Source organism: Trachurus japonicus, chromosome 12, assembly GCF_045865225.1.
Source record: "Trachurus japonicus isolate A0001 chromosome 12, Traja_1.0".
NCBI classification, from domain to species: domain Eukaryota; kingdom Metazoa; phylum Chordata; class Actinopteri; order Carangiformes; family Carangidae; genus Trachurus; species Trachurus japonicus.
In genome coordinates this window covers 8,822,589-8,962,682 of record NC_140918.1, presented here as the reverse complement: position 1 = coordinate 8,962,682, position 140,094 = coordinate 8,822,589, and the positions used below count along the sequence as shown (strand labels likewise).

Below are 140,094 nucleotides of genomic sequence, written 5' to 3'. Positions count from 1 at the left end.
GTTCAATGCTCCTTGAGTTCAGAAGTTTTAAAGAGTGTGTTTGTTTGGTTTATTGTAACGTCAGTAGCCCATCACATTTTTCAGATATTATTAAGAATATGCACTGTTAGCTTAGCATTAGTCCTTAGCTGGGTCCGTTACTTTTTAGTGTTGCTGGAAAATATCATAGCCTACCTTAAATTTGATAAGAAGACATTTTAACAAATGTACACGTCGTGGACCATAGGAGGTCTGCAGTAGACTTGTAGTTCTTGAGACCGGTCTTGGTCTCAAGACCACTTTTTTGTAGTCTTGGTCTTGTCTCGGCCTCGGGTCTCTCGGTCTTGCAATGTCTCAGACTAGCAGAACGGTCTTGAAGGGATTTGTAGCTTACGATATCCAGGCAGGCATGCTTTTTTTTTTTTGATTTCATTATTTATACGATCCCTTCAAGTGGTACCAAAAATGCATTTTGTGACACAGACGCGTTGGCACTTGTCCTCTCGCGTTCTACAACTCATGCGGAATAGCAAAATATGCTGTAACTAGTTGGGGTTTTTTTGGTCTTGTTCTCGGTCTCGGTCTTGAGCTCAACTGGTCTTAGTCTTGACTTGGTCTTGGTCTTGATACTCTCTGGTCTTGGTAGTGTCTTGGTCTCGGTTCAGGCAGTCTTGACTACAAGTCTAGTCTGCAGACGACACTTTGAAAAAGTCTGCGGTAGAGACCAATCACATGAGGACGGAAACGTTCCATACAGAAATTAAATCACTTGAACCTTTAATTGGTCTGTTGGGAGGTCAGGTCACTATATTTGTATGTCATAGACCATGACAGGAAGCTCTATGACCTCTAACCTTAACCCATCTATCGTCATCTCAAGCAATCTGCTCTTTTGTTATTCACAAACCAAACCCAGTGAATATATTGTTTACTTGTGCAGCCGTCACTTGATATATCTGGTTTCTCTGAGCCATAGAGCGCCAGTCAGTGTTTTCCCAAACAATCAGAAATGCACCAACGAGCCGCACCGCTGCACCATACAGTAGCTGACACGGTGCTTCACTGCATCGCATGTATCTATCCGCAGCTGAAAATAGCCCTGAGTGAATGCACTGTTTCCTGCTACTTGATTAACTTTGGCTAAAAACTAAAGTTTCCCCATCTGTTTCAGGAAATGACTGCACCCTTTTTTTTTTTTTTGAAAAATGAAAATGTGTTTTTAAATATTTATGACTTCAACTGGAACAATGGGCCAGAGCCAGATACAGGACGTGGGAAGTCAGAAAGTGCTGAGACACATACAAAGACTACTACTCAGACTTTTTGGGGTTTGACGTTTCTTGCCAGTTCGAAAAATCTGAAATAACATCAGCCTATCCTATATTTTTCACACTGCATTTTTCATTTCAGATGAATTGCTTTTCACCTAATGATGCTCAGTTTAATTTGTTCCCCGTGGAGCAAATTAAATCGCTAATCAAACAGCAGCCGCCCCCCAAGTTTAACAAGCTGCTATCTAACTTCAGCTTCTCCACTCTGGACTTGTTTATCTGCAGCCTGTGAACCATGTTAATCACTCAGCAGCTGGCTCAGATAAACAGTATGTACTTATAAATGAAAGGTCAGTTCTCAGGTAAGTTAAGTTTGCTTTAAATTTAAGATGTGACCATTACAAAATAATTCAGTCTTACAAAAACTATGTGTTTTTTGTGCATTAACAGTGCAGAGATGGTGACAAGTGACATTATGTAATATACTATACTGTCTGAACATAATTGAAAAGGGCTGAATCAAAGTGGTTGAACTGGGACTTTGGATGAAAATTATACATATCAAGGAAAAGATCCTGACACGGTTTACTCAGTGAAGTAAACAACTTGTTATTTGTATTTGTGGAGTCTCCTGGTTTTTGGATCAGCTGTGCTTTATAAAGCTCGGCCAAGTCCTTTCGAAATGCATTTCTGAAGACAACTAGGCTACCTCAACATTTATTACAACAAGCACCAAAGTTGTCTCTCTCTAATTTAGCATTTCTGTCAGATTTTAACAGACAGGCAAGTCGAATTTTCTGCCAGCAGACATTGGCAGGAATATCAGAGTGTAATCTCGCAGGACGTCGGCGGCGGCTTCGGCAGCAGCAGCTTTGAGTGTGTTCAGTCTTGGAAAGGGAAGCTGTTCAATGCTCTCTCTGCTCAAGTGCAGTTATATGGCGTCGGTGCAGAATGCAAATACCATAAGCATTTGCCAGAGGTATATGAATTATATGAAATTTCTGAGAAATGAGGCTGACTAATGAGGGAATTTATGTGTTTTTCCACAGTAAAGTTGTTAGTATCTCCCTTTTTCCAGACTTTACTTTTTCCAGTATCGATGAAATAATACGCACCAGACAACTCATCGTTCTGGGGTAAATCCTACTCTTGGGAAGGATAACAGACATGAAGGTCAGTGGGTTTTCTCAAATCCAGTCCAAGTCAGAAAATACAAACCAATAGGCCCACAGCAACACACATCACAGCCTCAGTCTGAAGCAGCACCACTAGATGGCGTCCTGCTTACATGCGCAGGACGGACTGTAACAAGATTAGCACAGATCTGTTCAGGACCTCTTACACGTTAATACAGCTCCGGCCGACTGTAACTCATACCACCGACCAAAACATAAGCACACCACCCACATGCATATGAGAGTCTGCGAGCTTCATCAAAATGCTTTTAGGCCTTTAATGGGCTTCTCTGCTGTTACTGTCTGCTGGTGGAGCACATCTGTGTGAGTGATATACACATTATATACTAGATTAGTAGTACAGAGAAATCACTCTCAGCATTTTTATAATCAAGTTTTAGGTGATTATAGGCTACATATATTTTTAATTTTTGTTGCATTTTAGAGACTGATGTAAATAAATGCTCCACAATATTAGCCTATTATTTAACATTAACATTCAATAAAAAAGTCCATTAAAGTCAATGTGATATTGCAATAACAACTTTTTACCCTGAATTTAATATACACAGTTTTCTGATTATAAATTGCTGTTACTATAATAAAACTAGTGTTGGTGTTGTTCATGAAAGTTTACCCAAAAATATCTTTAAATTTACATTTATCTCTGTTACATTTACTGTAAATAAACATCTTAACTTGTTTAATATGTAGTCGTTTTAACATTATTTGATTATTTGAGATCACTGTGGATATACTGTAGTGGTTATTGAAAATGTTGTTAATGTATTTGAACAAAAAACACTGACAACTATTCATGGATACAACTCGACAACACTTCCTTCTTCCTTTAACCTTCCTGCCCTTAATGCACCTGAAGACATTTTCTTCAAAGAAGCATATCAAACTAATTTAGTTTAGTTACTTTTATTGTCTCCCTTGTGAGAAATTTGTGTTGGACACAAGAGAAGAAAATGTCTGTTCACACATAACACACATAGCACAGAACACAGAAGACATAATATCAACATTAAAACATAAAAGTTACATAGCACCAGATATCCACAATCATTTCATCTCACAAAAAATATACATTTAATGTGAATACTGGGCCATATAGGGCATTTCTTTTACAGGATCTTAGGTCATTCATTCTTCCAAAGGGAACTGAATCAACTCCAGTAAACAGCTCTACACATGCAGTGATAAACATTAGACTACATCCCTCTCAGACTAGCTGGCAAGTTGACGAGTCCGCTGCTGACTCTAACCCTGGGGAGCAGTCGATAAATAAACAGGAGACCCCCCTCAGACAGTGTTTGTGCCTGGAGGATTCAGGTTTTCACAGCATATACTGTAGCTACTTATGTAGATATGTAGTGCAGATTGGACCGTGATTGACTTTCATATTTACTGACACAAAATCATTCGCATACGTTGAACATGTCTTTGATTTAAGGTGAGCACAGAGAAACCTTCCCCTGTCAGAAAGTGAACGCATGCAGCCTCGTCAAACCTCATATATTCTTTAAAGCAACATAAATAGATGCACCAGTGGGAGAAAGTATGACACGAAGAAAGGGTTTAAAAAGTTAAATGATGAAAGTTAATGAAAGGATTTATATTTATGCTGCTGACTTATCTTCAACTGAAGTTGAAACATGTAAACAGAGTGTTTGTACTTGTAACATTTATTGTATTATCAAATGTATAACTAGTAGCATAAGGCATGTTCAAACTGCCTCCCACAGATTTTTCTGTTTTTGGCTTCTTGGACAAACAACCTGCCTAATTTTAAATTTAACCGCATCTACGTTTAACCAAACGGCAGCAGCTCACATTTTTAACAATATGGACACAGTTCACGAGCCAAACGATCGTCTTAATCTCATCCAAAAATCCTTCCCTAGCTCACTGAGCCTGTTGATTCACTGGCTCTCATGAGGAATTTATGAAACATGTGAAAATAAAGTTTCCTTTATTTTCAACTTTTCCTTACTTCACCCCTACATTGATCTTAAAGTGCATATCTGCAGGTACAAACAGTGAAGTCATCCTGGCAGGAGGCGTCTTTATTCTCAAGTCAGCGGACCCCTGCTTAGACGTCTTTATGTTGTTACTTTTGATGCGGAGCTTGTGCACATGCTGTACTCGACAGATTCAGAAACTGCAGGCAGTCAGCAACAACACTGTATCAGACTGACAGGAGCACTGAGAGCGGAAGAAAAACAAATCTACAAAATTACGTACAGGTAAAATATTTACAAGTGTGCTCACGGCATTAAAGTGCATGTGCTTGATTTCCCTCTCTAAATCTCACATATTATACAGTCAAACGAACACATTTGGTTGAATCCACCCTACAGGCCCTAGACAGGACCACCTCCAATTTTTCATTAGATCCTCAGCAACATGCACAGATTTAAGGTGTCAGGTGTAATTCTGTCCATTATCTGCACTCATGAGAAATGTCACAATCGATCTCTGTTCATTTCACCTGAGCAAACATGTCTGCTCAGCCCGGCTGCAGCCTGCCTTTCCTCTTTTTACATGGGACGAGAGACACTCCCTCTCCCAGTGAGCATCACTTTCAATAAGCATGAAAACAGTCGCTTCGCTTGCAAACGCTGTGAAAAGATATAGATTCCCCGTGCAACTGAGAACACATGCCATCCACGTTCAAGAGGAACCTGTAAATATTTACAGCACGTTTCATAAAAAAAAAAAAACGTCTGTGCTGAATACATACTGTATTTCTCACCTCTGCAACTTAAATAATTTCTAAAGCTATTAAGCTTTTATACGACATGTCAGAAGATTTCATATTTCTTTTAAAGAAAATCAAAGGAAATTCTGTCTCATTTTCCACATTATGCTGTGAGTTACTTCAAGTCCATTTTACCTGCACCTCAACAAAGTACCAGGCTGAATATTCACTTCTTCTGCTTCCCACAAAATACTGAGGTATGTGAAAAGGTTTTCACATTTTTTATCCATTCATCACATTGTATGGGTACTTTGAGAATTTGATATTATTGTAACACTGTGAATCAATGCGGCTGTTTCTATATTGAAAGTTATGAAAAACTATCTGAAAATACTTGATTTTTATTGACAAATGCACTAACAAACTCAGTTATAGACTAAATGAAATGATCCTAAGGCAATTTAAAAGAACCAAATACATTATATTTTGTATTTGTCTGTAATAAATAACAAGAAACTAAAGTTCTTAGATAATTATAGCAGGATTTAAAAAAGTACAATACACCCCAGTTCTACTTCCCCTCAAACACTGTGCAGTGGAAATAAAAATGAACACAAAATTAAGTTAAAGCACTATTTGAGTAAATGTACTTAGTTCCATTCCAACATTTTAAGTCACAAGTAAAACCTGACAAATCTGATCTGATACATCTATGAGTTGATGCCACAGGACTCCCCTCTTCTCTCTCTTTGTCATTACACAGTTTGTCCACTTGGGGGCAACACACACTGACCTGAGGTCTGTCACAGCAGGTAGAGGTTCCCTTGTAACATTGGACTGGTTCAAGGACAAAACTGCTGTTTGAAGGATAAAAAGTGTTGTCAGTCATGTCGTGCTCACATTTTAGTTTCTATGCATCTATTGTGTTGTCTAACATTAGCCTGTTAAACATTTTTCTAGTCTCTGTTTCTATTTCTCTGTTGTTGTTTTTTTGAGAGAGAGGTTTCTAATCCCAGAATTAAGTCCAGGCCTTTTGCTGGGAATATTTATCCATTGATACCTGCATTTACATGAGGCAAACTGCTGCACGACTAATATTGCAAGATGTTTTGAATTGAATGCTTTGATTCCTGTGATTTCTTTTAGTTGTGGCCTCTCACCTGCAGCAGCTTGAGTCTTTATTTAGACGCAGAGAGAACAATGAGGGGAACAGTAGAACGAGTCTCTCTGTCAGGTCCTGATCTTAGGCCACCTGGTGAACATGTGGTTCTATTTTTACACAGTATGGAGCTCATGTTGCACTAATTTTAATGTTGCAGAGGATGAAAACAAAAACACACACACACACACACAACAAAACCAAAACAGTTCTAAAGCTGCAGCCTGCCACTATTTATATCCAATATTGTACAACATCTGCCTCCGTACACCTGCTTCGGTGAAATCTCTGACTCACTGTCTCGTGCAGCTTCAAGGTGGATCTAATTGCCACAAGTTGCACTGTAATTTATGAGCAACTTTCAAATCTGAGAATGTCAGCGGAAAGAACCACCAGCTGGACTCTCAGGCTGCAGATTGGGGGGAAATCTGCACTGCAGTATGGCTGAAGCAGAAGCCGACACTACTTCTGTGCCATGCAGCCCTCTTCACCTCGGTCTAACAGTGAGTTTGGAGATGATCTGAATCTTATTGAAAAGAGGCTGCTTTGCACTGAGGGATTTTTTTTTGGCCACTTGGGGGCAGCGGAGAGAGATCGTGATCATGAAATTCACATTCTCATATACCTTTTAGAGTAACTGAAGCAAATTTTGTCGGCAATAGGTTATATATTAAAGGTCCAGTGTGTAAAATTGGGGGAAAACCGTGACATCTAGTGTTCAAATTCTAGATTGCAGCACTCACTCGCGGTCACCCCTCCCATCCCTCCCATCGGCAAAGTGAGTGGCCTCCGAGGACAAAAAACCTGTGCGTAAATGGCGTCTTCTAAGACTGGGACGACTGGGAGTATTTCAGGAGCATCGATGAGGTGAACATCTACACCATATTTCGATATAGGTTATCGCTCTAGGTTACTCCTGAACCGTACTTTCTGGCTGGCTGGATTTTCCGTACAAACGTGTTTGAATTTCCTTTGAAGTCATGAAATGGATGTAAATTCAATATTTACTCTCCCTTTAGTTGTGTTTTTTGGTCTCTACCAATTGACCCTTTGTCAAGTCCCGCCCCCCACGGTTATTGTTGCTAGGTTCGCCAAACAATGGTTACGAAAGGGTGGAGACAGGGAGGGGGACATGTGTAGCCGATGTCATATCTGGCCCTCTGCGTTGTGTTTCTCACGGCCTGCCCTAGGTGGGATTCGATCCCATAACCTCCCGCATCGGAGGCGACGATGCTAACCGCTTCGCCAAGAGGTTAACAACCACTTGGCAAGTTGGTTAGCACGTCCTTTATGGGTGGAGTGAGTGCACATCTGTTACACATGCAACAATGGGGCCGCCGGGTGGGTCGCTTCAGCGGGTGCGCTCTACCAAGTGAGATACGACGCTCGCGGCTCAGCGTATTTAATCTGAGATTTCATCAAGCCTTTCTGTGGAAAAACCCTGACCCAGGCCTATCCAAAATTGAAATCCAGTCCTGGGGAGGAACACGCTGAACCACTGGTCCGGCTGCATACCTGACACTGACACTGTGTGGCACATCTGACACTCTTTTTATAAAAAGTAGTTCCTGTTTACTGTTTGAAAAGTGCAAAAGTGCAAACTGTGAAAATTCCCTCCAGAAACCACTGATCCTGCTGCATACTTGGCTGTGTGGCACACCCGACGCTGAGCAGCTTACCTGAGGCTGTGCGGCACATCTGACACTCTCTTTTTTTAATCAGAATGGGCTTTATGCACAGCTCCACTACTTCCTGAAATAAACCAGCTCGTTTATTTCCTGTCTTACATTATTGGACCAACTGATTAATACAGGTGTGCCTGACCATTGTTGTGAGGTCAGACACACCTGGATTAATCAATTGGTCCAGTAATGTAAGACAGGAAATAAACGAGTTGGTTTATTTCAGGAAGTAGTGGAGCTGTGCATAAAGCCTATGCCAACATTCCGCACTCACAGTGTGGCTTTGTTGCTTTCTCTTTTGATAGACAGCTCCACTCTTCCTTGTTTGCATGACAGATAACTAGAGCATAATCGCAGCCCGTGTGTCACAAAATCACATTTGATCATAAAACACTGATTTAGATCTAAAATAATTGATTTTGATAATTACATGCTGATATCGGACATTGGTACAATGCCTAGAAGCCATCTTGAAAAATGGCTGCCATATTTAATTTTTTTTAGAGAGTATTTGTGCCAAATTTCATGCTTTGGAATAACCTTGATAATGAATTTAAAAAACTAGCTCAATCTACAAAGTTTAAAAACTGTATACATCCAACATAATTGACAAATATAGGGATTTATAAAACGGAAAGGTGAAATCCGGCGATCTGATTGGTTGTTAACCGTGGTATATTGAGCATATACCACGGCTACTATTCTAAAGCCTTATCACAGCGTAAGCTATCACTCCGCGTCAGGCACGTATGACTGGTATGAATGGAAGTTGTTGTCATGTATCCATGACAACGGACTGTTGCAGTCCGTAGCCCAAGACAGCTGATGTTTTTACGATGTTAAAAAACGGACTAAAGTAGTTGAATTCACATGTTTAAGGTGAACTTTCACCTCCGGGGAGGGTTAACAATGGTAGAGGGGACTGAGCAGTGACTTTCATCTGAAAAAAAGCGGAGGAAAAGACGAGATGCAGAGCTAACTAGGAGCTAACGTCTGGAGAGGTGGGACTATTTTTTTCACAGTGAGGCTATTTTATTGGATAATATGTATTTCTGGTTGAATAAAACTACATGAAATTGATTGCGTATCCCTCTTTCATATTGCCTTTATTGGTAACCGTTTTATAAAAGCAATATATCACTCCAGTCCGTGGTATATGCTCATTATACCACTCTAAGGGGGTTGTCGTCCCTCCGCTTCGCGTCGGGCCGAACAACGCCCCTTAGCCGTGGTATAATGAGCATATACCACGGCCTGTCGTGATATATTGCTTAAATATCATGACACATTAGAGAACTGGGCCTAGTCTATTGGAATCTAGAACCCACATGTATAGAACCAAAAACTGTTTGTTTGTATGTTTCATAGATTATGAGTTTCACGGTGGCCATCTTGAACACCACGGACCCTCAGCGTATTTAATCTGAGATTTCATCAAGCCTTTCAGTGACGGTGAACGGCTGCTGCAGGTATCACCACTACCGCATTTTAATCCAGGAAAAACCCTGACCCAGGCCTATCCAAAATTGAAATCCAGTCCTGGGGAGGACAAGCTGTACCACTGGTCCGGCTGCATACCTGACACTGACACTGCGTGGCACATCTGACACTCTTTTTAAAAAAAGTAGTTCCTGTTTACTGTTTGAAAAGTGCAAAAGTGCAAACTGTGAAAATTCCCTCCAGAAACCACTGATCCTGCTGCATACTTGGCTGTGTGGCACACCCGACGCTGCGCAGCTTACCTGAGGCTGTGCGGCACATCTGACACTCTCTTTTTTTAATCAGAATGGGCTTTATGCACAGCTCCACTACTTCCTGAAATAAACCAGCTCGTTTATTTCCTGTCTTACATTATTGGACCAACTGATTAATACAGGTGTGCCTGACCATTGTTGTGAGGTCAGACACACCTGGATTAATCAATTGGTCCAGTAATGTAAGACAGGAAATAAACGAGCTGGTTTATTTCAGGAAGTAGTGGAGCTGTGCATAAAGCCTATGCCAACATTCCGCACTCACAGTGTGGCTTTGTTGCTTTCTCTTTTGATAGACAGCTCCACTCTTCCTTGTTTGCATGACAGATAACTAGAGCATAATCGCAGCCCGTGTGTCACAAAATCACATTTGATCATAAAACACTGATTTAGATCTAAAATAATTGATTTTGATAATTACATGCTGATATCGGACATTGGTACAATGCCTAGAAGCCATCTTGAAAAATGGCTGCCATATTTAATTTTTTTTAGAGAGTATTTGTGCCAAATTTCATGCTTTGGAATAACCTTGATAATGAATTTAAAAAACTAGCTCAATCTACAAAGTTTAAAAACTGTATACATCCAACATAATTGACAAATATAGGGATATATCATGACACATTAGAGAACTGGGCCTAGTCTATTGGAATCTAGAACCCACATGTATAGAACCAAAAACTGTTTGTTTGTATGTTTCATAGATTATGAGTTTCACGGTGGCCATCTTGAACACCACGGACCCTCAGCGTATTTAATCTGAGATTTCATCAAGCCTTTCAGTGACGGTGAACGGCTGCTGCAGGTATCACCACTACCGCATTTTAATCCAGGAAAAACCCTGACCCAGGCCTATCCAAAATTGAAATCCAGTCCTGGGGAGGACAAGCTGTACCACTGGTCCGGCTGCATACCTGACACTGACACTGCGTGGCACATCTGACACTCTTTTTAAAAAAAGTAGTTCCTGTTTACTGTTTGAAAAGTGCAAAAGTGCAAACTGTGAAAATTCCCTCCAGAAACCACTGATCCTGCTGCATACTTGGCTGTGTGGCACACCCGACGCTGTGCAGCTTACCTGAGGCTGTGCGGCACATCTGACACTCTCTTTTTTTAATCAGAATGGGCTTTATGCACAGCTCCACTACTTCCTGAAATAAACCAGCTCGTTTATTTCCTGTCTTACATTATTGGACCAACTGATTAATACAGGTGTGCCTGACCATTGTTGTGAGGTCAGACACACCTGGATTAATCAATTGGTCCAGTAATGTAAGACAGGAAATAAACGAGCTGGTTTATTTCAGGAAGTAGTGGAGCTGTGCATAAAGCCTATGCCAACATTCCGCACTCACAGTGTGGCTTTGTTGCTTTCTCTTTTGATAGACAGCTCCACTCTTCCTTGTTTGCATGACAGATAACTAGAGCATAATCGCAGCCCGTGTGTCACAAAATCACATTTGATCATAAAACACTGATTTAGATCTAAAATAATTGATTTTGATAATTACATGCTGATATCGGACATTGGTACAATGCCTAGAAGCCATCTTGAAAAATGGCTGCCATATTTAATTTTTTTAGAGAGTATTTGTGCCAAATTTCATGCTTTGGAATAACCTTGATAATGAATTTAAAAAACTAGCTCAATCTACAAAGTTTAAAAACTGTATACATCCAACATAATTGACAAATATAGGGATATATCATGACACATTAGAGAACTGGGCCTAGTCTATTGGAATCTAGAACCCACATGTATAGAACCAAAAACTGTTTGTTTGTATGTTTCATAGATTATGAGTTTCACGGTGGCCATCTTGAACACCACGGACCCTCAGCGTATTTAATCTGAGATTTCATCAAGCCTTTCAGTGACGGTGAACGGCTGCTGCAGGTATCACCACTACCGCATTTTAATCCAGGAAAAACCCTGACCCAGGCCTATCCAAAATTGAAATCCAGTCCTGGGGAGGACAAGCTGTACCACTGGTCCGGCTGCATACCTGACACTGACACTGCGTGGCACATCTGACACTCTTTTTAAAAAAAGTAGTTCCTGTTTACTGTTTGAAAAGTGCAAAAGTGCAAACTGTGAAAATTCCCTCCAGAAACCACTGATCCTGCTGCATACTTGGCTGTGTGGCACACCCGACGCTGCGCAGCTTACCTGAGGCTGTGCGGCACATCTGACACTCTCTTTTTTTAATCAGAATGGGCTTTATGCACAGCTCCACTACTTCCTGAAATAAACCAGCTCGTTTATTTCCTGTCTTACATTATTGGACCAACTGATTAATACAGGTGTGCCTGACCATTGTTAGGTCAGACACACCTGGATTAATCAATTGTTCCAGTAATGTAAGACAGGAAATAAACGAGCTGGTTTATTTCAGGAAGTAGTGGAGCTGTGCATAAAGCCTATGCCAACATTCCGCACTCACAGTGTGGCTTTGTTGCTTTCTCTTTTGACAGACAGCTCCACTCTTCCTTGTTTGCATGACAGATAACTAGAGCATAATCGCAGCCAGTGTGTCACAAAATCACATGTGATCATAAAACACTGATTTAGATCTAAAAGAATTGATTTTGATAATTACATGCTGATATCGGACATATTGGTACAATGCCTGGAAGCCATCTTGAAAAATGGCTGTCATATTGAATTTTTGAGTATTTGTGCCAAATTTCATGCTTTGGAATACCCTTGATAATGAATTAAAAAACTAGCTCAATCTACAAAGTTTAAAAACTGTATACATCCAACATAATTGACAAATATAGGGATATATCATGATAGGATGATTAGAGAACTGGGAAGTCTAACTCATCGTATAACCATCGTGTTGAGGCACATGAAGGGTTGGAGGTGATAATAAGGCTTCATGTCTTTCTGACAAAGATACCATTTCTTCAATCAATTTGCCTCTTGGTCAACATTGTGTGGTAGGAAGCCCAGTCTCCTGGGTAAGAGTCATGCACGCTGACTATTCAACCAAATGGATATCCCTGTGGCCAAGTAGCCAGGGCACATGTTCAGTTGGAGGCATAGTGACAGGACCGTCAACTGTCACAATTGGATTTGAATTTGCCCATGTGATCTGGACACCTTCTGGGTAAGTATAGATGAATGAGTCATGTCTCACCCTGCCTTACCCGTGGCCTAGTCTATTGGAATCTAGAACCCACATGTATAGAACCAAAAACTGTGTGTTTGTATGTTTCATAGATCATGAGTTTCACGGTGGCCATCTTGCACACCATCTTCAATACAACATTTCACGTAGCTGTTATGACAAAAACAACACTTACAATGAAATGTGAGACCCAAAAAATACTTTAGACCATGGGTTTTCAAAGTGTGAAGAGTGATGGGTCCCGAAGCCATTCAATCAACCGATACATTTTCTATGAGAACCAGCAGCAACCAATCAGAGTATAGATGTCCTCCACTCTAAGAAGAATCACACAACTGGCGTTGACTACTTTGCCGCTCATGCAAAGCATCCATGAATTTCTGTACAGCATCAGGCAGCAAGAGCAAAATTAGACGCTCCCAACGGTTTCGGTGTGTACGTACCAATGGATAAAGGTTGTAGGATACAAGAACAGTTTTCTCCTCGGCTTACAGCAGAGCAGAGTGACTGACAGACCCGTGTTTCAGACCAAACACTCTATGTAAGTGATTGCCGTTGGAAGATATAACTATTTAAGACTTATATTAACGCAAACATTACGCTTACTGCTGCTTTAAAAGAATATTATTTTATTAATTCATTGATGCAGTCATTTACTTAATGGTCAGTAGGTTTTGATAAAAGTAAAAGAAACAATCTGCCTTGAGTCCATATTTATAGCATAATAGAGTATGTTTCTTCAGTGACTTGTAGTGTATATCAGACAACTGAACTGTCAAAATGTTTGGCTAATTTAAAAGTGGATAATGCAATGGATTGTGGGCTGTCATAGCCTATTGTAAATCAGTCATGTCTACCAGTAGTTTGATATAATTTAGCACTAAATATTTAATGTTTAAATTCGATTTCCAATTGTGTGGCCCTTATCGGAGTGAGTATGGCCCACTGGAAAAAAAATATTGCCCACCCCTGCCCTATGTGACAGTCTGCTGCAATGGAAGTACTCTGTACACCGGAGTAAACTCTTGAACTATGGACTTAATTTTTCTTCCTTCCACACCCACAACTCAAGTTTTTGTTTCAATCAATGTTTCATCAATGTTGTAATTCATAGCTTTGTGATATCTTTTGTGTCCTGTGCCAAGAGTGATGAACCTATAAATGCTGGGTGCTTGGTCACTTGCTTTTCACTTCCCCGTCAGCTGATATCCTATTCTCTCCAAGGTAAGTGCAGACAGACACTGGCACGGTAAGGAAGTTCCCGCTCATCCTTTGAAAATATGATTTTGTTTAAGACATTTACTTTGTGCTTTTCAGCTGGTTTGCGTCGTGGATGTCGTCCATAATGGGTGTGCCTAGGGGTTTGCTATTCCTCCTAATTTTGCAGATTTGGTCAAGAAACTCTTCAGGTAAGTTGTATGGCATTGTGCCATTCTGGTTTAGACATTATGGTACATATTTACTGTCCAAATGAAAAATTAAATGGTACTGTAAATTAATTTATACACACAAATCTTGCCACCTCTAAAATTCTAGTCATAGATTACACAAATTTCTGCCCTTAATATAGCCCACATGACATTTACTCTTTTATTCCATTAAAGTAGGCTAGCTTTAAAGTAAGAAAAATGTCTTTGACATATATTGTGACATATACATTTTTATTATGACTTTTTTTTCTCTCTTGTCTTTATCAAATTATACTGTATGTGAGAAATGTCAATTAATTTTAAAGTACGTTAAACTATCCTCTGCCTTTTCACAGGGACCCTTGTCTTCAGCTGTGACTCATGTAATGACCAGGCCGACTGCCTGGAGTCACAGGAAAGAGGGGAAACCCTTGCCAGCCAGGGCTTCACTTGTGTCTGTAAAGATGGCTTCGTAGGTGACGGTTTCACCTGCTACAACACAAAGCTCTGCAGTGACTCCTCTTGCTGTAGCCAAGGTTATGGCTGGTCACCAGAGAGGGGCTGTGTAGACATTGATGAGTGCTCCCTCCCAGACTCGCCCTGTGCACCAGCTCAGGTTTGTGAGAACATCCCAGGTTCCTTCACCTGCATAGAGCGTCCATCCAGCCCCAGATTTGTCCGATCTCCCTCGTCTGTCCAGTTCAGTTGTGGAAACACCCCTTGCCCTTCAGGCATGGACTGCATCGATGGGAACCGCTGTGCTGACCCCTGTGACCATTACACTGTACTGGCCGATGACTGGCGCTCAGTAAATAACACCCAGACTAACATATCCCACTGTGACCAGGATGTTAGCTGGCAAGGCTGGTATCGTCTGTTTCTGGGGCAAGAAAGTGCTCACATTCCAGAGAGCTGCGTGGAAATACAGAGGTGTGGAACCAGCGCTCCTCTGTGGATAACACAACCTCACCCCACACGGCCCCGTGAAATTGTACAACGCGCTGTGTGCGGTCACTGGAACAACGACTGTTGCCTTTTTTCATCACACAACATCCATGTCAAGCTGTGTTATGGAGGCTACTATGTCTACAAACTTGTGGCGCCATCTACGTGCTATCTTGCATATTGTGCAGGTATTGTTCCACGTGAAACCCCTTTTCACTGCGACAACAAATTAAATTATCTAATACACCTATTTTACTGTTTCAGACTAATTACAACATTATTATCATATTTTGTAGTAATTAATGTAAGTTCATGAACACTGGTTTGGCATCAGTACACTAATGTTTTTAATTGTAAACAGATGTGAACAGAACAGAAGCTGTACCAACCACACCTGATCCACCATCACCCACTTCTGCCAGTCCAGAGGTAAGCGTCACTGCTACGAATGAATGTACGTAAGTTGCTTTTCATGTTTTCAACTGTCTTGATATAACATAGCTCACTTGCCTCCACAGATTACTCATCTTGTTTGTGGCCGTGATGAAATCCAAGTGGGGCTGGATGTAGCTGCCATAGCATCCAGGGGTTTGAACCGATCGTCTGGACACCTGGCTGTCCTTAACTGCTCCTCATCCAGAGTGCGTGATGGCGTGGTTTGGTACCAAGTGCCGGCGGAGGGAGGTGCCTGTGGAAACATACTTACGGTAGACACTTACTAGCAATTTTTTTTTTGCAAAAGATGGACATACGGTAGTTAGAAATCCAGGTCTCCTTTATGCAGTATCCCACATCTTAACCTATGGATACCTTACATCTTCACCTACTCTGAGCCTTATTCATTTGCGTCCTAGCTTCGTTCAATGTCATGTGACATCAAAACATTTATTAATACTATTATAATGACTGGGTTATTAGTTCCCTAGTATAAAATCTCTATTCTCATACTCCTCTGCAGGTAGTACCTTAAAACTCAGAACCTCCTGAAAGTCCTCTCATCCTGGTGTAATCTTTCAACTGACGAATACTGTGACCATCCTCTGTCTTTCAGACCAACCACACACATGCCACCTACTTCAACAGGTTGTTTTTGTACCCAACAAACGACTCCTTCTCTCATCCCGTGAGCCTTCCTTTCTCCTGTGTCTATCCCCTGGACACAAACACTAGCCTGAATATGGCTCTCATACCAGTCCTTGAGTAAGTAGCTCACCTTTATGATTGATAATAATAAAATAAATAATGAAATGGTGATGTGTATATTTGTGATTATGCCATTCTGATCCCATCATATTACAAAAATTTTAATAAACAACCCTAATACCTATTACCCTAATATACTAACTACCCTAACCCTATAACCATAACTCATGTGTTAGAAAGGATCATGCAAGTACCAGCACTGTGGTGCACAAAATAGTGAAACTGTGCTGTTATTTAGGTAGTTAAGTGTTTATTTGAATCATAATAGAAGCCTGAGTGATTGACAGTAAGACAAAGAAAAAATGACAGGTGATCATTAAAAGTACTTTCTCTTTACAGGCCTAACCAAGATGGTATTTCAGGATCAGGTGCCAGAGCCAGAGCCTCCATGTCTTTGTTCCGCAACTCCAACTTCACTGAGGCTTACACAGGCAACCAGGTCCATCTTCCAGTCGGCTCTCCTCTGTATGTGGGTATCCAGGTGGACGAGAGAGATCCAAGCTTTGCAGCTGTTGTGGACGACTGCTATGTCACTCCCTCATCAAACCCTCAAGATTCCAGACGATACTTTCTCATCCAGAACAAGTTAGTGTCCGTCCTCATGGAAATGGCAAAAGGTTAAGTGTATTAGTGATGTGAAGTGGTCCTAATGACCTGTTGTGTTTTCTCTGTCAGGTGTCCCACTAACCGTCAACAAGTGTCAGTGGTTGAAAGCGGTTTATCCTCCCAGGCTCGTTTCTCTGCCCTGTTCTTCTCACCTCAGAGCGAATACCAAAGCATGTATCTTCACTGCGGCCTCAGCCTGTGTCAGAGGAGCGGGAACTGTGTCCCAGTAAGTCACATATTTCACTTTTATCAGTCAAATGATAATTGCTGCTGCTTTAACATTGGTTTTGATGTGTTTATTTCCCCCCATTTTTCCACTTTACAGGTTTGCAGAGGGAGGAGATATCGCTCTGTTTCCAACTCTACTCCTCTGCAGCCTGTCTCCATTGGACCAATCACATGTGAGTATAAAATACAATCTGTTCTCAGGATGGATGTCTCAACATACTGATCAATACAGAATATAATAATCATGTTTTTACTCTTTCTTCTTTATCTTCAGGGGACAAGTCTCTTGAGTGAGCTGTAACATCAGTAATGACACAAACACGGTCCATGATGTGATTGTGATTTTACGTGTTTTTTTTCTAACACTGTTGATTCATTATGATTAAATCTTACTATATATCATTTATTACACAGTTATATCACCTGTGTAAGGATTTTATTATGAAATCAAATGAAAAAAACCTATAATATCAATAACAATCAATAATAATGATTTCCTGTGTGTGATAACATGTTTTATTATTCTTTAGTGGGCAAATGTGGGTGAATGTTTTCAATGTATTTCTGTTATATGTGTGACTGTGAGAAAAAGAAATCGCTTTGGGACAATAAAGGCATCTATCTATCTGTCTAATATCTAATAAAAAATCAAGTTGGCAATACTTTTCCTCTGCTCTGTGGTTATTTAATGTAAAACAGCGCTTTTGTTTTGTACTGATTGTAGCACTGTCGTCCTACCACTGCCTACCAGTGAAAAGCTTATTAACATTTGATGTCTCCAAATGGAGACCTCCAAAATGACTCCAAACTTCCTCACAGTTGTACTAGAGTTCAGGGTGATGCCACCCACCCAAACTTTCAGAAGCAGGAAGTTAGAGCACATCCAGGATTTGATTTCTTCCAAGCAATCTTGCAGATTGATGAGGCGGCTTCTATCATCTGGCTCTGTCGATAAGTAGAGTATCGTCAGCGTAACAGAGAAACTTGCGGTACACCATACATAACTACTGTACTCTGAATGGTCATTGTTTAAATTAACAAATTGAAACCTGTCAGATAAGTAGGCCTACGACTTAATCAGTTTTAGGGCAGATACATTAATTCCAGTTTCATGGTCTAATGCAGTATCGCACGCAGCACTGAGATCCAGAAGTACAAATACAGAACGAATCGCCTTGTTGTTTACAACTATTTCCAGGTAGAAAACCAACACGTAATTTGAATGAGAACAATTAACGAACAGGAGTTTAATTGTATGTTTTTCACTATCACTGTTTAGACAAATCTGAAATGATTGAAGAAACATTACTTTGATCAGTGTAGAAGAAATACTCATGTCCAACAACAAACTTAATTTCTTTACTCAGCAAGGGCTAGTATTGGAAAGCTAACTCTTGTCTCTATCACGTCTTTCTTTTATTGAATTAGCATGCTAACCAGCTAGCTCCAGTCCGTCAGCCTCCAATAGGATGCTTTAATGTCCCTAATCAACTTGTAAAAACTCTCTAATTTAAAACTTATTTTACCAGATTTTTTGTGGTCTGAAAAACGTGAAGAAGATTTTAATTTTTAATTTAACCTTGTTAGTGGATGTTCAAGTCAGAATTCCTCATCTTTGATTTCAGTGTCTGGATTTCACCAATCGAATTTTACAAACCTGATTTGAATTTTTAGATTCCATCATGACTCTGAAAATTTCTTTTAAGCAACTTTTTGAACTTTTTTGGACACTTATAAAAATGTAAGAGACTATCAAATATTTACTAGTTGTGGATAGATTTCCTAAAGCTCTCATATATTTTTCGGATTTGTTCACAGCTACTTTTTCATAAAAAAGAGCAATGTTGTAGGCTATGTGTTGCAGTCAAACTGAATCATTTTAGTATACAGCAGGGGTTCTCAACTAGTCTCACTCTGGGACCCACATTTTCCCATGGTCATTAAGTCGCGACCCACTTTTATAGAATTCAAACCAAGATTTTTTTTTTTAAGCCTTTAAAAACTAATTTTGCTCTTTATTGAGCAAAGTGCATTTCAGAGCACATGAATGAAACTGAGGAGGACCATGACAACTGCATGTATGGAAGTGAATAAAAAAAATATCAAACTGTACAAAATGGAGACCAACAAAACAATATATTTGACCTCTGATGCATCTCTGCATTCAGAGCATGTTCACAAAAGTGAATAAATATCAAATTGCACAAAATAAAGACCCACAAAACAAAACAAGATTCACTGCATTCAGGCCACATTAATAAGAAACTGATATCTTTGCATTCAGAGCAAATGATAAGAAAGTGAGGAGGACAATTACAACTTCATGTGTTCACGTGACACACACGTGCCTTTCAATATAAGTTATTTTTCAAAATAAAAGACATGTCCAACATCAGATGTGCATTAATTATTTACTTTTTTGACCAGCTGTCCGCGACCCATCCAGAACGGGTCCCCGACCCACCAGTTGAGAACCACTGGTATACAGTATTACAAAAATCAATCAGTAATAAACACAACCTGATATAATGCTGTATGTAGCAAAGGTACAGGTTTGTAAAAAAAAAAAAAAAAAGTAGACCCCTCAACCAACAATGGAAACTTCCATTCATAACAGTGTCCACTGATCTATAACCACCCACTGAAATATAACCCTGTCCCTGACGATTGCACTAACTCTTCTGTAAACCCCTTTTTCTGAACTTTCTCAATCTCGTGCTCGTTTCCAGATTCGTCCCTCACTGTCCTCCATCTGTCCCCCCCTTTTCCAATTCTTTTCTGTGGTTCTACTACAACTACACACTTACCTTTTCCACAGACTTTCAGTATAGCCTGACACTTCCCTCCACCACATAACCATCTGTTCTTCCACCGTCTCTCTGCCTTCCCTCTTTCCCTCTATTTCCATCAACGCTTTTCCATTTCACAACCAGACCTTTTGTCTGACACATTGCTCTCTCCGCTGGTTACCACAGCAGCCAGGTTCAGGCGATGGTCATTTCGTGTAAAGAACCCCCCTCACTCGTCTGTCTACAGGACAGAAATAAGTCGTTAAAGAGGCCAAATGACAAAAATGTATTAATTAAGATACTACATCACATCATTTAAATGCAGGAGGACAGGACAGCAGAGTTTCAATCATAAAGAATAGTAAATACCACAAGGCCTATGAATTATTTAATACGTAAGAAGATTGAATTGAAATAAGTTGAGGTTTAGTATATGCTGTGAAGTGTGAAATGAAAGCTGGCCCATATTCATAAAAGTGTACCTGGTTTCTCTCTGTTTGTGTTTTGCCTCCTCTCATATTAACGCCCACCTCCCCATTTTCCTGCACAGATCCTTTGTCAGTTTTCTATCAGGTCGAGGATCACATTTTTTGAATTATTACATTCACGCCATAAAAGAATCTAAATCCCTCAATAAATATAAATACATAATTAATACCTTTTTGATGAACAAAGCTGCCTGAAAACTCCCACATACAAACACTTGCATCCATATTTCTTTCTCTCTTTTTTTTTAGGTAGGATGGTGTGTGGCTCTGTGCTTGGCAGCGTCTGTCAGTCGGCCAGTTGATCCACTTTGAGGCTGAAATATCTCAACAACTGTTGGATGGATTAATGAGCTGGAAGTTTACTTTCCCCCGAGGATGCTCCCACTGACCCTATAGTGATCCCTGACTTGTCTTCTAGTGCCACGGTGAGGCTGAAATGTGCAGTTTTGAATAAAAATCTCGTAACTATTTTTGAAAGGTTGCCATGAAATTTGGTACAGACATTTGTGTTCGCCTCAGGAGAGTTTATAATAACTTTGGTAACCATTTAAACCAGCAGGGATTCTTGAGCCAGCAGGAGATGAGGCTCAGGATTACAGCCAGGAGCTGCTGGAGTCCCTGGGCCTCCCTCATCTTCATAATCCTCACAGTCTGAACGGAGAGTTTGTGATCCTCCCATAATGTTCTTGTGTGTTGTCACCTGTTCATACTTCTGCTCTGCCATCGCTGTGATGTTGATGTTTCCCCACTTTAGCTTCTCATTATTGCACTTGTTCTGTCAGGTTCTGTTGATGCAAAAGCGATTACAATTTAAATTGGATTTGCCTGAAATAATACCGGTGGTTAAGACCGTTAAGACAGATTTCTGTTTGGTGGGATAAAAACATCGAACATCCAACGAGATCTGGAGCTTTTTATGCGCTCTAATGAGGTTAGATGAGAAATAACAATGGCTTCTGTGTGGATTGTGGGACATACTTTGCAATGAAGCGATCACAGGTGCACATCATCAGCGAACATGAGAAGTTAGTAATCAAATATGTTCATTTCTTTTGATTGGTAGTTATAAATAATGTGAGCAAAGTGTGTGTTGGATTTGGACGACAGAACTGCACGTGTGGTTCCCTGAGGAATCATACATGCAAACAGCTATGTAATATCTGCTTTAATTGGTGGTTCCCAACATCATTGCTAGTGAACCTGTCTCCCAGCGCTGAGCAGTAAAACTACTGATGCTGCCAAATGTAATGCTGCACTCGCACTAAAAATATCAGTTTGCATTATGGCTGAAGTCTCCCATGTTCATTTAATCAAACCACAGTCTTTTGCATCATGCACTTAGAAATCTTTCACTGCCTTTTTGTAAACTCCAAGCTGCTGTCTACTGCCATCTGGACACTCTCCCACACAGTCCAGATTTGTGAAGTGCAGCACTGACTGTTGTCTTTCCAGAGAGACCTCGTGTAGCAGCCAAGGAACGCTGTAGTTCAGTTGCACAGGTCCTTGGATGTTGGTCACCTCCTCCCTCGACCAGGATCCATTGATGCTTGTTGCTTGAGTTGTAGTTGGACGTCTGGCTCTGAGAAGGAACCTGAACTCATGGCTGCACTTCCAGATACTCTTATGTTCCCACAAAGCCCCAACACTTCTCCTGGAAGTAGCTGTTTGATTTAGTTTAAGGCACTACAGTAAATGTACAATACCAGAGGCTCAGTGTGTCTTGTGTAGTGTCTAAAGATGTTATGACTGCAGTGGGACAGATTTTCGTGATTCTTTTTTTTTTTTTTCTGAATACAGCACTGAGTTAAACAGTAAGTTATTCCTGAGGAGCTCCTTGTCATGCTTTGTATTTAACTGATGGAACGTGTCACCAAGTGTGCCGTGATGGACGGCAGTGATCCTTTTGAGAGCTGCAGGGAGCTTAGTCCACATGCTTTTCTGATTTCCTGAGCTTTCTGACAGCATCATGAATATTTGCCCATACTGACACCCTTCACTGCTGCAACATTTCCCCCTTTTTTGTTTCTTTCTCTCTTTTTCCCCCCCGAATGTTTCCTGGTTCTCATTAAATTCTGAAACCACAGAGGGTTTGTAGGTTTTTAAGCTTTAAGATATTTCACCAACGATAGACCACCAATCAATCATTTACATCACGGTAATTTTATCCTCATGATCCCATCTTTGTTCATCAAAGCATCTGCGAAATCAACGCTCATTTATTGAATCCCCTAGTTTGAGGTTGAATACGAGGATCAATGCGAGGCAGGTAGTGAAGCAGGACTTAACTGAAAATGATTTTCTCAAGCACCTGCAGAACACAAATCTAGTCTACTCAAAACCTTGTGGAAAACAAATCCTTCCTATCGCTAGAAAAAAAAAATCTTGGTAATAATAGGTGTTTCTCACAGAAGTAGAAAAAGAGCAGGTTTAATAATAGCATTAAAAACGGCTCTGTTCCATTTCAGTGTCAACAACCAGTAAGAACTGGCACAGATAAATGGAAGACACCCATGATAATTGGTTAAATCTGTGACTATGAGAAGATTTGCATTAAATTAAGAAGCTGAATTAATACACAACTGCACAAAGATGAACACAGAGTCAAACTCTGAGAAATACTGTATCAATCCCTCATACGATCAGGTGAGTGACAGCTGATTGTCCAGATGTTTGCTCTGAACTCCAACCAGTTTATGACTCGGATAATTTCAAATCCATTTTGGGTGGCAGCTGATATAGGAATGTAAGATGCATGTGTCTGTTTGAGTGGAAAGCAAAGCATTGACACAAAATACAAAACCAGATCAAACACGCTTTGGGAAGCACCTTTGAAACGAGGTTGCAGACTACAAAGTAGCATCGCTTGTCAATTATGTTGAAATGCTGGAAAGCAAGAAGTGTAATCACAACACTTGAGGGCAGAACGTCTTCCAGCGAGGAGTATACGGAGGCAGAAAGAAGTCACTGAAGAAAGTGTGAGTATCGCACATTAACACAGTCAACATTATCAGTACTTGATGTACAACATGTGGTGAAAGTCGTGTGTCTATGTCTCATTTTTTAATTTTTTTTTCTCAACGCTTTTAATATTTTTGATGTGTTCAGTAACTGAAATATGGAGTTGGATTTTCCTCTCTTCAGTGTTGTTAACATTAAGATGATGACATTATGATAACATTAATGATTATTCTGCTGCATTTAGTGAACATGTATACACCTGTCACTACATCTGACAAACACACACACACACACAGTCACAAGGTAATTATCTATCTCCTTTTTTCTTTTTTGATCTTCTAATGTATCTATCTAATCTCATCATTAGTAACTCAAATTACGACGGCTATAGTCATTTTAGTATTAATATATGTCTTGCATTATGTACACTGCATTGCAGATCTGATGGCATTTGGCACAGGCAGCTTTAGCTCCATGTCCTCTGGGAGCCTCCTGGCAGTGGCTCATCAATACCATGGCCTGGTGGCAGATTGGAAAAAAAACAAAAAAACAACTGAGTTATGTAGAGAGCATGGTAAACATCACTCAACGTTACACATTCACCCCACTGTTATATCTCTTAAAGCTGCCATTTGGTCAACAGTTGCAGTGATGTAGATAAGTCCATTTATTTATTTATATATGCTGCATGTGTTCCCGTGGCTGCCTTACTGAATTATTACTTGTTATGACACCTCTCTCAGATGGGGCATTAAGGATAAGATGAAAAGAACTTGGCAGAGGTCCTGCGATGCCTGCACATGCTGAACCTGTGAACGCGTTTCACTATGTCATGAGAAATTGATACAAGTTCATGTTATTTTAGATTAAAGAATCTGCCATAAATGGAATAGAAATCGGAGATTATCAGACAGTAAGATTAAAAGATAGTGGAGCATCACTTTAGATAATATTAGGAGGACTTTACTTTTATATTTGAGGGCTGGTTGTGTCTTAAAAAGAGTTACATGAGAAGATCAATAACAACAATTTGATTTCAGCATATCCAGGCGAGAGTGAGCGTTTTGTCTGGAGGCAGAGTCTGTCTCATTCCCTGTTATTATTTGTGTTGATATTAAAGAGCGCTGTGTCAACAGAGGAAAACAAATGACGTTGCTTCCTGTCGGCTCCTGTCTGGCAGCCAAAAAGCAGAAGTCATGTGCCCCAGCGCGTCCATCCTCATCATCAGTGGCGGAGGTGCAGGGTATGATAGCATGGCAGACCTGGTCACAGATGGTACACTTAGGCGCCCCAGAGGCTGCCTGCTGGCAGGACACACACGTTACACAAGAAACACTGTTATCCTCTGCTTCCGCTTCAGACACGCTGACCAATCACCTCCGTCAGGTCCTCCTCTGAACAAATACCACTGATGCACTCTTTGGGTATCTGGCACACTTCTCCATATACCTGCTTCTTTTTAAATTTTCTACTGAATAGACATAAGGAGACTTGCCGATCTTGTTTTTTTGGCAGAGGATGAGTGAAAACACTCACAGCATTTATCCTAAAAAGAGGTGGGGGGGAAATAAAAAATGAATGTATCAGTTTTTCTTCATACACTCTGACTAGTTTTTTTGATCTATGCTGATTTTCTACTGGAGTTAGAGCAGATAAAATATGGAGTATCCAGATTTGTGGGAAATGTAAAGATGCCTGTAACCTTTTGTGCAGCTGATAATTGCACTCTGTGGTGTTAGCCCAGAGTTTCTGTTGCTGGGTCTGCAGGGAGACTCTGAACAGACTCTCTTTCTTGCTCCGTCTAAATTGACCTTATTGACTCCATCACTATCTCTTTCTTGTGATGAAGTGCTTTTGGCAGATCTCATTAAAGCGAGACATTACATCTAAAAAGAGGCTTATAGCAGCTATCCCCACGGCCTTACATCCCTGTAGCAACATTGAAAAGTTCTTGAATCAATCAGATATTTGAAAACCCCTGCTGTTCCTTGTCCGGGCAGTCTTTAGACATCTTCACTCGGGGAGTATAATGATGACGTAATCTCCTAGAAACCAAATATATAACCGTCAATAAAAGTGAAGATTGGTAATGCTAATTTATGGGGGTCTCCTAAGCAAAGATTTGCACCCCCATTATTACCTCATACAGTAAACCAACCGATCATATCAATCTGCCCTGGGTTTTTGGGGTGTCATTTAGGTCATTAAGGTCTTTTAGATGGTTCTTCTACAAGACAAGAACTACGAGATTAGATCATAAAGGACCAGTCTTGGCCCATAATGGTACTTTTAGTGCAAATTCCTAAACAAATGTGCAGTTGATCAAATTCTGTACAACCAGCTGATACGCATTGAAACTGGGGCTTTGAAAGCTCTAAGGAATCTGATCTCCTCTCGCTGGCACTTGTCAATCACATATTCCCACTCTTTTTTAGGCTGCGTTAAGTTTTCATGTCAAATTTGAATGGCTGCTCACAGGTTTCATTACACACTGGTAAAGGTTTTAAAAAATGATACCTTTTGGGAAAAGTGTATAACCTACGACTATTGTTTCCTTAGCTCAGAAAAATCTTTTCCTTTTTTTCCATCAGTGTACAGTAAATACATCTCTGAAGCCTTCACTTGAACGTTGAGACGTGTGACAGTAGCTGACACAGTGCTCTGCCATCCATGAAGAAACTGCGGGAATGGGATGACTGTGAGAGGAGTGTTTGAGAGAGACATACGAGAGCAGAGACCGCAAAAGAGGTGGAAATATACAACAACAGAGCAACTTGGGGAGGCTTTTTGAAACCTGAAAAAAAAGCAAAATCCACTGACTTTGAAGGTATTATACATGAGGAACATTTTAATCTTTTTGTGGGAATTTGAGTGTGTCGGGTTGATAGATATTGTGGTTTATACCCAAATGAAAAGAAGAATTAGGGCAGCAACAAAACCAAAATCAAAATGACATTAGAACATGCATAATGCAATACTGTATTATACTGTGAATATGTGAACTACATGCTGGGACAGGCCTTGAAATGGGTCAATGGGTTGGTTACTGACTGACTGACTGACTGAGTCAACACCACTGACAGTGACTGAGTGATAAGGTTACACCATTGGTCAGCTGGTCAAGTGTTGGAGCTTTGTCGTTGGTTGTCGCTCTTTTGATATAGTGTGACCAGCAAATGTAGTGTCATCAAGTTAACCAGTTTTTTAGACACCACTATGACTATGTTTTGCAACAGATGTGGAGATTTTGGACAAACTTTGTTACTTTCTAATGGGGACAGTTGCTGACTTTTCCTTCTGCACATTTAAACTTCTCTATGCAATTGTGGATTTGCGGAGTGACTGTTTTACAAATGCATATAGCCTACAGTAGTTGAAATCATGGCACAATCACTATCTTTTACTTATTGTAGGGGTGGTTTTGTTCAGGAGGATGCATTTGGTTGGGGTCTGGTTGTGTTAAAATAAAGTATAAGTGAGAATAGAGAGTAGGAGAGGATCAAACGGATGAAGGGCAGAAAGAAACTGACTGACACCATGGTTGAATAAAAAACACTGCGCAGTCCGGTCATACGGTGCTAGATTTTTGCCTTTCCCCCCAAAAAAGAAGGTTGTTTCTCACTTTCTTTTGACAGTTTCTTTTGAAAGCGATGCTGAGACTGAGCTGTGCCGTCTTCTAAGCAAAACTCTCAGCGTTCAGGTGACTTAAACTACAGGTATGTCACTGCTGGAGATGATGTTTACTCTGCAGAGTTGTGCATTTCATAAATGTCAGAGCTTCTTTGTTGATGAACTCAGCTTCCTTCGCTTGTCTCACTTAGTTGCCAAGAGTTCTTTAGAGTCTCGTTTCTTTTTTTTTTCTTCTTTTTTTTTAAAGACTATTTCTTGCTCCAAATTGTCTTGACCTCCATATTGCTGAGCGGTGTTTTTCTCTCAGATCTAATTTTTAATCAGCACAGTTGGACATGCTGAAATCAGAGAAGTGGGTTTGTGAATTCCCTCCTGCTGCTTGAATTGAATAAATGTCAGTGTTTACCCGAAGTCCCTGTTTGTGTGCTCCAATGTATTTGGGCAAATTTCATATGAAGGACAGAGTATTTACTTCAAAGGTTTTCCCAAATCAAATCATAATCCTTTCCTTCAATAAAAGTGGTTTCCTTCAGTCTCTCCTTGTGACAGGTATTCATACTTTATGCCCAAATTTGTTTTTAGACAAAGCCATCTGGAGGTATGTGGACTCTGCTGTTTTGTGTGACTGTGAGGAATGACGGTCAGGTCCCTGGTGTCCTTAATGGCTAAAGTTTCTTCATGTGAATAAAAGTGTCCAACTTGCAGATGAATGCACCCTGCACCTGTGTCACCTGTGGGTTTGGCATATCATTGCCAAAACACAGACCAGATGTAGCAATGATGAGTATGCAAAAATATGCATGCATGCATGCCCAACTTTGCACAGAAAGACTGATACATGTAATATGGGGGATTTATCTTGTCAGCACATCCAAACAACATCACACACATTATTATATGATATCATAGTACAATCATTTAAATATACATATAGCCTAAAGGTGACTTACTCTGGAATGTGACAACTATGGCACAAAATAAAAAAATTGTCATCAGCAGTAGGTTATGTGTAGCTGGACCAGTACCAGAACCAGTATTAGTACCAGAACCAGTAGGCTACCAGTAACCAGTACCAGAACCAGTATCAGTAGCTACCAGAACCAGAACCAGAACCAGAACCAGAACCAGCTACCAGAACCAGTACCAGTACCAGTAGCCTACCCTACCAGTACCAGTACCTACCTTCATGTTTTTTTTTTTCTATGTCAGCATTTAGTATTTCAAATTGTGGGCCTTTTCACTTTCCCTGCCCCAAAATAATGAGTGGACACATGCTCTCCAAAATAAAATGTAGGCTAGAATGACATAAAAATACAAGCAAAGACGGTTTATAAACCGTCTTTGCTTGTATTTTTATGTCATTCTAGCCTACATTTATTGAATATCTTTGATACAAGGTCGAGCTTTAAAAAAAAAAAAAAAAAAAAAAAAAAAGCCTACATTTGTTTTGACTTCTTCTGTTGCGCCTGCAATTGTGTGTGTGTGTGTGTGTGTTTTTTTTAATCAGGGGAAACAGCGCCCCCTGGGTTGTAACGACAGTCAACGTTTTCAGCATGTGTGGTCAAAGATGGCGTTACACTCTGAAAGGCGAGCCCGGCCTGTGGATTGAACCAGACGCCAGGTGCTGTCTATCAACCTTTGATTAAACTCTTCCCCCGGACTTTGCTGATGTCCACGACGCTGTAGGTCCGGACCAGAGCGATAGATATAACAGAGTGGCGACACTCCCATAGGACTCCGTTGTAAAAAATGGTGGGCCGACTTCCGGGTTATGGAGCCCTCAATAGTTCCAAACATTCCTCCCGCGGCGCTGGACCACGTCTGTTTCTATGGCTGCACAGCAAGAAACTACTGAGCTACGTTGACGAAATACCGACCAATTTTAAGTTATAAAGTGGTAATAATCTTTCCCAAGTACAGTAACCATGTTGACTTAACAAAATAAAAATTATTAGACTGATCGGTTCATTGAAAAACATTTATTTATTTACGTAACTGTGGTGATTTCAGTCCGTAGCCCAGAAGCAGCCCTGCTCACTTTTCATTCAAACAAACTAATGCCACTGCCACAGTTGTTAAATTTCATCAATGAGACCAACATTAATCTCTTCAAAATAATTTAACAAGCCAGCGGTAAACCTCTAAAAGCATGCGGATACGTTACTTGGCTCGTTTCCTCCGACGGGAGGACGGACGGTCGGCCCCGGCAGATCAGCTCAGTAGAGCGGCTGCTGCTGCTGTGACAGCCGCTGCCCTGGTCCCCGGTCGGGGCTCACACAGACTCTGCACTTCTCCCAGAACAAACATCGGTGCAAGTTCCTAACAAACGTTATGAACTGACCACAGACTCCGGATTAAACGGTGACTTTCTTGCATGAACAAAATATTAAAACTGTGACGTGTTGACAGCGCTAAAGCCAGGTTTTGGCAGCTTTACTGCTGTGGCTCGGTTGCCGCAAAATGGCGATATCGATGCTAATTTCTGTTAGCCCGTCTATGAGGTTTTGCATTATACGTTAGCATTAAGCTAGCGGGCTTTATATTTAGTTGTGATACTGGCTGTGTGTGTTTTGAACGTTGTTTCAAACTGTGTGGGTTTCATTGAACATCTTTTATGCTTAAATATATATATTCCCGCTTAATATATTGCTTTACTCCTCTTCTTATGCCATTTTTACTGTAGGGCAGGCTAATCTTCACTTTAGAGTGACAAATAAAACCTTGAAGCAAGAAGATTTTGCCTTTTGTTTGAAAACTGACATTGATGTACATACAGTAATTCAGTAACAGTTGTAAATATACCTTTGTACGGTTTATTTTTTAATATTTACCGTCCAAAAGCAAGCTCAGTGCTGTCTGTCCCATAGCAGAACATGACAGCGGCAGCCTCGTTTGGAACTATTGGGAGCTACATGAACCACGTGACCGCGCTGGCGGCGACATCAAAGGCTGTCGCCACTCTGTTATATCTATCGCTCTGGTCCGGACCATCTAAAACAGGCGACATGTAGCTTTTTCCCTCACTGTTCCTGTCATGTGTCATGTTGGAGCACAGGATATATCAACACACCTGCATCAACAGAAAAGCAAAATGGCCACCACAGCAACAACCAAGACACTAAAATGTTATGGATATATGGACCAATATACAGTAGCTTCATGGAAGAAAGAAGAGCAGCTTCCTCATCTAAAAAGTAAGTCCAACATGGCATCTGTCTGACTTTGTGGCTGTTTCTCTACCGTCTTGTTCTCTATGTGTTAAATGTGTTAGCATGGCTGTGTGTAGGCCTATATGTGTGTGTTTTCCTTCCAGTACTAAAGCAAGTTGGGGCTTTGGAGGTCACATTGTGTGCTTCTGTGCCTTCATACTGTTGTTGTGTTATTGCTTATTTCTTGGAGTCTTGTGCGGCTTTGAATATTTTGAGTTTCTCTCTTCCTAATCATTCAGTGGTTTGTCGTCCACACTCACTTGTTGATTGTCTGTGAGAGTGACAGAGGTCTGTGCTGAGGCTATTCCAGTTGTTTGTGAGAATTTCCTGGGTTCATTTGCAGAAGCTATAGCCTACTGCTGCTGAAATGTTTTTGTCCTCTTATGTCCTCAAGTAGAAAACTTACAATAGGCCATGTTGTTGTTGATTTTCTGTCAAAATATAAACATGAACATGGCTGTGTTATAGGCCTATTTCATGAGAGTTTAAATGGGAAAAAAAGAAGCACAAATCTGTGTTTGCTCTTTGGACAAATAGGAAGATGACTGTTGTCATGGAAACTGTCTGTCAGCTTCAAATGACAGCTGGAGCATCAGTCTTGGGAAGAATTGCTCTTTGTCAGGCGATTGAATTGGATAGTGGTCATCATCAGTCTGAGAAACCTTGTAATTGGTTAAGAGAAATATTATCAAATAGCATTTAGCCTATACAATAACCCCTTTGCAGGCCATAATATGTATTCAAACGTATTTTTAATCTGTGCATCCATACGCTGGTTTTCAGTTTGAGTGTCCGCTAAAGATAGCAGAGATTATTCCAAAGCGGAAAACACCACGGGCCAAGGTCAAGTGGTTTGGCACCACACTCCCACACTTTTTATATGCAAAATAAGTGTTTTGCCAAAGGACGGACAGAGGTCCATAAATAACTGGATTGAGTTTTATCCTTGACACAGAGTCTTAATTATATGAGGCATGAGCTACACTAGTCATTTTAAATCTTGTATATATTTTAATGCGTCTCAAAAGGTCTGTCAGATTATTCATTTGAAAATCCTAATATGAAGTTGTTTATAAATGTCCATCTGCCAACATCTCAATTGCACTTTCTGCTCCCCAGAAATCATCGCTACAATTAATATGCATGCACATTTTGACGCTAATCTGCAGCTGTATTTAGTGTGCGTCTGAGACTCCCTTCTCATGATAAAAGTTTGATCGGGCCAGCCGTTCCATACTCTGTTTTGAGATCTGTGGAAGAAAGTGCTGTTTTGTTGGAGAATCCCCAAAAAAAGAATTAAATTGTGCATGCACTCAAGTGCTGCATTAAAATGCAAAAGCTCAATTTCTGATATGGGATATTGTGTTCTTATTATTCATATCTGTGGAGTCTACTGCTCCAAAACAAAGTTAATTTGCCGCCTGAAAGCACTGAGACATCCCTAAAAGCATCCCAAAATTCACCAAAACATCAAGTAAGAAGGAAAAAAACCTTCTTACGGCACATTCTCTGTGACAGTATAGTCTTTAAAAATGCAAAAGAAATTTCACTGAGACACAATCAAAGCGTATCACAGAAAATTCCATGAAAATCCTTGCAGATGCTTCGACTAACAAATGTTTTAACGTTCTTAGAAGTCACATTCATGAGCTGCAAGCCACAGGCATCCGCTCTCACATCTCCATGCAGCTGTAGATCGGCAGCAGCAGGAGAGAGGGCAGACATCCCAACCTTAAGTTTAACAACTGGCACTCGGAGCTCTGATGCCGGCCCCACTGGAGCACCCAGCCTGACAGCTTAGTTTGAATTGACAAAGATTTCATTTTCTAGGCCTGAAGCACATGCAGGCGTTTTGAGGGTTACATACTGCACAGTAGCAGCAGCCGTTTCTCAAACGTATGCCAACATGTTTGAAATATGGCACGCCGATATGTCACAACTATAGTGCATGTGGTGGTAAAGGACAGTGTGGGAAATGAAGCGAAGGAAATGGAAGACAGCTGAACTAAACCATTGTCAGTGATTCTCACTTGCTTATCTCGACAAACAAAACAAAACGAACAAACTTTGACTCCAATAGAATAGTGTAGAATAGATTATAATGTACAGAAAGGCATTTTAGTAGCCTTTTTAGAACCTGTCATCTATTGATATTTGACCAGATGATCTTCATGAACATTTACTTTAAGGGAATAATGAAGATGTATTTTCAATGTGTTGCTCTAGTAAATTGTTGTCAAGCACGGAGGGTGAAACATCTTGGCATATTGTTTTCAGGTTGTCCATCAATCTCTGTACTTACGGGCCATTCTCATAGACTTGATATATTGAGGGACATTGTACAAATGTCCACTGGATCTCATGAGTGAACTTAGATGATATTTTGTGAGGTGACACACTGAACCGCTGCATCTCTTTTCTCTCTGCAGTGGTGTTTAACACTGCCGTGTTTCTGTGACACTGACCCTGGTTTTATACTAAATGTATGTTGGCAGGTGCACTGCTGTCACACTCCTTTTTAGAGCAACATGCTGTTTTTATCTATTAAACTGTTTTTGTAGAATTGTTAAATCAATTTTATTTCCTTTCCTTACCTGAAAGCGATATTGGCATTCATGATGAAGAGTCTGTGTTATGGATTTCAACTTACTCTTTAGGGGAGCGTGTTTGTGCTGTGGGCTTGTGCCCAGCACTTCTTCTCTCTGGGTGTCTGTCTTTACAGATTTCTTTAGCTGAGCCTCGGGCTAAATGCCTCAGGTATATGTCACATCAAGATGAGTGAGGGGAGCTTGACCAGGGGAGGAGAGGGGACTACACTCTGCTGACTCAGAGTTACATAACCTACTGTATATTTAATCTAATCATATTATATGTCCGCTTTTCTTTTCTAATTATTGCTGGTGTATGACCTTGACATCAACACCTATTTCAGATTTGGTTTGTTTGTGTGTTCATGAGTGAGGAGCTGTGGTTTAAGGGAAGCAGTGTGTGTGTGCACCATGCACAAGTAGATGTCAAACCTTTAATGCCAGCCAGAGGCTGTTGCGTCCACATACTAGGTGGTGGCCTGGTGAGACATGAATTATTCATCATATTAATGCAGTTTTATTCAGTGATTTTCACAGGTTCAACCATGTGACTGCACTGCTTTGCTGGTAACAGGTGGAGGTTTAGAGGGTTTAGAGGGTATCATGTATGTTCCTCTCACTATAACTTCACTCTCTAACAGTGCAGCCAACCTGGAGATGTGTTTCATGGCTTTAATGTTGGCACTTCTTAATATTTTCTGTTTGGAAAAGGAAAAAGATCAAATAATTTACATCTAGGTTCTCACATATTTGCAGTTTCATAGGCACTAAACATTTCTTCCTTGTCATCACTATTGATTTGGATGATACAAGCTATTTATCAGAAGGATCAGTGTGACAGTACACCGATTATTAAATAAGTTTTGAAAACAAATTCAAATTTACACTTTGATATGGAAAAAATGGCAAAATGTGTGGTGATATGTCATACATGGCGACATATGTGTATGTAAATAACTTCAACAATACATATTATGAAGACAGACAGTGATGGGCTTTTTAATCTCTTTTTTTTTTAGTTTGTTATAGAAAATCTGTAAACAACACTGCTGTAAAAGATATCTTTGAAGAAATATACTGTGCCGCACTTTTATACTTGATCTTATAAAACTGTCAGTATCTTTTATTTAAATGTATTCAGTTATTTAATCAGGGTTTGACAGAGTATAATGCTCTTTACCCAGAAGAACAGAGTCTTTTGCTCCGTCTCTCTCTTTGTTTTGTTGTTTTCACTTTTATTTTTGAAGGGCACCGGAGTCAGATGTCGGTGGATCAGCTGCACAGGAGTGACATGCAGCCTTTTAAGAGCAGAGCAGTCGCAGCACTTTTGTGACTAAGCATTGTTGAGTGTTTTGAAAAGATCCTTGAGCCTCAGCCACAGGATGTTATCTTGACCTAGAACCACTGTATCCATTTACTGCATGCATTAATGAAATGGCAAAAGTTGCTTTAAAAACACTGCTAATCCGTTGGTTTGCTGTCAGTTGTGTTGACGACTCCAGGATGGAGGTGTGAACTGCGTGACGTCCAGGGCAGGAAGGATGCTGCCATTATGTCCTGTATCTGTGAGGAGTGGAAGGAGGGTGACGGAGACCAGCTGTTGACCAAAACCTATTTGAAGCTCTGATTTTAATTGGCTCGTGTAAGATATAATGCATTTTCCCTATGATTTTGGAGCAGGCTACAGTATAGTGGCTTGTTATCTCTATTAAATTAGACAAAAATTGATTTTATATCCATGGGTGTAAAGTCAAACGAGGTGCAGGATCGGGACGTGATGTTTTATCTTGGGATGCACTCATCCAATCTGTCAGATCTGTATGAAACTGACCTTATTAAGAGACTCTGCGGTGGCCAGATATCTAAAATATTCTCTGGTGCTCTGGGATCACTTTCTGCTAATTGCGATGCGTTAAACTGCTGCTGTGACTTTTCACTTCCTGTTTTTCCACCATAAAAGCGTCTTAATGTGAAGGCAGTAGTAGCTATTTAGTAAAATAATATTATATTATCACAAAGTGGAATTTAAGTCTAAAAGTATATTGTTGTAACTTTTTGTTTGAAAGTCGTTTTGAAATATTGCACAATATAATAATAATATTGCAGATTTTATTATGCTTGATAAAGGAGAGTAGCTCATAAAATGAGAACTGACCTTAAATCTTATTAAACAAAAACTTTTCAGCAGCAGAGGATGAAAAAAAAACAGAAAACAGGAGGGAGCAGCTTTGAAAAATGTTCTTTTGAGCCGGCAGGTTTTGGTTTATGAGGAGAAATATGGAGCCATGCACAGGTGGTTGTTTGGACAGTGCCACATATCTGTGGGTACACAGAGGCTTTGATCACCATTAGTCTGCTGTTAAACAGTTTACTCACTGCAGCTCAGCGGTGTTTGTGTCTGTTTACAGCACCAGTTTAATCCTGCAGCACAAAATCTGAATCTGAACGATGGTGTGTGAATGTTTCCACTGATAATTAGGAAGTTGGATTTTTTATAGTCTTTTCAGCCTCTTAGCTTTGCGTACTGCAACCATGACTCCCAGTAGGTTTCATACAGGTTTTAAATGCAGATAAAGCTCTGGTATCCGATTGGTATTCGGTGTCAGCAGATTTCCTGAGGAAAGGTTGGGACGGTGCATCCCTAATATTGTTTTTTTGAAATACTCACATCCTTGAAAGGGAAACTGATCTGAGTTCTGCAGGATGTAGTGATGGATGTGGACATGTCAGGAAATGTTACCTTTACAAAAAATAGAAATAAATAAAAGAAAAACCCACAAGGAGCTCAGTCAGGTCTTTTCCAGGGGGACGTCGTCTCGTCAAAGTTTTGCCGTAGCGCTAACTCTACACGGTTTTACGAAACATGATGAAACAAGAGATGAGTTCTGAGCACACACCATCACCATGAGTCACGACCCTGGAAGAAACCAGGTCGTGTACAGGAGAAAGTCATGCAGTCCTGCACAGAGTATGACTGGCAGACACCCATGGGCACACGACGTGGTGAAGGTATAACAGGTGTGTGTGTTTGTGTGTGTGTGTGTGTGTGTATCCCTCTTAGGGCAATCAGACGTGGAAACCGTGCACAGCTGAAAATAATCCAAACAGGAGGCTGTAGTGTCGTACAGCTGGGACAATAGTGCAGCGATGACGAGGACAAATAGAGACATTTTTCACCAAACTGTGAGTCACATCCTGGAGACCAAAGACAAACTTATTCAGCCGCTGTTCTTCTCCCACATCTCTGATCTCTTACAGCGTTGGCAGGTGCTATGGTCTACCTGTTTAAGATGAGATGATAAGTGTTATATCCTCCTCATGCTACAGTATGGCTGTGACAGTATGTACCTCTGAATCTGCAGTACTCAGTCCTCCTCTTCATCTCTCTTATTTTGATTTACACGTCGTCTGGGTCGTCTCGCAGTTATGTGCCTGACCAAATTTACTTGAGCGCCCACTCACTCTCTGTAAAGCGATAAAAAAAAGAGAAAAACAACCCAGAAATTTAAAGATTTAGAGCTTCTTTTTTACACTATTCAGCTGTTCAGAGGTAGGATCAAAAAGAGGAACTGTGTGCTGTTCAGAGAGTTTACTCTCATTCATTTTTCATGTATCTCAAAGCAGCAAAGCACAACGTTGCTCCATTTTTGATTTAATTAGGCAGGTTGATCTGAATATTCATTTATTACTGTAATAATTATTGACAGTTTTGTCTTCAATAGAGGCATCGTTTGGCAGTTCCAGTCCTATTTGTCCAATTTTAACTCGTGAAAAAATAAGCAGCATGATTTTATTTTGATTAACAACGTGTTACTGGAATATTTATAGTTTGTAAAATGTCAGCACAGATTCGTTTGAACCATAAAGCCACTTAGTAGGAAAAAAACCAGCAAAATATCCTGTTGTAGAAGTTCACAGTTTCTTAAATCCACTACACTATAGATATAGCATCCCTCTCTCCTGCAGCTGTAATGTTTCTTTTTTTTTTCATTGAATTTTAATCTGATTTTAATTTGTTCGGTGGCAGAGAGCTGGGTGCACTGCAGCTCAAGAAACGGATGCAAATAAACAAAACACAAGAAAGTGAAGAACATTTTCACCATTTTGACAACACATGCATCACATTAACGGGAAGGAAAAAAAAACCCTCGAATAAGTAGATCACAAGCAAATTACAAAACAAATCCACCAATTTAACTGAACATATGCAAATAACGAGTTCACGGATACGGAAAACAACACAGAAACTCTGCAAGTTGAAAACGACAACAAAAGACAACATGGTAGAAGTTTCCATGGGGCGTTACAAACTCAACACACTGGGAATTGGCTAATGATAGAGTTAGGGTTACATTAGTCCCTTACTGTATCAGAAATGATAAGTATTAAGAAAAAACGTAGTCAATTCTTTTTCAATCATCACTGATAGGTGGTTCATGTGTCCAGTGTTGAGTTTGTATTGTCCCTGGGAACACCTGTTGTGTTGTGTCATGTAAAACCTGCAGAAATTCTGTTTCTATTCTTTCTATTTATTTATGATAATATGTAGGGATGCACCGAAATGAAAATTCTTGGCCGAAACCGAAAACCAAAAATGAGGAAACCAAGGCCGAAAACCGAAAACCAAAACACTGAAAGAAATGATTATGTCAGTTATTAGAACCATAGTTCAATTAATCGCATATTTTTCTTTTTTGCTTGAAATAACAGCAATATGAATGGAAAGCATAAGAAACATCCAGATCTGGACGTTTCTTATGCTTTCCGAATTTTCGGTGCATCCCTAATAATATGTAATGTCAAACTGGTGAGTGTTTCTAATTTGCTCCTTTTATTGATTTTCTGTATGAGTATGTTCATTATTATTATTTCTCTTTATGAAAGGATTAGACAAACCAGCTACTTGGGAGCTCTATATTATGAACTGGTTTTCTGTTTCCCACTGCTTCCTTCCAGTAATACAAAGCCAGGCTAATTGTCTCCTGTGTGCAGCTCCATACAGTATATATGCACCGCGCGGGTATGAAAGTCGTGTCGATCTCCTCATCAAACTCTCAGCACGGAAGCGAAGCCGAATAATCATATTTCCCAAAATGTTACTCGGCTCCTTTTGAGTTTTTTTTTCGAGCGTTGAACTTCTGAACTTGTCATAAAGTCAAGAGAGTTTCTATTTTAGTTCAAGACACAATTAAGCCTGTTTCTTACAGCGGGTCTCGCATTCATCCAAACAGAGCTTGTTGTTCTCCTTTTTCTCACAGGTGGCAGTTTTTTGCACTGTGCGTAAACACGGTGTTACAGTCAATCATTAATGCATACAGTATCCTATCCTGCGTTACATTTCACGAGTGGAGCCATACCTGCTCTCTGATCCACCGCGAAACGTCTTCCTTTATATCATTTCTCAGCTCAGTGTTGTACATTGATAAACTATTCCCTCCCAAGTCTCCGTTCTTGACACCATTCAGGCTCAGAGGGGATGAACCCCTACACACAGAATAGCTAATACAGCTACCATCAGCTCAGAAACAGAAGAAAAAGAAGAGCGGCAATACCAGAATCCTTGTCTTGTCATTTCTCACAGGCTTAGTCTCGCTTTTATCTTTTGATGTACACTGTATCCTGCTGTAATGCCGCATTCATGTCTCTTTATCCACTGTGTACCTGGGCTGACTCAGCAATAGAACAATTCTCTGTGAAATCATGTTGTAGTTTCGCTAAAGGGGGCGAGGGCAGAAAAAAAGAGACTTGAAGGACATTTTTTTTTTTTTGCAATATGTCACTGGCACTGGCCTTGTTGCAAATATCAACGATCTGGAGGAGAGAAGGAAATTTGGCCTCAGGTTCAGTCGCTCCGTCTCCCACGACCGTTGAGAATCAGTGTTTGTATTATCGAAAATATATACTGTATATATTTAATAATTACTTGTTGTGGTGCATGGTGCATCTGCATCAAGTGACATTTTCCAGATATAAAAAGTTCTTTGCAACTTTTATCAGAGTAAAATAATTTATAATAATAATTCTCTGGACAGGAAAACAGTTCTTTTGTGATTGTCAGACAGGCCGCTGTATTTCAAATTGGAATAATCCATTCGTAATGATGAGCATTCAACACCATGTCCAAAGTGAATGAAATAGATCAAATGGATGATTGGGAGTGACGGCTCTTGTCTCAACTTGTTTGATTTTTTTTTTTTTTTTTTTTTTTTAAATCTTTTCTTTTTTCTTCTTCACCCCACTGGAAAAAAAGTAATGTTAACAGCATTTAATCATGGACACTTGATTTGAAATGAAAAAAAGTACAAGCAAGAAGGCAAATAACAGTCATATTTACTGCAAGGTTTACACTCGGTGTAATAAAATGCTCATTTGGAATAGTTGTAAATGTCTTTTTTTTTAATAATTTATTTGTAACTCCAAACAAAAATAATTTCTACAAAAAATAGTCAAATAATGTCATATAATATTGATACGTGGTTGATATCTTTTTCTCTCTCTTTTAGACTTCTGATAAGTTAAATTCTCTTAAATTCTGCTTCCTGAATACTTGTGTGAAGATTAAATCTCGCTAAGTGTGGCAACAATCACTCATTCCTATAACAACCATAATAGTGACTAAATTTTTATAATTCGTAACCCCCCCCTGGATATTATATAATATGTATAATCTCAGCGACTGTTAGTGGGCACATTAGATACAATGACTGAAGATATAATACTTTTTTTTTTTTTTGTTTAAAAAAAATGCAGCAGAAATAGAATAAATGTAAAATCAAGTCTCATCTTCTGAGAGGAAATGAAACCTGGTTAATATACTATGTTGTAGGCCTCAGCAGCAGGATCAAATGCACAGCTCGCCTCCCGACCCGTCCGTCCGTCGCTCGTCGTCCCTCCTCGTCGTGTCTACTACGCGTCTCTCTCGTCCTCTCACCGAGTCCGACCACACAACACACACACACACTGGCCGTCAGTCTACAGGAGGAGGTGAGATCCTCAAATCAACCAAAGAACAACGAAAAAACTAAAAAAAAAAAGGAACAAAAAGAAGAATAAAAAGGTCCTTGTGGTTACAACAGCCATTCCCTTTGAAGTGAAACAGTGGTGATTCTTATAAGTGTTTCGTTTATGCTTTTTGGTTTGATGCACATTGCTCCAGCTCAGAAATAAAGGGAACAGTGGTTGGTATGATTCTTTTTTTTTTTTCCCCCTTCGTCTGTCTGCTTCGTCTCTTTTCTGTGAGGTCGGTCCCTGTTTTTCTCTGTTTGTCCTTCTTCTTCTTCTCACACCTGAGCACACACTCGGTATCATAACCGTCCTGTGAGGTGTGTGTGTGTTTGTGTATGTGTCTGAAAGGTGACTGGAGATAGTACTTGTGTGTGTGTTTTCATATGTGTGTGTGTGTGTGTGTGTGCTCTTTTGCCAGTGCTGCGGTGTGTTTGTGTGTGTGTGTTCAACGGGTCCATGACTTGGGGCGGCCCTTTACCTACACACATATACATCCACTCCTTGGTCTGAGGGGTGGGGCGAGGGGGGTTTCGTGGCTCAGTGGGGGATTAATGTGGCCAGCAGGTGGGCTAGCAGAGTGCAGAGCAGCAGGGCGGCCGTGGAGAGGCGCGGCGAAGAGGCGGCGTTGCAGTCCTTGCCCGCCTCGCAGCGGGACTGTTGGCACAGAACCCCCTTAAACTCTGGAGGACACACGCACTTCTGGTTCTGGTAGCACGTTCCTCCGTTCTGGCACAGGAGCATCTCTTCGTCGCAAACGTTAGCTGAGATGAAAGCAGACGGAGAGAGAGAGAGAGAGAGATAGCGGTGGGAGAGAAAAAATCGATTCACATTAGTATCGCGATATGTTTTTTTGACGATTTTTAAAGTAACATTGCAGAGTTTTTCGGCCTTAAAATAATGTTTCCAGACTCACTGCAATGGTAGAAAAATGGTTAATAGGATGAAAAGAGTTCACTTTGGAGTATGTTAATTTATAGGCTCCTACCATAGACTGTAAAAAGAATGGACGTAGCGTCCGTGACGTCACCCATTGGTTTTGGGGAGTCGTTTTTGTGACTCAAATATGGCGGCCTGAACAGCGCCATGTTGGATTGGCCGGCCGAGAACCCGCCCACTGGCCTCGAAGCAGCTGTCCACGGAGCTGCTCGGACCTGTCACTCAACGTTTCCGCGCCCTAATTGGTCAGAGTTTTAACCTAATAACAGTAAAACGGTAGAGTTAAAAAAAAAATCACCCCCCTCAGAGTGTGTGCGGGGGTAGAAACTATCGATTGAGGCGAAAAAACGTTCTGACACCAGGCTTTTAACATGTTTACTGAGGATGTAAAGTCGGCGATTTTAACATGGGGGTCTATGGAGAATGCTCCCTTCTGACACCAGCCCCCAGAGGAAGCCGAGGGGATTGCAGTTTGTTGAACGCGGAAGTGAGCTTCACTTCTCAGACCCGCAACTGCCCCCTTGGCTCCTACAGTATTTGTGTGCAGATAAATGTTAAAATGTAGCAGTTTACCTCTATCTATCTCATTTTGTCAGAAAGGTCTCAGAAGCCTGTTTTTTCTATACTCTTTTATTTTTTGCCTCTTATGCAGTGCAGGCTTTTGAAAAGAGAGTAAACATACATATTGCTGCTGAATAAATCTTAAAAACTGACTTACAGTACATGAGATGTGTGTTTTTTGGGGAAATATGGTTCCTGGAATAGTCTGTAGACAATCATAATCATTCAACTGTTTCACTGGTGTTAAAATGCAGACTAAAAATCAAGAAAATCGGCAATATTGTAGAATCGCAATTTAAATCGAATCGGCATCCAAAAAATATAGAAGAATTGAATCGGGAGAAAAGCGTACTGTATCGTCCCAGCCCTAGAGAGAGAGCAGCAGAGGGTGAAGAAGTGGAAAAGAGGGAAGAGAGAGTGAAGAATTGCAGATGCGAGGGGAATGAGAGTTCGAGGAGTTGGGAATAAAGAGGATGCAGCAAAGTGACAGGTGGTAAAAGGATAGAGGGGGAGTAAAGAGCACAAAGAAAGACGTATGGCAAAGTGACAGACAGGTGGGTGAGGATGAGGAGGGGCAATGTTGGAAAATGCATGATTGGAAACAGCGATACAAGGGCAGGAGAAGAATTCAGGGCAGAGAGAACAAAGCAGAAAAGAAAGCAGGAGGAAGGAAAGAGGAAAGATAAATTCTCCATTCTTTGCCTCAGGGACGACAACAGGTAACACCTGCCTTTTTTTTTTTTTTTGCAGCTCTTTTCTCTGTTTTTCTCGAGCCTGCAATTTCTCAGGGTCAACTTAGAATCATTGTCTAAAAAAAAAAACCCAACAGAAAATAACCTGCACGTACAGTATGATGTGTTAAGTAATGATAGGAGGCGCAAATAGCATCATTAAAACGCTATAAAAGACATTAGACAAAGGTGCAGAGGTAGTTGCACTGCACAAGATACTTGACCTGGAAATATTCAGACGGAAAATCAGGCTTCCATGGCAAGAAATAATTACACTGGAGAACAGTGTTTTTTTTTTTTTTATTACACCAAGGGTAATTGGCTCTGTTGGGTTCAGAGTATTTGGAGTAAGATGTCAAACCTTAAAACACACTGTGCCCCATGTTGTAATAAATAAAGCTATAATGAAAGAACATGCATGCCAGTGGAGGTTTGAACGTGTGTGTTGGTGCTGGGGGCGGGTCTATTTGAGATGGAGGCCCCTGACTAGATGGTAGATGGTGGAGGAAGCCGATTCCCTGTAATGGGGTTAAGGTGTGACAGGGTCATCAATTAAAGGAGCCGCTGATGCTGCTAATGAGCTACATGATCTATTCCCCCGGGGGTAAAGAAAACATCGAGGAGATGCACTCGCGACGGGACCTGGGAGTAGGGATGTCACGATTATACATTTTCTTGGTACGATTATTGTCAGAGAAATAATCACGGCGTTGCGATTATCATGATTATTACGCACACTATGAATGTGTAAAATCAAATATAGTCAAAAAATAATTACATTACTAATTGTTAACACAAAATATTTCAAGTATCTATTGATATATGACTAATTATTAATCCCACAGGGGAAGTGTTTGAATATTCAGGTCATAAATTGTCATTACATATCGTTTTTTGTTTTGTTTAAAAAAAAAAAAGACATGACAAATGACATGCTAACATTTAAATTCCTACCAATTCAATGTTACATTAGTTAAATGGACCAGTATCTGAGCATTTACCTTAATTTTGGTGCACATCTGCCGATATGGTTCCGACATAATCTTTTTTGGGAAGTGACGGTATTTAGGAATCTTTACGATTAATTAATTGTGGCGTTTAATACCACGTGAAAACAAGTAATAATGACATCCCGTATACCTGGGAGGCTATACGAACATTTCTCCAACCGTGGACTTTAAAAAAAAAATTTTTTTTATTAAATATCCATACACTTACGGTAACAGCCTTGTTTCCAGTAGAAGCCTGGCTGACAGTCGTCGCACTTGGCCCCCGTGGCGCCGTCTTTACACTGGCAGAAGCCTGTGCCGTTACACCGGTCGTGAACAGAACCCATCTGGTTGCAGTTACACTCTGTAAAAGCGGCGGAGGAAGAAGAGAGAAGAGAGGAAAGAGAAGAGAAAAGCGTCAGAGTTGTTTAGAAATTCCTGCTTGTTGTAAATTTTTTTTTTGATCTACAGTTGAATTAAGTTGAGCCAAAAATTGTGTGATTTTGTCTTTGGTATTGAAGCTTTTGGTGGTGGAGCTTCTGCAGAGTACTGAGCCCAAGATGCTGCAGATTCAGACCCAAAATTAAGGCTCTTTTATTTCTCCAGTCTTTTGTGTCATTTTCAGTGAACTAAATATATCACACAGTTTGTGATACATGTTGCTGTCAGGACTAGAAACTACTGTGATTTTAAAAGACATTTCATATTACATGTTTTTAACTCCATTGGTGTGTGTGTGTGTGTGTCACTTGGTACGCCACCTCTTCACAAGCTGCTCCTAAGGTCTCAGAGAGGTGAACGTTTTATAACAAGTCTTTCAAACAAATTCACTGGCAGCCATCATCATACACCCCTAACACTGTGTAGAGACTACAGTGACTCATCCGAGCAGAGAAATGAAATGACAGATGTCCTATGTCAGAATGTACTAAGTATCTCAGATGTTGTTTGGGAAACTAATCCCGTTTAAATAGAACTGCGAGTTCTTTTGATGGTATGATATCTGCTTTCAAAGGCAGATAGAAAAGGTTTAGGGGGAAAAAAAATGGTATTTTGAACAGTTGTGAGTCTTTTTGTTGAAATAAAATCAAAACCTTCATGATTTAAATGGCCAATCAAACATTACAAATATAAAGTTAACCTCTGAAACGCCCCAAATTCTCCTTCTCACATCTACCTCGCTTGTGTTTGCTGTAGTGAAATGTGAACTTGTGTCACTTAAGTCTGACAAAGATTTACCACTCAAGCTATTTTTTTTTCTCTTTAACACAAGACGACATTGAATTTTCTCCGTTTCCCTCAGATGTCTGCACAATATTATCATTACAAATGCGTGTATTTTTAGACGCTGACTGATATCCACATCAGTGGAAGCTGGAAACCTGCAGATCTGCATATTTGCGCAGCATCTGTGACTTGATGTTGGCCGCTAGCTCAGTCTTTCACTTAAAAAAAAAAAACGGGATCAAATTAAGTTAATTTAATATAAGATTTATTATAAAATATTCATTAAGGAGAAATGGGCCAAGATGCCCAGATTACACAACCACAGCGAGGCGGTTGGGATCCATCCGCGTGTCTGTGGGTCGGTCGGTCGGTCGGCCGTGTGCATTAACACTGGGATTGTACTGTATGTGAGGCGCTGAGAAGGAATGTGTGTGGGTAAAAGTGTGTAGCTGTGTGTGCAAAATGCATTAGTGTTGGAGGGCGCATCGTTTCTTGCTCTAGAGACGCCGGTGTGAACTGATTTTTGTTGCCATGCTCCGTGTGCCAGTGTGCTGGCAGATGAGCTAATGGGGCCTTATTTGTGCTGACTCCAAGGCCTGGCCCTGTGTGCGCTCCCCAGCCATGGCGAGTTTACCCTCCAACCCCCTGCCGTCCACCTACAGATGGATCCAAATCAACACCAGATTTCTGCTCCACAGCAATGCAAACAAAGTGACCTCTTGCTAGGACGTGCCCTTAATACGGCCGGGTGCCGGAAAGAGTAAATACTGAGTGAATGCAAACAAACCGGTGCGTTCGTGCATAAGGAGGAGTATAATCAACAGTAGTCTGGAAGCACGTGAAGAGTTTTTTTTGTGTGTGTTTGTGTGTGTGTAATTTTTGGCTCTGTACTGCAGCAGATTGGATTTTGAATAGAGTTTACATGTTGACTTTGAGCTTTGAGGATGCTTCAGGGGGTTTGCATCAATATTAGGTTAACGGGGTTAACGCACAGTAGCAGACAAGGACAATATACTAGTAAACTCTGCTCTGACCATCAACACCATAACTTTGTATGAAAAATGTCCTTTATAATTTCAGCACATACTTTGTTAAAGACCAGACTGAGGGCAAAAAAAACCCTCAACATATCATCACCTATTCAAACATCCAGCAGACACGACTCGACGGCCAGAAAGCTGCTCACTGCCTCTGTCTGCTGCGTCGAGCTGAACAAACAATGTGCTGAAAGATGCTAAATGATCAGTAAAGCTGATGGGGACAGTGGAGTCGAGTGACCTCTCTCATATTACACTACAAATAGCCAATTCAGCTCGGCCTATTGTCTATATAAGAAAACAACACGTATGCTCACAGTAATTGTACTTTGTCATCAAGAATGCAAACAGAAATATGCACCAGATTTAGTCAGCATAAGGCTACATGTGGTCTGAAATATAAATTATTTTTTTGAGATATCATTTCCAAAGACACCAGCATGACATGATGGTGGTAAGAGTATTGATTAGTGCAGCTTTAAGTCCAGTTACTATTGTGTTCCTTATAGTCACAAATAGTATAATAATATAATGATATCTTAACAGTTCAACTGATCCAACAGTGCTTAAACAATGCTTAAATCTTAGGGATGCACGATAGCTATTGGTACAGATAATTATGGGCTCGATATTGGCTGATAATTATGGACCAAAATACACAGATAAGTCTGATAATAATGACATTTTTTTGCAGATTACTAGAGCCAATTACAGTACAGTTAGCCAAAATTGTCTTGAATTTTGCTAATTTTCAGTGCGTTTTCCCCTTGAGTTGATTTGAAACAATAATAAATGTTGATTTTTTGAAGAGTCGTGACTGTTCTTGTTTTTGTTGTGATTACAGTAGTGATGTTGTTTGTTCAGAAGCAGAGCTCTAATGTTAAATTCATCTTTACTCACTGCATCTTTGCCTCTCTTAACTTCGTAAACTATTAAAAATGTTATCGGTATCGGTTATTAGAGGCAGATAGCTATCGATTATCAGTATCGGTGGAAAAAAGAGTCATTGTGCATCTTTATAAAATATGTTTTCCAACAGTAAAGACATGTGTTCAGGTTTCAGCATTGTTGTGCTTGAACTTTAGAAGCAGAAACAGACTCATGTCTTCTTCAGCTTCCTCTGTCAATCACAACACACACTAACACAGACAAACACAGACACACACACTCTCTCTCGTCTCTGTCCCTAGTGTGTAGACTGACCGACGCAGACGCTCTCATCATCCAGTTCAGCAGAGGCGTTGCGGAAGTATCCCAGTCTGCAGTGTTGGCAGTTCTGGCCCCTGGTGTTGTGCTTGCAGCTGACGCATGTGATGATGTTCAGGTAGTCGATGTAGCTGCAGCGGTTGGAGTGGCCGTAGCACTCACAGTCTGGAATAAAAGAGACAGATTTAAAGTCATTTCTTAGGGGGGGAAGAGGATAGTTATACACTTTTTATGTGAAACTCTCATTTTAAATGTTGAAAAATTGGAGTAGGAGGACAGTTAGTATTTTTTTCCCCTTCCGAGCCGTTTGGTTCTCACAGGACTCCTCGACGACGACAGGAGGAAGTGATGAATGAGTTGCACTAACAGATGTCTGAAAGTTTTAGTTTTAGACGTCGGTGAAGAAATGAATGACTGTGTGTGTGTTTTATGACTCGCCTTTCTGACTCTATATTGGTTCAATAAAGACAGACCACTCCCTCTCCATTACTACACTCACAGGTTTGCTGAGTCTGCTTCACTGTGCTGCACTGATTACTGATGGGAATTCCACTATCCTGTGTGTGCTTATGTGTTGTGTGTGTGTGTGTGTGTGTGCATGCTTGTTTATGTATATGGGTGCAAAGCAGGCGCGTCGGTACAAGCATGTTAATTGTGTCTGGGAATTTAATTGCATTACAGCATGAGTAGATTATAAGCTACAGAATCGTAACCGAGGGAGTTTGAGGTGAGTGATACAGTAGAGTAAGAGTTTTCCGCCTGCACCTGGCGCTATGTAATCAGCCTGACCCTGATTAACCTCGGAGAAAACTCGTCTTTCTTTCCTCTCCGTTCACTGTTTGTTCTTCATCTCAGCAGACTTGAGTTCTCTTTCATAAAGCGCTGCACAATCAGAGCCCGTAATTAAATTTTCCCTTTGTAATTCATGAATTATCTGAGAGGATTTGAATGCAAGTTTTTTTTTTTTTACTCTACATGCTCGATAAATTAAGACTTCTTCCAAATTTCACACCCTTAAACCAAAGCTAAAAAAAAAATGCTGTGGAGAATGGTGTAATTTCTCCACAGAGGGAGAAATGAAAGCCCGGTATCATTTACCGTCGGATCTGCATTGTGCAGAGGGTTGCAGCGAGAGGTGGAGTTTTTTTTTTTTTTTTTTTTGCTCTACATTCTCGCTACGATTATCTTGGCTGAGGCTGCTACCTAATTAAGGTTTTATTAAGCTTTAGAAGTTGGCTGCAATAGTGTGCTGCAAGGCATCACTGTCCTCTAAAGAGGCGTTTACCAGGCATGTTTATGCAAATACACATTTAAATGCACATTAAAAAGTCGGAGTTTAGCTGTTTAATCAGCCGTCACATTATTATTTTATTATTGTTTGGTTGATGATGCCAGCTGAAATATTAATGAGCTGGTTTAAAGGAAGCCAGCGAGAGGAGCACCATAAAATGCCTCTCTCAGCACTGAGGGAACCATGCTAGCAGTGTGGGAAGAACTGCCTAATTAAATATAAATGGCCAATTACTCCACAGACTAGAGAGGCAATGGGACATTGTTCCACAAATTAATGTTACTAGTCAAGATGCTGCTTTATTGGTGTTTATCAGCCGTGGATTGTTAACGGTGAAAGACGGTAACAGAGAGACTATGAGAGACGGCTGTCTGCATCAAAGTGAGTGTGTGTGAGGTTGAAAGAACAATATAGTTCGCTAACAAGCGTTGTTTTTCTGAAATTCGGTCTACAGAAGTGTCAGCGTGGGCAGTTAAGGTAAATACTTACCTTGATCGTGATGAACATAGAACAAACACAACCACGAGGGAGTCACAGATGCACAGGGAAACAGCGAGAACAAAATGAGAAAGAAAGAAACTTAAAACATGCAATATGAAAGGAATTTTTCCACAGGTTTTTTTTATCCTGAGCATCAACACTTTCGTCAACTAACGGAAAACAGACTACAATCTACCCAAGCTCAAGTTTTTCCCGTCTGTATCCTCGGACCACGCACGTGCTGCTGCTCATGTTGGTCTCTTACCTTTGAAATCATCGTATATGATCCCAAACAACTGTCTGGCCTGGGGCTCTCCTGAGATCAAGAGTTTCAGAAGCCCTTGAGGGATGAAGGAATCTTTGTGTAAGAGGCGTCAGCTCATCATTCACCACCGTGCCACACTCGTCTATCTACAGCGCTATACCATCACACAGCTCTGTCTTATAGCTGAGCATTAGTACTACAGAGAGGTCGTATGGATTAGGTGGAGAGGGGGATTCCCACTAGATTCTACCTTTGCAAGAAAAAGGGGAGTTTCTTTGTACTATAAAGCTGATAAAATCCTCACTCAGTTATTGGAGTGAACCCAAAACTCAAGTTCAGGTTATATAATGAGTCTACATTCAAGGAACTACTGTAGGGATGCACTGGAGTAAAGGGTTTTCAAGATAGATTACATTCAACACTGCTTTTACTGTTTACAATCTGATGTTTTTGTGTTTTTTTAAACCTCCAGTAGGTTTTCTGGTGAAAATATGTAACACTTTTCAAAATATTGTGAAAAAACCACAATACAATTTGATCCTTGACTTTGCAAACAGCAGCATCTCAACAGAAATGATCATATGACACAGTTTTCTTTATGTGCTGGACAGCACAGTGGGCACCAGTCTCGTTATGCGACTGCGTTGTGTCAGACAGTGTTTCTATGAGGAAAAAGAAGAAAAAAAACCTCTTGGTGTCACTTTCTAAGTCACACTTGGATGAGAAGTCTGGAAAACGCTCAGTTAAATGGAAAATTTTGAACATTTTACAATGTCATGATAACTTCAACTTCTGAAGAAGATTTTGAGAAATGATTAATAGACCAAAGAAAGAATTTTAAAAACTGAAATCAAAACTTCCTCTGGGATGGTTTGTCAAATGGATTCAAACTTTAAATGTTTTTGTGTCAGGCCAACACTGCAAAAAAAAAGAAAAAAAAAGGCTTTACTTTATACCGGTGACAGACATGGAAGATTCAGCCAAGAGGAAGATGACTCAACTGAGGGATCAAATGATTCAAATCACCAGGTTTAATGGAGCTGGAACATATTAGATAAATGCAACACTGTGCCACCTATTAACCTCATCATGATAAGTTTGGCTCCCAGTGTGCAGCCAGTTATGATTCACTGTGCTGCTAATACCTCATGTCCAGACTCTACCTTTCCTTTTCTGCCCTTTTTCCTTCCTTCTCCTCTCTGTCTTCGTCTTTGTGTGTCTGTTTTGTGCTCTCATGACTCCCTCTTCCCCCCTCTAACACTACAAAGGAGCCAAAGCTTACAAATAAATCTATACTTATGACTATCTCAGGCGGTTTTACCAGATATTTATCATAGCCTTTCCTGTCCTCATAGTCTAATGTGTTGTGTGTGTGTGTGTGTGTGTTCACAAAGTAAAATATTCATTGTTGTTTCTTTTCCAAATGCAAAATTTTCATACTATTTATAAACAACAAGACATAAGACTTGATTAAAATTTAATAATGTTCCTTCTGTTCTGAACATGGAAGAGACATTGTGTTTATTTCAAGAGCATCTTCAATGTCAAATTCATCTTCCCCTTCCTCGTCTATGCATCAACCCCCCCGATCCCTCACTACCTCATCCTCCTGTCTGCTGTTTTATTTCTTGCCCTTCAGTGTCACTCATTGTCTCAGTTAAAAAATACGGTGCTGCTGCCGGTACCAAATTAATATTTAGCCTCATAGCTTATGTTGACTGACAGGTTATCATGCCATTGAAGAGAGGAAGTTAGAGACTTTTATTTCCAGTTCCCATTTCTCACTCCGAGGTGCCAAGTTTAACTCGCGGTGGGAGTTGAATCTGCATATTTACTGCGCTAAAAAAGCAATTTGCCACAAATATATTATTGCTACCACCACTACAAATGGAGGAGATACCTCTGCTGTGGCCTTTTCTTTCCGTGCGCTCGTCGTCGTCGTCCTTTCTCTGCCCGTGCCCGGATGAGGTTGTCGGTTTGTGGCCGTGACTTTCATGTTCGTGCGCCCCAAAATTGTGGGAGACTGAAACGCGGTGATATAATGAGCAAAAAGAAAAAAAAAACCAGACTCTAAACTACTGGTAAAGTGTTTGATTTGCTCTGTTTTCCTCTCCTTACCGTGCCCAGATGATGAGGTTGGTGCTCTGTGGCCGTGACTCTCATGCACGTGTCCCTCAGACTTGTGGGCTAACACACCATGCAGAACAACAACATGAGATTCTTTCTGCTCGGTCCTCTCGTCCTATATTTAGCATCTCAGATAAATAATGTGATGCTACTGTTGGTGCCAGCTTCAAATTTTAATGTATGGCCTAAGTTTACCCACTAAGCCGTTATATAGCCGAGCAGATGCAGATGGATGAATTCAGATACATTTCTTGCTGTTTATAGTGGCCCACTTTAACACTGGAGTTGCCAAGTGTAGCTTGTGGGGACGGTTTATCTACTGCATATTTAATGCAACACAGCTAAACTACAGTATCTAAATCTACACCACTACTTCCAATACAGATACCTTGTCTTTCATTATGGCTGTCTTCCCCGTGTGAGGATGAGGTTGCTGTTGTTTTGTGGCCGTGACTGTCATGTCCGTGTCCGTGAGACCCATGAGAGGCTGTAACGACCGTTGTCACCAACATGGAGTCAAAAATGTTAATGCATTTCTGCTGCATGAAATTTATAGCAGGGTATTTTTATGCTTAAAGTTTAAAGGGATAATTCAATATTTTGGCAAATTGGCCCATTGCCATAATCCCTATAGTGTTAGCAGTAGGTTTGTTACCTTTAATTGTCGGTGAAAGCTATTTTTAGAACGGCGGAGCAGAGCCGCGAGCTGCTCAGAGCTACGCTACGGAGGCTAATGGGATTTCTTGGTTTCCCTCATCAAACTCATCAAATACACAATCCAACTCCAAAACACTCTTGTGGACAAGTTGTGACCTGCACATTCACCACGCTATGAGATAATAACAGAGCGTTATGAGACAGAGTTGTTTTCGAGGTAAATTCATGCAAAACCGCTGATACACGTTCCCGTTGGGGCCAGTTTTTCAGCAAGCAGTCTCTGAATTTACCTCTAAAACAACTCCGTCTCATGACGTTCCGTTATTATCTCATAGCGTGGTGAATGTGCAGGTCACAACTTGTCCACCAGAGCGTTTTGGAGTTGTTGGATTGTGTATTTGATGAGTTTGATGAGGGAAACCAAGAAATCCCATTAGCCTCCGTAGCTCCGCTCTGCTCCGCCGTTCTAAAAACAGCTTACACCGACAATTAAAGGTAACGAACCTACTGCTATGACTGTAGGGATTATGGCAATGGGCCAATTTGCCAAAAATGTTGAAATTTTGCTGAAAATTTTTGTCACTACATTATGAAAAAGACAAGTACTAGAAAACTACAGCTGCTGCTTATACAAGAAAATGCCCTTTACCGGTGTGCCCCTCTTCTCCGTGTGCAGATGAAGCCGTTTTGTGGCCATGACTGTCATGTCCGTGTCCGTGAGACCCGTGAGAGACTGAAACAACCATCGTCATCAACGTAAGAATCCAATGAGACCATGAATTTCTGCTCCTTTATAGGAGGGTATTTTAACGCAGTGAGTTTCTGTCTCTACAGTATGTAAAAGCACTGGGACGCTACTGTTCACTGCTACAGATACCTTTTTCAGTTTGTTGTTGTTTGTTGTTGGTTGTGTGGTGGCCGTGACTCTCGTGGCCGTGACTCTCATGTCCGTGTCCGTGAGACCCGTGAGAGACTGAAACGACCATTGTGATCAACATAAGAATCCAAAGTTTTCATGCATTTCTGCTGCTTGCAATGCACTGTGTAGGAGGCGATCTATATTATTTATGCTTCAAATTTACATTTCTGTTTTTTTTCATTTTCTTTGACAGGTACTCGACAGTTCACAACTATCTAAGAGATACCCTTTCAGCTAAACTACAGTATCTAAATCTACATCTCTACTTCTAATACAGATACCTTTTCCTTCATTATGCCCGTCCTCCCCGTGTGCGGATGAGGTTGTAGTTTTGTGGCCGTGACTGTCGTGTCCGTGTGCATGAGACCCGTGAGAGACTGAAACGACCATCGTCATCAACATAAGAATGAAAGATGTATATGCATTTACATTTCTGCTGCTCACAACTTTCAGATGGGATTTTTTTTATTCTTAGAGCTGAGATCCTGCTGAAAGTTTCTGTCACTACAGGTGAACTACACTAAGTAAAAGCAGTAAAACACGTGAGTTTACCACTACATGCACAAGTGTTACCTTTTTCGGCCTGTTTATCTTCCCCGTGCAATGATGTGGTTGTTGTTTTGTGGCCATGACTGTCATGTCCGTGTCCGTGAGATCCGTGAGAGACTGAAACGACCATCGTCATCAACATAAGAATCTAAAACTTACTCTGCTGCTTGAAATTTTTCAGAATTGCACACTTTATGGCTCGCCATAAACTGCAGTATGTAAAAGCACTAGAGCTGTTCACTGCTACATTTACAAGAGATACCTTTTTCAGTATGTTTATCTTCCCCGTGCAATGATGTGGTCGTTGTTTTGTGGCCATGACTGTCATGTCCGTGTCCGTGAGATCCGTGAGAGACTGAAACAACCATCATCATCAACATACAAATCCATATTCTTCATGAATATGGTATGCTGCTACAAGTTTTGTCACTACAGGTGAACTACAGTTTGTAAAGGTACAAGAAAACTGCCACTGCTACATAAACAAGAGACAGTCTTACTCTCGGTGTGTCTCTCTTCTCCGTGTGAGGAAGAGGTGGTTGCTTTGTGGCCGTGACTCTCATGTCCGTGATCGTGAGACCCGTGAGAGACTGAAACGACCAGGATCATCAACATAAGAATCGCAGTTTATTGGAGGGTATTTTAAAGCTTCGATTTGGACTGTGCTGAAATTTTCTGTCACTACAGGTGAACTACCGTATGTAAAAAGCACTACAACACTGGAGTTTGCCACTACATGTACAAGAGATACCTTTTTCGGTATGTTTCTCTTCCCCGTGCGATGACGAACTCGTGGTTTTGTGGCCGTGACTCTCATGTCCGTGATCGTGAGACCCGTGCGAGACTAAAACAACCGATGTCATCAACATAAAAATCCAGATTATACATGCATTGTTGCTGTGTCTCATTTTTAGGAGGGTATTGTAAGGGGTTGAGGGTTTTATGTCACTACAGGTAAACTCCAGTATCTAAAAGCACTGGGATACTGCTGTTCACTGCTGTATCTATAAGCAATACCTTTTTCAGTTTGTTTCTCTTCTCCATGTGAGGATGCAGTTGTAGTTTTGTGGCCATGACTGTCATGTCCGTGATCGTGAGACCCGTGCGAGACTGAAACAACCATCGTCATCAACATGAGAATCCAACATTTACATGCATTTCAGATACTTTCAATTTTTATGCTTTGAAGTTGTGCTGCTGTATGTGTCCCTCAGGCCTGTGGCAGACTGACAGACCACAATTACTATGAACATAACGAGTAGAAACACCTCATGAGGTTTTCATGTTTCCCTAGCAACCTAAATTGTAATGCTACTATAATGAAGTAAGATTAAGCATGACTTGAAAGTCTGTTGTCAAATTTTTACAGCTTTGTGTGACTTCACACTGAACTACAATATTTATCTAGAAAGATACCTTTCTTTTCATTCTCCCCTCCGTGTTCAGATGAAGTTGTTTCATGACCGTGATGCGTCTCGTGTCCATGTTCGACAGGCTTGTGGGGGACTGACATGTCACATTTATGATTAAAAGTTACCAAGTTTAACTGGGATTTATCTGCTAATGCTACAGGGTCACTACATGAGAGATACCTTTCTTTTCAGTGTGGGCCTCCTCGTGCTTTCCATGTCCGTGCTCGGATGAGATTGTGGTTTTGTGGCCATGTTCATGTCCCTCAGAGCTGTGCGAGACTGAAACACCACAATTGTCATGAACATGACAGGGAAAATGTAAAGTGGTCTCTCACCTTAAATTATCTTTAAAGGGATTGTTCAATATTTTGGCAAATCCCCTATAGTTTTAGCAGTAGGTTCGTTACCTTTATTTGTTACCTTACTTTGCAAGCTATTTTTAGAACGGCGGAGCAGAGCCGTGAGCTGCTCAGAGCTACGCTACGGAGGCTAATGGGCTAATGTAGCTCTGAGCAGCTCGCGGCTCTGCTCCACCGCTTGCACCGACAATTAAAGGTAGCGAACCTACTGCTAAAACAGGGATCATGGCAATGGGCCAATTTGCCAACATGTTGAACTATCCCTTTAAATAAAGTATGACATGAGCTCTGTGTCCTAAACTGACTGACAGGCTGTCTTTATGCTAAAGAGAGACATCCAGGTAAATATCTGATGAGATGTAATTTGACAAATTTAACTGCAGGTGGAAGTTAGTCTCTAGGATCAACTTCAGTTCTGCTCTGTAGTCCAGGATCAGGTTATGTGGCTTGCATTTGAATTCATTTAAACATATCAAATGCACATTTTTAATTAATTCAAACCTGAATTTTTTAAAAGGTGACAACCCTGTAATAAATAATCTAAAGCGCTGTATTAAATCTACATTGAAATTGCCACCTCTACATGTAAAATAAAATCCCTCTACCTTCTTTATGCACCTCTTCATGCCCGTGCTCAGATGAGGTGGCGGTCTTGTGGCCGTGATGTGTCTCATGTACGTGCTCCGCAGGCTTGTGGGGGTCTAACATCACATTTGTGAATGAAAGTTGAAGGTTTAGCTTCAGTTCACCTGCTAACACTACACTACACACACTACACTGGTGCTAAATGAGACACCTTTCATTCAGCCTTACTTTCTACATGCGCCGCCTCATGTCCTTTGTGCCCGTGGTCAGATGAGGTTGTAAGTTTGTGTCCGTGAGACTCATGTCCGTGTCCATGTGAGACTTAACGCACGACGATCGCCATGAACACAGCAAGAAAGAACATCTTAATTGTGGCAGGTTTAAAGGGATATGCCAGCATTTTTTTTCGTGTCTTGCCTCACTCCTGAGTCCATGACAAGCAGATAGACACCATCCTTTCGACTGTGCGTGCAGTAACAAGGGAGAGCCTGTATCGCCTGTAATTAGCTTAGCTCAAACGCTGGAAGTGTATAGGTAGTGTTAGCCTGCCTCCACCTAAAGTCATCAGAGAAACTCTTCAGTAACTCTAAACAGACCGATCTTCGTCTCAGAGCTGACAAAACTCTCTGGTACGGCATCTTGAGCGGTCAAATGCCGGTAACGGGACGAGATCGGTCAAAATGGAGGGTTCAAGCAAAGACGGTTTAGGAGGCAGGCTAACACTACCTATGCACTTCCAGCGTTTGAGCTAAGCTAATTAGCGGTGCGCCAGCTCTGCCCGTATCTCCCTTGTTACTGCACGCACAGTTGAAAGGATGGTGTCTATCTGCTTGTCATGGACTCAGGAATGAGGCAAGACACAAAAAGAAAAAAAATGTTGGTGTATCCCTGTAAGATGCAACTTTGTCTTGAAGCAAAAGTTTATCAGCTGCATATTTGATGTGTTTAAAGACGATACCTGTCTTCTCATGCCCTTCCTCTCCATGCCCAGATGAGCTGCTTGGTTTGTGGCCGTGTCCCTCCACCGTGTGGTGAGCTGAAACACCAATATATTCACTTACATCTGCTGTTTTTCAGGGGCCTGTTAGTGTTTTCAGTGCTGTTTGCACTGTTATCTGGAGCATTGTCTCCACTACTTCTCACACTGATACCTGTCTGTTCAGGTTTTCTGTCTTTGGCCTCCTCGTGCCCAGATGAGCTAGTTGTTTTGTGGCCGTGAGTCTCATGTCCATGTCCCTCAGGCTGATGGACAACTGAAACACCACAATCTTGATTAAATAACCACAACCTAAAGTAAAGTTTAAATGCATTTCTACTGCAACCCAAGCTTCTCATTAGTGCAGGTTCCTGCCACTACACAGGAAGCTACAGTAGAAAAGAAAACAGCTACCTTTTCTCTCTTTGTGCTCGTCCTCCTCTCTTTTCTCTCCGTGATCAAATGAGATGTGGTGGCCGTGACTCTCATGCGCATGTGCCTCAGACTTGTGGTGGTCTGACACAGTGAAATCATTATTGAGATAACAATTAAAAACATCATTTTTGCCTTTTCTGTTTTAGCAACCAACAGTAAACAAGCAGCCATGACGGTGCATCTGCTTCGTCTGGAGACATCTACTACAGCAGGAACTACCTCGAAGGTGGTTTTGAATGTTTTGGCAGGTGGTTGTATTTTTCTCTGTCTGTGGATAGATATTCGCTGTGATAGCGTCTCAGCCAAGCAAGATACAGTCACAAAATGTTGCAGGGTGTCGCGGCAGGTGCGATCCCATCACTAGATACAGTAGTCGCTATGTTAAACTTGTTTCTCCTGTCTTTTCCTGTCCTCGCTCCTCCATTCATTCACTCACTATAATGAGACAAATTTTTGCTGTTCTTGGTTTCGAGTACTGAGGTAACTTACAGTTAAAGTTTAGCAACTGCACATGTACTGCATATAAAACTAGAGGAGCATTTCTACCTATGACATAAATCACAGGATACCTGTCTCCTCAGCTTTTCTCTGTGTGTGCCCTCTCTCCTCGTGCTCAGATGAGGTTGTGGTTTTGTGTCCATGAGCTTCGTGTCCGTGTCCCTCAGACTCGTGGATGACTGACATCATAATCATAATCATAATCATAATCATAATTTAGCATTACCATAACAAGCTGAGATCAAAATGTTTAAAGGGATAGTTCAACATTCTGGCAAATTGGCCCATTGCCATAATCCCTATAGTTTTAGGAGTAGGTTCGTTACCTTTATTTGTCGGTGCAAGCTACTTTTAGAACAGCGGAGCAGAGCCGCGAGCTGCTCAGAGCTACGCTACGGAGGCTCATGGGATTTCTTGGTTTCCCTCATCAAACTCATCAAATATTTAATCCAACTACTCCAAAATGCTCTGGTGGACAAGTTGTGACCTGCACATTCACCACGCTATGAGATAATAACAGAACGTTACGAGACAGAGTTGTTTTAGAGGTAAATACAGAGACTGCTTGCTGAAAAACTGTCCCTGACGGAAACGTTCATCAGTGGTTTTGCATGAATTTACCTCTAAAACAACTCCGTCTCGTAACGTTCTTTTATTATCTCATAGCATGGTGAATGTGCAGGTCACAACTTGTTGAGTTGTTGGATTGTGTATTTGATGAGTTTGATGAGGGAAACCAAAAAATCCCATTAGCCTCCGTAGAGTAGCTCTGAGCAGCTCGCGCCTCTGCTCCGCCCTTCTAAAAATAGCTTGCACCGACAAATAAAGGTAACGAACCTACTGCCAACTTGCCAAAATGTTGAACTATCCCTTTAACTCAGGCTAACTACATCCTCATACAGGACAGATAGACAGATACCTTTCCTCTCAGCTTGTCTCTCTGTCTGGTGCTCATCCTCCTCCTTCCGTCTCTCTCCGTGCTCAGATGAGGTTGTTTTGTGTCCGTGAGCCTCATGTGTGAGTTCCTCAACCACGTGGGGCACTGACACATCACAACCATTAACAACATCAACACAAACAGCTCTCTTCCTTTGTGTGTGCGAAGGCCAATTTACACAATGACTCGCCAAGTTGTGAGGAAAGTTTGTCTACTGCATGTTTACAGCTGAACTACAGTCTGTAAATCTAACAAGAAACTCTGCCTCTACATCTAGAAACATCTAGATACCTTTCATTTCAGCTTTTCCTTCTTTACTCTCCTCCCCGTGCCCAGACGACGTTGTTGTTGTTGTTGTTTTGTGTCCATGACTCTCATGTCCGTGCTCCACAGACTTGTGGGAGACTGAAACAATTACAATTTAAATAGAAAGTCAGTGGCTTTAGATGAATAGCTGCTGTTTCCAGTACGACGCTGTGAGTTGTCAAATGTAATTTTGGTTGACTGCCCATCTGCCCGACTACATCCACGTATATATAAATCTGTAGATTTATATATATACTCTCTGTTCTCTACCACACATTATAGAGATACCTGTCTCTTCGGGTTTTCTTTCTTTTTCCTCATCTGCCTCCTCCTTCTTCTCCTCGTGATGAAACGAGGCTTTACTTCTCTGGCCGTGAGCCTCGTGTACGACGTGTTCCTCCGCCTCGTGGAGGACTGACAGTCGACCAAAGAAGCACAAATGTAGATGTGTTTCTGCTGTTTAACTTGCTCTTAAAGTTTATCTCCAGCTTGTTTCTACAGTCGGCTACAAGCTCAACTACCGCACAATCCCAAAAGTGATACCTTTCTTCTCAGCATGGCTTTCTTTTCGCTCCTCCTCCTCCTCCTCCTCCTCTCTTTTCTCTCCATGAGGTGAGTGTGCAGGTTTGTGGCCGTGGGTCTCGTGGTGTACAGTGTGGGAGACTGTCACAACATAATCATCGTTGACACAACAAGCAAAGACAGGAGGTAAATCTGACAAGAGTGGCGCTGCTACATATAAATGAGGTACCTTTCCTCTCAGCGTCTCTCTCCTCCTCCTCCTCCTTCTTCCTCTCATGCTCAGTAGACGTGGTTGTTTTGTGAACATGTGTCTCATGTGCGTGTTCTCCATTGTTGTGGGAAACTGAAACACCACAATCATCATTGATGTAACGAGAAAAGGAAGAAAAAAAAAACATCTAGTGGGATATATTTAACTTCTCTAGTCTATTCTCTGCATCCTGAACAGTAAATAAAAAAAAAAACTAGTACATATTTTGCTCTTCAGCTTCAGTCCTCGTCTCGGGTAAGAATATGACACATGGTAACGTTATGATACAGCTCCAGTGCATTATTTGACTGACGGATTATTATGTCAGCGAGGAGATAAATTTAGATGCATCCCTGTTTTCAGTATTTAAGGTCTCAGTGTGAGCTGTCAGGTTTATCTACTGCACATTTACTGCATCATAACTTAACTAGAGTCGATAAATCTACAGGAATTGCCTCTCTACTGCCACACATGAAAAGAAATACCTGTCTTCTCAGTTATTGTCTCTTTCTCCTCTTTCTCCTCCTCCCTCCTTTTCTCTCCGTGCTCAGGTGAGGTTGTTTTGTGGCCGTGAGTCTCGTGCGCATGTTCTCCAGACTTGTGGGGGACTGACACACCACAGAAAAGACACACATCATGTGAGCTATATATATATATTTTTTTTTACATGGTCTTTTTCCTCAGCGACCTGAACAGTAGGAACTTTATAATTAGGCTGATACTGCAGTGCATGGGTAAAGATTACTGATATCGTCTGCCTTTCTTTCTCCTCCCGTCTTCCTCTGAGACCTTGTTTTCCTCCTCTCTTCTTTTCTCTCCCTGTCAGTTAGTGGATTGCCCCATCAGGGGTCTCAGCCCTGGGCTTGGGAAAAAGCTGTGAGAGTAAGAGAGGCTTGAGAAACTCCTTCATCACTGCACTTTCACTCTGGGTGTGAAAGAAATGACATGCTCTTCCTTTTATCTGAATGTCATGAAATCTTCTGACTGGTACTTTGCTGCAGCTTTGTTTCTTTTGTTTCCCTTTCGCACCGGGAAAAACAAGGTTGTGTCTCCTGCTCTTTTATATTTTGTTGTCGTATTTATTCACCCGCTTGAATATTCATGTTTTCAATAGATTGTCGTATATTACACCAACATCTCCTCATGGGTGTGCTTCCTTATGTTGAGAATTAATGTTCTCTCCGGTGCTACGCTGAAAACACAAAACATCTCGCGTCGGGATACTACCAGAGACAACTTTGCACACACATCCCACTTTCGCTGCATTTTTAATTGTCTCTTGCTCAAGTTTTCCCCCCCTTCCTTTTCCTTTTCCCTTTGTAAGTTCCACTTTCCCAGAGGGCTTTATGCCATTCCCAGGATCCTTTGCTTCAAGTTTTTTAGAGCTATAGTGAGCACAACTGAAAGAAGAACAAGAAGAGATGTGAAAGTAGTTCAGTTTACGGATGAAACCCTCCTCCTACTTTTCTACCTTTTCATTTCCTGCTACACAGGCACAATTCAATAAATCAAAAACACAGCCCGCCTCCACACGGCGATGATTAAGACTCAAAAACACGGATAACCAATCACACGTAGCGACCACACCATGCATGTCATTGAGGGACTAATGATCGCCAGACCGCTAGAGAATACAGCGCCGCACGCTTCCATCTGTGTTTCCCCCCTTGAGGTGTTTTTGCACGGGGCGCTGTGCATCTCCAGTTGTTCTTCTTCAGAGACGGGCATCCTGCAAGCATCCTGCTCCCCTGCGGAGCGTCCCGCCTTCAGGCTATCTCCCGCCCACTCGCTCCCCTCCCCTCCCCTTCATCCTCCCCTCCTCCTCCTCCCCCCTCCTCCTCCCTGGGGCTCCAGTGAGACAGGACGCCAGCAGCTGTTCTCACAGCACCCTGGACCATTTCACACAACTGGCATCATGCCATCATTACATCTCATCGGAAAAAGGTAACCCCTGCCTATACCTCCAGTCATGTCCGACTCTGGCCCCACTAGACCCGCTCTCTCTCTCTCACACACACATCTGTCACGGGGCTGCATGCATGCACACAAACAAACGAGCGTGCACACACATGAGGCGGAAAGGAAAAACTCTCTGGTGGGAAAGCAAGAATTCTTCTGAATCAACGCTCGTTTTCAAAGCCTGATGTAGCACAGCAGTGAACATAAATGCATTTAATCTCAGTAAACCATGCTGCCTTGGGGGGGTAGGAGGGACTGGTACCGTTCTTGGCATTAATCTCAATCAGCTCAGCCCAAAACCGTCGTCTGACATCAGACACTGGCAGCCGGAGCATTTCGGTGGTTCCCGACGCTCTGCGCTGACTGAGAGGATGGGATGCGTGCAAGAGTCTGTTGGGCTTCGCAAACCATGACAGTGATGGAGCTCTTCATCTGCTCCCTCATTGGCAGGTTGACTCCATGCCAGAAGTAGCAGAAAGTGACCTCAAACAACATGTGATCATTTTTATTTATATCCTGACACTTAACATATTAATGCAGCGCTCGAATATATAAAAAAAATAAAATAAATATTTGTTATGTGCTGCTGCAGTTGGTTGAGGTTACATTTTTTGGGGGAATTGATGTTTTGGGCTTAGTCCTGATTCTGTCTACTGCTGTTACCTCTTCATGTCTTTTCATGGCTCTGATCCTGCGTCTGCTACACAACTCTCTCATTGTCTCTGAATGATGCAAAGACGATGTCAACTGCACTCAGACTTTCACCAACCATCCGCTGCCAGTGCTCAGTGCTCACGCATCCTCCTGCTTCTTCTCTCTCCATCCAGCCTCGTACTGTCTGCCTCTCACTCAACCCACGTTAACTAGATTTCACTGTCGCTATATAAATTGAAAAAGCGTCTCCGACATGCAATATGATGCCGGGGCGACATAAAATGATTATAGCTTGTATATAAGAGCACGTTAGCGACTTAAGCCTCCTGAAAATTGCCCATTTCAGATGGGTTCCACACCATAAAAACCATCGCACTGGCTGGAAATGAAAATGATCTACTGATACTAAATTGGATTATTCTATTTTCTGGGAGCCTCTATATCTACTGTCATCTACAGCTATAATGGGTGTGTCTTACCTCCTTTCTCACTAAGCACCGGCTCTGAGTGTTTTTCCATAGTTTTGATCGGGCTCATGTGATGGTGATCGTGAGAGTGAGAACGGAGGATGAAGTCCTCTGTGACAGGATGATGAGGAAGACGATGATGATGATCAACAGCCGCGTGATGCGCCGCGGACTCCTTCGGGACCGGGTGAGACAGATGTGAGCGTTGGGGGATTGTTTCTGAAGGTGTGTGCTCCTCGGGTGTCAAGGAAACTTGGTGCACCTCTGATGGAGTGGATGCTGAAGGAGGGAGAAACCTCTGTTGTAACAGGAAGTGTGTCAGATTCTCCCAGGGGAAGAACCAGCAGTGAAGGCTCAGATAAAGGGGCTGGGTGGGTAACACGGTGTCTGTTAGTGGGGGCTGAGCTCTCTGTAACTCTGGTTTCTGCTGGTGGAGCTGGGGTTGTCTGTTGCATCAGTTACATGAGGACAGAGAATGTAAATGCAATGAGGAACGAGCAGGCTAAGAAATTAGCATAAGAGATGCTGCCTCAGATTGTTTATCCAAAGAAAGCCGAGCTTTCCCTTTTTCCCTTCAAATGTGCACTTATATACACACCCTTTTCCTTTCCCAGTATGCACATTCATACACACAGAAGTGAGAACACACAATGAAAGTGTGATTTCACACTGCTGAGATAGGCTAAACTCAAAAGCTGTTCCACAACCCTTTCGGTGCTGGAAAATCGTGGTGTTTTTTTTTTTTGCAAAACGCAGCGATTGTCAAAGGTGTGACTATTGTTAATATGGTTGTAGAAAAAAAAAGAGGAATCACACTGTGTTTGTCAGTGTATTACTGTTTTACACTTGCAATGTTGCGTACGGTCGTGTGCATATGTGTTTGCACACTGAATTTTGTCATGTTAGATCCGAGAGATGAAATGAACACAGACGAATAACGGAAACCTTCATTTTGCACCTTCACGACAGCAAATAATCAATTACTGATTCACATATTATCCAGCACTATACAGTGATACAATATAACTCAATAAACTAATTCCTCCGTGTTCAATTTTACTTGTATAGCCTCAAAATCATAATATTATCTCTAATGCTCTGGCTAATCACCACACTATTTCTAACTGATATGAGTCTATTAATGTTTGATGGCCACATATTCATTCAGCAGTTAATTAATGAGAAAATACTACGATCGTAACGCTGACATTCAGCCCTTTGCTGCACACCACAATGTTCTGCACTGTTAATACATGTATAATGGTGCAGATTATAGAATATAGGACTGATAACAATGACCACAGACTTCATGATTTCTTCTGCTCACTGATCCAAACTAGTCGCCTAAACCATGTTGTGTAAACAACACACCAAAAACACATCTGATGAAAACTGTCATCTTCAAACTCACTCCTCATCCTAACTACAGTGCAAAAAATTTAGCTCAAATAACTCTGTAGCCTAAAGGGACGGTGGGGGTTGCGTACTGTGGGTGAGGTGCAGATGTTTTGTTGAACTATACACAGTTGGGAAGCAGCGATGGAGAGGATGCACACGCAGGGAAGCGAGATCTAGAAGCTTTAACGTCTGGCCGTCTGGAGGTTTAGGGTGGTTGTTCTTGAAAGCTCTACAGGATCAATAAAAGCAGCATTTCACATCATTTCTAACTCTCACGGCTCTTTTCTAGTGCAGTCGCACACTACAACCACGTCTAAATTACATTACACACAGGAAATCTCGGCCTACCTTTACTTAGCTGAAAGTGGTGAGGGTTTAGTAAACCGAAACGTGAGTTTCTGACCCCGGACTCGGAGTCACTGAGGGCAACAGACTCTGTGTGTGAAGGGGGGAAAAACAAGGTCTTAGTGTCATTTTCAGCCATGCAACAGCGCCATCACACTCTCACGTAATGCATCAACGATCTAATCTCATTCATTACATAATCCTCCAACATGTGCCTGTCTGTCTTTACAGATGGACTCACTAACTGTCCCATGACACACTCTCTTGCACACACACACACACACACAGGCTGAAGCGAGTTCATGTGTGTGCTCGCTGCTCGGACACATATTAAAGTGTCTTCCACATAGATGCATTTGCATATAATGAGATAATTTGTCGCCTGTATTAATACAGCCTGAGAAATGATAACAATAATGTTTAATGCCACCTGTCAGTCTTAGCATCCTCATCATTTATTACCACAGTGCTGGACATTGATTTAGCAACCACACTAATGAAGCCATTGCCATTCGGGGACCGGGTTGCGTTGAGCCAGGACACCTAATGGCGGCGGGCTGAGTTGACAGCATGAATGTTATTAATATGTCACATGATTTTCCAGACATGATCCAATCTCTCTCTGCGTCTGAGGCCAAGTTCAACCTTTATCAAAATGCAAGGATTTCAACAGACGGGGGGGGGGAGAGTGAGTGAGATGATGGCGGCGGCACACAGATGGGATTGTCGTTGATCTGAGTGTAGTACATCACCAGAGCTTGTAAGTTTGTACACACATTTCCATCTGCATGTGTGCACGAGTCTGCTATAGTGCCGTCCTTCCCGCTCCTCCGCATTTGATTTTCAATGAAAAAGATGAAGTAGGGTCATGCGGGGTCACGACGGCGGCTTGATAGGTAGATGTATGACTGACTGGGTTTTAGGATTTGGTTTCCATGGCCTCCCCTCCCCCCGCTCCCGTCGTCAAACGCCCATCCATCCAGCTGACCAATGGGCTGCGGGCTCTGTGGATCAGACTCTGTTGCCAATAGATCGCTAATCCTCATCCGAGCATGCTCGCTGACTTAACTGGGGCAGGGACACATGACAAAAGGCTGCAACTACTATGACATGCTGTCCAACCTATAAGCACGCTGTAATGTTTATCGAGATGCAGCCGCCGCTTGGGTAACGGCGCCGACTCCAGACATGAAATCAATCACTGATCGTAAATGTGAAATCGCACAATACGAACCTTAAGCTTGGATTTGCATTTTCATATTCCTGGAAAAGGTTCAGAAAATATGATTTTATATAACCAACTTTGATGTGGATGAAAAACCGGAAAATAAAAAATCCCAGACTGCTTTGACGCTCTTCTACATGGTTCAAAGATTAAGTCAACTTTTTCAGCTTTTTCCTCTTTTGCTGCTTCTAATATTTCAAAATAACTTTACGAGCTTTTGAAAGCAGCTGAGAGTCAGAGAAGACGACTGAGGATGCGGGTTGTAGTATCCCAGATAACTGATATTATAATACGATCTAGTTCATCATGTCACAAGGCATTCAGTGTGTGTGTGTGTGTGTGTGTTTGTGTGTGTACGTATCAGTGTGTGCATGTACAAACAGTAGTGGCGGCCCCTCTGTGAGAGTGGAACCTAAGACCTCAGATCCCCGGGAGGAAAAGGAGGGGATGAAGATGATTTATGGGTTTCACTGAACTGCACCATATGCCTGCTATAAATCTACACATACACACGTGTACATGCACAAACACACACACACATACACAGATAACAAGGGTTTTCTCACATCAGGGTCAGGCTCAAGCCAAATACACTTCTCTAAACGTGAGATAAAAAAAGGCACGAATGCACCTTTACACGTCTAAAGTGTCGTCTGAACTGATTTTTTATATTAATCCAGCCATCAAGACACTGTACTGTTTTTTGCATATCTTTTCCCCCCCTTTTAACAAAGTTACTTCCATTATTGATTAAAAACAGACAAAAAAACATGCAAATATTCAATAGTTTTGCATAAGAAATATCAGAAGAGTTGCAAATGAATGTACTGTTGAGTGAGTATATTTCTCTAAAATGTCTGTACAGATGGATGTAAAGTAGAATTTAATTGTGGCATAACTGCAAACATAAACAGAAAGTCTTGATGTGATGTTGTGCGACGGGTTGGGTCTTTCACAGCGGGCTTTAAACAGCTTACAGAGGACTGTAAGTCTGTTTATACAACGTTACAGCTTCTGTCAGTCCCTCCCAAATCACAGCTAATCAGTGAATTCTTTGAGTCCCCAACTGATGTCAGCCAAACAACAAAAGTCAAAAGTGCTGCGCTGTTCAGCATATGCTCTTAATGGATTTCCTTCAGACAAAAAAAAACGAAAAAAAAACGACATCACTGCAGTACCGTAATCCTCCTACGTCCTAAGTGCTTTTCTGGTGGAACATGAGAGGTGCACTGCTATACCAAGATGGCAGGTTTAAATTTAGCATGAGGGCAAGCCGGAGTTTGAAGACCACTTTACTGTACATTCAAGCGGCTGACAGAATCCGTTCACATCCGTCCCCTGGCTGCTTTAAACCCAGTCAGTCAGAACAAATAAAGACTGAATGTCCATATAGTTTGATGCCTGCACTCTCAAGATGGGACAGCCCACATCGGACTCTAACGTCAGAGAGCTACACAGTTGGGGGGGAAGCAGCCGATGTACATCCTAAGACCTCCAGGAAGTCACGGGATGAATTATGTATGATGTGTATACAGATAAAACCGCGCTGCTCGTCAGCGTCCATAAACACATCCACTGCTGCCTCACACGTTTGATTTGTCACAGGTGAACCGTGAGTCTCTCCACTACAGGACAGTGTTGATGTGCAGCTGTAGACGGTGCTAGATGAATACAGATCCTAAAATCAGGTTAAAAACTCAAGTCTAAGTTCAAATCCTGTCTTCAAATGGAAAATACACTAAAGCATCATCAGCAAAATATACTACGTAGCCTACGGAAAGTTAAAGTATTCAGGTAGCTACCGCTAAAGGTGGGACAAATGTAACTACCGTAGATGACCAAATAATCGCCTGCGTGCAAATACGCGCCTGTGCTCTAATAGCCGCCGGGGTCCGACCGCATTTGGCAAAATAAACGCCGGTTCAATTAAACGCCCGGGCGATTAAGTGTTTACCATAGTCTTGCACAGAAAACAAAAGTTTTTTTTTAACAGCGTATCACCGGCTCTCACCTCTTCTGTCAGTCAGCCCCTCCTCTCGCTCTCTCTCTCGCATGCAGGCGGACACACACACACACACACACACACACACACGGACACACAAACACAGGCGCGCTAGAATGCGCTAATGTACAGTGTTGAAATTACCGCGATCGACCCCCCCTTCCGTTATCATTCATAACACTGCTCTGATCAGCTCCCTGTGTCGCGGTAACACAGACAAACTGTCTTTTTATTTATTGTCTGATGTCAATAAAGATGCGTAGGGGGAAAAGTAGTTTTGTTCCAGTGTTGCTATGGTGACCTCCTTGTTCTGTGCATGATGGTCTGGTGCTGCTCATTGCAAAAATAAATTGTAGCCTGTTGCAAATACGCGCCTGGTTCTTATAAACGCCTGGGGTCCAAGTCGGTTTAGCATATTAAACGCCCGGGCTACTAAATGGTCATCTACGGTACCTGATTATATTTGGGACTGTTTACAAAAAACAATAAATTCTTAAAGGTCCAGTGTGTAAAAAGCGGAGAAAACCGTGACATCTAACGTTCAGATTCTAGTTTGCAGCGCTCGCCTGCACCCACTCACCAAAGGCTGCCGTTCAAACATGGCGGCGCAAGATGACGACACTCTCTAAAGCACGACCCTTGCTATATATAAAAGAATAATTATACGGCTACGAAAAACAAACAAATTTTATTTTATAGCGATTATACACTTTTATACAAATATATTCATGAGTAATATATTCAGATTTTGCCAATAAACCTTGCCAATTATTACACACTGGACCTTTAATAGAGAACAATTGAGTCTAGTTAGAGTATTTCAGAATTTCTATTTTAATGAGCTCAAATTAAATGAATATATTCTGAAATATGCTCAGTCACTTCATTGTTCAGTACAAGGTTACACCCAGGGCTTGATTAGCCTAGCTTAGCATAGAGATGGCAAATTAGCCTGACTCCCTGTCCAATGGTAAGAGAACTGCTTATCGTAGCGCACTCAGTTTGTGCTAAGATAAGCTAAAAAAGAAACGGCTGCTGACTGCAGCTTTGTGTCTAATGGGCAAGAATAGAGAGTAGTATGTTGCCTCATCTACAGTAACTCCACCACCAGAAAACAAAACAGGCTTATTCTCCAAAATGTCAAATTATTCCTCAAAGGATTTATTTTTTATTTTTATAAATTTAGAAACTGCGAAAAAAGACAGGATAAGTAAAAAAACACCATTTATCTACAAAATCAGTGAAACCAGTGGACTTCAGTGGCAGATGTTTTCACTCTCAGCACTCGCTAATAGACGAAAATGACTGCAGTGTGTGCATAATGTGGAATTTAAATCTACAAAGTAACTAGTAACTACAGCTGTCAGATAGGGCTGGGCAACATGGAGGCTCGTTATTGAGCCCTGGCTGCTTGTGTGTGCAGTTTGGGACGGCAGACTCTGGCTCTCTGTGTCTGTTGGCTGGTAAAATGCTAACTTTTTTTTTTTTTTAAATGGTAGAAAAGGTTGTTTGTGTTTCCGCTGTTGCAAATAATGTGCGCCGAGATTGCACTGATGTTTTTCTTTTATGTCCACCTTCACAAATCCAAACCATTAACAAATCACTGATGTTCTGTGATCCGTCTTTGCTGTAGTTTCCTTATCTTGTGCACATGAGGTTTGAACTTTACCCATTATTACCAGTGTTGTTGTAGAGATCATTTCATCACCCAGCCCTACTGTGATGGGGTAAGTCCTAGCAGGAGTGATAAAGTATTGAGTAAATGTAGTTTCTCTACTCTACATCCAGCTAAAACTACTTTTCCGCACCTTCCTGACGGCCTCCGAAGGCCTCGTGGGCGTCAGCTGGGGACTGTTCATCTTGCGAGATACTCGCGGTGCTCTGTAGTTTGCTCTCGAGTCCGCCTTCGCCCTCATCTCCACCCTTTGTCTCATCTTCGGCTTCATCCTCTGTCTCATCTTCAGCTTCAGGAACAGTAAATGAGATTGCGGCCATTCAGCAACGCAGGTGGAAATCTTGATTAAATCACAGAGAGCTGAATCTGTGGGAACCCGAACCGCTGAACCTGAACCGCCAGACCCCCTAATCAGTTTCCAACAGCAAATCATATCTGTTAAATAACAGCACAGTTGTATCTAATTGTGAGAGGAGATCTTTTGTTTTAAAAAATGCAGACTTCTGCAGTGCAGTCCAATTGCTCAGTCTATCCATGCATCAGCCTTTTACTGTTGGGCCATGTGGAGAAAAGCCCAGTGCTGTCAGGGTTGATGTTGCCACTTTGCCGATCGTTTCTGTCTAACAGCTCTGAGGCTGAGAGCCTCTCCACAGAGAGAATCCCTAATCAAATTCCCTTTTATTCCTGCCTCCCCGAGCTCCTCACCCGGAATCACACTGCATTACAACACACTAACATATGCCCACATCCTTCTCTCCCATTTCTTTATCTTTCTGTGTCTTCCCCCCTTCTCTCTCTCTCTCAGCTGCCTTTGCTGCTGCATCCACTGCCCATTCTCACCCAGCTCTCTGTCATCCGCCCTCTCTTCAACGCGTCAACACCGCTGTCTTTTACGCTAAATAAGAAAGAGGCACAACTGTGGAAGAATTCCTCCTGTGCAGGTTAGTCTGATGTGCTGTGATGAAAGGACATGGCGACAGAGAGAGGCCTATTAATAATGAAGCACACAGGGCCCCAAACTGCAGCACTGAGAGGGAGAGATGCATGCAGGAAAAGAAAAATGACTGACTAGAGAGCCAGCTGAACATCACAGGACAGAGAGAGAGAGAGAGAGAGAGAGAGGAGTGGTGGTGGTTTAGGGGACGTACAGAGGGTGAAGTACGGGGTTAAAACTTAAATTTCCAAAACAATGAAAACATCAAAAGGGGAAGAGACGAGACAGGAAGAGAGAGATAGTGGAGAGCCACCTCTCCTGCTTTGCTTTGCATTATTACTTACTAGAACCGGAGGAGGACCCAGCAATTGTACCTGAAAGAGAATAAGAAAAAGGGAAGAGGAGATGAGACCTTGTTTATTTATGCATTCAATTTGCCTAAAGACTTGAGTCAACCTCATTCATCAGACTCAGGTGCCAGAGAGAGCCTAAGTGCTGTTCTGCAAAAATACGGTGGTTGTAGACAGACCGACTCTCCTCTCAGTGTCCTGGAGTAATTAGTGTGGCTGCACCCCCCTCCCTATTTAACCTGTTAATCCTTCCCACATTCACCATCATCCTCATCACATATGTATGTTTAGAGAGGGAGCGACCGCTTCACTAAGCTCCAGTCAAAAACCTCTTTTGCCCTTTTTGGCATATTTCCCCCTGATTGTATTTATAGTTAGCTTAGCTCGGCATGCATAATGCAATCTGTTAGAGACCAAACCGTTGTGTGAGCCGTGGCCATTTTTTTTTTTGTGTAGCATTTCAACCGAGGAAGTTGCAAACATTTTAATTTTTAAATCCCACTAATGGGATTTAGGAGTTTTAAAAGGGTGGCGATGGGCTCCGAAGGTGTGTGTCACTAAGTGGGTCGGAAACAACAAGAAAAGGCTGACAATAGAGTCGTTCTCTGCAGTGAGTGTGCAGGTACAGGTGTGTATGAGTGTGTCTCTCTGCCTGTGAGTGTGTCCATGATTGTTTGAAAGGAGAAAACTATATAGGGAGGGGCTGCCCTAGATTATTATTTTATCATAGCTAGCTACTGTAGCCGGCTACACTCTCCAAGAGGATTTCCCCCTCACCCCCGTCGTTACACCGCTCTGATCTGCTCCCTGCACCGAGGTGACGACAACCCAGAGACCTCAGCCTCTCCATCAACTTCCCTCAACTTCTCCTGTCAATTTCAACTATGTCCCTCATTTCCTGTTTTTCCGGACCCCAGAGTGATGAGAAAACCTATATACCTAAATATAATGTCATGATCCATCACCTCTGATTAAAAAATTAAATTATAACAGTATTGATTGCAAAGCAGTCTTGGATCTTTGCAGTGGCCCAAAAAAATAATGAAACTAGAATAAGAGAAGAGACGAAAACTGAGAATGAAGTAAAGAAATGACACTTATTGGCCATAGAGAGGAGCTAAATTAATGAGTTAAACCAGTGTTTTTCAACCTTGGGGTCGGGACCCCATGTGGGGTCGCCTGGGATTCAAATGGGGTCGCCTGAAATGTCCGGTAATTGATAAAAAAAAAGTTACTGATAAATATTTTTTAAAACTAATTATTATTCTTTTTAAAATATGATTAAAAACACCACAGACAATCCTAAACAACTGTATTCACTTTCTCAAATTTAAATTGAGTTCAAATAAAATGCAGCATATAAAAATAGTTGGCACATCTTGATTGACGGGGTCACCAGAAATTTGTGATATCAAAATTGGGTCACGAGCCAGAAAAGGTTGGGAACCACTGAGTTAAACCTTTCTTTCATTTCAAAACTGATCAGCTAACAGTATACCACTACCACTAGCATTAAAATTAGTGTGTCTGAACAACCAGCAATTAAAGCTAATAGGGCATTGAGCTAACATAAAATGAGTTGAGCTTAGAAAACAGATGAGAGGACAAGCAGTTAATGTGGCAACAGGCAAGCTTGTTAGACGAAATATCTTTCAGGCTTACGCTAATCAATATATTTTATATAAACAATTGATTAAGTAAGCGGCCGTAGTGGAGAATTATCATCAACTCTGCAGTTACCCTCAACCCTACAGAGTGTTTTAGTGTCTGCTGGCTCTTCATTTTGGGTTTTACAGCTCTCGGCTGCTTTGCCGTTTTGGTTTGCTCTGATTGCTGTCATCAGCACGGTTTTGATTTGTTTCAGTGAAAGAGAAAGCAGTAAAAAACCCTCTGTACACTACCTGCTTAGCATCAAACAGCAGGCAGGGAAATTTGGCAATTAGCTGGGGAACATAGTGGAGCATTTAGCAACTAAAGAGCCTGATATTTCCCTCAGGAGTTTGTCTGTTTGGAGACAAAATGAGAGGTAAAAGGAGAGCGAATATTGGACTTCATCAGGTGGCTAAAAACACAAACGCTGCTCCACATCTGCTGCATGTGCAAGTCTGGCAGTATTTGTCAGTGTCGTATTGACGGCTTGTTTGATAATTAGTTTTAAGGCCGAACGTTTTAAAGTAGGATTTCCTTTTAAAGATGATCCTCAGAAGTTTATAGGGATAGGCTGACCTTTGGGGAAATACACACATTTGCTTCTTTACAGAGGGTTAAATGAGAAGACTGATGCCACTCTTGTTTCTGTGGAGTCAAATATGAAGCTGCAGTCAGCTGTTGTTGAGTTTATCTCAGTACAGGGACTGGAGATCAGGGGGAGGGAGGTGGTGGTGGGTGGGGGGTTGTTTTTTTCCTGGCTCTGAACAACAAACAACAAAATCTAGCTACCTAGCTGTGCAGAAAAACTTAAGTGTAAGAACAGTTTGTTTTTTCCGTTTTACATGTTGTTGTGTGCTGGACCGGTTCTTGGCGCTAAGCTGTTGCCAGACAGACAGATTGCTGTGGAGATCTCAGGAAATAATGAGAGAAAATGTGTTAATTAGTGTGCATTAGAGGTGCCGGTGCATTAGAGGTGTTGGAAGGCAAACGGGTTGTATTTCAACAAAGACAGGGTAAGTGTGTCTCCCTGTTTTCCAGTCTTAAGTTCCTAAGACTAACCAGCTGCTTGCAAGGGTTTTTTCCCCTGTAACACGGACGGGGTAGCATGGTCTTAGTTAATGTGGAGACACTCATTGTTAGGGATGTCATCATTATAGACTTTCGTTAATAATCACAGTGTTACGACGGAATCAGACTAATTATATACACTATACACTATAATATTTTTTAGACGTATTTCCTCTTTTGTCTGCTACTTTTTTACAGCATATGTTACAGGTTGACGAGTCGTAGTCGCCTTAATACAGTACGATTGTTTTGATGGAATACGTTTTCCTCTGCAATTCGCATGTAAGTTACACAAGCGGTTGTTGTGTAACTTTGTCTTGTTCCATGCGAGTTGCACTGATCTGCCTTTATGGTTCTTGGATGATAATTTTTAGTAAGTGATGGTATTGAGAACTGTTTGATTTTGCCCAAAAAAAATCCCGATTTCCTTCTCTCAAAAACCGATTTCCGATTACAATTTCTTCGTGAAATGACAAACAATTTCATGTGTGTGCTGTTTGTGTCTTTTTAAATGGACCTGGAGTCTAATAATAAAGTCTGTCTGTCCAACTGTCTATCTATCTATCTATCTATCTATCTATCTATCTATCTATCTATCTATCTATCTATCTATCTATCTATCTATCTATCTATCTATCTGTCTGTCTGTCTGTCTGTCTGTCTGTCTGTCTGTCTGTCTGTGTCTGTCTGTCTGTCTGTCTGTCTGTCTGTCTGTCTATCTATCTATCTATCTATCTATCTATCTATCTATCTATCTATCTATCTATCTATCTATCTATCTATCTATCTATCTATCTATCTATCTATCTATCTATCTATCTATCTATCTATCTATCTATCTATCTATCTATCTATCTATCTATCTATCCATCCTAAAACAAGACGTCAACCGACTGCCTTCCACTGATTGGCCAGAGCGTTGTCACAGGAAGAGTCACAAGCGCGAGGTCTGACTCGAGAATCAAAACAGCGTATTTTAAAAACATTATTATAACACACATAATCACCCTATAGACCATGGATGTCAAACATACAGCCCACGGGCCAAAACTGGCCCACCAGAGGGTCTGATCCGGTCCACGGGATGAATTTGCTATAGTGTGAAAATCACAAGGAAGCCAAAAGAGGCATAACATTGTTGAAATTGTAGTATTTTTCTCAAGGAATTTCAGGTTCTCATAACATATTTTGTAAAAGTAGTAAAACAAAGGGAATATTTAGAGTTCTCCTCATTTATACTGTAGGTTATTATGCTATTATTTCACTTTGTCCAGCCCACTTGAGATCAAATTGCGCTCTATGTGGCCCCTGTCCTACACTCTTTCAGCACCATGGCTCTATTATGTAGATACTGTGATAGTTATGATACCAATTATAATAGCATTTATAATAGCATATCAACAGATATCCATAGTGAAGGTGTATGAAAGCAGTCGGCTGTGTTGTAGTGCATGTGCTCTGCGTATACGTACAGGTGTTGGGGTTTCCGTTGGGCGTGGGCAGGAAGGACCCGGCCTTCCAGGACTTGGCTTTGAAGCCTTTCTTGCAGCGCTGGCAGTCCTGGCCCGTCGTGTTGTGTTCACACTGGCACTGGAGGTTCCCATCCTGCATCAGGCACTGGGAGGCGTGGAGGTTACACTTGCACCTTTTTTTTACAAAAAAAGAAAAAACGAAAATAGACACTTAACACATGTGAGGTGAGATGTACGTGTTGAAGGGTATACAGTGTCTCTCCCGCATGAGGCAGCAAGTGAAAATTGTAATTACTCACTGGTTGTAAGAGCAGTGTTAAAAAGAAGTGGAAGCATTAACTATTGAAGGTCTGACGCAGAGCGAGAGAGAGAACAACTGGTGTACTGCATTATGATAATAGATGAAGAAGAACAACAACGAGCCTGCAGGCTTGATGTTACAACATGTGCATTTTGCATCATTTTGTTGTTTACCAAGCAAATATTGGAAAAAGTAAGAAAAAGTAAGAAAAGCTTAATATTCAGAGACTTTCTTTACACCTGAGTGGGTGCATGCGGGCCGTGTGTGGTGTTTTAGGTGTAGACAACTATGCATGCATCAGTAAAATGCAGATATGACAGTTCAAACGCCGTCTGAAACTTGACTTCAAGATTCATTTGCCAAAAACACACGCACATAAAGAAAATCATAGTTGAAACTGTTAAGTTTTCTGTTCTCAAATCCAGTTTTTCTCTCCGAAGTCACTGGCAAAGCTACAGTACAGCATCCATTTCTATTTTGATGTCTGCTTGTGCAGTTTGTACAATTGCCAGTTCATCTGATTCTGTGGCTTTTTTTTTTTTTTTTGATTTCACCAGGAGCTTCACTGAGGGGAAAATAACAGAAACTGCTTTTACAAAATGTGAAAGCTCTTCCAAAAGATAAAGGTCTGGTTCTCAAATGATGAATTAGTCGATTGAGAGAAAATGAATTAGCAAATCTTTCTGATAATCTATTCATTTCACTTATTTTCCCCAAGCTGATTTTTTAAATTTTAATTCAAGGACTTTCTTCTTCTTTTTATCCCATATGACAGAAAAGTCGACTGATTGAATAAAACAAAGAACTGCAAAAAAAAGAAAAAAAGAAAGTTAACCTTGTGCTCAAAGAGATTTTATTGGTAATTGTTCCACTATTAACCGACAATGTATGGGAGAAATTATTAATGGAGCAATTAAGAGAATAATCAAGATGAAACTAATGACTAGCTGCTGCCTTGACTGAATCAGATGTTCATGTGTGGCAAATATATAACAGTATATAATTTTAACACAAAAATGTCTTCTGATGAAACGAATAGACGAATAAAAGCTGAATCCAAAATAACTGTTGGTCCAAGATTATGCTAATGTGTTTACCCGCACTTCATCCAAGTCGACCATTTGGGAGCAAATGATTGTTTACAATTACTGGCGGAGAAATTCAAGTGTCTTGAGTGTGTCCTCTTTTGAGCTTGTTGCAAAAACCTTAAAGTGTGTGTGTGTGTGTGTGTGTTGGTGTTTGTGTGGACTAGACACACACTCCACCCTCAGCAGAGGGCAGGGCCCAGGTGGGCTGATCCTGAGGTTGAAGTTCTAGCCGGGAAGGAAATGAGCGTCTCAAGGACACTTCGGCAGCGACGACTTTAAATTACAGCCTTTTCCAGATGAGCGACTGGACTCCAATCCAGTTTGTTCCACTGGAGTGAACAGCTATCCGTCTGCATCAAATATTCAAAGAATGGCCCCTGTATTCTGGAGAGATGACTATTTCAATCTTCCTTCCCCGCACTAATCTGCGCTTTCTCATCATTTTTTCTTTCTTTCTTTTTTTTGGGGGGGGGGGTTTATGCTGTCAGCCCATCAACCTCAAGCCTAGTTTCACAACATTAGTTTACATTCAGAGTAACGACGAGCGAAACTCAGAAACACACACCGCAGTAATCTTCACAGTGCGGTTGATCACGGCGAGTCGTCGTGTCTGATACCACACTGTTGCTCTCAGTCCTATAAATTACCGGCGGTTTCTCTCTGATCACCTGGACGAGCTGACAGGACGCGCCGCGGAGAGAATCCATCCACCGACAAGGCCTTGTGTTTCCTGCACGCCTTCTGAAGGACACGAGCTGTCCACTTAGCAGGGAGGGAAATTGAACATCTCCTTTTCATGGAGAAAATAGTGCACGCGGTTGTGTGTGTGTGTGTGTGAAAGAAAGTGTGTGAAATGAGACAGGTGTGTGTGTGTGTGTGTGTGTGTGTGTGTGTGGTTCTGCTTGGTGTGATTGTGATGCATTTATCTGAGAGCGGCGATGACAGACAACAGATCAGAGAAGCAGAGGCACGGTGACTAATGCCCACGTTGAGTGAGTGACAGCGCTGAACGTATCACCGCGTCTGATCTCCTGCATCTTCACTGATAAATCTCATCTGTCTCATCTTCTTCGAATGTGGGAAGGAAGCGTCGCTGCTGCTGACTGACTGAGTGCATGCAGGAACCAGAAGTGGTATAGTTTAAAATCTACACACTCTAAAGAACAGAGTGATTTCCTGTAGGTGTACTGCTGTGTGTTTTGTGCCTAATGGCTGCAGCGTGGTGGAGGGAAACGGCTTGTCCTCCTCGTGTCAATTAGCAGAACGACTGACACATCCTGATGGTAGAGCAGAGCCCGCTTGAGAAGATGCATCTGGGTAAATGAGTTTACTTCAATGAAATATGACTGACTTCTTAATATTAACTAACTCTGCTACCAGGGTTGCAAAGGGGTGGAAACTTTCCAGAAACTTTCCATGTGAAGTTAAAGAGGAACTAAGCAGGATTTCTCCCGTGGCTATGCTACATTTTTGCCTTAATTAAAAAGCTCCTGAGTAATTGCGATTGTTAACTACATGACTTGTGACTTGTTATGAGTGAGAACGGAGGCTCTCTGTCTTCACCTGGCGTCTCACGGCTGAAAACCAACCTTGCAACATCAGTGTAAGTTACTCGGTCGCCGTCTCGGTGTCCCAGCTCTCTTCTCTGCACACCGCAACACAAACGCGCTCTGTAACCCGTAATCTTTTGTTTATGACGGTTAAGACTACACAAACACACGCGCCATAACATCGTTTATGTTATGTAACGTTTCAATCTATTGATTTTTCGCCGTCTTCGTTGTAAACAAATGCACATGGCAGCATAGCCAGAGAGCAGCGTAACCAGAACAGCGGAAAAGCGAGCGGACTTGCATAGTTCCCCTTTAATTCTTGTATGAACAATCAATTATTTTACTAAACAACAAAAACATAAATGCTGAGTAAAATATTACTCACATAGACACTTGTTTATCCTGTTACATGCAGCGTCTGTTGTTTCTCTGACGTCTGCCCGATTTCACGTGAATGCAACATCAAGAATACGTTCCGATATGCAACCGCACCGCTAGATAGGGGTAATTCCTACATATTATACCTTTAAATCTGGTTGTTTTAGCCAAGAATATGCTACAATATATTTACCCCAAAGTTCCCTGTTAAGGCCCAACCTTTAATTTTGTAAATTTCTGATTTATTCCCGTTTATTCCCATTCCAACTTTGAAAATTCCTGGAATTTTGCGACCCTATCTGCTACTAATTTGATGATTCATCTTGTGTTGCTCGGTCTCAAAGGAGGAAACTTTGCGGACACACTTCATCCCTGTGACCTGATTTTCTGACTCCTGCCACATAAAACGGCCCCGGGAGGAAGAAGAAGAAGACGACGACCAGGAGTTTCTTTCTTTAACGTTGCACTCCTTCCACATGAACGACGTGACACTTCGACTTTTTTCAAGCGCCGCCGTGTCTCTTTTGCTCCCTCTCTTTCAGTTGACAGCTTGCTGTGGGATTTCTCCCCCGATCCCCTCCTCTTCAGTCCCTCCACACACAAATAATACATGGGCACAATCATATGTTAATGTGCAAGATGTCTGCCTTCACTGCAAAGTCATCAAAGTGGGAGTACCAGCTCTGAGCTGAAGGAAGTTAAGACGGGACAGCTGGATCCATCACAGCCCCGTCTATTTACTTAGAGAGAGAGAGAGAGAGAGAGGGAGGCAGAGAGAGACAGAGAGATGAAATGAGAGAAGGTGAGTGGAGGAAAAGACAAAGAAGGGCAAGAGAAAGCAGGGCAGGAGAGAGAGAGAGTGTGTCTAGGCACAGGAGGAAATAAGGATGCAAATGCATTCCAGTCTACATTAGAAACCACACACACACAAGGTGGTGTTTTAATTAGCTGCTGTAATTATGGGTCAATACTTGTGTTTATCAGCCTGTTGGCCATGTTACCTGACCAGACGCTTTTCAGCACCATGGTTTTTCGTGTGTTGTCAGTGCGTGTTGTTGTGCACATGCATGAGGCTGCACGTGACACAAATTCCTCCTTAAATGATTCACGCTGTTCCCCCTGACTGACAGGTGGCGGCGCTGGGCCGAGATAGGCAGCCATGACGCAGCAGAGTGCGTGCGAATTCAAATGACTGTAGACAATGTGTGTTTTTTAAACTGAGAAAAATTTAAGAAAGGATAAAAATGTTTGCAAAAAAAGAAGTAAATGCATCCAGTTCATTTGTCAGACCTCAGGGAGGAACTCAAAACGCGTTGAATACAAACAACTCGTTTGTTTACAAGAAAACTCCACAGGACACCTTTAATGTTATAATCCCACCAGGGGCCAGAGTTCTGCTCAAAATGACACTGTATTTACAGCGTAGCCCAACAAAGCACAGGTTGAGAGGAATCATTGTTTTAATTAATGAGGCTGAAAAATAAAATGTGGGATGAGCAACATGTTTTTTTTCCTAAATTTGAGCTGCAAATGAAGATATTTACTTTTTTTTGTCATGAATAAAATGCAACCTTGACTTTTTTAAAAATATTACAGTTAAACACTACAGTAATTTGCACTTGCAATACAATATGTTTTTTTCTTTCTTCCTATTATGCACTTGTGGAAACTCCAGCATGCTCAGTGTTTTTTCCTACTGGCCTTCAGGAAACTCAAAGCGTGTACAGTAGTTCAGGTTAAACAACGAGCATGTTCTTCTTAACTTCTAAGCTTAAAACGTCTCTCTCCATGCATGAAACCTGCTGCACAATATCAAAGGCCTTGGTGATGTATTGATAACAGTCACCACCTCACTGCGACTTGCAAACAGTACAAGAAGTCGCATTTTGTGGATAGGAAAAAAAAAAAAGTCGCAAGTAAGTAAACACAACTCTGGCAGCAATTACAGCAGCTTCCTCCAGGACATGTGAGACAAAACCATCCAGTAGGACATGAAGGTAAACCTTTGGAGACATGGGTTTGTACATGTATCACCAATGCACACTTACTGTACATCATATATGTATTATCCTCACACGCTTTTGCTTTAGGATAACCTGTGGTAATTATCCAGCAGCAGACAGTAAAAATAATTGTCAGCCTGTCTGTATCGCTAGTATCCAGGCTTGTCTGATTATGTGTGCGTGTGTGTGTCTCTCTCTGTCCATTCTCCATGCAGTCTGTCTCTGTGAAGTCATGTCGGCCCTGTGTATTTAATGATACGAGGACTGCCTGTTTTAGACAGCAGAGACGCAGCAATTAGGGGCATAAATAAGAAGAAAGATAAACAAACATCAAGGGGGAGTCATGTGGTGGCAGAGCCTGAGAAAGCAGCTGGAAGCAGCATTTAATGGGGCTTTATCTGTCTCTTTACTGTAGTCGACGCCTATGCCTCCGTTCCTCTCCGGGGACACAGCTATCACTCTCTCTCTATTTTCTGTTTTGCACTCTCCTCCCACTGTTTTTTTTTCTTTCTTTCTTTCTTTTTTTTTACATTTGCTCCCAAATTCCACATACTGTAGCCGTTCCACTCCTCCGGTCTTTGCTTTTTCTTCTTCCCCTCTTGATTTTCCATTTTATCCTCCATCTCTCCATCTTTCCATCCTTCCTGATATCTGTGCAGCTTTTTTTACCCCTTTGCTACTGCCCGTTGCACCAGCGTTCGTTCACTGGAGGACTGCATCGGGTAAATTGGGTTGTGGACACATGTGTTTGCTGAGAGGAGTGGTTGGAGGAGGAGGAGAGAAAAAAAAGGAGGGTATACAGAGACAACGTGGTGGGGCTGAGCAGTCAGTACAGCGGGGAGTAGGGCAGTTGTGTCAAATCCCTGTCAGTCCGCCTGCCTCCGACTCCAGTGGTGGAGGCTCGGGGAGGGGAGGAGCAGGAGGGAGGGTCCGCATTGACGTGCTCTAACCTGCGATGACAGACCGCATCGATGCGGCTCTGACCCAGCAGGAGATCTCCCTCCTCCTCTTCTACTACCACTGCGTTCGATCAGCCGTCACGGAGAAAGCCCCACTTGGTATACTCGCAACAGCTCCCCTCCCCTGATACCGACAAAACACACAACCGGCTGCACAGATTCCTGGAGTAATAGTAGAGCGAGAGCCTAATGGGCAATGAGTGTCAGTGCTTTTGTCAAACAGAGGAAGCCTTCACACCCAAACCAGGCCTGACTGACTGACTGACTGACTGCTCCACGTGCATCAACTGAGGATGAATAAGATCAACCCTGAATCCTACATTGTATATATAGGAGGAGTTGTATTTATCTTTCTCTCAGTTAGATTGTGTTGAACTTAATCGCACATGTGGTGTGGACTGTGGGTTGTAGGATGTGTACTGTAATGTGCAGCTGTTTGGCAGCAGAGACCTGGTTTAGCATCATGAGCGACTGGGTTTAGGCCACAAAAGCCAAGTTTGACATGAAACAAAATATGGTACTATAGAAGTTAGTGTGGCTCTGTTGTTGTTGACATTATATGAGTAGCGTTTACTACTCACAAACCTGTGCATGTGTACTGTAGTTTTTGGCTACAGGAGTTCAACTCAGGTGGCATCACACACACTAGTCTGTGGCACCTGTTTATATTTTACACAATGTATTTATTTCAACTTTGAATTCATGATTTAGGCTGTTGAGTGAGAGTTTTATGTGTTTGACAACAGTACGTTACAAGAACATAACTGAAGTTCCTGTTAGATGAAACTTAGTTTCTATTGTTGGCTGTTTATTCACATACATTTGAAAGTTAGTACATGTCCAGGTTTAAAGCGATAGTTCAACATTATGGCAAATTGACCCATTGCCATAATCTCTACAGTATAGTCTTAGGAGTAGGTGTGTTACCTTTAATTGTCAGTGCAAGCTATTATAGAACAGCGGAGCAGAGCCGCGAGCTGCTCAGAGCTACGCTACGGAGGCTCATGGGATTTCTTGGTTTCCCTCATCAGACTCATCAAATGCACAATCCAACAACTCCAAAACGCTCTGGTGGACAAGTTGTGAGCTGCACAACAACTCTGTCTCGTAACGTTCCTTTATTATCTCATAACTCGACAATTAAAGGTACAAACCTATACTCCTAAAACGATAGGGATTATGGCAATAGGCCAATTTGCCTATATGTTGAACTATCCCTTTAACTGGAAACATGAAGCAGATGGACCTCCTTTATATCTTTTGCATGGTTAGAGTATATAATCTATAATTTGTGGGTCACTGAGTACTCAAGTGATCAAATATTGACTGACAATGCTCACTCCTGGAAGTGCAGTAGTTGTATAGAAAGTGAGTTTCTAGGAGACACAATTCATGGAATCGAAGTAAAATGGTCCGAAAATAACTATATAATCCACTCGGATACAATAGCCCTATTCAGTTAACCCTACATTTTTGAAGCATTTAATAGATGATTTGTTTGCGATTAGTCCTGAGTTGTTATTCTGTTTTGTCGGCCTCTTGTGTTCAGCCCTCGTGGATGTGCCTGTTGTTACTGGATGTGGATGTTTGGCCTTCACTGTGCTGCAGGATGCAACAGCACTGCAGAAGTTTAAAGCACTTCAGATGTTTAGATGTTGATCTGTCCCAAATTCACTCAGTGCTGTATGTGCCAAGTGTGACATTTAAAGGTGTTTTTTTTTTCTCAGATTCATCTGCTCCAGGTGCTTTCCCTGCGCTCACCTCAAATCTAAATTTAAGACGTGTCGTGCGTCTGAGCATCGTTCTGTGACACTAGTTGGAAAGTCTGAGTTTGCAACTTAACACACAAGTCGGATTTGGAAATGTGAAGCCTCCAGCACATTTGAGCTGAGGATGGACTTTTCAGTGAAGTAGGCGACGTCCTGTGTCTGCTCGCTAAAGTTTCCAAAATGAAAAATACTTGTATATTCATGGATTCAGGATTTTCAATGAGGGAGAAGGAGTAGAAGTTTTTTTGGCAATTGAACTTTTTTCTGTAGAGGAACCATAACAGCTGCAAATTATAATTCAAAGCCGAGTATTTTTGTATTTCTTCTAATATGTCTGGAGGTGGTCTTTAGTATGTTCATAAATTAAAATCAGATCCGTTGAAGGGTTGCACAGTCCTCCACCACCGTTTATCCCGAGCGACCGAGTGAGGAGTGGGAGTTGCATGAAGCCGGGATCATTGATCAGCCGCAACGCCTTATTGGCTTCTGCTGAAGTCTTTATCACCACATCCCGTTCCACCCACCCCCGCCGCCTCGCCTCGTAAATTCAGAGCAGCTAATTGGACATGACTGCGTTTATGTTCCAGCTTCATAAATTTCTTTCTCTGAAGGGAGAGGATCGATTTTCCTCGAGTGCAGCCTCCCGTGGCAGGGGAGCGGCTTGAGTCTCTTCAAACCGTCTAGTCCCTCTCCTCCTCCTCCACACCAACACACCTCACCTTTATTCTCTCCCTCCCTTTAGACTAAACAGGTAATCTATAACTGACCTGGCCCTGCAGTCATGTGACGAGGAGGAATTACACTCGGCCTCCTCTCATAATCACAATAGTCCTGTCACACACTCGTTCACATTAATAACAGAGCTGATGAAGTTTTCTAAACAAATCCCTCCACCCAGACTCATCATCTGTCATGTCTAATTAAAGTTGTTGACGGCAGAGGACCATGAATGTTTTAGATACATTTCCTGTCTCTCTCTTCTCCTCTCCTCTCATCCACTCTCTCCCTCTCCCTCCATCTCTGTCTCATCTCTGTTTTCAGTCTTTTTTTGGGCATATCCCAAAAGGAAGAAAACACTCTACCGGAGCATCTAAGGGAGCGAGGGACAGGCCTGAGGGACGGTGCGTTTGGGGTCTCCCGTTCTCTCTAGCGCACACACACAGACACACACACATGCACACATAAATACATGCACTCAGTAAATTTGCTCAATGTCAAGAGGTCACTTGATGTTTTTGAAAAAAAAAAACGGAGTGAAATGTCCAGCAGAAAGAAATCTTAAATTATTCAAAGCTCAGGAATGACCTTGGCTGTCTTTGCAATCCACACCGCGTTTGTGTTTGTACTGTGTGTGTATGTGTATTGTGTGTGTGTGTGTGTATCTTTACCATGCAGTGCACGGGGATGTGTGACCTCCCTGGTGTGTTTGTGGGATGATTCATTATATTAGCACAGTTTGCTCTGAGTTTAAAGTGTGTCTTTTTTAGTTTGGGGATCATGCACCAGATAGAGAGATGGATACAGAGGTAGAGGAGGGGGAGACTGTGTGTGAGGCTAAGCCGCTAAGCGTACATGTGAATTATTTACAACCGGATACAGTAAATGGCTATTGCGTGCTGCCATAGCTGCATGCACATGGCGTTCAGACCCAGAGCACAGCCCTCCGATTGGTCGGGTCGGGTCATGTAAAGAGCAGCGGGCAGAGTCAGGCCCCACTTTGTGCTACCTGCTCTCTGAAGTATGTAGTGTATGCACAAATAACTAAATAATGGAGCCCGGGCACATCCTGTTCTCCAGCCCAGACCTCAGAGGACTGAGTGCACCAGAGACTGTGTGTGTGTGTGTGTTCTTGTTCTTACTACGTTGTGAGGACCGGAACGAGTTTTTAACCCACAGAGTGAGGACATTTTTGGGAAGTGAGGACATTTTGGCTGGTCCTCACTTTTTCCAAGAGCTGTTTGAGGGTTAAGACTTATAATTAGGTTTATATCAGGTTAAGAGTAATGGTTAAGGTTAGGCATTTGTTTTGGATGGTTAAGGTTAGGCTAAGGGGCTAGGGAATACATTATGTCAATGAGTGTCCTCACAAAGCTAGCTTTACAAGGATGTGTGTGTGTCTGTGTGTGTGTATGTGTGCTATATATTGGAGGGAGTACAGGTGTGGGTCACTTCTTGCCAGCTGTGTGAATTCACTGTTTCTGCTGGCCTTTCAAACTGCAGAGGTAATTAATATGCAGCTTGTCACTCTGCATGAGGATAATACATCATTTTTAAATAACTTTATTGTTCAGTTACAGTAAACAATGACATGATCTGGTGTCAGGTTTTTCTTTCTTTTAGGAGGTTGTAATTTCATTGACTCGTTAAGATTTGGCCCATTTATTGATGATGTAAAGAGTTAATTGGCTTTAACTAAGCAGTGCATTTTGATTTATATGCCCCCTCACTTAATATATACGGTATCTGAATTACTTTTAACTGTTGGGCAATTCCGGCTTGTATGGAAATTTACACTGCAGCAGCAGCAACAGCAGCACTGTGTGTGCACACTGGAGACATCTGGGCATGCATGGACTACTTTTGTTTTGTGCCCTGTGTGTACTCATGTTGTGTGCATTTTGAAGATCCTTGTTCTAAGAGTTCAAAATAAAATGTAAAAAACAACAACAAGACCAAACAAAAAAAACAGCGCACACTAGACCCAAGGCTGCATAAGGCCACGTTTAAACAGTAATTAAACGTGGCCCTGGAAAGCACTGGATGAAAAGCACTGAAATGTTTCATTCAATGGGAAAATGAATAAGTGTTTTATACTGTATTTCTACAATGAGATTGTCTCTCATTTCAGCCATAATAACTTCCCAGAGATGTAAAAGTAAAGTTGTATTATAAACAGCTTGTTCTATTCAATAACACTTCAAACTTATAAATGTGTTTTTTTCCATAGCTGTTCTATTTTTGATATCAATTCATGGATTCTTCTTCAGCTTTGTGAATCAGTCAGTAGATGCAGCATCCTCTTCCTCTTTTACTGGTTTACACACTCTCTTGTGCACACGGAGACATTAGGAGAGTAAACTGTGTGTTTTCATGTAAAATGTTTCTTAAAATTTCTGTTGTATGTCTTTTGTTGACTTTTTTTTCCACTCTTACTGCCTCTCAGCTGCTTCGTATCGGCCAAATTTAGATTTTCAAAAATATCAAACTTTTTCCTTTTGATTCAGTGTGGAAGGGGGGGAAAAAAATCTAAATTATTCCATTTCATAAAAAATAACTTGTAATAACATATGCTGAATGTTCTCACCCTTGAATAGATGCGCTCTCAAAAGTCACTGACCACTGTGATGGGTGACCCTTATTAATTCATCCACACAGACATATTTTACTGGCATTTGGCACTTGGCGGGTGGTAATTTAAGACTCGGCATGCCGGCATTGTAATATTCATGCAGCATGATGCAGCATGAAGCGTTGAGAATAGCTGACACAGTTCTTACTGAGGCAGCCATGTCACTGCGTCTTAGGGGCTCCTTTTCTGAGTAAAGAGAGCGCGATCAGGCCTCGCTCTCCGTCCAGGCTACGATCGCCCTCACATCACTGTGTAGCTGTGATATTAGAGTGTGACCTCCCTGCAGAGTCACTCACTGCTGCTGAATATGTTTTAATGAACACTACAGCAAAGACTAACACCTGGGGAGAGAGGAAATTGGGTGTGAGTTGGAGGGGATGTGGGGGGTGAGGGTGGTGGTGGGGTTATTATACGTCCTCTTATTTAAGATATGAAAGATGAAGACGAGGTAAAGGAGAAATGGGAGGCAAAGGGCGGGGAGGAATGGGAAAAAGAAAAAAAAAGTGATGAAGAGACAGAAACTCTGGGACGACATGGGGTTTGGTGGGAGGTTCTTCCTGTTGTGCGGCCCCCCCACGGAGTCTGCCGACCCCCCGGGGTGATATGGATCTCTGTGGGATCTTTACGTCTGTTGTGTGTGTGTACGTATGTGTATGTGTATGTGTGTGTTAATCAGAGTGAGAAACTTTGGAGTGGAGAACAGAGTGTGTATATCTATAGCATCTCCACGAGACTCTGTGGCCGCCATATGAACCTCGGAGACACAACACACTTTTGAACCAATGATAAACGAAGGCATCAAATTATAAATGAGCGCACAAACACACACTTTGCAAACCAACCACCAACCACCCGCACCCGCAGGCCGTCACCCATCCATCCATGTGGAGTGAGAGTTTTATGTGTTTGACAACAGTACATTACAAGAACATAATTAAAGTTCCTGTTACAGACTTGGTTTTCTATTGTTGGCTGATTTTTCACATAAATTTGAAAGTACAGGTCCAGGTTTACCTTAAAACACAGAGCAGATGGACTTAGGCTACTTTATATCTTTTGCATGGTAAGAGTATATAGTAATATAATTTGTGGGTCACTGAGTACTCAATTGATCAAATATTGACTGACAATGACCACTCCTGAAAATGAAATAGTTGTATAGAAAGTGAGTTTCTAGGAGAGACAATTCATGAAATAGAAGTAAAATCGACAGAAAATAACGATATAATCCACTCAGATACAATAATCCTATTCAGTTAACCCTAAATCTTGAGAACTGTGTATATCTATAGCATCTCCATGAGACTCTGTGGCCACCATATGAACTTTGGAGACACAACACACTTTTGAACCAATGATAAACGAAGGCATCAAATTATAAATGAGCACACAAACACACTTTGCAAACCACCAACCACCCGCACCCGCAGGCCGTCACCCATCCTCACCCATGCACAAACACAAATACTCCAGGTTTCTTAGTTTTTAAATGATCAACTAATTTGGAAAAAGTCGCCTAAAAGTCACCACCAACACAAACATCTACACATCTACATCTACACACATGCTCAACAGCGCAGAGCACACATTAGCGTACAGTACAACAGTAATGCATGCATGCGCTCCCGTATGCCCATGTGTGTGTATTAGTGTCTAATTCCGGTGAGAGTGCGAAGGGGAGGATGCCTGGGGAAGCTAAGAGCTGAGCTGGGATCAGCCAGAGGACGGGGGTTAATATAATTATCCTGCTAAAACCTTGAGACTGAAAGAACATCATTAGTCATAGCGAGAAGAGAGCTATACCCCAGCCCTGGGCCAGTGGAGAGGAGAGGAGAGGAGAGGAGGTGAGGAGGAGAGAGGAACAGATGAGGAGAAAGGGGAAGTTGGGGAGGAGAGCTTCAAAACGCACCAGTGCACTTAGCAAGACAATTAGTCCAAGGACAAAAAACTTGAGGGTCTTCGTTAAAGAACAGAAGGGGCAGTGTTTACCAGCGCTCCGAGCTGTCTCGGAAAACTGCTTCACTTATACAGTGATTACGATATTTTTTGCTTAAATGAATTAACTTGTGGTGAATTGGTTTTAGAAATTAGATTCATATTCATATCTGACCTGAACACATAATGATTTTCTTGTGTAGCGAATGCCCGGCGTTATTTAGCAATTAACGAGAAGACCTCGGGTTTGTGCAGACTTAATGAGGCCCTGTAGTTAATATTGAAGGACCCCATACTTATGAATTATTATGTTTAGTGGTCAGCAAAAATTAATTGATGAATAGTAAATCACAGCTCCTCAAACATTTGCACATTAACTTTAGTTCAACAGTTGGTGGGAAAACACTGTGTCAGGTGACTTGGATCACAGTTAGGGCTGTAACAATCATGGACTTTTAGTTGACGACAACTGCCAAACAAATAATTGCGATTAAGATTTAATAGTTTTTTTTTCTGATCCTTTTATGCCACTACTATAGTATTAGCCTAAAGATAGTTTAATAATTCACACAGACCTTATAAAGAGGAGCCATTTATTGGCTTTGCAACTAAATCCATGGTGCTAATGTCAATAGATGCTCATTGAAATGCGGTTGTCGAGTATTAGGAATTAAGCTCCTCGAGATGAACAGTTTGTGGTGCTCCACTCGTGTGTCATTAAACCATAGCAGAAGAAGGGCGCACAACATGATGATGTCATCAAAAGAGGACCAGTCACACCTCAAACGGAGGAAAACGGCGAGGAAATAGTGATGGAGATATGACATTTCTGTTTCATCCAGCTGTTTTTAAACAGATGAATGGAAACGATTTGAACGATTATGCAAAAAATAATGATTGCGATCAGGTGATTGGGTTGTAATAATTGTGACAGGCCTAATTACAGTTGACCAATGAATAATTTGGTCTAGAGGTTGTTTTTTTAAAATAAATTGTTAAGGCGCAGAAGTTTCGGCCTTGAGTGTGTTACACTCCACCGGTTGCACAGTCAGACTCCACCTGAGATAATTTATATATATCATTTATCACAACAGAGATCTACATTAAGCTTGCTCACTAAACAAAATACAAAAAAAACCTCAAAATATAGCGCCTCATGTTGAGGAGCTGCAGTTTTTCTTCTGTGCAGCTGTGCAAGACAACTGTGTACAGAGTAGACTGACCTCACTGACTGATGACTTGTCATGTGCTTTTTTGTGGAGCAACCAAGTAATCGTACTTTTCTTGCTCCAAACTGTATCAGCCTTTAAACATCCACTATCGGTCAATGTCTAATTAGATCTATTATAGAATTTCAAAAAGACGTAAAGACTCGTCCATCAGACTTGTGTTGTCCGGCCACATGAGAAGTCAAATTTGTTTCTAGCTTTTTGAAATGACCTCAGTGGAAGACGGAGAGTGAGGAGACACCATGTCAGTACAATATAACAGCATGACACCAGAGCAGCTCCAGTTCTGTTTGTTGGACGGAAAAAAAGTTGCTGCCTCTCGTCTCGTCCCGCCACAGACGACGGTGGCGGGACGGCGGCTCGCTGCGACATCAAGAACAGTGTGATCACAGTATGACACGGTGCATTTCTAATTGGCTTATTTTTGTGTTCCTCGCCTTCAGACACCAATGGATGAGTTGTTTATCTGCCCCCGTCTACACGCTGGTAATGACAGCGACAGTAGAGTAAAAGGCGCCGGTGTGTTTTTTTTATCTTTTTTTTTTTTGAACACACCATGCCTGTAATAATGCTATGCTAATTGATGTGGCTGACTGAGAACAAACCCATCTTTCCAAGGACACCCTCCCTCTACCTCATGTTCTCCCACTTACAATTCCCAGCATGCTTTTCAGCTTTAAAGCACGCTTGTGGTATCAAGAGATTCCCCCCTCTCACCAGATGCTGGCGAAGGCACAGTGCAGGCGCTACTGGGGAGAATTCTTTATTGTATTTGTGAATTTAAAAGGATATTTATGGGATGAGTAAGAGGCGGGGTGGGGAAGGTGCGGTAAGAAAAGAAAAATCTATTGAGGAGGGTGGGGATGGGGGGAGAAGAAAGAAAAAAAAAAGACGTTCATCTGTGAAACAAAAGATGGGGAATGAAAGGAAAACAGGCGAAATCGCTGACTTTAACTTTCTTCCCTTCTGAGGGGAAATAAACTGTGATTATCAAATCAGTTACAACCGTTGTGTCATAAATCATGGCATATGAGAGGAACAATGACACATTCCTCATTGCGGTCCCTCAGCTTTCTGCATGCCCTTCTTTTTCTGGGGAGTGCTCATGAATGATTTAAAAAGTGATCTGTTTCCGAGCCTCGGCTGCCTCAGAGGGAGATAACTCAGAGAGGAGGAGGAGGAGGAAGAGGAGGAGGAGTCTGAACCGGGTGGGAGGGGCCACGCCGCGTGAAGGTTTTCCTGTCTTTTTGGTGACAACCCACACCAGCCGACGCTTCTTCCATGTTTCGCTCATCACACATCAATCACGGCTCGTATATTTCATTCATGTGGAGACTGCGTTACTCTGCTCTGCGGTGGCCATGTGAACTGGAGAATAATATTTACAGAGCATCACACCTCACATCATTCATCACAAAATCACACACCCCAGCTAGTCCCATGAAACTAGGAGTTAATCCATCATCTGCCTCCCTCTTTTCTTCCTCTGCCTCTCCCCCCAACCCCACCATGATCCAGGCTTATACCTCCCATCCTCTCACCTTCACTCCGCAAAAAGGACACGAAAGAAAAAAAAAAAAAAAAAAAACTTTGTTGTAATTCAAAAAATAGTGGTGACAGCTCCCAAAGTCAAAGTCACAGTACGTGGGTAATCAAGACACAAAAAAAGAAAGACTGGAGGCTCAGAAAAAAGGGGGGAAACAGAGGAGAAGCATCTGTTCTTCCTGCATGGGAAGATGGACACGCCTCGAGGCCACAGAGAGTTCTCCTCGCTATCTGCCCTGCCCCACTACAACTACAAACCTTTGTCACAGTCGGATTTAGCCTGTGTAAGCCATTCAGAGTCTAATTAGTCCGTCCCCCAGGAGGCGGTGTGACTGCGAGTACAGATCAGGGTTAGAGAAGGTGTACAAATGAATTTCAATTTGGGGAATAATTTAGGCTTTTCTTTTTTTGTGTGTGTGACTGTGTGTGTGTGTTTGACTTTATATCTTTCAGCTGCTGTAAGTTTTTCCGGATCCATTGCACTTTGTTTCATTGTCAGAGTAGAAGAATGATGTATTCCTCTTTTTAATACAACCTCTCTTCTTTTTCTTCGTCTTCTTTCTCTTCTCCTTCGTCCAGATCTGGCGACTGCATTACCCACAATACAACTCCTCTGATAAGCATGGGGGATTTGGAGTTAAAACCACCATTGGCGGCGGGAGTGTTGTGTTGTTTACGTTTCCGGTGAGACAGTGAAATGCAATCCAGGAAGTCCAGGTGGAGTAATAGATTAATGTGTTTAAAGGCTTATCAGATGCCAAAACACTGCACAACAACAACAGTTTGTGATACTCACAGACGGGATTTTACAACGCTGGAAACTTATAAACGTGTAAAGACAGAGGCGTTCCCTGGTTTTGTTTTCTATTCACCTAATTTACTTTTTTTAAAATGATTTTTTAATGATTTCATAAGTATTAACCTCATGAATTAAATTATCCTGGTATTATATATCTGTATCTGGATGTTTTATGTCTTATAAGGAAAGACCCATTAATGCAAAGTGTAAATAGCTGCAGCGTGTATTACTGTGATCAGTATCAGGATCCATAAAGTGGCTTGAGGCTCTTAGTGGGAAATTGTCATCTAATCATCCTTCACCGTGTAATGTCTTTGGTCACATTCCCCAAAATCGCATTTTCACGCTTTGCATTGTGCTCTGATTTCTAAATAGTGTGCACAAAGCTCACAAAGACCAAGTGTAATGTGAGAAAAACACTGATGACAGAAGCAGCACATGAAGTAAACTCCTCTAATAAAATAAGCTTTTTTACACGCACAACAAGAAAAAGCCTCTAAACCACTTCACTGAAATATTTTCTTGGATTTTTCTCAACGTGTTTGTTCTTCAAAAAAGAGCGGAGTGAAAAAAAAAGAGAAAATCAAGTGATCTTTTGAAAAGTTTGTGAGAAATAATATTCATGACTTACAGTTGCATATTTTGCGTAGCATGGAAATATTGCCATTTGATGGAGAATTACAAAGAGCTGCTGCTGCTGCACCGGCTGTCATGATATAAGCACAAACGAAACACCTACAGAAACATGAAAGAAGTCATCAAATCTGCATCGACCTCCTCTCTTCCACCCCCCGCAGCCCCGCCCCAGCCCCTCAGCCCCTCAGCCCCCCCACCCACAACCCCTCCACCATCTCTATACTCTCTGCAACATGTTAATAAACACCAGGAAAGTTTCTCTCTTCCAGTCTGTTCCAGTCTGCGAGGAGACGGAGAGCTTAAACCTCTCAGCACATTAGCTCAGTCAGCAGGGGGCCAGGATGGCACTGAGAGAAACACAGACACACGGTGGAGAAATGAGTCGAGCAGGCATGAAACAACAAGACCATGTAAAAAAAAAAAAAAACCCTCTGAATATCATTAGCATTTATATGGCTTGTTTCCTGCCAGGTCCGCTCTTAACTAATTTTCACCACTGCAGAATAATTAGTCGCTGGTGAGGGATCGGGCCTTTTGGACAAGACCGGGCCTATCAGATGTAATTAAGAGTTAAAGCTGATGAAATGATGAAAACCACTATATAGTTTTATACTGATAGTAGCAGCAGCAGCAGCAGCTGTACTGTAGTGGTGGGTGTTAACTGGGTGTTAATATGAGATGAGGGAGTGACGGTGTCAAACTCTTTGGTCCAGATTAAAAATATTTGAGCATTTACTTGTTGAATTTGAACAAACTTTGTTACAGGAGTCTGTTCTTCCCAGAGGATAAACCAATTTTTGACCTCATCATTCTTTCTTTCTGGTCAAAGGACTTCAGATAATGTAAAAATGTAAAAGCCTGTGTTTACTTTGTCCATTCTGAGCTACTGTAGAAACGCAGCAATGCAACATGGTGAGCCTATACGTAATGTATAGATACAAAGGACTGACTCTAAACTGATGGAAACAAACAATCATTAGATTCAGATGTTAAATAAATGTATGAATATTGTCATTGCCATTGTGAACATATTAGCAAACTGACACCAACTATCACTATGCGGAAGTGTAGCCTCATAGAAGCTACAGCAGCAAGTCTGTAAATTCTTGTTACTATTTATTTAATTCACAATCACCAAAATCAGCAGAACAGCAGCAACATTAGTTAATAAACTCTCTGCAAAATTATCATGGAAATGATCCATTCTGACCCCATAACTTAGCTGCTGGCAGGCTTGTTCTATAGTGTCACTTTTTTATATTTTGGGTCAAGAGGAAAACATTTCTACATTTGCTGTTCTGTCATTTGCAGAATTAGGAAAAACTGATTTTCAAAACTTAAACTGCAGTTAAAAAAAAAAAAAAACCCTCCCTCCCTGAAATGCCAGCAGTGGGTTAATTCTGTTGTATCGTACACGTGCTGAACCTTTAGTTTCACCCCTTGCTTGGCTTACTGACATAGGGGAATAAGAGATGCTCAGGGTGCATACTTGGCTTCTCTTAAATGTCATTCTTCCCCCATCAGCCAATCAAATCAAATTGAGAAGTCTGGGAGAAAGAGGACCTGATGCTGCAGCGATTACCAGCGAGGAGAGAAAAACGATGCAGACTTGGTCTATCTCCTCAGCCCGCTCCATCTCCTTCCCTCCCCGTCTTGGCCCTATAATCCACTTAGTTGGCTCTTCCTGAGCTTACAGCCTTTCCCTTTATTCCATTATAAGGACCCACCGTACGACCTGCTGCTTATTTCATTAAAAAGGCCCAATCCGTGACCTCAAGTCTAATCCATAATGGAGACTACAGCCTAGCCGCGGCCCTGCTATAGTCCACGCCAGCGTCCAGCAGGTGCCTGACAGATGGGACAGGAGAGAGATACGGGTCCGATGAATGAGGGAGAATTTGAGAGCTCGGCTTATACGAGTGAAGCTTCCTGGTGAATGTGATTTCACTGATGTAAATGATGATAGAGTCGAGGCTCCGCTACTCTATCTTTGATGCTTTGGTGATGGCTTTCACATGGGCCCCATCAGTGATATGGAAATGGCCACATCTGAAAGGGTTGAATGTACTGTAGCCTGCAAAAAATGAGCAGGAAGCCCGAGGCGCTCGCTATACCCAAACCCAAAACACCTGGACTTGTATCGTGTGTATGTGTGTGTGTATTGTAGTCAGTTCTGTAGCTCATTACAGTTTAACCTTGGGAGAACTTTGCAACACAAACCCAGGCGATGCTGAATCATATAATAATTTTCTATCGACTGTCCAACTTGACTTTGCCTCCACTACACCACTCCCTCCCCCCTTTTCCTCGACCTTCTGCCCACTTGGTGCCACCTCTGGCTGCCCTCTACCCTAAATGCCCTCTCTCTCGCAAAACCTGCTCACCATCCAATTTGCTGAGTGTTTTTCATCGCGTCCACAAATCTAAATTTACAACCTGCCCTCCTGTCAAACCTATAGCTTCCCTGTGTTTGCACTTAATGGCCTATCAGGTTGCGTATTTATTGATAAAGCAGCACTCTTTAGCCCCGAGCACCTGGCTCTTCCCGCATACCTGCGCCAGCTCTTCTTTAGAGCGCCGGCCACGACCAGTCACTCTTGGCAATGCAGCGTCAGTTAAAAGAGACTCGTCCCCCACAGAGTTACAGTAACATCTTCCACCGGTTGATGCGGGAAGGGGCTTGTTTTGCAAGTCTCAGCCCGGGGTCATTAAGAACAGTTAACTAATAATAATTACTTTTAACCGGGTTCATCCGGAGAGCCACAGCTCGGGGCTCGGGGACATACAATACAGGGCAGGAAGTGGCTACAACCCTCTCTCCATCGATAACACCAGCATATCTCATTACCGCGGCGACCTGCGGTACACTGCCACTTGGTCTTGATCATATAAAACCCATTTCAGTGCGCCGTCCCCGCCGGAGCACCAGCAGACTAGAATATTCATTATTCAAATTTTAAGCATTGGAAATCCCAATATGTTACTAAGGCCAGATGAGATGAGATGAAATAGCTTAGCCTTTTGTCCAGGGAACACTGACTAATCGTCTCGCTCCCCAAAATCAATTTCCCAGCCGTAAGCATCACACTCCTGATTGTACTGTACTGTTGAGGACCCCCCATCACTATCACCTAATACTCCTGCTTGGCTGCCCAGAATAACTTATTGATTAGTGATTATGTTACGGGAGGTGAGGGTGGCCGGGAGCGGAAGACGGACTGGCCTCAGTCATCTCCACTGAGCTAAATTTGGGTTCTTCTTGTTACCAGATCCAGCACATACTGACACTATCACCAGCTGCCACCAGCCACCAGCCCTGCTACCGGGGACCAGCAGAGGAATTATTAACATTTTCTTAAAGTATAAATAAGAGGAGAATATCTTTTTTTTTTTTTTTTTTAAAGGTATAATATGTAGGAATTCCCCCCATCTAGAGGTGCGGTTGCATATCGGAACGTATTCTTGATGTTGCATTCACGTGAAATCGGGCAGACGTCAGACAGACAACAGACGCTGCATGTAACAGGATAAACAAGCAGTTTGATGTAAACAAGTGGTCCGCCAGCACGAGGCAAAACAATAGGCATGACAAAATGTTGTCGTATTGTTTACCTGACCCACGTTTTACCGTCTTTATCTCTTCGCGTAAAATGACATCCGGTTGGTTTGCTGACGGCCGTCTGCCTGACTGCACCTGAATGCAACATCAGTGCCTCCGTCCTTCCTCACACTACACAGTGGTGACAGTTTTAACAGGCGCTACCTGGAAAACTTTCTCCCCGAGCCGACAGCTCCGCTGAGTTTCCGTGGTTACGCTGCCACTGAACGTAAAAAAAATGGCGATGCAACATGGCCGCCTCGGTTCGGTGCGTCGCCTACTTATGTATTTGTAACGACTTGTAACAACTCATTCTAAGGTACGAGAAAGCTTTCATCTGTATGCAGGTGTGATTCGACTTCAGTGAAATACGTATTTATGAAAGACATATTTGATTTTTGATAATAAAAAGCCAAATAAGTTACATACTGGGGTTTTAAAGGGAGTGTTTGAAGCAAAGCGGCACAGCAGGGGGTTTCATGTAAAATGATGAATTTTTGGATTTGTTGCACTTGTGGACAACTAGATGAAGAAATAAGCACAAATATTTCAAACTCGGGGGATGGATGATTATTAAATTTTCTAGGTTTGATGGAGGCTCTGGGTTTTTTTTGGCGGAGGACTGTTTCACCCCCAAGGTGCTGGGCTGATCTCTCCCCCCTCACTCACTCACTCTCACTCTCTCTCTCTCTGATTCTGTGCTGAGGCTGAAATGTGGCTGTGATCAATACCTGCAGGCCCTTTCCCCTGTGCCAGAGGGCTGTTTGTGTGTGTGTCTGTGTATGTGTGTGTGTGTGTGTGTGTGTGCGTGCATGCCTTTGTGTGTGCTGTGTCAGCATCCACTCAGGAACTCCATCAAACACCCTCCATACCCTGACTCTCCACACACACACACACACACACACACACACATACAAGACGCCCACATCGGCCGACGCTCCACACAAACAGTCGCTCATTTTCACTTTCCCCCCTTCTCACACACGCACACATACACACACACACACACAAATTTACGCCTCCTTCCTCCTTTTCCGGGGCCATCCCAACAAGGATGTTAAATACCATTCAAATGTCAGCCTGCCGTATTGATTGGAATAATAATTCTGAAAGGTAGGAGAGATGGCTTGTTGATGCTAAGCAGGCGCGTGACGGCCCGCTGCATCCTTCACTGTCACAAAGTTGCCTTGTAAGGTTTTCCCGGCTCCTCCGGCAAGAATGTGGATGGCGGTTTACGTTCGACCACCGAGGCCGTATGTTTCTGTCATTAATCATTGTCCTCACCGGCCGCTGACGGACAGAGAGCCGCGTCCAGCCAGGCTGAGAGAGGGAGGGGAGGGAGGGGTCATTTTGAACGCTGTCAGATCACAGTGTCTCTGTGAATGTGTGTGTGTGAGTATGTGTTCATCACCAGGTGGTTTTCCTTTGTCTGTCATGTTTAAATATAAGAAGGCAGGATTTATATCCAACCATATGGAGGTAATAGAATTAAATTGATCTGATAACAACGTCTCATGATGTTGATTTGATTTAACTCCAACAGACTAAATGTTATTGTGGAACATTGCATTATATGTAATCAGTAGTTTTGATCAATTAACTCAATCAATCACCAACTTCTGTATAATTCATGTCAATAATTCTTGATGGTACTTACCCATATCTATCTTATCACATTATTGATCTTTGTGGTTGTCTGTGAAAATCCTTTTATTTCCGCGCCAACATAAACAATTCAACCAGGATTTATTCACATTTACTTATAGAGTCAAGAGTGACGTTTGTTGATATGTTAGTGTGTGGAAGATGCAAGGATGAAGAAGAATATTTTTATCAAAGCATAATTATTATTTAAAGCAGAAGTTAGCGATCCGGTCATTTTGGCTAACTTCTTGTCAGCCGATGGAGTTAGCAGTCCCCGCCCTCGTCCCTACGTCACCACATTAACGCGCATCCCTTGGCTGCACACACAGAGAGGACCGCCCCTTTATGCCGTTCTTTTTCCTCATTGGATAAAGGTTGTAGGATACAAGGAAAGTTTTCTCCTCGGCTTACAGCAGAGCAGAGTGACTGACAGACCCGTGTTTCGGACCAAACACTCTATATAAGTGATTGCTGTTGGAAGATATAACTATTTAAGACTTATATTAAGACAAACATTCCACTTACTTCTGCTTTAATTGAATAACATAGCTCCCTTATCTCATAGTTTTAATAGTCCAACTCTACTTTTCTATATGCACCAGTAGAACCAGTGTTTTGATGGAAAATTATTTTGAAATTCATATTATTTTTTACAGTTTTCTGTGAATTCTGGTTTTATATTAAAAGCTGTGAATGTGTCGAGTCAGCACCGAGTCTCACCTGGCAGGTACCTCGATGTTTGAGATGGCATAGAAGTACTTGAGCAGGTTGTCTCTCTGGACGTAGGTGCCTCCGAGGGCGGGCCTGAGAAGCCTCAACCTTAAGTTGGTGAAGGTGAAGAAGTCCCTCAATCCCTTCATACTTTCCATGCGAGTGTACAGGTTGTCCATGTTCTGTAGCCGCGGCCCGGCGAACACGGCAAAGCGCGTCCCCACCTCAAACACCACGTTCTTGTCGTTCTTGGAGCCGACCCAGCGCGAGTACTGCTCGGTGCAGATGACCCGTGTGATGTTGGCCGCCGAAAGGTCGCGCACCCGTTTGGGCGCCATGTTGAAGGCGTCCAGGCAGTCGTCGGCGTAGAACTGGTAGGGCTGCCAGGAGCGTCCGTGGTCCATGGACTTATCCAGCACCATGATGGTGGGACGGCCGTACTCGAAGGTGATCTGGATGTCGTCCGTGAGCTCCAGACTCTTGTTCCAAGCCATGGTGATGTTGGCCAGCAGCGGCTCCGGGTGGCGTCTCCATGTGACCGTCTGCCAGTAGGTGATAAGGCCGGTGCGTTCACGGTCCTGCATCAGCGCAGGAGGATGAGCCAAGTCTGGGTTAGAGGCATCGCACTCGTCGCTGCACAGGTACGGGTTCTCCTAAAAGGGAGATTAAGACAGAACAGAGAGACATCAGTCAGGGATTCACTTTAAAGGAGACATATTATGCCCCGTTTCCACAAATTGAAATAGTTCCCAGGTGACTTAAAGACGTGTCTGTGACACATTTTGGTCAAAATAAACCCAAGGAACAAACATCACAGCTCTTTTTATCCACTCAAAACAGCCTTGTTCAGAACGGCTGGTTTTAGTGCCTGTCCCTTTAAATGCAAATGAACCACTGCTTGCCCCGCCCCTTCTACCGGTACCAGGTAGGGGTGGTATTATGCAAATTCGAAAACTAATGACATCATTAGTCATTACAGCTCGTAAAACCACACTAATTTCAACCTCGGGAGCCTGAAAATTACAGATTTTTTTCGTCAATTCTCACATTTGGGGGGCCTCAAGGCAAGACAAACACCCAAATATATGTTAAAGAGCCTTCAAAAAGTGATATTTCCATAATATGTCCCCTTTAAAACCATAACCAGCAACTTTTGAAGGGGGCATAATAGGGTAAAGTTAACTTAGGGGCCTGAACTCCAAGGGTTCCCACCTCCTCATTGTGCATTTTATTTGTGTAGCATTTAAGCACCCATCAGACACACAGCGGCCGACCCAAGGCACTTTCATTATACTGTAGCCCAGAGCTGCAGAAACAATAACTACCCCAATGCCAGAATATTAACTTGCCTTCAGTTTGTTTGGTGTAAGTTAGGTAGTGGTAGTTTTATGACTTGTGTTAGGCAATAGGCATAAATTCATTTAATAGAGGTTTTAAAGCCACATTTTAACACAGAGCCTTGAGATTGGTTAGAGAAATGTGAATGCAATTGAGGGTTCATCAAATCAACACAAAGTGATGGTGCATTTGGGGTCTGTCTGCCCGTTTAGACCTTGTACAGTAAAAATAAATAATGCCAAAGTTAAAAAGCATAAAAGTTTTTTCACTGTTGTAAAATATGGGCGCTCCCCTTTACTGTTCGTGATCACTGTTACTGATTCAGCGGATGCAGCTTCCTCAGCCGCCTGACTCCCCACACCTATTGCTGCCATAAAGGATGTCGTGTATCCAAATGAGAAGTACATTGAACTCGCCGCCAAGGGCAGTGAGGGACAGGGCTTAAAAGGGAACTTGCCAAAACAACACAACAGGAAGTGTGAAGGTCAAGAGGATCGTGCATCATCACTGTCTTTGCATAGGCAGCAGAGTGCCGCTGCACTTTTAACTCCAGAGAATTGATTCTCCTCTTTTTAGTGATGACAAGACTTTCAAGCCTCCGACCGCCTCTCTGCACAGCTCAGAAGTGTACGGGATTTATTCACACACAGCTCACACTTAGCTGCGGTTCGCGTCCCACCTGCATTCAGAAATGCCTTTCACTCTCGTTCGTTAGATCTCTCGCCTCTCATCTGCATTTCCCTCCCAAAAACGCAAATTCATCTTCTGTTCATTCAGATTCCCACATTTCCATGTTAGAGGAAATGTCAGGTCCCGTCCCTCTAACCCCCGTCTCCTAGGAATTATGGTAATGTGTTACTAAATTACTTTCCCAATTATGTTGTGGTGACAGACGTAGTTTGATGGCTTGATTACGTTCAGTTCAGTTGATTTTTTTTTTTTTTTTTGAGTGACTGACACTGCATGTTTAGGTCAGTGAGTCTAGACACTAGAGACCGAGGCTGTAGGTAGATTAAGGCAACAGAGGAGCTTTGGTTAATGTTAAAGGGAAAGACTGAAATCTTGGTTGAGTGTAGATCAACACATTTGTTTCTCAAGTCACTTTTATGCGACTTTATGACTTTATTTATGACTCGTAACAGGGAGAATGGAGGCTCTCTGCCTTCCACCCAGTGTCTATTGGCCCAAAAGCCAACCTTTGCAAGATCAGCGCCTCGACACAAACACACCCCACAGTAATCCATAATCTCTTGTTAATGACAGATAAGACTACACAAATAAAACGTACATGATACATAATGTTATCCACTGCTTCATGGAGCCGGCTTCGTTTGAAAACAAATGCACATGGCCTGGGTGGAGGGGTGTTACCAAAACAGGGACTGGACTTGCATAGTTCCCCTTTAAGTCCTGTGATTGCCTGAATATAATCATTAAAATGTACTTTCCTGTACTTTCAGTCCAGCATTTTAGTAATTGAATTGACGATTGAATACATGTTTTCATATCACATCAAACTTCTCTGCTTTTTAGGGAGCCCATTGGTACTAGTTATTTTGCATACAATAGATATGGAGCTTGTGAATTTGAATTGATTATAAATGATAAATGACCAGGCAGTTGAATGATAGACAATTAATTTGGCAACTTTTGAAAAAAGTGACTAAATATTTCAAGGTTCCAGCTTTTTAAATGAGAAGATTTTCTGCTTTTTCTGTTTTAGTTTTACAAACCAAGCAGCCCACTGTTTAAAATATGATCAATCCATAATAAAAACCATCAGTAGTGCAACTGTAAAACACTGCAAACACAGAAATGGATGGGTAATGTACTGAATACTTCCTCCACCACTGGAGCAGTTCATCTTGTCGACATTAAACCTCCTTCAAAACATTTTGCTGTTGCAAATTAGTTGTATATTGATGTAATTTCTCGCAGACAGAGTCGCTGCCTCCCGTGACGTTCCTTGTCGCCCTCCACCTCGATTTACTTTCCATTTATCCGAATCCCCCAATCCCGCAGTTTGCCGGCTCCTCGTGTCGAGACATTTGCAGACATTTCAGTGAAATTGATGTAGCTTACTGTTGTAAGCCAGTTGTCTGACAGCCACATCACCACGGAAGTTAAATATTTACACAGAGAAATCCCAGAGATCCACCAAGACGTCTCTCCTGGTGCTTAATTTGCAAAATTCAGCTCTAACGTTGTTTAGATTGTATCACATGCAGAAGGCTCATCATGCCCCCAGGATGTACTAATTAGACTGATAAGGGGTTATTATTTTCTTCAATATCCAGTCACAGTCATTCATTGTATCAAAGGGGTCATAACGTATTGTTTTTTCTCCAATTATTAACAGTTTTTTACGCAGCCACCGGTTTCTTTCATTATATTTTACTATACACATTTGTAGCATCACTCAAAAATACAAGTCCCTAAGCTGTCATTTCCATCCTTTCAGTAGAGTTATTACTTGATCAATTACATTTTTTTTTTAACTCTCCTCTTAACACAGAACATAGGTTTTATTTAGGTAAGCTTATTATCTCTGTGGGGCTTTCACCTGATTTCTGTTTCCAACCTTCTCCTTAAAAAATGTAGTAACTGATCAAATTTTATAGCTAATGTTATCCGTCTTCTTTTATTTAATGAGAATCCAATAGTCTTTGTGAATTTTACTGCAGCCTTCTTAACAATCTCTTGATGGAGTGCAAGTGTATAAATATCCTGCTTTTTTTTTTTCTTCCACCTCCACCTCTTCTTCTTCCTCCTCCTCCTCCCCTCCTCCTTCCTCCCCTTTCTTCTTTGTTTTGTTCCTCTTATTATTATTTTTTTCTTTTTTGCTGTCGGTGTTATGCTGCTTCTAATTGTAGAGTTTAAGAATGTGACCAGCTTATCTGGAAATGCTGTGTTTGGTGAGGTAATGGTAATTATGTCGACAACTGCAACAACTACAAGAAAAAAAGCCGATTTGCTTGAATAATTATTTTTGGAATATTATTCAGATGCTTTAATCCTGGAAGAAGAAAGGCCGGAGCAGCAGCAAAAGCAGTTGTAGTAAGAGAGGCAACAAACAGACAAACTAAAGACTCAAGTGTTTTCCCTGAGTCCTTGAGCAAGGCAACGACAAAACGTGAATGTTTAACCTGCATGCTAGGAACAAATGGATAATGGTTTGTGGATTTTGTACGGTTTATGAGTGTTTCATCTTCTCCTCCATAAAGCTGTTCAACCTTGCAAGTGTGGGGGAGTGACCTTTCAGATGAACTCTGATTAATCACATGTAAGCTCAGAGGAGGGAGAGCCAATGACAGATGAGGATCTAGTCTACATCTGCTATGTTTTTATTAGACTGAGTGACTGGTCTGGTTCGTCCTCAAAAAACATGACGAAGTTTTCAAAAGTTCATTATGAATTCTTAATATCTCCGGCTGTTAACAACCAAGACACACTAATACTACATATTTAAGCACATAATAAGACAATTAAGATGAATGAAAAAGTCGACAACGACGACGACGTTCAAATCCCAAGCTAATAACAGGATGAAATTACACACATTGCCTCAGTGAAGACATTATTCATCCTGACAGTCATATTTTTTCAAATCGGTGAAGGGTGTGTGCTCGTCTCTCCCCGACTTTGAACTTGAGAAAATTCGAGTCTTAATGGTCCTTAATGAAAATCATGGTAATATATATAGGATGAAATGTTTTATGCAGATTAAAGTGATGCGTGAAATCCTTATTAACGGCGCCAAAATTACTGCCCACTCCACCATTTGTCAAATTACTGTATAACCATGACTAAGATACTGACGTTTAAGTGCTCAACGTTGATATAATGTAATGTCACAGCAGAATCGCACGATAATGACTTAAGTGGTCGCCTGCCCAAAATCCATGTGTAGTGAATCAAACACTCTTCCTCTGTAGACTGGAGTGTGTAGTTTTGGGCTTAGTGGAAAATTGTGACACGTGCCTGCTAATGAGCTCAACAGAGTCATGCATGAGCCGTATATTACATGTTGTTTGTATCATACTGAGCGTACAGATGGAGAATGGAGGGGTGGAGCATGAATTGGTTTGAAGAGTTCCTATGGATGTTTCAAAGGAATTTAAAGGGACAATGAGGATTTTGTATTTTTTTATTAAAAAAGTCTCATTAATGTGGATGAATCTACGTTACCCACACTTGTTAATGGGTCCATTTTCACTAAATATATCGTTTTATCTTCATCATTATTTTGTTATTATTATTAGTGGTCGACTCGCCCAGCATTAGTTTCGGTTTCCCGGACGCTGCCCGGCGGGTCATGGGAATAACACCGCAGAATCGCCGTTTATGGTCAGAACGACTACGGTACTGTATATGATCATCTTCAAACCTCCGACTTTCATTCTTGATTTGAAAACATTCTTTTCGCTTTCGTCCGTCTTGCACCGGTCCAAGAATTTCACCGTGCGCGCGGAGGCTCATGGGAAATGTAGCGTGAAAACACGTCGCTTTCCAAAACTCCTCGTTGTCCCTTTAAAATCACTAACATTGAACTGATGCTGATGAACTTTTCTACAGTCTATAGGGTGGAATTTGCCTTTAAACAGCAGTTTCTCCAGTCTTTATGACCTAAGCTCTAATGTGAAAGCAATACTGCATCATATCGATGCAACTGTGCAAGCTCAGATCATGTGTCACCGCTCCTTTGCAGACGTTCACTTTTTCACGTCGGTTGCCAAGAGGCAGCATCTGCCGACAGCGCTGCCGTTTGAATAAAGTCACTGGACTGTACCAGGGGAAAGTGAGCAGTCACTCATACCCACTCTAGTGGTCTAATAACAAAAGCAAAACTTAGAATCCTTGCGAGGCTAAGATTATAAATCATCTGATTTATGGTGACAACGCAGAGTGGGAAAACTCCAAACATAAGCAAACGCAGAGTCCTTGGTGAGAGAGAGAGAGAGGAGAGAGGCTGCCTGCACACAGCCACACAAGACAGTGTATGCAGGGCCATAATGCATGTGAAGGCACAGCAATGAAACTACAGTATCCTCCTTACACCCCACAAGAAAAAAATAAATAAATAAAAACTGCAGATAATCTATCTTTCTCCTCAGTGGAACGACATAGCAGCATTGTTCTCTATCTGATAACCCAATTATCTCCCTTGCACTGACTCAGATAGAGATCACTGTCAGCGCAAACACACTTAGGATGATAATCTCGACCGGTCATAAACAAGTGCAGCTGGAAAAGATGATTAGAATTAGACGAAGGGGGCGGGGCCTAGTGGAAGTCAGGAGGTGGCGGTGCTTTTTATTCAAAAGCTGCTGTGCACAGTCAGTCAGTGGCCTTGTTGTTTTCCGTGACCTCCGTCCAGACACACACACACACACACACAGCACTGGATTAGTAGGCTGTTGTTCTGGGGATGACCCTCGACCTACAAATCCTATTGAAAATGATCGCACTGTCACACCGTCCCAGATACGGAGGAGGCAGCTCCATATAGGTTAGGTTAGCTCCTGAGGTGTGTTTGTGACGCTGTTTAGGTGTCTGGGAGAACAGAGCAGGATGTGTGTGTGCGACTTGTGCGTCTGTGAAAACCACAAACTAGACAAGACTAGGGTTGCAAAGGGGCGGAAAATTTCCAGTAAATTTCCAGAAACTTTCCATGGGAAGTTAAGTTGGGGAATTTTGGAAATATTCCAAATTGGAAACTTTCCACGGAAATTATGGGAATTGATGGGAATTATTGGGAATTGGGGGTAATTTAAACAAACTGTATCGTATCCAAACATAAATGTAAATATTTTGTTTTGTCATAAGCAGACATCCATGCAATACAATTAAAAAAACATGACATAGATTTATTTGTGAGTAGAACTTTATCAAGTTTTAATTCTTGTATGAACAATCAATTATTTTACTGAACCACAAAAACATGAATGTTGGGAAAGAAAATAGCCCTGCAGTAAGCAGTGTGCTATGTGCATGTGATTGAGGAATAGCATATAGATATTCAAGTGTACGCGGAATTTTTGTGTTAATATAAGTCTTAAATAGTTCTATCTTCCGACAGCAAGCACAGTGTTTGGTCTGAAACACGGGTCTGTCAGTCACTCTGCTCTGCTGTAAGCCGAGGAGAAAACTTTCCTTGTATCCTACAACCTTTATCCAATGAGGAGAGAGAACGGCATAAAGGGGCGGTCCTCTCTGTGTGTGCAGCCAACACGTGAATGTGGTGACGTAGGGACGAGGGCGGGGACTGCTAACTCCATCGGCTGACAAGAAGTTAGCCAAAACGACCGGATCGCTTACTTCTGCTTTAAATCTGGTTGTTTTAGCCAAGATTATGATAGTACAATATATTTTCCCCAACTATATTTAAGTTCTCTGTTAAGGGCCAACCTATACAATTTTGTAAATTTGGGATTTATTCCCGTTTATTCCCATATATTCCCGTTAATTCCTGTTAATTCCCATAAATTCCCGTTAATTCCCATGGAAAGTTTCCAACTTTGTAAATTCCCGGAATTTTGCAACCCAGGACGAGACGCAGCTGTTTCCTTGATGTCATTTCTTTTTCACGTTGTCAGGTCAGAGAGCTTCATGTCGTCGTCGTCGTTGGTCTGTCTGTTGTCGCGGCGACCTCCCCGAGCCCTTTAGGATTAGCCCCAGTGGAGGTGATATGTATAGTTATATAGGCTGCAAGATTTTTTCTTTTATCCCCCATGAGAGACTTACGCGCGAGGTTATGTTTAAGCCCTTTGTATGCCCTGTCCTCCTTATCCCACTCTGCCTCCTGCCACCACTCTGCCCCGGTCCAGTATATCTATGCCAGGATACACACACACACACACACACACACACACACACAAACACGCACACAAACACACTCTCTCTCCCTCACACACACACAGATCCCGGGCCAACTGCTGCGGCAGGTGGCCCGCACTGCTAAGCCCCTCCAGCAATTATCCTCGCTGGGATCCTGTCTCCACGACAACAGCCGCCATGATGATGATGATGCCCCTGCCATGAGTGACTTCCTTGTTTTCACTCGCGGGATAACAATGTGATTCTATAAACACTCGTTAATAACTCCTCAAGTTGCTCCAGTCTGATTCATCATCTCTCTCTAGTCTGCGGCGGCGGCGGCTTCTGCTTGTGATTATGAGACTGTGACTTAAAAAAAAATAATAATAAAAAAATAAAAAACGAGCACGCTCTCTGACCTGAAAAATCATCTCACAGAAACATCGGCTTAGAAGTGAATTACTGCGGCGTTTTTGAACAGCAACACACAACGACACATTAGACTGGTTGCTTATGGAAATAGAAATCTGCCGTTATGAAGGGAACTGTTGTGTGCATATCACCCTGCTTCACTTTTATGACCGTTTCTGTCCTCGCCACCAAAATATTTCCAGCCAGCCACTCGCTCTCTCCTCTTTATTTCTTCCTCCACTTATAGAAGTTTCTAAGGTATATTGCTAGCAAGGGGAATAAAGGTAGGGACACACACTCAGAGAACACAATTTATTTTGTTATGGAGAAACATCAAATGAAATGACCCGGCCATTAAAAAAAAAGCCACAGAGGAGAAGAGAAAAGGATATTGCTTTTTCACTTATAGTGTTAATCTTTTATTTTGTTGTAGGGGGTTTTTCCATCATACTGGAGGTTTCTCCTTATCCTGACTGAACATGGTCTGTCGGTATAGTAGGTGTGTGTGTGTGTACTGTATGTGTGTGTGTTTCCGGAAACAAGTACATGTGGAGTATACGCGTAAAGTTATGCATCACATTCACATACCCTCTCCTTTAATTACCAGAAACAGTGATAATTCTCTCGCTGCAGCGTCGTCTCACTCTGTACAAAACAGCAGTTGGCAAGTGGAAATGTGTCTTAGGTGTGTGTGTGTGTGTGTGTGTGTGTGTCTGCGTCGGTAGGTGTTGTTTATGTCTGTGTGTGCGTGCAAGCAAAAGTAAATGTTTACTGTGGGCATGTATGATTGTGTTGTGTTGTAGAGGAGGAGGAGGAGGAGGAAGAGGGAAGAAGGACAGAGTGGGGACACCACGCTGCTCCAAAGCAGCAGCAGTGTCTCGTCCTGCCCAGATCTCTCACACACACACACACACATATACACACACAAACACACACCAGGGCGAGTTATATTAAGAACTCGACTTCGACTTCAGGTAACAAAGCACTGAGAGAATGAAATATCAGGACGAGTTACTGTTTTCTTGAAGTGCACGGCACCGATAATGTCAATCCAGGTAAAAGCCGTTATATTTTATTGATGCCTGTTATTAAATCAAAACCAATCACAGAGGAGGAGACGTAGAAGAAGTACGACAGACGAGCTGGAAGTGGAGTTTAAAATCAGATTTGACATTGCTCAATATAACATGCATAAAATATTCATGTCATTAATAAAAATCTCCATTTCCCATAATGCAACTTGACTAATGACAGTTCAGTTTGACATTCCAGTGTTGTGGCTAATGCAGCCTCAAGCTGAAGTGATATTGAAGATGTTTATAGAAAACTTCTGTCTTTTTTCCATTGCAGATATTTTTTAGGGGAAATCTAGACTTTAAGTAAAAATGTCAATTGGAGCCCGGAGCATGAGTCTCTGGTGGCTTCCCTGAAAATCTGACCAGACATCCTCTCCAACATTTGCCTCTAGGTCCGACCGAACAGAATATCATTTGAAATTCTTGCAGAGGAGTGATTTTTTTTAATGTGTTTTTAGAAATGGAAGAATCGCACCCTTTGCTCCAACCGACACATCGCTCTTCCCATACGTGGCATTGAAATTTCCTACAGTATCGATCCTCTTAGAGCTTTCTACAGTAAACACTTAACAGTAATAATAATCTCAAATACTTTTCCTACAGGCGCTGCCACGGGACTACTTTCTGCGTTTCTCTTTTGAGATAGATTCTGTTGCATTTAACTTTTATAGAAAGCTATAAGAGGCTTGTTGCTCCTTGACCTCTGTGATGGAGGGAGGGGAGCAAAGTGCAGACATGAACGGCGGTTAAAAGGGGCAAATAACGTTGATAAAGCAGTCTCGCATACATTCTGTAGCTTCAATACATAATGTCTGGCCTCAAAGGGCCGTCAGTCCTGAGATCCTGCTGCCTGGCGCTTTGCTAAGTTCACCTCCGGCTTGTCTGAGTCTCTGCAGCCAATCCCTCTTAGTATCACCTGAGTCGGGGATAAATCTCACTTATAACTATCCTCCCGTTCTGCCAACACATCTAAACACATCTGATCACTTTCAACTGTGTCCCTAATGGGGAAGCAAGCCATGCCATTACATCACTACACCCAGCCTCCCTCTCCCTTGTTTGTACAGTCACTCCACCCGTCGTCGCCGTCTTTATCTCTACTGTAGCTGCCTGTTTCTCCCTCTCTCTCCGTTCCCTTCGTTAATTATGCCCTACTCTGTCAGATCGGCTCACGCTGTGCCCAAATTCACCTCCGAGGCTGTATTATTAGAACACCGGCCACCTGGGTTTATATCTTTTTACCCCGAGGGGAAGCTGCATCAGGGATGGCCCACTGCTGGGTGTGGTGGGTGGCCCTTTTTCTTTTTTTTCTTCTTTCTTTCTTTCTTTCTTTTCTGCGTGGCCTTGATGGCCCCCACTGCTGGGCAGGGCCACGCCAGTCGAAACCTGGCAGCACTACACTGGGCAGGGAGTGTGAGGTATGGCCATAGGCCCAGTCTGGGAAGCACTGATCCACGCTACCAGCTGCCATCTTCCTCCCCTTCCTGCATGCTCCCCTTCCGCTGCTGCGCGGCTTCTCTCTCTTCTCATGTCTATTTTTAGAGCTGGCTGATTTCTACCTTCTAAAACGGGCAAATGTGTTGTGGAACAGGAAGGTGTGTTGTGTTATGTTGTGTTTCTTTTTTTTTTTCTTTTTGTCTTTCTTAGACATACTACCGTGCACTGTCAGCCAACTCGTGCACATGCTTCACACACACACACACACACACACACACACCTTCACACACACACCTGCTGGTCCCCGGTAACGTCACTGCACACTGTACATTCCTGCACACACATGCCGCCGCCGCCGCGCATCCCATTTGCATTCGGCTGCTCTCTGTTCTCGGCCCCGAGGGAGACGGCTGATTGAAGGTTTCGGTTCAAAACCAAAAAAAAAAAAGTGAAATAACAAACAACAGCACAGCGAGACCTTTTTGAATGCAGCATTTTTATATATCGACACAGTGTGTACTACTGTGGAACTGTGGTCTGATTTCATCTTTCTGCTTAGCTAAGCTTGGATCTTCCTCACCTCTCCCTCATCATTAGCTCCCCCTCCCCTCCAAACCTCCAAACCTCCAAACCTCCTTACTCCATCATCCTCAACTGCAAGCTAGGAGCCTACTGTATAGTAGCAATCAGAGAGGAAAAAAAGAAACTACAAAGAAACTACTAGGCGCTCCAAACACAGCGCTAGTGACAGTAGCATCTTTGTCAAAGTGCTGGAAGCCCGTCACACTGACTGAAAGAAGCCAACATGCTGGCCTGTTTGGCTGAGGAGAAAAGATGCTGCATTCCCAGGGAACAAGAGAGATAAATAGAGTAGAAAAAATGCTTCCCTGTGGAGATGGAGAGACCAAAAAGCTACTGTAAACCAATGCAAGCAGGGGGAAGCTACAGTATGCCTCAACATCAAAAACCCCCAAAAGTGAATTCTTCCATAGTTTTTTACGAACACACTCCACACAGCACTCATAGGGGGTGAGAGAAGAGTGGGTGGGTGGGTGTGGGTGGGGGTAGAAATTATTTTGCATCTTCCGCAGTATGTCTCAAGTCTTATTAGGGATGAGCAGCTCTGCGCACTGGGTGATGCAGTCTTTTTTTTTTTCCAGTTCTCTGACTTTCCCTTCACTTGTGGGATTGCTGAATGAGTGAGTGAATGTAAATGTACACCAATTAGATAAGAAACCGGCTTTTCTGTAAAGCTGCCAAATCCGGGGGCAAGAGGAAGAGGAAGAAGAAGAGGAGGAGGAGGAGGGAAGGAGAGGGGGGAAGAGAGATGCTGCTTGCCTGAAAATAAATGATCTGTATACCAATAACCCCTTAAACCAATACCCAGTTGGTGCGTCCAAAAGAAAAAGGGCAGAGAGGAGAGGAGAGGAGGAGAGGAGGAGAGGAGTGGAGATGTGACGGCCTTGATTCCCTGCTGGAGTCTGTGCAGACGCATTAATCCTCTTTTCAGGAGCAGATAATAATGTAGATAATATGTAGATATACTCCCAGATTCTCAACTCCAAAAACGAATGCCAGGAAAATATATCGTTACATCATGCCAGAAGAACAGGATCCCACATGATGTATATAATGTTTCAGATGAGAATTAAACCGCATGCACTCGCTGCTGCTGCTGCTGCTGCTGCTGCTGCTTTCTCATTATGTAGGTATTTGAGTCTGACATCCCCCTCTGCTTCTTAAGTAAACTTTCATCTCAACGGAGACTTCACTCTAAATCCTCGGCCGTTCAATCCCCACAGCCGCAGATGATGACCTGAGAAGAAACCAAAACTTTCCACTATAAAGCCCCCACTCCTCGCTGCTGGTCCGATGGATGTAAAAGTGCTGACTAAGGCCGGACTGACTCCCCTTCCTGTCCCACCCTCCATCCTCTCTCTCCCTCTTCTCATCAGCCGGGCAGCAGCAGCAGCAGCAGCAGCAGCAGCAGCACACTCTCTCTCTCTCTCTCTCTCTCTCTTTCCGTGGATCCTTGGGATGGAGTGACGCTGGCCAACCCTTGTAAGGAAGCCCATTAAGGAGCCCATCAATATTTCATCATTGCTCACTCAGAAACATAGTTATAGAAGTTTCCAGGCCGGGGCCATTAGGGGGCAGACGTCAATACGTTATGGCAGCGAGCATCTTTCTTCACTTCTGCACCGTCCTCATCCCCCCACCTCACCATCTCCTCCTCTTCCTCCTCCCCTTCACTTGCCTCTGTCCGTCTCTCCCCCCCTCTCTCTCAGGAGAAAGTCATCGGAGAGGCTTTCTGAAGACGACAGTGGTTTCCGCTACTTCTACATTAAACAAATCATTAACCATTAGGTATCCAAGGAGCACAATATCCCTTCCTGCTCCTGTCAGATGACCCCAAGTGCTGTTATTAGTCTCAGCAGGAGCGAAGGAGGGAGGGAAGGAGGGAGGAGGGAGAGAGAGACGGGGCTGGAGGGTTGTTTATAACATCTGTCTCAAGGTAACAAATCTCCAGTCACCCAGAATACAAACAGCTAATTAACAGCTTGACATGATTGTACAGTATAATGTGACGTCCAGAGGCCCGAACTCGCTCTGCAAATTGAAATTTAATCTCGTGGCCGTGGAGACGACGACGACGACGGGGTCTCACACACACACACACCTGCAGCACAGACCGAGTCAGTGAGTGGACAACAAGAGGACGGATATAAAACTGTCCACCGAGGAGGCAGGGGGGGCTTAATTACAGGCTTCTTAGGATCACAATGATTTTATAACCCTTATTTCAAATTATTACACCTACATTAGCCGGGATGGGAAGTATCGCCTGCAGGGTAAAGTGTTTTAAATATTGCTGGAGCAGACATTTTAACGAGTTTTCCTGCAGCTCACCCTTCACTGTCCTTGGAACTAAAAAGGTCCCGCCATGTGCATTTTTTTTTTTTACAAGAGGAAATGTGAGGTCCTGTAGAAACCCAAATCAAACCGGATCTGAGGATGCCAAGTCCATACTAATGTAAACAACACCTCAACCTCCACTAGAGCCGGGCTCTGCCAAGTCACTGTGGTTCCCTGTTAGATCCCTATAGCTCCTGTGAATTCTCCTCTGACCTTAATTAGACCGTTTTGATTTTTTTCTGCCTGTCATCACTTTTCACATTGTCACTCTTTAACTTCACTGCATGACTCTGTGATGGCTGGGCAATCCCCAAAATATCAACTTTTTTTTTTACACTTTAAACTATATTTGCTCTATTTATTCATTCAAATATTTCAAATTCTTTATATTTTAAAGTTAATAATGTGTAAAAAAGATGCAACTCACCAGGGTGCAGAACCTCTCCGGTGGGTTTCCACATGTGATCCCGGGCGGGTCCACCTTGATCCGCATGTGTTCCTTCATGGACGCGGACTTTGGCTGGCACGCGTAATACTCCCACACCGAGCCCTCATCCGTGCTCACCAGGGACTTGCACAGTTCGTACTGGCCCAGCGTGGAGGCCAAGCAGTGCAGCAGCAGCAGCAGCAATACGGCCTGGAGGAGCATGGCAGGCTAGGTTGGGGAGGGGGGTGTTAGGTCCGGCGCAGGGTGAGGGGGCCACGGAGCTCAGAGGAGAGGTGGTGACGCGCATGGAGCGGTGATCATGAGGAAAGAGTGGACATCCCTATTCCACCACCACTACCACCAGCACCACCATCACCATACTGCTGTGCTGTGAACTGGGAGGGGGGGAGGAGGTGCAGGTATAGGGGTGTGGGGAGGGGGAGAGGAATTGACACAGCTCTCCTCCAGCCAGGCTTATAAATAAATTCCCCTAAATGACACGGAGAAGAACACTGACTGGATCGGCAACTTTCACTCAGTGTCTCTTCGCAGATATCGACGGCCCCCAGAGAGCCGAGAGAGGGACACTTTGTTGTTTTGACGGCCGACTTCCTGAGGAAGATGATGGGCGGTGGATGGAGAGGCGGATAATGTTACAGAGATGGATCTCGGCATACACTTTAACCATAGTGTTTGTTGCAAGGGGGGGTGGGGGTGGAGTTGACGTTAACGCGGATGCATGGCCTCAGACAGCGCCGTCCTGCAGGCAGACAGAGGAGCAGGTCGGGGAGGAGGAGGAGGAGGAGGAGGTGGTGGAGGAGGAAGGAGAGGTCGCTGCGTCTTCAGGTATATCCATTGGAGGGTTGAGACTGACCGAGCTCCTGTGATTGTCCTGGAGGAGGAAGAAGAGGAGGAGGAGGGAGAGAGAGAGAGAAATGGGGACAGAGGCGGGAGAGGAGAGGAGAGGCAGAGAGTTAGTGTGATGGCTAATGAATCCTCATCCTGTAATCTCTCTGTAAATGCATAAGAATATTCCTGTCATATTTTTCAGAGCACAGCGTGAGATGAAACATATCCCGCACGGCACTCCCCCTTTTTTGCATGAATAAAAGTTTAATGTCAGTATTTGCAATATGCATGCGCCAGGGTGGATCGTGTAGTATAATTAACTCTTGAATTATTATACAGTAGATTGCAGTGATTGAAAAAAAAAAAGTTCTCGTTTAATGTGAATTAATGGCAAAGCCGGCTGATTACAATAAAGACAAGTCGAAAACCCAACATGGAGAGTTGCACCGAGTGGATATAACCTTGTGCGTAAAAACACGTGCTTCTGCCGGGTGCCGCCTGTGCGTGCAGGAGTTGTAATTGCTCATATGGCTCTCTCTCTCTCTCTCTGTCTCTCTCTCTCTCGGTACTGGACATGGAGGCTACAGATGTTGATTTAATAAATGCACAACAGGAAACAGCCACCAGGAATATAAAAAAAACTGTTTCATCATACATTTCTATGAAAACATGTGCATCAAAAAATAAAACTTAGTTCAGGAATTTAACTGGAGACAGATGCACCACGGGCCTTCACATGCTCTCACTTCAGCCAGCCACTAAATAATAAACTTTAAGCAAAACACAAACTGCAGCGGAAGTAGGTCTGCACACATTAATCCACTTTAATTATGACTCGATTTTAAAACTGAATGCATGAATAAATGAATAAATATGGGTGACATTTTTTTTTTGTTATTGCACCGTGGACTCACTGAACATAATCCGACCGTCATCCCACACTGACAGAGAGCCAGGTCCTTGCGCAACCCACTGTAGCTATCCCACGCTGCCCTGTCTGTGGACTCTGACTTACTTCAGTTGTTAAGTGAAGTCGCCAAACAGCCAGTTTCCCGGCACTGACAGTCTTGTAGGGGTGTGTCAGTCCCCCCCTCTCCCCATACACACACACACACACACACACACACACACACACCACCCCAACTAGTGCATCCCACCCTGCAGCAGCAGCAGAAGCAGCAGCAGCGCTCACACTGTATCTGTTATTATTATAATAACATATTCACACATTAATGCACTGATGCACTGATGCGTTTGTGCAAACGAAGCCGAAAAGTGTCCTCACCACTCTGTGATTGTCCGGATGTCGTGCTGTGCGTAACTCAGAGCGGCTCCTCGGTGCAGACTTCAAAGAGCTTCAGTTCAGTAGGATGCATCGTGTTGCGAGATGTTTTTATTTTAATTTTATTTTTTATATATATCACATCAGATAAAGCACTTACTTCTAACGTGCATCCGTGAGGTGAGGCGGCTCAGCACTTTGCCCGGCGATGGAGTGGAGTCTCTATCCGTCCTCTCTCTCTCTCTCTCTCTCTCTCTCTCTGGACAGAAAGATCCTCCCGATCGTCCACTGTCCCCTGGTTCCCCGCCGCGGTCCTCACTGTATCCTACTCCCGTTATCTCCGCCTGCCCCGGCTCGCTGTGCTGTTTGTTGTTGCCTCTGTGCCGGATACTTTTTCTTTTTTTTTCTCTCTGTTTCTCTCTCTCTGTGTGTGTGTGTATCACACCGTGGATGGCTGCGCACCGGAGATCGGTGTCCTAGATCTGAGAGCGGCGGCGGCGGCGGCGGGGGGAAAGAGGACTGAAATCCAGCGTCAAGGAGTATCAAAAGTATAAAATATTGACTTTGAGGAAACGCTTGTTCCCGCCCTTCTTGCCCTCCTCTCCGCCTCCTCCTCTTCTTCTTCTTCTTCCCACTTTACAAGCTCGGGTTTACCCGGGATGCTCAAGGGCAGAAAGAAAGCGAGAGAAAAAAAAAGGCTTTATGGAAAATATCACCCTCCCTCCCTCTCTCCCTCTCCTCACTCCCTCCCCCGCTCTCTCTCTCTCTCTCTCACTCACTCTCTGTCTCACTCTCTCTCTCCCTCTGTCTCTCTCTCTCTGTTAATGCCGAGGCTAAATCCTTTTACCATCACTTTCAATCACTATCTGAGCTTTTATCTGCTCCAGTCCTGCTGCCTGAACCGGGGCGGTGCAACTTCCCTGCACTCCACTCCTCGCTCCTGCTCCAAACTGTTCCCCCACCACCAGCAGCTCCGGTCTGTCTGCAGCCTGCTCGGCTTAAAGGGACCAGCAGGACCCGGCCGACCGCGGGACACAACTCTGTAACATTACACACACACACACACACACACACACACACACACACACACACACACATGCACACACACACACACTCTAGTGTCCTGTGTCCAGATGTGTGAAACGCACCGTGTGCCTGCTTCACTGTTTCACTGCTGCACACACGCTGTTTTCATATGGAGGCACAACTCCGTCCCTGCATCGAGAAATGAAATGATCCGCCTTTAATACTATCCCGGGACTTGTAGCTGCTCGTCTGCAGCGCAATATCGTGACCTTATCCTACTTTATTGCATTATTCATCTCCTAGTGCAAAATAACCTCAGAATTCCTTGTAACATTAAATTGCACAATGCTTTGTGAATATATTAACTTTCCCCGTGGTTCCCCCCCAGCCTGCAGTATATGCCATTTTAATTCTCTGTAGTGTAATTATGCAGAATTATCAATGGATCTGAACTTGTGCTTTTAATATATATAGTGTATAGGCAATACAGTTGACATTATTACACAGGGCAGGTGCAAGGCTGTGTGGTGCTTTCATCCTGCAGCACAGTTACTCCTGTCCACTGGTGCTGGGCCCTTTAAACTCTCCATCCAGACCAGGCCACATAACTCGCATTAATCTGCTGTATACTACCACACATTTTCTCCACATTTCTGTTGCTTGTCAGAATTTTTTTGCATCAAGTTTTACCAAGAAGTTGCAAAACTATGCATACCACAGTTCAAAGTCACCGTAGTCACAGGAAAGCAGAAAAAAACCATATCTTCTGCTACACAAGGACATATTTGTCCATGTACATGTTGCATATGAAAAGTTTTTACATTTTCAAAGTTTCAGTCCTGTGTCCTTGTATCAGATGAGTATTTAAAAAAATATATACAGTATATACTGTATAGCTCAAGGCATGAATGTATTGAATCATATGTCATTTGGGTTGACTACCTCAGTGTAAGCAAGTAGATACTGAGTGACTGAGTGAGTGATAGAGTTGAGTAATTGATGACATTACACCATTGGTTGCCTCAGAGTTGGACTTTTCAGATTGGCTGTTTACGGTTTTTTGTCCAACAGTTTTTATTATCAACAGGGGGTATTGTTTACAGCAAGTGTATAGTTTTCAAACTACTGTATTTACTCAATTAGTGATCATGTTTTTTTTTGTTGTTAGTTTTTTTTTTAAACCTCAACTGCAGAACACAGCTTTATTTCAGCGTCCCATTCCTTGTCATGTATAATTGGTCATACTGGTATCCCAGTAGTAGCCTAGTTTCAGCCCACACCTGTTTTCCCTGTTAAAGTTGCTGCATTATGTATGAGTACAATCTCCACACTTCTTGTAACTGCTTCAAATTAAAAACCCTCCAGTGTTTCAGTGGACAGTTGTTCAGATGTGTTTTTTCTTTTACCTTGCTTGTGTCTCGTGTTAAGTTATTCCTCTGCCTCCTTCGGTTATAATGTTACACGTAGCTAATTAATGCAGTTTATTGGGTGAATTGGGAGTGCAGTTCTCGCCCACATGTGGTCCAGTCATATACTAGATTTATGAATAGTCTTATTTAACAGAAGGACTTATTTTTACAAACAGGAAGTTCAGGGGGGAGTCTGAAAATGTAAGATGCAGGGTGGTCTAATTAAAAATACTATTGGATTGAAGCTTAGTGGGAGCTTGACCTTTGACCTATGCTGCTTCGATTTTGACATTTATTATGCCTCTGTGCTATCGGCATGATTTTTTCCAGGTTGACCGTCCGGTCCATTCTCATGAATGTGATTCCTCGGGAGCTCCTCGAGGCAATTGCTTCTAATTTTGCACAAATATTCATTCAGACTAAAGGACGACCTGATTGGTTTTTTTTGGTGGTCTAAAGGTCAAGGTCACTGTGACTGGACGGGAGATGTTCTCATACCATTTTCTTTACCAATGTACCTTGAATTTGTACAAATCTGATACCAGTGCGGTAAAAAACTAATAGTAACACTTTACTTGACGCCTATCTCTATAACACATTATAACCATACTTATAATGAGGTATAATACAGTTATAACACTGTATAACTATAGTTATAAACACTCATAAATGATCATAATGCTTTATAACAATAATCATAACACACTATAAAGCATTTTATCATGACTTATAAGGTCTGGTATTATAATACATTATAATTGTTAGTACCTTGCTGACAATGCCCACATTTATAATGCATTATTAATATAGTTATAATGTGTTATAATTGGCTTATAAACGTGTATAACTATCATTATAAACACTCATAAATCACATAAGACTTTATAACAATAAGAATAACACATTATAGAGCATTATAACTCTATTATAATACCTGACCTTATAAGTCATGATAAAATGCTTTGTAGTGTGTTGTGCTTATTGTTTTAAAGCATTATGATAATTTATGAGTGTTTATAATTATAGTTATACAGTGCTATAACTGCATTATAACTCATTATGAGTATGGTTATAATGTGTTATAGAGATAGGCATCAAGTAAAGTGTTACCAAAATAATTTGAAACTGTTGTCCACACGAATGTCTTATAGGATAGAAAATATGTAAAAATTGTATTTGTATGAAAAGTTTAACAGTGATATCATGCTATTCTGTAAAAACACGTCCAGGCCATATTTCACATGTGGTCAGACGATGACTTGGTGACACTGCCCACTGGTGACTGTAGATATCCTCTGTGCTTCCAGGTGGAGGAACTGCATGAAGCATCCTCATTATAAAAACCCGTAGCTTCCTTGTATCAACTCACTGTGATTATAAATTCCATTTCTCTTTTCACCAAAGAAAATACGCCCCGCTCTCTCCTGGCGGACAGGGGAGTCGCTGGAAATGGAGACTGCTTACCTTTTGTTACTTTAATAACTTATGAACCCAGACGTTCAGCAGGTCTTTACCAGCAGCCAAATTATCCGCAGAGGTGTCCTCCACTCCATGTCAAGCAGACCAGGGGATTAAACGAATAAAGCAGTTTCGCTTTAAGAAAGAAAGTCAGTGATTTGCCGACGCAGTTCAGCGAGCACAGAACAGAACGTCTCCAGCGGCTGAGGGCTGAGCTGCCTAACATTTGCCGGCTTCTTTTCTCTGATAACTTAAGATCCAGACGTCCAATGACTAAAATCCCTCATCTGGTTAGGATATATAGTTGAAAACGACCAAGGTGGAAAATGCGTGCGAGACTTAAAACTAGATAAAAGTCAGATTAGAGCTTCTGACAGGCAACCGCAACAAGGGAATATGATGTCACTGAAAGGCGATGGTATTACCATATTGAAATCATGTATTTTTCTAGCATAGGGAATTTCTGTGGGAACATTTGTGGCAATGCACACATCAAAAAGCACAACACATTTAGTCATTTTTGACATTTTAATGTGGAAAACCTACCTATTATAACTTAAAGTGTTGACTGATGGGAGGGGGCGTGAAAGTTTTCAGTTGCAGCGTGAAGCTACGACATCAAAATGTAAGAAAAAGTGAAAGGGTCTGAATACTTTCCGAATGTTATATGTGGCTTTCACAAGGGGAAAGATTAATTAACACTGCCGGGGACCCCAAAGGCCGCCTATCTACCTAATTTTGGAAACCACTGAAGTAACTAACACCATTGTAGTGCCAACACAGGAACAGATGTGTATAATGAGTTCATAGTGAGTCAGGACAGTGCAATTCACACTTCAGAGGTGAACGGCAACCATTTGGGCTTACATAATTCACACCTCAGGTCCGGTTTTAGGCCACCAGAAGACGAAAGAGGCCAAAAGACAAGGAGGCCGGAGGGAGAGAGAGAGAGAGGGAGAGATGTACGATTCAGAGGAAATTATGAAGCTCTATATGAAACACTGGCAGCACACCCAGGAGGGGATCGATAGTTTGTCCTTGCAGGGCCTTTCCCACTCTTTTCGCATCTTTGAGACGAGTCTTAACCCTTTTTTTTTTTTTTTTTTTTTATCTCTGAGGTGTTTCAGAAGGAGATGACCCTCTTCCTCAACACCAGTGTGAGCAAGGCCAGACTGAGAGACAAACTCCTCCCTGAGGGATCAATAGAGCATCAGAGATATGGCGTACGCTGCTGCTGTAACGGGCTCTTGATGTAGAATAACACGGGGGCCCCCTTTAATCGACGACGCGCTATAAAACAGAGGGGAAAAGAAGGAGCCCGCTGAATTTGTCAAACGGCCTCTGAGTCAGAGATGAAACAAACTACACGGCATTTTGTCAGAGGTTGAGAGAAAAAAAAACTCTGTGTGAGTGTTTTAAAGCAGATTTAAATCATCAGTGATTCAGCGACGGTCAGAGAGTGTCTGCCGGGCCTGAAATGTGACTTTGCATGATTAAGCTCCAAACATTTATTTCACAAATGGATCAGGATTACACGTGTAGGCAGGGAAGCTGATTGCGTTTAGTGCAGCCGCTGTGATTTACCGTTCTCTCCTCTGTGGCGAAGTCATCATCATCATCATCATCATCACATTTAGCCAACTACACATCTGTATATGATTTTTTTTTTTTTACACTTTACTAAATTCAAAACAATGTGCATCAATAACCTGATAGAAATGTCAACCCTCAACATGATGAATGAGTGATATTGTATTTTGGAATTCAATTATGTCTACCTAAATAAGAGCATCAATAACAATACAACAGCCTGTCTTAATAGACTCTCACTCACTGCAGCATGCATAAGGCACCACAGGACGTTTCTGCATTCATTTCCTGCAACAATATTAGCGATCTGACCGTGTTGTGTTCAAAGAGCCAGAATAAAAATTAGAAATCGCACACTTCTGTCTGATTCTGACTTGGATTTCTCTGATTTATTGTAGCGGTTGTGAATAGAAACCAGCAGCGCCGAGTGGTGCTCTCACCAAATCTGTAAAAAGCTGTGTACAGTAGAACGATGAGTGTCAGTATAAGTGGCAAAAAATTTAGATGACAAGAAGACTCGCCGCTATTCTATTCTTCCTCTGTAATCTCCCCTTTCTCGCTTCCGCTTTCTCTGTGTTTGTATTTTAGCTGAAGATAGAACTGTCAGAGTAGCCTCGCTGGCAGACCTTGATAAAAAATATACCCTTCATCGTGGCAGCCTGCAGAGTTTGGACAAGGTTCAGGACAGGACTCATCGCTCTCTCTCTCTCTCTCTTCTCTCTCTCTCTCCCTTCCTTTCCCTCTGTTTGCCAAAGGGATGACGCAAATGTTAACTTGTGCGGGAGTCACGCTCCCGCATAAATCAGTTTGGAACTTTGGGAAGGCCCCAAAACAAGTTGTGCATGATCTGATATAATTTATCTATCCACGGTGAAGGGCTTCGACCAGATGGCCAGGCATAATGAACACACACACACACACACACACACACACATGCACCAGTATACAGTATAGCCTACATTTTTCTGTTTGTCTTTTTTAAAACACCAAACTCCTGAGGATATTGTCTGGAGCTTGTGGCTCAAAGGACCAAACACAGACGGGGGAACTCCATCCATTGATTTTACCGACCAACAACATCTGTTTACACATCTTGGGGATCACTGCTGTGTGTGTAGCCTATATGTGCAAAAAAAGCAGTTGTAGAAAAAGCTTTTGTGGCTCAGTTTGGAGCTGCATGAAACGTCTTCCGGGGATGTCACTGACACTGTTGGTCAGCGCTGGGGAATACCAGTTTAAAGATGGATTTGAGTTGGATTTATACTAAAGCGGGCGACACTGTACCTGCTGGTGGAGGCTGGAGGGGTCCAAGGTTACAGCGTGTGAGCCGACGTGCATCTCCTTAATAATTCATCTGCATGTCAGCGCTGCAGCATCAGTGGAAGATGCCACACGGGGACAGGACAGCACAGCGCTAAGTTAACTGACTGGCTGCTTGTGTTTTCCACCCCAGACTTGTTGTTTTCTGAAGCCATGTGGAGTTTGTGGAGAGTGAACACAACATGAAGGAAGTTAAAGACTCAGACTCAGTGTTACTGTGTAGTCTTCTCTTTACACAGTTACACTATATCCACACACACTCGAATCTCACATCAAAGCCGGATTCAGACAAGGAAATAAAATACATAAATAATATAAAAATAATAAATAAATAAAAAAAATAAAAAATAAAAAAAGAGATGTTATTTAACAGTCCATTGTGATTTTTAGACAAAGTTGTAAGAAATTCAGGGCTAAATTGGTGAAATAGGAAATTCACTTTCTAGTTTGTTTTTCACACATATTCCCCAAAACAAACTAGAGATTCAGTTTGATAAATATAATTTTTTTTTTTAGTTCATCTGATGAAAAAATATTGAAATCTAAATGCGTGTCTTCATTTTTTTTTTTATGTATCATGTAGGAAACTTTTAATTTGGTAAATTTCCAACATTTCAGTTGCTCTTTTTTTTCCTTTTACACTTTTATCTCACAGGTCTCAGACTACAGAGCACCTGTCAATATGAACATATGATGTACTTTATACAACCAGATGGGTCCTCCAGACAATGAATAGACACACACACCCATGCACGCACACATCCACACACACACAAACACACCAATCATTGTCTCCTAGCAACCCCTAGTTAGTGGTCCTACCTTGGGAGCGATGCTCTTTTCACTTACATCAGGTGTTTGCCCACCAGGGAACCAGAAATAACCTTGGTATGACCCTGAAACACAGACACATTTCGCCTCATTCCCACAAAGCACATCTAACCCCGGTACCTGGTCACCCGCCAAAATAATATTAACACCACAAACCACTTTTTCTTCCTTTTTATATTTCCCCCAATAACCACCTCTGTTGTAGTTTTGTTGTTGTTGTTGTCTCCTCTGACCACGTGAATGAACAGAGGTTTATTTGACCTCTGAGCTGGTTTAGTGTGAGGCTGGATGTTGTGTTTATCCCTTCTGTTGTCCTCCTGGGTCAAGGAAGGAAGGAAAGAAGGAAGGACAAAGGGAAGGAAGGAAGGAAGGAAGGAAGGAAGGACAAAGGGAAAGACTGGAGGAGAGAAGGAAGGGGAAAAGGAAGGAGATAGGGAACAGATTGGGTCAATTGGGTCAAAAAGCAAGGAAGGAAGGAAGGAAGGAAGGGAAAAGGATTGTGGAAAAAAGGAAGGGAAGAAGGAAAGGAAGGAGATAGGGAACAGATTGGGTCAATTGGGTCAAAAAGCAAGGAAGAAGTAAGGACGAAGGGAAGGAAGGGAGGGAAAAGGATTGTGGAAAGAAGGAAGGAAAGAAAGATGGAGGGAGGGAACCGATTCATTCAAGGAAGGAAGAATAAGGAAGGAAGGGAAGGGGAAAGGATTGTGGAAAGAGGGAAGGGAAAGATGGAGGGAGGAACAGATTCGTTCAAGGAAGGAATAAAAAAGAAGGAAGAAGGGAAAGAAGGAAAGGAAAAGGGAAGGAAAGAAAGATGGAGGGATAGGGAACAGATCAGGCCAATTGGATCAACAGAGGAAGGAAGAAGAAGTAAGGACGAAGGGAAGAGGGAAGGGGAAAAGGATTGTGGAAAGAAGGAAGGGAGAAAGGAAGGATGGAGGAAGGGAACAGGAGGACAACAGGAGGAGTTAAGGATCCAAAAGAAGTTAATGAGCAGAAACAACAACACCTGAGGGCTCGTCGTCCTGCTGCATCACTCACTGGAAGTCGGCGACTTAACGGCATCTGTGGCGGCTCCAGTGGGTGTCCTGTCCCACACTGGGCCCAGCTGCAGAAACACTCATCTGCTGCTGTGGTGTGTGTGTGTGTGTGTGTGTGTGTGTGTGTGTGTGTGTGTGTATGTGTGTGTGTATGAGAGACAGAGAGACAGAGAGAGGGGTCGATCATACAATAGAGGCATTGTTTGCATTCAGTTTGTGTGTATATGCAGCAGCGTGTCAGGAAGGTGGAAGGTGGAAAGAGACCATGTGAGTTGTACTACATCTGTGTACAGTGGCCTCTTTTCTGCCTGCCTGAACCTCCTCAGTGTCCCCGTGTGATCCAGTGATCGATGCGAACCTCTGGAGGTGCCTTTCACACGCACGTGCACACACACACACACACACGCATACACACACACACACACACACACACACACACACTCCTCCTCTCCGCTCTTCAACACCACTGCAAAAAGTGTCTGTCGCCACTGAAGGTTACGGTAACAAAGCCAACCTTTCACTTCACTCACCCTCTTCTTACTCAATGGGTCGATCAATTCGTCATTCACTTTCTCATCTTCACCTCCTCACTCACTCATTTGTTCACTCATCTATCACTTCACCACCACCACGTGTGCACGGGGCTGCTGCTGCTGCTGCTGCGCTCACCAGATCGCCATGCCGCCGACATGACTGATGCAGTCACTCAGACGCTCACACCGCTCACCTACTCATTCATGCGTTGAGTGAGTGAATGAGTGAGTGAGTGTTCATTGGTCACTGTTCGGTGCGTCTGCTGCTCGCTCTCATCACAGTCAGTTATCTGGAGGCATCAAGCTCTGGTTTACACACTGTAGCTATGTAAATGGCTGCTGCTGTTGATATTTAACATTACAGCGTGTGTTCGGTGTCAGAACCAGTCATGTGCTCATCAGCCACTTGACACTTTCTCACTCATTCGTCCACTCGTTTACAGTTCCTCGCTGCCAGACTCCGTCTCTCTCTCTCATTTGTTGATTCTTGATAAGTTGCTTTTACAGTAGTCATAGGCTACACTTACTCATTTATTAGTGACTGCCTTATATGGTCGCCCACTCACTTCCTGTGCGCCTACAGTAGCTTCCATGCTACATGCTGTTAAAAGCCTAATTATCTTTTATTGTTAGCAGTTAATCTCTTCCGATGAGCCACATGACGATGAGACCAGAGGCTGGGAAGGACAGGTGACAAATTCAAAGTAAACAGTGTGACAAGGTGACAGGGGACATATGGGCTAGTTTCCTGTTTTCAAACATTCAGTGATGTATTTATATCATCCAATTGCTCACCCTATTTAATTGTCATTAAAAACACATGAGCAGTAGATTGGAATTAATACCACTAATCAGAAATTGTCTTAAAACAAATCACCTTGCACCTTGTAGCCTACTTTGTACGCGCCATAGTAACTCAGAAGTGAAATTTGTGTGAGTTGTCAGTCGGCTACGTCACTAAAAATACCCCGAAAGTGGGAATCAGAATTTTAAAAAACGGAGGAACGTCAATAAAACCCAGTTTTAGATCTCAGATGGCTGCATCAACATTGAATAATGCTTATTTCTTTTATTAATAAATAACAAATTGTACATTTAAACATTTTTAAATTAACTTGAGTCGTAACAGGGTAGGCGTAATAAGCTATGCTTCAGCCTAGGCTATGCCTTTTCGGTCTAAATTTTCTTTTTCTGTTTACTTATTGTTTACTAGTCTCTGATCGATGTTATTTTTTTTATTTACTTTTTTTCTCTCTTGTTTGTTACTTCTCTTTTAATGACATGCAGTGTGCGAAATACCCATCAATATTCGGGGGGGTCCCTAACTCGCGATTGTTGCGCAATACCGTTATTTTTTTTTTCTTTTTATAAAGTAGGACTATAACATTACAATAAGCCAAGAAAATTAGCCTATAGCCTAAAAAGGAGAGGCAAAGTTGTGCACTACAATGCAGAAAGTAATTGACAATAAATAGACGATAATTCAATAAATAAAAGACAATAATTGGCACAACACTGGCGCACTTGAACAATGAATAAATGCCAGGTATAGGAGACTGGCGCGATCAGGGCAATGCAGAAACGAATAGACAATAAATAAAATACAATAATTAAAATGAATGAAAGACACCAAACTCGTGCACTCGAATAACAACCAACTGTATAAATCTGGAGATCTGAGACTGACGTGCAATTATGTGCACGAGATCCTCAGCCTGCAACTATGACCGATCATGTAGCCTTATCTAACCATCCATCTAGCAAATACGTTTAAACACAGCATTGAACACATCCACAAATCACATTCGTATAACGGGCCATCATGAAAATTGAAAAAGCACAGACAAATAGCTCACAACAGGCGCCTGGCCAAACAACACCACTGGGGGTTCAGGCCATCGTATGCTGAAGCAGGCTAGCCTCTTACCTCAAGTTATTTTCCTGCCTTAATGTCAAACCAAGGGTTGCGGTATTTCCATTACCCCACCTGCTTAGGTGTAAAAAAAAAAGAAAAGAAAAAGAAAAGCGGCCAATCACCAGTGCTCGCAGCAGGGGCAGTGGCATCGGCTACGTCTTCAGAGCATTCGGCCTCAACTTCACTTTCTTCGGCAGAGGGTGGAGAGGAACGGGATCCTCTGTTCTGATAGCGAGTGGGCTCGACTCCTGCGCTGGGCTGGCGCACATGGCTAATTTGCATAATGCGCAGGTGACACGGTTCAGCTTAATGTTAAACGAATAAATGTTTTGAATTATGAATACTGGACATGGTGATCTTAAACACATTTAATTGACCACAATAAAATTATTATATTATATTATATTATTTATTTTTTGACAAGATTGAGACCCCCCTCAGATTTTGCTTTTGAGTCTTTCAGGGGGTCTCAAGGGGTTAATCAGGGGGGTCCGACCCCCCCAAACCCCCCCGTATTTCGCACTATGATGACATGTATTGACCGAAATAAACAAAACGAAACAAAACGAATAACAGCTGTGTATCAGCCACTTAGTCTTGTTTTAGTGTCATTAAATCTGTCAAACTGTCTGTGTTGTGCAGTTTCCACCTGCAGACATGTTGCTAAGTTGCTTTATTATCGGCTGGTGTTAGCTTACGATGCTAACTGCAGCAATAACTGACAAACTTGTTGCTTTTCCGACTTGTTACCGGCAGCTCGTAACTGGAACGTGGTGTGATGCTAATACAGGACATCTGTAATAATCAGTGTCTGTGATCAGTGGCTCAGCCGGTTTCTCAGTATCAGACAGTGGCTCAAAAAAACATCATAATGACCACGACAGACGTCCTCTAGTCTAACCTGAACAAAGAACTTATATGAACCCAGACCATCATCCTTTCTAAATCTAACCAGGCTATTTTTGCACCTAAACCTGTCACCTGTAAAACCTGTAAAATAGTTTTATGTATTTTTATCCTCTGACCTTTAACTGTTCTATATACTGTATCTCCACCTTATCCAGGCAACCTGTGTGCTCATTTAGGTCAGAGGACGTTTCATGCTGATTGCAAAGAGGATGTTTCATATACTTATTGTTTTAGTTCAGTGTTTTGCAGTGAAGTGTATAAAGAAAGAAAAAAATCTAAATATTTAACCATATTTTGTGCTCTGTCAGGAAATTATGCAAAACATGTTACAATGCAAATCAGTCAAGCGACTTAAAAGTGTCACTGTATTTTTATTTATTCAAAAGTTTATTTTAGTGTTGTGAGGTGTTTCTGAAGCTGCTTCATCATCATCCGCAGGCTCTGACCAGCTCCTCCGTTTCCTCTGTGCATTGTGGGAAAACTGGAACACAGACTTTCTAATGTACAGTCACAGAATTAGTTTTTCTTCTCCCTTTCTTCTCTTTACTCCTCTGTCTATTGTTTTTTCCTCTTTTTTCCTCCATTAACTGAATAAGCTGCTGCCCCATTATTCACAGACACATAAAGTTCTTTTGAGTGAATCCAATGGGAAAGGTCAGTAAAGGCTTTTTTTTTTTTTTTCATATCCAAGGGAGTTGTTTTAGTGTTTTTCCACCATATAAAGTGAAAAGTGTTGCACAGCAGAGGCCGAGGTGTCGTGACTTTTGGGGCTTTGGTTCAAAACGATAGATCCCATGATGAAACCACATGTTTTTTAAACTTGATAAACTCCTCCAGAGCCTGAAAAGATTTTTCCTGTCACTGTTTTCATGTAATGAATTGCGCTTTCTCTATTAAATATTGTCAAGCCGTGTGTCTGGAGGTGGCGCCGCGGGAATGAGAGATGTTGCAGACTGATATGTTTATTTGTTATTGAATCAACAGAGGGCTGAGGACTTGATTTAACACGTTCGGCTTTTATTGACTCTTTTCCTTTTTTTATGTTGGCGTTCATTGATTTCTTTTTAACAGGCGTTAATCAGCGTGAAACAAAGTGGGGTTTTTTTTCCTGCAACAGTGTTCTCCGTCCGGCGCGGCTGTAGCCTATAACTGCATTGGAAATATTAAATCTTTAAAGTTCATGTAACCAAAGATGAACACATTATTTGCCATGTGCTAGCGTAGCCACTTATACGCCATTTCAGATTTATAACTCGGGCTTAGCAGCAAATTAAAGTCAGCTCCAGAGGAGGATAAAAGATTTACTGTCTATTCACCAGAATGGTCTGCTAACAGTCGCTCAGCCTACTCACACCATTATATCCTTCATTAAATGAGCTGTAGAGGAGAGAATGAGATTTATCCCGGTGCTCTCAGGGCAAATAGGGCACCGTCTCCTCTTCAGACTGACGCTCTGTGTTGACATTGAGGGGGGCGGGGAGGGGGGATAAATCCAGCAGGATCGATACCCAGCTTTTTCGTCTCATTGATTTGCTCGTTCGACCTCACCCTCGTCGTCCCACCCAGAGGTTCTTCCGCCGCGCTGACCCCTCTCCGTCACTCCGTGGACGCCGCCCATTCATCTATCTACATACGGCGCCTATCCGTTTCACTGATGGCCGATAGTGACACTGTTGAGCGAGAGCAGCTCTTTTAGAGGTCCCATGATGTCATCGTGGCTTTAAAAAGATGAAGACGAAAGGTTCGACAGTGGCTCGTGAAGATTTACCTCAGACTTACGTTAGGAAATCAAGACAGAAAAAAAAACCAAACAGGACCTCAGAGTTCACCCAGAATACATTGTTCCTCCTGAATATTTTGGGATAGCAGGACTCATCAGATCTGAAACATTGTTAATCTCTGCAGTGGGTAAGAAAGGTGAGGCCTGTCATGGTAACAGACTGTGTGAGCCAGTGGCAGCTGGTGTAGTTTTCTCCAGAGGGGGCTATACCAAACTTCAAAATAAAACTTGGCGTGTTCCCCGAGTTTCACAATACAGCACCAGTACAATTAACAACATTGTAAAAGACCAACACCACACATTTAGGCTCATCTTCCATCCCACCTCTGTACTAGTGGTGCACCCGAACCTGAATACGTATTCAGAAGCACATGAATAATGCTTTGATCCCGAATAGTTTTGCTGTCTGAAGTTTCTCCTCATTATTCGGGAGCTTTTTTCTAAAGAAAAAGAAACGTTTGGATCAGCAACAGCACGTAGGCTAACCAGGTGATTCTGGTTCACACTCCAACACAGTAGGTGGCGGTAATGCACCTTGACGTTGATGCGCCTGCCATAGAAGCACAACACGACTAGAGAGCCAGACACGAGTAGCCAGCACCGCCGGCTGCCGCGACGGGAGTCACCCTGTTTCATTTGTGTCTAGTTCACGTTAGGATTGCAAAGAAACAGCAACTCCCTGCATGCATTGCATTACAGTAGACAGGAAGTGCTCAACGATACTTCCAGGGTCACTGTTCAACAACTTAGCATTTTTCTCATAGACAACAATGGGAAAAGAAGCGGCAATAAAACGGTGGATAATTATTTTTGAGTGTCACAACCAGTATTGACTTGTTGGCCGCAGCTTTACTGAGAACTTCAGGTGAAGAGATAATATCACAGGCATGAGCAATCGAACATTGAACACGTCAGCCCAGGTTTCTCAATTGATACCAAAGTATAATATATCACGGTAGCCTACATGTACAGTAATGGGGCGTTTCATTTACATTGGAAGTCGGAACTTGGAGCTTGGAACAACGTCGCCTTCGAGTTGAGCGCTTTCCAGCTGAAAAACCACCATGGAAGTGAAATGAAAATACAATGTTTACTTACTTGTAGACGTTGGATGTTAGAAATTCCAACTTCTGAAAACACCTGGAACGCACCACCAATCGGCTGCATTCAGCTTTGCTCCTACATATCTCTTGTATTGAAAAGTAGCATTTGCACATGTACAACTTATAACGAGACGCCCCAGACCGGAAACACGTGACCAATCGGTAACTTTAGACAACGTAGAACATGTTTAATCACTTTTATCCTGCTCATCTAAAATATATACCCTCTTAAAAGTATTTTTAGTTTATATTTATAAAGTCTTATTCAAGGTTCGGTCAGGCCAAAGGCTAAAATAACAGGAGGACACGTTGTTATCATGTTAACTTTGACAGCCTTATAGTTTGGACACAAAGGACAGTTTGGTCGGGGTCAGAGCACGATCATGATTTGGGTTAAAATGACCTCTAAGTAATTACCATTGAGACCAGGGAGTGATTATTGTCATGGTTGAAATGACCAGATGTTGACTGGGCCAGATGGGGAAAAAGAAGAGCGTCCATTGTTGTGTTGACTCATTCACCCACCCATGACCTCCTCTACCTGAGGACTCTGCTGCGCTTTGAGCCATTTAATGTCTTTGTCATTTCAGCTCAAAAAGATATGTCGTTTTGAGGGACTTTGCTGAAACGACTTTGATTCATAATTGAGACTGTGTCACACGTGAGTGTCATTGTTGTTTTGTTATTATATATATATATGTGTGTGTGTGTGTATATGATTGACAGCCAGTGGGCACTGAGCAGGATGGCAGCCACTGAAACCTTTCACTGCAGCAGTGTTTTGTTTCCATCACTCGATCAGCGGTGGTCTTTTGTTTATTTCTGTCCTTCCTCGGGGGTAAATAAGACCCCGCTCTGCCAGAGAGGAACCTGGGTAATGAGGCTTGTGTCTTTGTAAGCTCTACATCCAACAGGTCATGGGTCAACCTCTGAGATACGGGGGAAATGGATATGAGGCTGGAGGAATCTATTTATATTATATTATACTATATTATGTTTCTGTATGTGTGTGTGTGTGTGTTGCATCATGTCCTGTAATACTATCCGTGACCATCATTACCATCATGAGCGTCCATAACAAGATTTCACATTGAACAAAAGCAGTAACACAGAAACACAAATGGAAGGAAACAAGTGAATAAATTAAAAAGGTGAAATCACAACATGTCACAAAACTCAAATGATTACAAGAAACAACAAACTCATTAGTAAGAGGATAAAAATGAGGAGGGTAGAAGACGATAATTAAAGTTTCCATGTGTCGTTTTTTTAAGTGACTCAAACAGTGTGTAAACAATGTATTGATGATATTTGTGTAACGGATACATCCTCAAACCGCGTCTCCGATTTCATGGTGCCTTCAAAGGAGGAGGAGAAGAAGATTAAGAAGAGAAATAAGAATAAGGAAAAACAGAGAACATAATCCCTCTGTCAGAACGAGATGTAAACAACCCTTCGTCTCCGTCTGAGCCGTTCTTCTTCTTAAGTCCTGCTGCTCACAAAAATAATATTCTCACAACAACTTCCCTCAGTTTGTCGGCATCAGTGGTTTTAATTCCAAGTTTCACTTTCTGCCAATTTCTTTTTTACTGGAACTCACCCGGCGCTCTGTTGTCGGCCTTTTGCTCTTCCAGTGCGTTGAGACCATCTGTTGGACATACACTAAATTACCAAGAAGAATCCCATATATATTTTCCCACTGTATTTCCCATTAATAAAACATGTGCACTGTATCATTAGTCAAACCAACAAGGAGGGCAGCTTCTGCTGTTTGGGCTCTTAATTGACAGCTGAACTAATTAATCTCCTTCTTTTAAAACAACATTTTTACTGCAGTGTTTTTCTGGATTTCGCTTTTTTTCTGCTTCGATTTTATACTAAAACACCATATTCCATATGTAATAAACAAAATGTAACTCTTAAAGCTGCACTAGTAGCTATTTTCGTATTTATTTTGTCATGTTATTACATTTAATGTGACAGGTGTTACACATGGTGACAAACTCAGAGCAGTAAACACCTTCTGACTTTGGGCAGTCGGTTTCTGGCTTTATACTCTTAATGCTGCTCAGTAGTGAGTTTCAGTGTGTGCACCTGCCCTGCACCAAACAAGTCAACACACAATGTTAGTCAGCCAGTCTGTCGGTGCAGTGAAGCATTTAGCAGCTAAAGAGAGAGATATTTCCCTCAGGAGCTGGTAGAGACTAAAACGGAGCTAAAATCAGAGTGAATATTGAGCAATGTACAAATGAATGCTTAAAGTGTTTGAAGACGGGCTATAGAAATCATAAAGTGGCTCTGTTGTTGTATTTATTGACAGTGTATTAGGACCATAGTTTGAAAAATAGAGCTGGAGGCAAGTGGGAGTTTTTTCTTTCATTAAATTTAAGGGAATATTTGAGTTTCTTCTTGTAGATTTTTGCATTTAATCTTTAAATACTGAGTTTTAACCTTTGAAATTTTCTAATTTTATACACTGCCATAGTATTAGATTGGTACCTTGCCAATTAGAAAACTGGTCTATGAGCTGGTGTCAGGGCTGTGGATGTTAGACGGGTTACAAGAGAGATTCATGGCTTCATTATTTACACCGTTACAGCAGGAGAGTGAGACGGTTTTATTCAACTCACTTGCATGAGCAACATCATGCCAACACGGTGGAGATGGGACAAGAGCGAGGGGGCCACGCCTTTACCTGTCCACGGGTAGGCTGAACCGAAAACATCCACTAACGGAGGAGAGGTTGTAACTAAAATATTTAAAAGACACAAATGAAATACCATAACTGTGGACTAAATAATTCATCAATTAAGCAACACTACCCAACTTAAAGACAAAGTACATAACCAATACATGGTGCAATGCTATAAATTAATGAACAAACCATGTACAAGCAACATGAGGTCTAATAATTAAAAAAAAAAAAAAGAGAACTTATAACATTTTTGCCGTACCTCCATAATTTAAACCACCTCTCTGGCGTATACATCAATAGCCGCTGCTCGGTTCGTCCCTCTGTTTGATTTCACACACACATTGTTTTGTTACATGTTGCCGGCGTCGACCGTTCATCATCAGACCTGTGTCACTGTTTCACACTTAGTGGCCTTCTGCCTTTTATTTTCCCTCTTGCCTTTAAACCTCTGTGTGAGCGTACATCAGCAGCAGCAGCAGCTCATGGGGTCCTGGTGGTGCCACAGTGATGAAAGCTGTTAATTATCATCAGATCCAGCCCCCCCTCCCCTCCTCTCCCTCCCTTCCCCTCCATCTCTCTCTCTCTCCACTCTGGGGGTTCGATGTATGGCTTCAGTGCAGACCAAAGGTTCGCAGGATTTAAAAACCGTTTCTTCTCCCACTCCCTCACACAGACAAAGAACATTGATTCTCGTGCAATTATGTTTTCTGCTCCACCACTGCTGCATGACTTCCCTTCATGCTTTTATTGTCTGTTTGCTGGGTCATGGCTCGTTGGAGTGTGTGTTGTGTTCTCCTGTGAGTTAAGGAGTGTGTGTTGTTCATACAGCAGGTTCACTTGCCCACACGAGCACCTTCACTTTTCTGTTCACTCCTCTCTGATGGTCTTCTTTTTAAAGGGATACACCAACATTTTTTTTTCGTGTCTTGCCTCACTCCCTAGTCCATGACAAGCAGATAGACACCATCCTTTCGACTGTGCGTGCAGTAACAAGGGAGATAGAGCCTGTATCGCCCGTAATTAGCTTAGCTCAAACGCTGGAAGTGTATACTGTAAGTAGTGTTAGCCTGCCTCCTACCCGAGCCGAATTCAGCAGTCAGAAGCTGATTTCATTTAAGCTCTAAACTCTGTAAATATATCACTTTATCAACATTTCAAACATTTTTAGGTGAGAAAGTAGCCGTTTAGATCAGCGGTGTGTCGTTAATTTGTCTAAATACCAGCTGTTTACAATTTTGTTCGGAAGAATTCGGCGCTACTCAAGCTAGCCGTTGTGACCAACGCACTTCCAGTTACTTTCACAAAATAAAACACCTGTTGCCCTTTACATACAGAAAACCATGACAATAGAATTTGTGCTTTTACTTTGAAATAGGAAGCTAACCTACCCTCGATGTAGCTAGCTTGAACCAAAATAAACCGTCTTTGCTTGAACCCTCCGTTTTGACCGGCATTTACCGGCATTTGACCGCTCAAGATGCCGTACCGGAGAGTTTTGTCAGCTCTGAGATGAAGATCAGCCCGCCGGTTTCCGTTTAGAGTTGCTGAAGAGTTTCTCTGATGACTTTAGGTGGAGGCAGGCTAACACTACCTATGCACTTCCAGCGTTTGAGCTAAGCTAATTACGGGCGATACAGGCTCTATCTCCCTCGTTACTGCACGCACAGTGGAAAGGATGGTGTCTATCTGCTTGTCATGGACTCAGGAGTGAGGCAAGACACGAAAAAAAAAATGTTGGCGTATCCCTTTAAGGAGCCTGTGTGTGTGTGTGTGTGTGTGTGTGTGTGTGTGTGTTCATACAGCAGGTTCACTTTCCCACACGAGCAGCACCTTCACTTTTCTGTTCACTCCTCTCTGATGTTCCTCTTTTTAAGTCCAGTCTGTGTAGTCGGAGCAGTCTCGTTGCACCATTATTAACTGTTTTCCCACTGCATACTGATTGGGGGGGGGTGATAGGTTGGGTGTTAGTGGGTGTACCTCTCATGGCCACTTCAGGGGTGGGAATGAAGCAGGCGGTGGGTGGAGGTCTGGCCTGAGATTAGCCCTCCTCTGTCTGAGTGATCCTGGGACTGCAGCAGAGCAGGGCCGGCCTCTCCTCTGCAGCTCCCCACATCCCCATTAATGTAAACAGGATCAATATGTTTGTTGTGAGACCTGCACAGCTAAAAGGAGCGAGTGAAACCACAGACCCGTGAGGTCGACGTTTTGCCTCGTTCTCACTGTCTTTCTGTAACACGTCAGATTTCCATGACCTTTTTTTTTTTTTCTTCTGTTGACTGTACTTACACTTCAAACATCTAAATTATTCTGTTTAAACACCTTTTTGCATCCCCTTCGCTTGTATACAGCGACCATTACAGCCAAGTTGTGACACGCTGCCAAAGTACATTAAAGGAATAGTTCACCAAAAAATTAAAGAGTAGTTTTTTTATTCCTCAAAGTGCATCTGGAGACCCGGGAGGCCGGTTCGTAGTCCAACGAAATCTTTATAGGAGAGCAATAGCGCCTGACACAAAAAACGTCCAATAAACTACACAAAAAACATTTAATATTCCTCCACACTGCTCGTCCGCTGCATTCCAAGTGTCCTGAAGGGATTTAGTCCAGAGTTTACTCGAAATGACATAATTTAGGACATTTTTACAGCCTAAACAGTCCTGTATTGAATTTGCCTGGGATTGTTTAGGCTGTAGAAATGTCCTAAATGACGTTGTTTCGAGTAAACTCTGGACTGTAGGCTATCCCTTTAGGACACTTGGATTGCAGCGAGCGCACAGTATGGAGGAATATTACAAGGTTTTTGTGTAGTTTTATGGCCCTTTTTGTGTCGGGCGCTATTGACTTTAATATAAGGATTTCGTTGGACTATAGAGAGCCTAAGCGGAAGCAGGAAGTAACGGCGCCATGGGACCTCAACTCTGAAAAACTCGCCATTCAAATGAATGAGACTGAACATTTTATTTCGTGATCCGATTGAATTGTGCCATGAGAAAAAAATATGTCCTCTACCTGTTTAAAACATCACGTTTCATGAAGAGAAATCAGCCGTTTATCATAAAACGGCAACAGAAGAATGTATTTTGTGTAAAGACCGCTCTACGGACTACAGATCTGTGTCCCACAAAAAATACGTCACCAACTGACACGGGAAAGGGCGGCATTTGGTGTGTGACGTCACCTACACGACTTGTAGTCTTTCTGCTTACAGATTCTTCTGAATTTTATTCTACAATAGCTTTACAACAAACGGCTGATTTCTCGGGATGAAACGTGATGTTTTAAACAGGTAGAGGACATATTTTTTTCTCATGGCACAATTCAAACGGATCACGAAATAAAATTTTCAGTCCCGTTCATTTGAATGGCGAGTTTTTCAGAGTTGAGGTCCCATGGTGACCGTTACTTCCTGCTTCCGCTTAGGCTCTCTATATACAAACCTCCCTCACGGGTCTCCAGATACACTTTGAGGAATAAAAAACTACTCAGAAGTATTCATCAGCATGAGGGTGAGTTAATAATAACTGAATTACATTTTTTTGGTGAACTATTCCTGTAAGATGCAGTAGCTGAAGAGAATAGATATGTGTTAAAGTTACAGGAGAAACTTAAAAAAAAAGAAAAAAAGAAAAGTCCTGTCCAAATTTAAATCTCAGGATTAGGAGTTATATATGTCTTCTAATGCACAGAGACGTATAGTTTATAAAGTGATTTAAGATAAGCTAAGTTAGACTTAGCAATGGAGGTCGACGTCCTGATGTCCCGTCTGGGATAGCATCTGTTCCACTCTCTCTCTCATTCAGCCTTTCTTTCATCAGTCTTTGTGAAAGAGAGAGAGAGAGAGAGAGGAAGAAAAAAAAAGAAATGTGTTCCTGTGGTTGACTTTCCATATTCAGAGACAGTCTGCAGCTGCTCCGCTCGTCTTCTCTTCCCGTCTCTTCCCGACTCATATGCCGCCCTGATAGCCTCTCACCCGGAAAGACTTTTCAGCATTTTAATGACATTTTTCTTTTTTTCTTTTTTTTGGGGGGTCGTCAATGGAAACCGCAATTCATATTTGATAAGCATTTCCTTGTTGTGTCACATCTGTCGCTCCGTGCTCAAGTTCACAGGCTTCTTACTCAGAGAAACGTCTGCCTTTGAAGGTTGGGAGCATATTTGAACCTTTAATTCTCAGCAAGGTTACATTAGCTATTATTCACCCAGCGTGCCAATGTCTCTCTCTGTGAATATTAATATTCTGTCTGTTTTAAAGTGAAATGAAGAAACACACACACACACACACACACATGCTCACACATCTGATTTTCTGACAAATCTTTATCTTTCCCGTGTTTTCTGACCTCTGCCACCAGTTGAGAGCAGTAATTATGTTTTCAATAATACATCAGTGGAGGGGAGTTGTAGTGTCTGAAATAACAACGTGCCGATTTAATAAGAATTTAATCTTTTTTGGAAAACCTGACTCATTCTGTCAGGTTGTCACGGTCACAGCTGATCTGTCTGCTCTCCTCTGGCTCCGGCGGTAATTTCTCCCCGTCAGGGCCGTTCCTCACCTGTCCACCAGATGCCCTCGCTGTGCTCTCCTGTCCTTCACACCTGTGACTCGGCCCTAATCAGCTGTGATCCGCCGCCTGCCTTCACAGCTGCTCCTCAGCTCCAATTAGGGCTCCGGCTCTTTCTCCTCTTCGCTCTGCTCAGCCTCGAATCTGCTGCCTGACGTGTTACCTGCTGTTCCACACACTGAGCTACCTTTACCTCCACCTGCATATAATGACTCAAGTGACAATGGGGACTATCATGTAAATCTGGGGGTACTGTAAGGTGTGTGTGCTCATTCTGCTCAGCTTTGCTGTGTATGTCGTGTGTGTGTTTTGCTGCATTCGATGAATGTTTAACTACAGATTCAACTTCAATTCTGCAAGAAAACAAGTAAAATTTAGATTATTAGATTATTTCAGGTTCATTCATATTAGGGATTCACGATAACTCTTTTTTTCCCCACTGAGACCGATAACCGATAACGTTTCATATACACACCCAAGGTTAAGAAAGATGAAGTTAACATTACAGCTTGATCTCCAACTTTGATTTTGGCCAATAATCATCAGCCAATGTCGGGCCAATAATTATCTGTATCGTGCAACCCTCATTTTTAAATTGTTCAGCTTTTTTAGCCTTTATACTGATAGTGACAATGAGAGAAAGACGTGAATATCAGGGACAGAGAGAGAAAGAGAGAGAGAGAAAGGAGGTGACGAGCAGCAAAGGTTCAAGGGTTTGGACTTGAACCTGGTCCCAAGTCTCCATGGCTCACGTTTCACCAGATGAGCCACTGGACCAACTCTTCAGATGTGTTTTTATTAAAAAAGTTAAAATATGAGATTGTGAACCAGACTGAATCAATTCAAATTGGCTGGAGAGCACAGTGTGCGTTTTGGGTTTTTTAGATACAAAGAGACACTGTGATCCATTTATTACTGGGCTTTTTTCTTTTTTTTTTTCCATGTCTGACTTCTACAAGGACAAAAACAAGAAATTATCCATTAAGTATAATCTAAAATCAAAGTTTATGTCCTTGTTTCCTGCTGAAAGAGAACTGTGTTTACTACAGTTTCTAATCCAAAACTCCTGCGCCAAAAGCAGAACATAATTTCAGTAGTTTTAAAGGCTCTATCCACATTCAATTAGTTTGAATGATTAGACCTCTGCAGCTGTGCTGCACCTGAGTCACCTGATGAAGTCTAAAGTTTGCGTTCAAACAGAAAACAATACCAAATCTTCACCTTGTATACCTCACAGAACAACTTTGTTTTTTTTCTCCTTTAAAACAGCCAATGTACCAACTTTTTACTTCTCACAGTAGCAACTTTCGGGTGCAGCGACGTGTTTGTGTGGCAGGCAGCTCAATCGCACTGTTTTGTTACAGGTGGAACAAAGAAAACAGACTGACAGAGATGTCGAGCTGTTGCAGCCTCAGTCAAAATACTGTAAGAGAAAACACTGATGCAAGGTTTTTTTTTTAATTAAGGAAAAGAAATAACACAAACCTGCTAATTGACCTTTCTCAGAGAATCCAACATATCAAATGGGTGTTAATAATACCTATTCTACTTTTTTTTTCCATTTTTTAATTGGCAAAACAAAACAGAATACAAATCAGTGTTATTAGTGCAGTTTAACTTTATTTGTATGTTTTCTAAACTATCACATAATTATTGTAGAGTTGCAAGCTGGAACAAGCACAGGAACATTAGTAATGCTGTGTGGCCTCCCTTCGCTTTAATAACACCCTTGGTCTGGCATGACAACGACGACACAAGATATTGGAAACATCATTTTATTTTATTGCCCTCTATGTTGACATGATTGTGCCACGTTATTTCTGCAGACTTGACAGCTGCACATCCGTCTTTCTACTGGACGCTACTGGATCCAGTCACTGAGCTCACACCGCCATCACGTTCATGAACTATACTGTAGTTTTAAACAGACTTTTTGCTTTTGTGAGACGGAGCATTATCTGTCCGGAAGCTGCCATTAGAAGAGGGTAAAGTTGTGGCCAAAAAGGGAAGCACATGGTCAGCAACAATACCCCCGGCTGTGGCATTTAAACTATGATCGATTGGTGTTAAGGGGGCCCAAAGTGTGCCAAGAAAACACTCCGCACACCATTACACCACCGCCACCACCACCAGTGTGTTTGCAGCCCGGTCCAAGTCCAGTGAGCCTGTGCTGTTCACTGCAGCATCGGGTTTCTTCATCTTCTACTTCCTCCTCTTCTTCTGAAGGTTGGACGTGTGGTTATCGGAGTTACTGTAGCTGTTCTGGCAGCTCCAACCAGTCTGGCCAGTCTCCTCTTGACCTCTCCCATAATAAATAAGGTGTTTCTTTCTGCTCAGTGCGGCTCACTGGATGATTTCTCTTTTCTCTTCTCTACAGAGACTGTTGTGTGTCAAAATCCCAGGAGATCAGCAGTTTGAGAATTACTCAAACCAGCCTGTCTGGCACCACAGTCCAAGTCACTGAGTCTGATGCGATTATTAACTGAAGCATCTGACCCGTATCTGTGTTACAGTATAGTGCTGCCACGTGACTAATTACACGATCACAGTAAGAGAACAAGCGCAGGTTGAAGGAATGATATTTATGTCCCAGGAAGCTGTGACAGTGTATATTATTATCAATCATTATTGTTACTATTAAAGCCAGTGTCTGTTGATGAGCTTTGTTGTGAGGAAGAATAATAATAATAAAAAAGCTAAATTTAGTGATGTAAAAGAAAAAAACAAAACAACTGTCACTTTTTTTTGTATTAAATATACCCGCAGGGAGACGTTTAACATGAGTGTTCAGTACGAATTTATACAGTCTGTGCTTCACCGACAAGTTTTATAACTTAAAATACACAGTTTACATTATTATTACTGTATTTTTGATAGTATATGTATTTTAGTGACCTTGTATAATTCCCTGCATAGCTTCACACACCTGAGCAGAAGTCTCATCAGTCAGTCAAACTTGTGTAGGTGTGAGGACGTTAAAGGGATAGTTCAACATTTTGGCAAATTGGCCCATTGCCATAATCGCTATAGTCATAGCAGTAGGTTCGTTACCTTTAATTGTCGGTGCAAGCTATTTTTAGAACGGCGGAGCAGAGCCGCGAGCTGCTCAGAGCTCCAAAACGCTCTGGTTGACAAGTTGTGACCTGCACATTCACCACGCTATGAGATAATAACGGAACGCTACGAGACAGAGTTGTTTTCGAGGTAAATTCATGCAAAACTGCTGATACGTGTTGTGTTCAGGGACAGTTTTTCAGCATCAGTCTCTGTATTTACCTCGAAAACGGCTCTGTTTCGTAACGTTCCCTTATTATCTCATAGCGTGGTGAATGTACAGGTCACAACTTGTCCACGAAAGCGTTTTGGAGTTTTGGGATTTTGTATTTGATGAGTTTGATGAGGGAAACCAAGAAATTCCATTAGCCTCCGTAGCGTATAGCTCTGAGCAGCCTGCCGCTCCGCCGTTCTAAAAATAGCTTACACCGACAAATAAAGGTA

The 140,094-nt window shown here is 42.1% G+C and overlaps 2 protein-coding genes across 6 annotated transcripts; one reads left to right on the top strand and one right to left on the bottom strand.

Moving 5' to 3' along the window:
• Positions 1-14,200: 14,200 nt before the first annotated feature.
• On the top strand, positions 14,201-17,550 carry LOC146977071 (uromodulin-like). Its single transcript, XM_085794313.1, has 8 exons — positions 14,201-14,276; positions 14,633-15,409; positions 15,583-15,675; positions 15,723-15,928; positions 16,273-16,421; positions 16,764-17,009; positions 17,100-17,256; positions 17,356-17,550. The coding sequence occupies exons 1-8, from the start codon at positions 14,201-14,203 to the stop codon at positions 17,479-17,481; spliced, it is 1,830 nt and encodes a 609-aa protein (XP_085650439.1). The 3' UTR covers positions 17,482-17,550.
• Positions 17,551-38,908: 21,358 nt separating this feature from the next.
• On the bottom strand, positions 38,909-114,557 carry ntng2b (netrin g2b). Of its 5 annotated transcripts, XM_085793008.1 has the most exons (14): positions 55,277-55,474; positions 54,493-54,591; positions 54,317-54,406; positions 53,918-54,010; positions 53,652-53,744; positions 53,401-53,490; positions 53,163-53,255; positions 52,925-53,017; positions 52,633-52,728; positions 52,082-52,165; positions 51,164-51,262; positions 50,549-50,835; positions 48,649-48,723; positions 46,621-46,777 (listed from the first exon to the last, which is right to left on the bottom strand). In XM_085793008.1, the coding sequence occupies exons 1-13, from the start codon at positions 55,377-55,379 to the stop codon at positions 48,715-48,717; spliced, it is 1,329 nt and encodes a 442-aa protein (XP_085649134.1). In that variant the 5' UTR covers positions 55,380-55,474; the 3' UTR covers positions 46,621-46,777; positions 48,649-48,714. The 5 variants fall into 5 exon arrangements, with proteins under 5 accessions (XP_085649133.1, XP_085649134.1, XP_085649132.1 ...); XM_085793007.1 differs by lacking the exons at positions 48,649-48,723; positions 50,549-50,835; positions 51,164-51,262; ... (8 more) ...; positions 54,493-54,591; positions 55,277-55,474 and adding exons at positions 38,909-39,836; positions 39,867-40,686; positions 43,372-43,506; ... (3 more) ...; positions 112,298-113,189; positions 114,432-114,557 and having other exon boundaries at positions 46,610-46,777; XM_085793006.1 differs by lacking the exons at positions 46,621-46,777; positions 48,649-48,723; positions 50,549-50,835; ... (9 more) ...; positions 54,493-54,591; positions 55,277-55,474 and adding exons at positions 57,237-57,344; positions 58,085-58,507; positions 62,273-62,539; ... (4 more) ...; positions 97,886-98,529; positions 112,298-112,717.
• Between the last annotated feature and the right edge of the window lie 25,537 nt (positions 114,558-140,094).

What these genes read in the sequence shown, in the direction of transcription:
- LOC146977071 (XM_085794313.1), top strand. Translation starts at nt 14,201, where the DNA reads ATGTCGTCCATAATGGGTGTGCCTAGGGGTTTGCTATTCCTCCTAATT. An exon ending in CTATCTTGCATATTGTGCAG is followed by an intron (nt 15,410 to 15,582) that starts GTATTGTTCCAC and finishes AATTGTAAACAG; the next exon opens with ATGTGAACAGAACAGAAGCT. An exon ending in CCTGTGGAAACATACTTACG is followed by an intron (nt 15,929 to 16,272) that starts GTAGACACTTAC and finishes TCTGTCTTTCAG; the next exon opens with ACCAACCACACACATGCCAC.
- ntng2b (XM_085793004.1), bottom strand. Translation starts at nt 112,519, where the DNA reads ATGCTCCTCCAGGCCGTATTGCTGCTGCTGCTGCTGCACTGCTTGGCC. An exon ending in CGGAGAGGTTCTGCACCCTG is followed by an intron (nt 98,530 to 112,297) that starts GTGAGTTGCATC and finishes TCTCCCTTTTAG; the next exon opens with GAGAACCCGTACCTGTGCAG. An exon ending in CAACGGAAACCCCAACACCT is followed by an intron (nt 70,214 to 74,379) that starts GTACGTATACGC and finishes ATTCTCTTTCAG; the next exon opens with GTACAATTGCTGGGTCCTCC.